Source organism: Coregonus clupeaformis, chromosome 29, assembly GCF_020615455.1.
Source record: "Coregonus clupeaformis isolate EN_2021a chromosome 29, ASM2061545v1, whole genome shotgun sequence".
Taxonomy (NCBI): Eukaryota; Metazoa; Chordata; class Actinopteri; order Salmoniformes; family Salmonidae; genus Coregonus; species Coregonus clupeaformis.
The window spans coordinates 13,886,986-14,008,881 of record NC_059220.1 but is presented as its reverse complement, the minus strand read 5'-3'; the positions used below and the strand labels follow the sequence as shown (position 1 = coordinate 14,008,881).

General features: G+C 42.9%; 8 protein-coding genes across 16 annotated transcripts; 5 read left to right on the top strand and 3 right to left on the bottom strand.

Annotated features, from left to right (window-relative positions):
* The first annotated feature begins 3,457 nt into the window (after positions 1 to 3,457).
* Positions 3,458 to 6,427, top strand: LOC121544745 (NF-kappa-B inhibitor alpha-like). Its single transcript, XM_041854861.2, has 6 exons — positions 3,458 to 3,744; positions 4,537 to 4,642; positions 4,810 to 5,023; positions 5,208 to 5,296; positions 5,449 to 5,706; positions 5,922 to 6,427. The coding sequence occupies exons 1-6, from the start codon at positions 3,497 to 3,499 to the stop codon at positions 5,967 to 5,969; spliced, it is 963 nt and encodes a 320-aa protein (XP_041710795.2). The 5' UTR covers positions 3,458 to 3,496; the 3' UTR covers positions 5,970 to 6,427.
* A 2,223-nt stretch (positions 6,428 to 8,650) lies between these two features.
* Positions 8,651 to 24,046, bottom strand: LOC121544746 (proteasome subunit alpha type-6). Its single transcript, XM_041854862.2, has 11 exons — positions 23,013 to 24,046; positions 22,851 to 22,890; positions 22,566 to 22,698; positions 14,936 to 15,043; positions 11,131 to 11,585; positions 10,402 to 10,496; positions 10,221 to 10,302; positions 9,951 to 10,106; positions 9,262 to 9,440; positions 9,068 to 9,162; positions 8,651 to 8,858 (listed from the first exon to the last, which is right to left on the bottom strand). Exons 5-11 carry the CDS (start codon positions 11,204 to 11,206, stop codon positions 8,801 to 8,803), a joined length of 741 nt encoding a protein of 246 aa, XP_041710796.1. The 5' UTR covers positions 11,207 to 11,585; positions 14,936 to 15,043; positions 22,566 to 22,698; positions 22,851 to 22,890; positions 23,013 to 24,046; the 3' UTR covers positions 8,651 to 8,800.
* A 254-nt stretch (positions 24,047 to 24,300) lies between these two features.
* LOC121544742 (serine/threonine-protein phosphatase 2A regulatory subunit B'' subunit gamma) lies at positions 24,301 to 35,289 on the top strand. Its single transcript, XM_041854858.2, has 12 exons — positions 24,301 to 24,473; positions 24,685 to 24,806; positions 25,146 to 25,250; positions 25,393 to 25,505; positions 26,156 to 26,253; positions 29,626 to 29,696; positions 32,278 to 32,410; positions 32,567 to 32,698; positions 32,853 to 32,989; positions 33,323 to 33,460; positions 34,144 to 34,203; positions 34,866 to 35,289. The coding sequence occupies exons 1-12, from the start codon at positions 24,407 to 24,409 to the stop codon at positions 35,055 to 35,057; spliced, it is 1,368 nt and encodes a 455-aa protein (XP_041710792.2). The 5' UTR covers positions 24,301 to 24,406; the 3' UTR covers positions 35,058 to 35,289.
* Positions 35,290 to 36,154: 865 nt separating this feature from the next.
* Positions 36,155 to 37,691, bottom strand: fam177a1 (family with sequence similarity 177 member A1). Of its 2 annotated transcripts, none has more exons than XM_041854859.2 (5): positions 37,584 to 37,691; positions 36,942 to 37,124; positions 36,752 to 36,818; positions 36,522 to 36,619; positions 36,155 to 36,381 (listed from the first exon to the last, which is right to left on the bottom strand). In XM_041854859.2, the coding sequence occupies exons 1-5, from the start codon at positions 37,650 to 37,652 to the stop codon at positions 36,175 to 36,177; spliced, it is 624 nt and encodes a 207-aa protein (XP_041710793.2). In that variant the 5' UTR covers positions 37,653 to 37,691; the 3' UTR covers positions 36,155 to 36,174. The 2 variants fall into 2 exon arrangements, with proteins under 2 accessions (XP_041710793.2, XP_041710794.2); XM_041854860.2 differs by having other exon boundaries at positions 36,963 to 37,124.
* A 1,392-nt stretch (positions 37,692 to 39,083) lies between these two features.
* Positions 39,084 to 46,758, top strand: LOC121544741 (F-box only protein 33). The gene is made up of 4 exons (XM_041854857.2): positions 39,084 to 39,622; positions 40,448 to 40,558; positions 40,848 to 41,515; positions 41,821 to 46,758. The coding sequence occupies exons 1-4, from the start codon at positions 39,195 to 39,197 to the stop codon at positions 42,084 to 42,086; spliced, it is 1,473 nt and encodes a 490-aa protein (XP_041710791.1). The 5' UTR covers positions 39,084 to 39,194; the 3' UTR covers positions 42,087 to 46,758.
* Positions 46,759 to 48,925: 2,167 nt separating this feature from the next.
* Positions 48,926 to 73,432, bottom strand: ctage5 (CTAGE family, member 5). 8 transcript variants are annotated; one of them, XM_041854848.2, is made up of 28 exons: positions 73,117 to 73,432; positions 72,853 to 72,986; positions 72,669 to 72,755; positions 67,794 to 72,516; positions 67,479 to 67,610; positions 67,220 to 67,335; positions 62,825 to 62,956; positions 62,599 to 62,709; positions 62,358 to 62,429; positions 62,094 to 62,204; positions 61,860 to 61,931; positions 61,648 to 61,752; positions 61,248 to 61,370; positions 59,797 to 59,908; positions 59,527 to 59,573; positions 59,320 to 59,410; positions 58,774 to 58,912; positions 58,374 to 58,475; positions 57,862 to 57,922; positions 57,734 to 57,769; positions 57,551 to 57,618; positions 57,341 to 57,423; positions 54,270 to 54,407; positions 53,363 to 53,491; positions 51,940 to 52,083; positions 51,457 to 51,506; positions 49,794 to 50,007; positions 48,926 to 49,529 (listed from the first exon to the last, which is right to left on the bottom strand). In XM_041854848.2, exons 1-28 carry the CDS (start codon positions 73,328 to 73,330, stop codon positions 49,354 to 49,356), a joined length of 7,722 nt encoding a protein of 2,573 aa, XP_041710782.2. In that variant the 5' UTR covers positions 73,331 to 73,432; the 3' UTR covers positions 48,926 to 49,353. The 8 variants fall into 8 exon arrangements, with proteins under 8 accessions (XP_041710782.2, XP_041710784.2, XP_041710785.1 ...); XM_041854850.2 differs by having other exon boundaries at positions 67,479 to 67,607; XM_041854851.2 differs by having other exon boundaries at positions 71,775 to 72,516; positions 73,117 to 73,416.
* A 322-nt stretch (positions 73,433 to 73,754) lies between these two features.
* On the top strand, positions 73,755 to 79,701 carry gemin2 (gem (nuclear organelle) associated protein 2). The gene is made up of 10 exons (XM_041854847.2): positions 73,755 to 74,068; positions 74,172 to 74,256; positions 74,353 to 74,442; positions 74,536 to 74,595; positions 75,135 to 75,248; positions 78,465 to 78,509; positions 78,660 to 78,728; positions 78,983 to 79,093; positions 79,262 to 79,320; positions 79,415 to 79,701. The coding sequence occupies exons 1-10, from the start codon at positions 73,947 to 73,949 to the stop codon at positions 79,452 to 79,454; spliced, it is 795 nt and encodes a 264-aa protein (XP_041710781.2). The 5' UTR covers positions 73,755 to 73,946; the 3' UTR covers positions 79,455 to 79,701.
* An 879-nt stretch (positions 79,702 to 80,580) lies between these two features.
* Positions 80,581 to 89,250, top strand: LOC121544738 (pinin). The gene is made up of 9 exons (XM_041854846.2): positions 80,581 to 80,721; positions 84,058 to 84,129; positions 84,210 to 84,287; positions 86,062 to 86,137; positions 86,225 to 86,319; positions 86,584 to 86,659; positions 86,854 to 87,009; positions 87,150 to 87,288; positions 87,406 to 89,250. Exons 1-9 carry the CDS (start codon positions 80,609 to 80,611, stop codon positions 88,686 to 88,688), a joined length of 2,088 nt encoding a protein of 695 aa, XP_041710780.2. The 5' UTR covers positions 80,581 to 80,608; the 3' UTR covers positions 88,689 to 89,250.
* Positions 89,251 to 121,896: the final 32,646 nt, after the last annotated feature.

Sequence of the window (121,896 nt, the reverse complement as noted above, 5' to 3'; positions counted from 1 at the left end):
ATTAAAAATAAAACACAGAAATACCTTATTTACATAAGTATTCAGACCCTTTACCATGAGACTAAAAATTGAGCTCAGGTGCATCCTGTTTCCATTGATCATCCTTGATGTTTCTCCAACTTGATTGGAGTCCACCTGTGGTAAATTCAATTGATTGGACATGATTTGGAAAGGCACACACCTGTCTATATTTGTACATTTACGTCATTTAGCAGACGCTCTTATCCAGAGCGACTTACAAATTGGTGCATTCACCTTATAGCCAGTGGGATAACCACTTTACAAAGAGTTTTTTTATTATTATTTTTATTTATTTTTTTTGGGGGGGGGGTGGGTTGGGGTAAGGGGGGGGTAGAAGGATTACTTTATCCTATCCCAGGTATTCCTTAAAGAGGTGGGGTTTCAAATGTCTCCGGAAGGTGGTGAGTGACTCCGCTGTCCTGGCGTCGTGAGGGAGCTTGTTCCACCATTGGTGTGCCAGAGCAGCGAACAGTTTTGACTGGGCTGAGCGGGAACTATGCTTCCGCAGAGGTAGGGGAGCCAGCAGGCCAGAGGTGGATGAACGCAATGCCCTCGTTTGGGTGTAGGGACTGATCAGAGCCTGAAGGTACGGAGGTGCCGTTCCCCTCACAGCTCCGTGGGCAAGCACCATGGTCTTGTAGCAGATGCGAGCTTCAACTGGAAGCCAGTGGAGTGTGCGGAGGAGCGGGGTGACATGAGAGAACTTGGGAAGGTTGAACACCAGACGGGCTGCGGCATTCTGGATGAGTTGTAGGGGTTTAATGGCACAGGCAGGGAGCCCAGCCAACAGCGAGTTGCAGTAATCCAGACGGGAGATGACAAGTGCCTGGATTAGGACCTGTGCCGCTTCCTGTGTAAGGCAGGGTCGTACTCTCCGAATGTTGTAGAGCATGAACCTACAGGATCGGGTCACCGCCTTGATGTTAGCGGAGAACGACAGGGTGTTGTCCAGGGTCACGCCAAGGCTCTTCGCACTCTGGGAGGAGGACACAACGGAGTTGTCAACCGTGATGGCGAGATCATGGAACAGGCAGTCCTTCCCCGGGAGGAAGAGCAGCTCCATCTTGCCAAGGTTCAGCTTGAGGTGGTGATCCGTCATCCATACTGATATGTCTGCCAGACATGCAGAGATGCGATTCGCCACCTGGTTATCAGAAGGGGGAAAGGAGAAGATTAGTTGTGTGTCGTCTGCGTAGCAATGATAGGAGAGGCCATGTGAGGATATGACAGAGCCAAGTGACTTGGTGTATAGCGAGAATAGGAGAGGGCCTAGAACTGAGCCCTGGGGGACACCAGTGGTGAGAGCACGTGGTGCGGAGACAGCTTCTCGCCACGCCACTTGGTAGGAGCGACTGGGTCAGGTAGGACGCAATCCAAGAGTGAGCCGCGCCGGAGATGCCCAGGGTGGAGAGGAGGATCTGATGGTTCACAGTATCAAAGGCAGCAGACAGGTCTAGAAGGACAAGAGCAGAGGAGAGAGAGTTAGCTTTAGCAGTGCGGAGAGCCTCCGTGACACAGAGAAGAGCAGTCTAAGGTCCCACAGTTGACAGTGCATGTCAGAGCAAAGCCATGAGGTCGAAGGAATTGTCCGTAGAGCTCAGAGACAGGATTGTGTTGAGGCACAGATCTAGGGAAGGGTACCAAAACATTTCTGCAGCATTTAAGGTCCCCAAGAACACAGTAGCCTCCATAATTCTTAAATGGAAGACATTTGGAACCACTAAGACTCTTCCTAGAGCTGGCCGCCCGGCCAAACTGAGCAATCGGGGGAGAAGGGCCTTGGTCAGGGAGGTGACCAAGAACCCGATGGTCACTCTGGCAGAGCTCCAGAGTTCCTCTGTGGAGATGGGAGAACCTTCCAGAAGGACAACTATCTCTGCAGCACTCCACCAATCAGGCCTTTATGGTAGAGTGGCCAGACGGATTCCACTCTTCAGTAAAAGGCACATGACAGCCCGCTTGGAGTTTGCCAAAAGGCACCTAAAGGACTCTCAGACCATGAGAAAGAAGATTCTCTGGTCTGATGATACCAAGATTGAATTCTTTGGCCTGAATGCCAAGTGTCACGTCTGGAAGAAACCAGGCACCATCCCTACGGTGAAGCATGGTGGTGGCAGTATCATGCTGTGGGGATGTTTTTCAGTGGCAAGGACTGGGAGACTAGTCAGGATCGAGGGAAAGATGAACAGAGCAAAGTACAGAAAGATCCTTGATGAAAACCTGCTCCAGATCACTCAGGACCTCAGACTGGGGTGAAGGTTCACCTTCCAACAGGACAACGACCCTAAGCACACAGCCAAGACAACGCAGGAGTGGCTTCGGGACAAGTCTCTGAATGTCCTTGAGTGGCCTAGCCTGAGCCCGTACTTGAACCCGATCTAACATCTCTGGAGAGACCTGAAAATAGCTGTGCAGCGACGCTCCCCATCCAACCTGACAAAGCTTGAGAGGATCTGCAGAGAAGAATGGGAGAAACTCCCCAAATACAGGTGTGCCAAGCTTGTAGCGTCATACCCAAGAAGACTCGAGGCTGTAAAAGGTGCTTCAAAAAAGTACTGAGTAAAGGGTCTGAATACTTATGTAAATGTGATATTTCAGTTCATTTTTTAAATACATTTGCAAACATTTCTAAAAACCTGTTTTTGCTTTGTCATTAGGGGTATTGTGTGTAGATTGATGAGGGGGAAAAAACGATTTAATCAATTTTAGAATAAGGCTGCATCATAACAAAATGTGGAAAAAGTCAAGGGGTCTGAATACTTTCCGAATGCACTGTAAGTAGACACAGGAGTTCCCTTTGAATATTTCCTAATTGTAACGCAGCTCTGTCTGTCATTAGTCCCGTGTAGCTCAGTTGGTAGCGCATGGCGCTTGCAACGCCAGGGTTGTGGGTTCGATTCCCATGGGGGGGCCAGTATGAAAATAAAATAAAAATGTATGCACTCACTAACTGTAAGTCGCTCTGCTAAATGACTAAAATGTATTATGTAATTAGGCCTATCATTGTACAGAGGGATGAAATATTTAAAAAAATAGAACGTATTGACAGGCCTACCCAGCCAATAGGCTATATGATCTATTCTGCAAGTAGCCAACTCCATGCATTATAATCAGGCTAAATTATATTTTGTTGACTTTTAATCAATTTCATGAGTGAATTGTTTTGGTTTTATTTAGGCTATTCTTTGCATTTTATGTAGGATTATGCACATTTCTAAATAAAACTTAAAATGCCCTCTGCAATGTTCTAACATAAACCTAATATGTTGGTTTTTTAAGGGGGTTCGTTTCATGTTGGCTAAACGGTATGTTTAGTATGGAAATGAAGAATTTAAATATAGTCTGCAATATGTGAGTCTGCAATCCGCCTGGAAATCCCCCACCCTGTGTTAACTCCTCCCCCTCGAGCACTATTATAATTTAATGCTGGTGCATGTAAAGTTCTGAATGACAACCAACACAGCAGCCAGTGTCAATGGACCTTCATCGAGCGAGTATCCTCAACCACATGGATTGTAATACTGATGGTCGACATTCTAAGGATGAAAAAGTGAAATCTATCAATGAAGAGCGGCTGGACAGTGGCCTCGACTCTCTCAAAGAAGAGGAATATAAAGTTGTCGCCGGTGAGCTCGAGCGTCTTCGTGTGGATTGTTCCCCACCGCAGAGAGACGAATGCAGCAATGAACCGTGGAAGGAACAAGTTTCAGAGGATGGAGACACGTACGTTGAGAAACTATAATCAAATCTGTGGACATTCAAGTATTTTTTCCATGTCCAAGTCTACTATAAATAATGCATTATTGTTGTTATTTCTACGCTATATAGGTAGCCTAAAGGTTAGAGCGTTGGGCAAGTCACCGAAAGGTCCTGGTTCGAATACCCGAGCCGACAATGTGAAAATCAATCGATGTGCCCTTGAGCAAGGCACTTAACTCTATTTTGCGGCAGGGGCGCCTTACTACTATGCAATACCCTGTAAAACAACACATTTCACTGCACCTATCCGGTGTATGTGACAATATAAAAACAATTGAACGCATATTTGTGTAGTTGAGTAATTTTTGCGCAATTGTGGTGTCTTCCTGTGTGCAAAAGTTATTGCATTTGCATGCAAAGCAGCTTCTAAACAATGCACAAGGAATGTATTGGGGGGAGTTACCGTCAGAGTGAATATTATGGTCATTGTGGACTTTACGTTAACAAAAGACTATCAGAACGGAATGTACTATGGCTGGGGGTCAAATAGGCAGCGCTCACACTTTGCTCCAGCCGGGAAAGTCCCAGGCCTCGTGCCAGAAACCACGCGCAGCAACGCACGCCAGTGCGTCAAGCCACCACTAGTAGAAATAGCTTGAGGGGAAGAAAGTGTGACGCCTATGAAGTGCTGCCGTTTTCTCATTCAAAAATGTAACCCCCTACATGTCATATTCATGTTCATTTTTTTGTTGAGTAATCTGAGCATTTAAAAAATAAATCCCCTTTTTATTTTATTTAATTTTTTTATCTATGCAGGCTTCTCCACCTTGCCATTATCCATGAAGCCAAGGACTGTGCAAGGAAGATGATAGAGCTGTCATGCAATGAGCCTTTCCTCAATCAACATAACTACCAGAGACAGGTAAATACTGCTAAAACCTGCACAAATAGATGCATAGGTAGAATACAAGGTGTATGTGTATGTACGAGAGAGAGCGAGTGAAGTAGATGCACACATACAATAAAAGGTTTGTGTGTGAGACCCATACTTCCAGTTCCTAACCATATCGCTCCTCCTCCCCCATACAGACTCCTCTCCACCTGGCTGTGATCACAGAGCAGGCTGAGATAGTGGAGCGTCTCCTGAAGGCTGGCTGTGACCCCACGCTAGTGGACAGCAGTGGCAACACGGCCCTTCACATCGCCTGCAGGAAGGGCTCTCTCACCTGCTTCAGTGTCCTCACCCAAATCCAGGGCTGCTCTACCCAGCTCCCAGCCATCATGGCCATGCCAAATTACAGTGGTAAGAAACGTGTAGTCTATTTTCTGTTACTTATTTCAGCTGGTGGGGAACCTGTGGCCATACTGAAACTAAGCAATTACTAAATTAATGTTTAACAACTGCAGTAATTACAGTTACTACACAACTTAATGTAAAGTGTTATCCTGTTCTCTGACCATTGGTCTTCCTCTGCTCTCTGTTTCAGGTCAGAACTGTTTGCATCTGGTCTCTATCCATGGCTACCTCTCGCTAGTGGAGAGCCTTGTGGCTCTCGGAGCTGACATCGATGCACAGGTACGCTATGCAACAACTTAAGTTTTTCTTCAACCCTACCCTCACAATAGTCCACTCATTTCATTATGTCATCCACATTTAATAAAAAGCATTCAAATGATGTGTATTTCCCGTTAACTTATTTGGCACTTGTTTGTCCCTTGGTGTTACAGGAGCAGTGCAATGGCCGCAGCCCTCTCCACCTGGCTGTTGACCTACAGAACCTGGACTTGGTGCTGCTCCTGGTCAGTAATGGGGCGAACGTCAACAGCCTGACCTATGGAGGTCACACGCCATACCACCTGACCTACGGACGCCAGAACGCCGCCATCCAAAGGGAACTGTATGAGCTGACGGCTCAGGAGCTGAGAGAACTGCCAGACAGTGAGTCTGAGGACAGTGAGGAAGAGGGACAGTCTGATGATGAAGAGGTGAGTGTGACTTAACTCTGTGAGTTTGTGAAGCATCGCTACTGTGTGTGATTAATATGTAGGGTAGGGTTTTGCCATATAGTTCTGTAGTGATACTGAGCTGTGAAAACAGTTTAGCATATCTAGCTGTATGTCATGAATGAACCGAGCAGATTAGATGTTTTAGATAGTCATCAATTAACTTTGGCTCTAATCCACCTTCTCCTTTCCTTTAGCAGGTGACATGTTGGTATGATGACATTCAATGGAATGGGCGCAAGTAAGAAGTAGACCACAGAACCTCCAAAGAACAGTAGTACCGACAGAGAGAGAAGCTCATCTGTGCACAGGCTCTAGCTTTGGTACAGTTGCATGCCCAGCAGTGGTGCCAACCTCAGAGGAAGAGGATGACAGAAGACTGGTACAGCAGGGGTACAACACCCCAGACTGACATAGTGATGATGGACAGTGTGAACCAATGAGAAGATGCCAAATAAACAAAATGGATGCCAATAAATAAGTATTTATGGCTCTGAAAGAGACTCATTATCACAAAGCATACATCCAACCAACGATGTAATAACACCTGCATGTATTATACTGTAAATGGATGTGAATACAAATATTTATATATTTTTTAATGCGTAAAGTTTGACAATATTGTAAATGCTTTCCATTGCTTGTGGAAAGGTAAAGCAAGCCACACACTCCACTAAATTAAAACAATACATATTTAACATTGCCTTGATTTCTAGTGCTTTTCCATCTGTGGGAGATTGATGAAAAAATACAGTACTTTTTCAGAACATCAATCATCCTCTCTACGAGACTGAATCATGCTAATATGTTAAATAAATTACACAGATGCTGAAAGGTCAGTGTTCAAAACTAACACACTATTATGCAGATAAAATGGCATATCACCAATGCCTGAACAGAATAAGGGACTCAAGTCCCAAGACACTGGTCTATCAGGCTTGTGAATGAGTCACAGCCATATGATGAGCTGTAACATCTATCCATAGACTTGTATAGGTAATTAGTATTGTTATAATAGCTGAGTATACTGGCATTTCCTGTAGCGGTGAAACACTTCCCTGGGGAGTCAGAGCATTCCAGACATGAGGAACTCTCAGCTGTATAATGTGATTAACAAAGGTCACGTGATGAGGGATATACATTTTAGTCATTTAGCAGACGCTCTTATCCAGAGTGACTTACAGTTAGTGAGTGCATAAATTGTTTTTCTCCATACTGGCCCCCGTGGGAATCGAACCCACAACCCCGGCGTTGCAAACGCCATGCTCTACCAACTGAGCTACACAGGACTATACAGTAACTTTGATTATCTGTGTGTGTGTACAAACAATCTTGTAAAAATCTGAGACTAGTGTCAGTGTGGTTATCGTCATGCGTATAAGTACAAGCTTAAAAGCTCATGGGAATCTACCACTGAGCTACTAGTGTTCATACTACAAAGATGAGTAATTTTGCCCTGTCGCTCTACTTTTCAGTGGTGCATTCTCAAAGAAACATCTGCAGGTGAAGGCAAATTATTTAGTCATAGCATGCTCCCTCAAAGCCCTAAGTGATCAGGAAACAGAGGGACAGCCAGGCCATTCAGAAACGAGTCCCGAGGGGGAATAAGAGAGGCTCATATGACTCGGCATGACAAGGTGAAATGACAAAGCCTTCGGATGGAAAATCCAGACTGTCTTCATGAAGGGGAAAGTATTCAGACCCCTTGACTTTTTCCACATTTTGTTACAGCTTTATTCTAAAATGGATTAAAACGTTTTTACCCCTTCATCAATGTACACACAATATCCCATAATGACAAAGCAAAGACAAGTTTTTAGAAATCTTTGCAAATGTATATTTACAATACCCAGGAAAAAAAAAAACATTTACATAAGTATTCAGACCCTTTACTCAGTACTTTGTTGAAGCACCTTTGGCAGCGTTTACAGCCTGGAGTCTTCTTGGGTATGACGCTACAAGCTTGGCACACCTGTATTTGGAGAGTTTCTCCCATTCTGCTCTGCAGATCTTCTCAAACTGTCAGGTTCGATGGGGAGCATCGCTGCACAGCTATTTTCAGGTCTGTTCGATCGGGTTCAAGTCTGGGCTCTGGCTGGGCCACTCAAGGACATTCAGAGACTTGTCCCGAAGCCACTCCTGCATTGTCTTGTATAGACAGGTGTGTGCCTTTCCAAATCATGTCCAATCAATTGAATTTACCACAGGTGGACTCCAATCAAGTTGTAGAAACATCTCAAGGATGATCAATGGAAACGGGATGCAACGGAGCTCAATTTCAAGTCTCATAGCAAAGCGTCTGAATACTTATGTAAATGTAATTTTTTTAAACTGTCATTATGGGGTATTGCGTGTAGATTGATGAGGAAAATGTTTTATTTAATCCATTTTAGAATAAGGCTGTAACTTGTCAAAATGTGGAAAAAGGGAAGGGGTTTGAATACTTTCCGAATGCACTGTAGAACCTGTCGTAAGGAAGGGAAAGAGCTACGATAGATGTGCTGCTTGAGGAAACGGGTTGTCGTCAAAGATTAGGTAATTTGAGGTGATTGCTAAAAATCTGATAAGATATTGAGGATGTGAGTATCAAGTTTATAATGCACATCTGCTTACAACCACTTCAAGAATGTTGCACAACCAGCAGTCTAGAACAGGTATTAAGGGGATCTTCAATCCCATTTCTCAACTTCCTTCAAATATTATTGTATTGCATCACTAATGTACTGAGCTGTTGAGTAATCTCACAAGCTACTAGTGTGGTCAATAATTTATTTAAAAAGATCTGAAACCACTTGCCTTTGTTATTAAGTAAAATAACATTCAGGGATTTCTATAGCACACACACACTCATGGTGTCAAATAACGGTCAGAATAAGGCTTTGGATCTATGCACCATATCTATATGGGGAAAGAAAACCTACCAGGATTTGAGTTTCTCAAAAACATTCTCTTTAATTGAACAGCGTAAATGTACAGCAAAAAAGAAGTCGGGACTTCCGTTCTGAAGATCAGTGGTAGTGCTCTCTGTTATCTTTCTAGGGTAGTCTCCCCTCTAGACTGGAACATAAGGAAAAACTCAATCTCGCTCTGACAGGGACACAAGGTGGACATCGATCTCGGTCTCTGTCAGGATCCTGTAAATGGAGAAGGAGACACAAATACTGATTCTGCTGATGCCTGGTTCTTTGTACGTAACCCATTTCTGTCCAGTGTATACTTGGTGATTACACAATAAACAAACAAAAAAAGATAAAATTTCAGATGACATTTCTATTTACTATGTTATTTTCTGCACCAAGCTTTGAAAAGTTCCATCACTATTAAACAATTCCCATGGACTCACCTGAATTTAGGGTCTTCAGTTGTAATGACACCAATCTCTAGCTCGGAGGGCTTGAAGTCAATGGACAGTACCGTAGACAAACAAGTTATCGCAGTCTGTAAACAGAAGAGGATGAAACTCAAACTACTTCAAAGGGGACTAGTTTGCTCATTTAGTTTGTATTATTCTACATGCCAAGGGGTATGGTATTTTACCTCAATTGTTTGCGCGAAGGTCCAGTCCAGTTTCTTCTTGACCTTTTTCTCCAGGAAGGTGGTGGCCTCTGTCTGTTTGACCCCAGCAGCAGTGGCCTTGAAGCCACAGTAGTATCCTGCAGGGTCACACTTATACACCTGGGGACCACACTCCTCGTCCACACCAATCACTATCATGCCTGCAACAATGGATTTAAAAAACAATGCATTAAGTGAGTCTGAAGGCCAAAACTAAAAGCATCTTAGCTAAGAATGCAACTTTCTTACTCTGCATTTTTCAAAACTTTTTAGTCATTTAGTAGATGCTCTTATACAGAGCGACTTGCAGTTAGTGCATTCGTCTTAAGATAGGTAGGTGAGAACCACATATCACAGCCGTAATAAGTACATTTTTCCTCAATAAAGAAGTTATCAGCAAAGTCAGTGCAAGTAGGAAAAGAGAAGTGCAGTTTTGTAGGGGGAGGGGGGATAAGACAGATGTCTTATTTAAGGTAGGGTTTTCAGAAGATGGGCAGGGACTCTGCTGTCCTGTCGTTTTTATTAGTGAGGAACAACAGTCGTACTGTTCATTTTAAACCAGCAGGTTTTGTTCACCTCCAATAATTTGAAACCGCTTATAGTTGAAGAATCTTCAAACTTCTGAGCTACACTGGTATAAAAAAAAATTGAGACAAAATTGTAACACTTACAGCAACCCAGAGGTCTCATCTCAGCGTTCTGTGTGTACACCTGAGAGATGTCAGCCATCCTCTTACACAGCATGTCCACTGGGATCTCATAACCGTACTTGTACTTCCAGTTGGCTGCTTCGTAGCGAGCTCTCTGGACTTGAGACTTGCTGTCAGCTGAACACAAATGAATCGGTGATTATTAGTCATTATTACAGAAATGTATTAATACACTCCATGAAGTTAATATTCAGTGTGTATTGGATATTTCAACATTAAAATGTTTCTCACCCGTCATTCCAGACATGACACAGCCAATGTTTTCTGTGATTCTGAATAGGTGTGTGACTGTGGAGGCATCAAGAAGCTTGTCCTGTGGGAGAGATTTAAGAGTCCATCTCATTACAGCCCATAACATGTCATTTGCATATAGATAACAGAGTAATGAATTAGTCATGAAGGGTGTTCTTACTGGAACTTTCTTCTGTGTGACTACAACTGCACAGTCTTGTCCTCGGATAGCTAATGAGGTAAGGCCACCTTGATTGATAGCCTTGAATGCATATTCTGGGGAAATAAACAGAACAGGAAAAAATTATGCATCACTCCAGACTGTTTTTTAGGTTAGGTGAGAGATAACAGATTCAAAGCTGTCACTGCATAGCCATGATGGAGGCTATTCACCACAAAAGAGGGGGCTCTGACCAAGGCTGTAACTGCAGCCAAGTCACTCCACGAATGACAATAACAAAATGTTCAACAACTCCTTACTAGACAGCTAACTTCCTATAGCCATAAGCTATAACGTTACTTGTTAAAGTGTCTACTTCTGTCAAATAACGTTACACGAGTAGTTCTTAAGTTAGCGAACTTCAAGCGCAGCATGAACTGTTGACATATTTTAAATTTGAACGTTAGCTAGGTTAGCTACTTAGCTGGCTAACTTGCTAATTGATTAGCTACTAGCTAGCAAGCCTACTCAATTACTTAAGCGTTAGGATCTGACAATGTTAACATCCTTTATCCATTCACTGACATAATAAAACAGCTAGCTAGAGATAATATGTTTAACTTAAGTAACCAGTTCCTTAAGCTAGCTAACATTACTAGCTAGCTAGCTACTAGCTTACGTTTGTTTGCTACCGGTGATGACTGGGCAAGTTAGTATTCTTTCATTTCTTCATAACGATCCCATACTAACCGACTTGGTAGAGTCTGCCCTCCGGAGAGAAGATGGTAATATGTCGGTCAAATCCTGCACTCGACCCTCTGGACATTGTGTTGGTAAACAAGTAAATTTGTATAAAAGTTGAAACTGAAACTAGAACTGCTCAGGGAAAAAAAAAAAGCACGACAATGACCACCGGAAGTAGTTCTCGGAAACAGTAGATTAATGTCTGGGTCAATCGAAGGGGCGTGGTTTACACACTTTTACTGAATACATGTTTAATTTTTTTTAATAATCTAGGACTAAAAGTGATTGAGTCTTTTTTAAATAATTTTTTCACGTTATAGAGTTTCATTAAGGAACACTGTATTTTACGGTTTGTGAAGATCAAACAGAAGCAGGGTCCTTTCCTCTGCCCCAGTCTCATCATAGTGGATGTGCCAGGAGCTTCCATTTGTCTGGACAATGGTGTCATAACTTGATATCCTCTGGAAAAAAGTAACAGAACACCACAAGAATTATAATAACCTCAAACATACACATGCCTTGTATTTCTTTCTTTATCAATGTTCCTTTTAGGTCCTCATGTAGACAACATTAATTTATGCATTGATTTGTAATAAATAACCAAGCTCCATCTCCCTTTTACTCTCACCTGGAATACATAAGTATTCAGACCCTTTACTCAGTACTTTGTTGAAGCACCTTTGGCAGCGTTTACAGCCTGGAGTCTTCTTGGGTATGACGCTACAAGCTTGGCACACCTGTATTTGGAGAGTTTCTCCCATTCTTCTCTGCAGATCTTCTCAAACTTTGTCAGGTTCGATGGGGAGCATCGCTGCACAGCTATTTTCAGGTCTGTTCGATCGGGTTCAAGTCTGGGCTCTGGCTGGGCCACTCAAGGACATTCAGAGACTTGTCCCGAAGCCACTCCTGCATTATCTTGTATAGACAGGTGTGTGCCTTTCCAAATCATGTCCAATCAATTGAATTTACCCCAGGTGGACTCCAATCAAGTTGTAGAAACATCCCAAGGATGATCAATGGAAACAGGATGCACCTGAGCTCAATTTCGAGTCTCATTGCAAAGAGTCTGAATAACGTATTTCTGATTTTTTTTATCCATTTGCTAACCTTTTCGCTTTGTCTTTATGGGGTATTGTGTGTGGATTGAGGAGGGGAAAAAATCATTTAATCCATTTTAGAATAAGGCTGTAACGTAACAAAATTTGGACAAAGTCAAGGGGTCTGAATATTTTCTGAATGCACTGTATATCGGCCTATGCATAAGGTATAATATGCATATGGGTGTTTGGAATGAATCATCACATTAGAAAGTGCTGTCCATTTCATTGTGTTAGGCTTTGAAACAATATCCACAATGACCATGTTTTCCACTCAGCTTCAACCTGTTATTGAACTTCTTTCTTCAAATTGATGAATGACAGTGAGCTGAGTTTTAAAAGCACATACTGTTTTGATTATAAGTGTTTGATGTGCTTTTCGATTGCATTTGCATTGATGTCAGTGGTAAGAGGGACAATAGAGCCCTGAGTACCAGGCCATTAGCTACCTGATGATCGTTAGCGAGTTGGGTACTACTAATGCATGTCCAGAGTGCATAAAATAAGATTTCCATGACTCAATGGTCACGTAGAATTTTACCGGGGTCATGACTCATGACTGCAGGTGTGGAGGAAAATCTGGTCACAGCAACAGCCCTAACCACACCTTCTCTTTCTGTCCACTCTAGATGAGGAAGTGTTGACCTGGGAACAGCCGGTGGGTGTGGCTATTTTCTGTTAACTCATCATGGGGGAAGTAAGCTTGGAGCAGCAGGTATAAGGTTTACCAAGTAAAGCATGAGAAAAGAGCCATGAACTTTAACCTGTAACCTGAAGTCATTTATACTTCTCATCTCATTGTTGTATCCATTTCACTTTCTCATTCTCTCTTCTAGCAAGAATAAATAAATCATGAATAATTATTTAATTACACAATCATTTCTATATTAAATGTCATTGCTTATTGCAAATAACTGTTAATAGTAGGTTAATTGTTTCACACACAAAAATGCCTACATGTCTGGTTGTTTGATGTGGTTGAGGCTACAGACGCGTGGGTTGGGGATATGTGGCTCAAAACTGGGATGGAAGTCACCACCACACATAAAGTTTACCACATACACACACTTGAAATACTGATATTAGTCATGTGAGAACCGGAGAGAAACCCCCCTCAATAAGGCATCAGGGTCTGTAGGTGTGCTGAAATAAAACTCCCTGTGCTGCACTTATACAAACACAGAAGTCCTGTATTTGAAACCGGGAACAGGTGATTCATATCTACTCTATGCAGTCAGTGACCTGAGGCCACAGTCCCTCCTGCTCACTTCACCTGTCAGAGAAACAACATGCTACACAGCTGTGGGGAGGTGGAGGGAGGAAAAGGAGTGTCATTATTAAATCACACTGTGTGGTCAGACTCTGTGGTGACTGAGGGTTCTGCTTACAGAGCACAGATAGAAACCCACAGAGTATGGTTAGGCTATGTTCGGCTATGAAAACAATATACCCATCTTTCCCACAGGATCCGTTCTAAACAACAGCCTCCCACATCACCCTGCAGCTGTGACAATGCCATCTCCACTTTGTCTCAAGTGGGGGAAGAACATGGGTACCTTATGTGGACTGGCATTACAACTAAGTCACTTCATTGAAATTCAAGATGTTCCCTTTCAGGCTATTTGTATTTGGCTCTATCCGAGGGGTCTATTCGAGGGGGAGGCAGGTAGCCTAACGGTTAGAGACCCTAGATGCCATTGCCTGCAGTTGTGCTCTTGAGCAACCCCCCACAACAACAGCTCCTTGGGCGCCCAGTGTGGCAGCCAACCGCACCTCTCCAAAACCTGTATATGTATCTTTCTGAGGGGTTAGGTTAAAAGCAGAAATCGCATTTTGGTTGGACCTTGTGTGCAACTGACCAATAAAGTGATCTTAATGTTAATCTATGAATCTATATTTGCTGTGCTCCATATCACCCACTAGTGGCAACAGGAGAGATGGAGATACCGTACATCCTGTTCAGAATTACTTATTGTACTGAGTCACAAATATACCATTCTGTAACTATGAATTAGGTAATATTCAGTGATTCAAGCCTTATTCTTTATATTGGAAAATCAACAAGTACTTTTCTCCCACAGATTCAACCCAACTAATGTTTGAGAGTATTTGCTTTAATGATGATGACTGATGCTCGACCACTCAAGTAATATAAAAAGTCCAGATTTAGGAAATCCACCCCCTGTATATGGCGATTGCTTTTTGAGTGTCACGGACTATGGTTTGCTTAGTTTGGAAGACAGAGGAAGACTAACATTGAGTCAGCATGAACCTAAACACACTAACATGAGCTGTTGCCTTGCCAACTGGAAGTGGTAACACCAGCGGTGGGTGTGCATTATGTTCTAATCAAATAGCTACTGCAGAGAGGGCAGGGCAAGGCAGGAGAGGGCTGGGAAGGAGAGGGCTGGGCAGTACAGGGCAGGGCAGGAGAGGGCAGGACTGGGACTTGGAGATTCCATCGGGTGCAGTCTAATAGCACTACAGAAACCACATCAATAGCACATCTCAACCTTATGTGTCGAATCTTATGGTCAGATCAACAATGCCAACCTAGGCTCTGAACATTCCGTACCATCTTGCATGGATTGTTGTTCCATTAAGTTTGGCAGGTCGCTGCCTTAAGAAAATAGTCAAGGCCTTGCCTTAACTCATGACAATTATATATTCTGGATTCACACCGCCAGATATGAGAGATCTGGCAGAGCACTCACCATCTGCGACTGGTTCCCTTTGATGCACATGTTGGCAACGTTGAGTCCATCTATGACCACGACAAAGGCCGGCTTCCACTTGACAAAGTTCTTGAAGCTCTCCAGCTCCTAGGAGAGGGAGAAACATTTGGTTTCACAAGCTACTGGTTTAAATATCTGGTGAAATGCTTTGTGCTTCCATTTTAAATGTTTGTGCATATCATATGTAATATTGTAATTTTTATGATGCTTTTAAAATGTCTCACAGCTATCAAATATCATATCTAAGGGGAAATATAAAGGGGGTGGGGGGGATTCACATGCTGGAACAATATTACTTCATGACAAAAACAGACTTTAAAGTCAGAAGCACCAGCTCACGTTGCATGCCTGACCATACACAACAAGGATGAACTTTAGTAACAGGGCAAGACTTGGTCAATATTTACTGAACTCCACAGCCAGGCCTTCCCTTTCGTCTTGTTTTTCTTTCCTTGTTTCCGTTTCAATGGGAATGTGGACCAGCTCCAGATATGAGTCTGGCAGTACACAGTACAGTGGGGGAATTTCTGGCAGGGCCACATGCCAACCCCAGGCCACACCTCTACCGGTCTGTCTATCATATACATAGGATAAAGTAATCCTTCTACCCCCCCCCCCCCCCAAAAAAAATAAATACATGTGTAAAGTGGTTTATCCCACTGGCTATAGGGTGAATGCACCAATCTGTAAGTCGCTCTGGATAAGAGCGTCTGCTAAATGACGTAAATGTGCCCTTGAGCAAGGCACTTAACCCTAATTGCTCCTGTAAGTCGCTCTGGATAAGAGCGTCTGCTAAATGACTAAAATGTAAAAAATGTAATGTTGCCGTCACTGCTGCATAGGAAATAGAGTTCCATTTACATGTTTCATTGGTAGGAGGTTGGTAAATACTGGTCATTCATGTCTAAATCTAAAGTATTTTGAATTAAAATGTTTCTTTAAAAAAAAGGATTTAATCACATTCACAAATACGTTCCCCATGTTTCCAGAGAATGCAACGAGACTGACCAACTGCAGCCTACAGACAGTAGATTACAGTAGGACACTGCAGAGTCCATTCATTGTTCAACGAATCATGTTTTATAAGTGTCTATTATACAATACTGTAGCCATGGGAACAGGCCAGTACTTTCAGTTCTTTGTCTCTGCGATGCAAATAGCCTGAGAAATCCCCCGCCACACCCCAACACAAACCTCAAAGTCCACCAGAACAACAGTACTGTATACCCTTGTGAAATCAAATGAAATTGTATTTGCCACATGCGCCGAATACAACAGGTGTAGACATTACAGTGAAATGCTTACTTACCTTAAAAAATAAATTAAAAAATGCATTGTTGGTTAAAGAACAAAAGCAAATAACTAAAGAGCAGCAGTAAAATAACAGTAGGGAGGCTATATACAGGGGGGTACCGGTGCAGAGTCAATGTGCGGGGGCACCGGCTAGTCGAGGTAATTGAGGTAATGTGTACATGTGGGTAGAGTTAAAGTGACTATGCATAAATAATAAACAGAGTAGCAGCAGCGTAAAAGAGGGGGATGGGGTGGGGGTGGGAGGGCAGTGCAAATAGTCTGGGTAGCCATGATTAGCTGTTCAGGAGTCTTATGGCTTGGGGGTAGAAGCTGTTGAGAAGCTTTTTGGACCTAGACTTGGCGCTCTGGTACCGCTTGCCGTGCGGTAGCAGAGAGAACAGTCTATGACTAGGGTGGCTGGAGTCTTTGACAATTTTTAGGTCCTTCCTCTGAAACCGCCTGTTATATAGATCCTGGATGGCAGGAAGCTTGGCCCCAGTGATGTACTGGGCCGTACGCACTACCCTCTGTAGTGCTTTGCGGTTGGAGGCCGAGCAGTTGCCATACCAGGCGGTGATGCAACCAGTCAGAATGCTCTCGATGGTGCAGCTGTATAACTTTTTGAGGATCTGAGGACCCATGCCAAATCTTTTCAGTCTCCTGAGGGGGAATAGGCTTTGTCGTGCCCTCTTCACGACTGTCTTGGTGTGTTTGGACCATGATAGTTTGTTGGTGATGTGGACACTAAGGAACTTGAAGCTCTCAACCTGTTCCACTACAGCCCGTCGATGAGAATGGGGGCGTGCTCAGTCCTCTTTTTTCCCCTGTAGTCCACAATCATCTCCTTTGTCTTGATCATGTTGAGGGAGAGGTTGTTATCCTGGCACCACATGGCCAGGACTCTGACCTCCTCCCTATAGGCTGTCTCATCGTTGTCTGTGATCAGGCCTACCACTGTTGTGTCGTCAGCAAACTTAATGATGGTGTTGGAGTTGTGCCTTGCCATGCAGTCATGGGTGAACAGGGAGTACAGGAGGGGACTGAGCACGCATCCCTGAGGGGCCCCCGTGTTGAGGATCATCATGGCAGATGTGTTGTTACCTACCCTTACCACCTGGGGGCGGTCCGTCAGGAAGTCCAGAATCTAGTTGCAGAGGGAGGTGTTTAGTCCCAGGGTCCTTAGCTTAGTGATGAGCTTTGAGGGCACTATGGTGTTGAATGCTGAGCTGTAGTCAATGAATAGTATTCTCACGTAGGTATTCCTCTTGTCCAGGTGGGAAAGGGCAGTGTGGAGTGCAATAGAGATTGCATCATCTGTGGATCTGTTGGGGCGGTATGCAAATTGGAGTGGGTCTAGGGTTTCTGGGATAATGGTGTTGATGTGAGCCATGACCAGCCTTTCAAAGCACTTCATGGCTACAGACGTGAGTGCTACGGGTCGGTAGTCATTTAGGCAGGTTATCTTAGTGTCCTTGGACATAGGGACTATGGTGGTCTGCTTGAAACATGTCAGGGACATGTTGAAAATGTCAGTGAAGACACTTGCCAGTTGGTCAGCACATGCTCGGAGTACACGTCCTGGTAATCCGCCTGGCCCTCCGGCCTTGTGAATGTTGACCTGCTTAAAAGTCTTACTCACATCGGCTACGGAGAGCGTGATCACATAGTCATCCGGAACAGCTGGTGGTCTCATGCATGCTTCAGTGTTGCTTGCCTCGAAGCGAGCATAGAAGTGATTTAGCTCGTCTGGTAGGCTTGTGTCACTGGGCAGCTCGTGGCTGTGCTTCCCTTTGTAGTCTGTAATAGTTTTCAAGCCCTGCCACATCCGACGAGCGTCAGAGCCGGAGTAGTACGATTCAATCTTAGTCCTGTATTGACTCTTTGCCTGTTTGATGGTTCGTCGGAGGGCATTGAGAGATTTCTTATAAGCGTCCGGGTTACAGTCCCGCTCCCTGAAAGCGGCAGCTCTACCCTTTAGCTCAGTGCGGATGTTGCCTGTAATCCATAGCTTTTGGTTGGGGTACGTACGTACGGTCACTGTGGGGACAACGTCATCGATGCACTTATTGATGAAGCCAGTGACTGATGTGGTGTACGCCTCAATGCTATCTGAAGATTCCCGGAACATATTCCAGTCTGCTTGCAAAACAGTCCTGTAGCTTAGCATCTGCATCAGGAAATACTAACCATTCCTCAAGTAGGCTCCAATTGCTTGATTGCACTGTACCTTTGAGAATAAAAAATGCAGATAATAATGCTATAAAGATCTGTAGCCTATTTGGCTAAAGCTAGTGACTTTGCAGGTAACAAACTTGTCCCTTGTAGCGTCAGCTACAATTATTACTACTATTATTAACAGCATTGCAGTGAGAAATCTGTATGGAACGGAAAGGGGAAGAATATTTGGGGAATCCCTATTTTGTGCAGAAGGGAGAAAGTTTTGAAATTAAACAACATTCAGTATTCAAGAAATGTTCAGGCCCGGTTTCAGGCCATAGACATTCATATTCATTAATGACATAATTAGTTCAGGCCTCTGGGATAAAAGCAGGACGTTAACATATAGTTGACCAATAGCCTGGGGACGAGGTTACTTTCACATTTCCTTCACCTCTACCTTATTAACACAGCTTGTTGTGTTGCAATCTACTCCCCACAGCAACAACAGTTGTCATGGAGAGTTGAGGTAGCACAATGGGACTAGAAGAACTGGGAATTCTCAGAGGTTGTAGGGTCACGGATGTCGTTTGTTTGATGGAGACGGAGACAATGAATCTCCACTCTAGTTCCATTGTGGAGGGAAAGGGTTTGGCAGAGCATGGGACCCAGTCACACTCAATGACAGTCTCCTCAAACTGCCTGATTGAGTATGGGGAGATGCCTGGGTGTACCCTTAGAGTTTCTCCCTAGTAGGAAGAGATTCTTTCACATTTGATGGCTCTTCTTCATTGTTCTTGCACAACTAAGTTTTCCATGTGGAAAAAATCGGAGAAACAATTTTATCAACTGCTTATCTGCAAGATAAAATGTCTAAAAGCACCGAAGAGCCTACATCTTAAATGCATTAGGCTACACAGCGACATTCCACATAACTATTCTACAAAAATCCCCCAACAAAAGTTGTAGATAAAACTTTGGCTGTTCCACCCATCTGTCTGTCTGTGACCTAGTAGTGTCTAGTCTAAAGCAAAAGGAACAGGTTGTGTTAGGTTCTACTGCTGGTTCTATATTCTACAACCCTGTCAAGTTGCTGCAAAATGTTACTATAAACTCTTCGGCCTACTTGTCAGTGTAAGATTATGCCATGCCTTTACCTCAAAGTATTGATTGGGACAGAAAGATAAATAAATATACAAAGCAGTGCTGCACTGCAGAGAGACCATAATGAGTGGGTTAAAATCTGTGAATCCTAGACAAAAACGGTACAGATACTTTTCCATTGGAATGCATTGTTCTTGCACTGTTACATGCGACACACTTTACAAAGAAGTTGAACCTTGAAAAGAAAACACAGACGCTGCATAGGAGCAACGCTCCAGCCCCAGGACTGAAGGCGTTCGTTTTCGGTGCCCCACACTGGTTTCACTTCATAAACTACTCACTCATGTAGGGGGGTTAGAGTCCACCCACAAACACATGCGCGCGCACACACACACAAACACAGAGCAGGCAGGGACTTTCCAGGGTCACTCATGTGAGAGCCTATTGAGGGCTGAAATGTGAAACTCTATTGTGCTGCTAATGACTGCAGCAGGCAAAAAAATATCCAAGCTATGCCCAGAAATAAACATGTCACAAAAAACGAGTGTATAAAATCGAGCACACAGCCATGCAATCTCCATAGACAAACATTGGCAGTAGAATGACCTTATTGAAGAGCTCAGTGGCTTTCAAAGTGGCACCGTCATAGAATGCCACCTTTCCAACAAGTCAGTTCATCAAATTTCTAGAGCTTCCCCGGTCAACTGTAAATGCTGTTATTGTGAAGTGGAAATGTCAAGGTGCAACAACGGCTCAGCCGCAAAGTTGTAGGCCACACAAGCTCACAGAATGGGACCGCCGAGTGCTGAAACGCGTCTGTCCTCGGTTGCAACACTCACTACCGAGTTCCAAACTGCCCCTGGAAGCAACGTCAGCACAATAACTGTTCGTCGGCAGCTTTATGAAATGGGTTTCCATGGCCGAACAGCCGCACACAAGCCTAAGATCACGCAATGCAAAGCGCGACTGTAAAGGTGTAAAGCTCGCCGCCATTGGACTATGGAGCAGTGGAAACACGTTCTCTGGAGTGATGAATCACACTTTACCATCTGGCAGTCCGACGGACGAATCTGGGTTTGGCGGATGGCAGGAGAACATTACCTGCCCGAATGCATAGTACCAACTGTAAAGATTGGTGGAGGAGGAATAATGGTCTGGGGATGTTTTTTTATGGTTCGGGCTAGGCCCCTTAGTTCCAGTGAAGGGAAATCTTAACGCTACAGCATACAATGACATTCTAGACAATTCTGTGCTTCCAACTTTGTGGCAACAGTTTGGGGAAGGCCCTTTCCTGTTTCAGCATGACAATGACCCTGTGCACAAAGTGAGGTCCATACAGAAATGGTTTGTCGAGATCGGTGTGGAAGAACTTGACTGGCCTGCATTGAGCCCTGACCTCAATGCCATCGAACACCTTTGGGATGAATTGGAACGCCGACTGCGAGCCAGGCCCAATTGCCCAAAATCAGTGCCCGCCCTTCACTAATGCTTGTTGCTGAATGGAAGTCCCCGCAGCAATGTTCCAACATCTAGTGGAAAGCCTTCTTAGAAGTGGAGGCTGTTACAGCAGAAAAGGGGGGACCAACTCCATATTAATGCCCCTGAATTTGGAATGAGATGTTCGACAAGCAGGTGTCCACATTGGTCATGTAGTGTATCTGTACAAAAAGGAGTTCCCATGCTCCCATTAAGCCAAAACAGAATTAACCCAAGGTGTTTTCCCCACAGTAGTTCTAAGTCTGTAGGTTTGATTGTGTATAAAGGCTTGCGCACATCGCTGCCAATCGTTCAGCGCACTGTGTTTTAGGGACCACCTGCGGTAGACATCTGACTGCAAACATTTTCACAAAAATTCTACATGTAAAATCGGTGCGCAATTTACGTTCAGAGGTGCTAAGTACTCTCAGACCGTACATGTTATTGGTGTGTCTGAGCCCTAAGGAGCATTAGGTACATAAGATACATTGTATGTTTCCTCCCATGTATCTGAAGATTTCTTATTGATGAAACATAAATGACCACATATAGGAACAGTGACAAATGGAGGTAAGATAGATACTGTACAATTATTTTGACCTGAGAGGAGCCTACAAGCAGCTATCATCAAACACTGCATTTAGACAGGCAGACCAATTCTGATATTTTTTCCACTAATTGGTCTTTTGACCAATCACATTAGATCTTTTCACATCAGCTCTTTTTCTGAGCTGATCTGATTGGTCAAAAGACTCGTTAGTGAAAGAAAATATCAAATTTGGGCTGCCTGTCTAAACGCAGCCAATGAGGTGCAACAGGCCTTTGCCAGTAAAGGCTGAAATATATTTTGTCACCTACATATTGACCAGCCTTTGCAATGTGTGGCTGTGCTGACTGACAATGAGCGGGCTCATTGAGGGATGCAGAGAGAGACAAGGGCAGCGACATGTCCTGCAACTGGAAATCCCCATCCTCTCATCTAATTGTGAAACAGGCCTGATTCTTTGGAGGACATCTTGCTATTTTAATCAGTAGAGAAAACTCTAAGACTAAAGCAAGATCAGCCCTGAACAACACCGTATCATGCAATAATGCATTTCCCGGCTGATTTGTTTGCCCAAACATCCAGCACCAAAAGGAACAGTTCAATGCAAAACCTAAATTTGCCAGAGTACATTTTTATTTTTTAAGTGCAAATCTCACTGCATGCATCTGGAGAAATGCAGGCGAAATCTGCAGTGCTTGACAATATTAACCCTTTGCCATTGAATTCACATCGTGCAGAATTAGTTTAACACGACACTAGCACTATCTAGTGGCCATTATATTCAGTGCAAATATTTTCTGCCGTCTACCTTTAATTTAATAATATTAATTAATATATATTAATTAATAATATTTAATATTAATATTTGTTATAATTAATACCTTTACATGTTGTGTTTGTTCAACCAACTGTACTCAAAAGGACTGGCTGACAAATAACATAAAGCTGACCTGCAGTGTAGACAATCTGCATAATGTGTGGTGATACAAGACACAAAGGAGACAAACAAGAAAGAAAAAGAGCTTCCCAAACCTCTGGAGTGGTCTCATTTAAGACGTCTCTGCCTGGGATCAAATCCCCCATCACCTTGTCCTTGAGCTGGGCGTACTCCTCCTGACTCAGCGGGATGAATTCCAGCTCTGCCTGGCAGCTCAGACACAATCCCCTGGTTACAGGGGGCAAAGGTCAGAGGTAAAAATATAATTTCAGCCATCTAGATTTCTTATAGAAGTAACCTATGAAGTGCTGATTAAAACTCTGAATTCATTAGGTCTAATGGTTTAATGAAGAGGATGAAGAGACTGTTTATGTCATTACCTGGGGTCTACGGTGGACCAGCTTCCACTCCACTTCTGGTCTGGAAGATTGGCAGGAGAGAGGAAGATATCATCATCAAACTAAAATAGGCACAACCCATGCTTTGTCCCAATAATATTGTGTAATTGTAGGCCTATTCAGTAACCTATATTCAGGACTTACCTCTCAAACCAAGCTTTGATATCTTTAGCCAGAGTCTCCATGGGATAGATCTGGTTGTCCCTTATATGGAGCAGGATGGACTGCAGCCTGTCCCCGTGGCCCTGACGAGAGAGGAGAGGCCACACTGGAACAGGGCCTGCCATGTCTCCTGGTTGGGAATGAGGCCCTTCTCCATCAGCTCGGCATACAGGGCCCAAGCAGTGGCATGATGGCCCTCTTGATGTTCTCTAGGATGGTCAGTGCCTCCTTCTGTTCTACTGAAGCCCTTTATGAACAGGCTGGAGGCCCCGGTGTCTAACGTCATGAACCGGCTCCTCATGATGTCATACAAGTGGTGGCCGCCGCCGACACACAGGGTGAGGTATTGTAGAAGCAGCTCATAAGACAGTGTCCTGGTATCCATGGAAACGTAGTCCAGCAGGGACTTGTCCCATCGGCCAGCATTGATGCCATCATCCGGACGTCAAAGCATTCGGTGAAGTCAATTTGAGGCTCTCCCATTCTGAGGCAGTGAGAGGGTGGTCTGGGGATTCCACTCTCTTGTTCTTTCTGGGGAAGTCTGGTTCCTCCTCCTGCAGGGCTGCCTCAGCCCTCTTCTTTTGGTATTCAGCAGTTATCTTAGCTGTTCCAGCAGCAAACACTGACTTGGGAAAAGGAGGCCTCTCTCTGATATTTAGGTCCCTCTGTCTGTCCTCTTTCCTGTTGGTACCTTCATGTCTACTCACTCCTTTAGTGCATAATAGTCTGGTACTACCTGATAGCTTACTAATCACATTATTTAGGGGAGTAAAGCCAGCATTGCTGGGATGAAAGTGTGGGCTAATGTAATTGACATTTTCTTGGTTTTGATATTAGGAAGGAGCCCATATTTTACAGAAAATATGTTGACGATACCAACTACTTTAACATTATTATGTTGTACACACTGTCAGTGTCAGCTGTGCGGTCTCATGCCTCTGTTGAACCAAAAACAGTTAAGTGAAGTTCAAACTAGCATATTATTAGCTAGCTAGCTGGAAGTGCCAAGACACTTCCGTTGACATTGCCTATAAGTAAACAACCAGTTAACAGCTGATAATACCGGGTTTATTCTTTTGACAAGGAGTCAGGTGACCCAAAATCTGCATGCAATTGTTTTGGCTGATCATTTTGCTAAATAATATAGCTAAATTAGAATTTACGGAGTATTCACCTGCAGGAGAAGGAATGCCTGTGATCAGAAAGTCGCATTTCATGTCGTCATAACTATGTGACATTTGTGTTCAGAGGAGTTCAGAGGTCACGTCGATTGCCAACCAATCCCAAGCGAGCTAGCGATTGTTTCGACATTTCAGAGAAGCTCTGAAACATTGATTAGCTTGTTTTCATGTTATTAGGAGTAAACAGAAGTTAAAATGTCAAACGATACGGTAGTACATTGGAATGAGCTTTTGAAAAGAAGATTGGCATCCTCCAAGAAAGGTTTTCTGCGTCGATAGCTAGATCTGTTGTGATTATTTAGATAGCTAGTTAGCTAGCTAATGTTAGTCATATTTATGAATATCTAGTTAGCTACGTATTTATTTGTGTGTAAGAAAAACTAGATAACTAGCCATCCACCCACTTGGCAGTATTTCAATTATTGAACATTCACAAAGCCTTATTGTGTCAACATGTATCCATTTATGTTCAGATGAGAGGACTGAGGAGGAGAAGAAAGCAGAAGAGACAGAACTCTTCACTAAATTCTACACAGAGTGGAGGGGAGGAGGCAACAGAGAGAACTACAGGAACATTCCACGCTTCTACTACAGGGCAATTGAACATTCTGACTGAATCTAACTAACATTCTAGCTAACTAATCAGATCAGTTTCTTTCTTTGTTTGTTTTAACATCTTTATACCAACTGTGATATTCACAACGTGTGTCAATTTAAAAAAACATTTTAGTCATTTAGCAGATGCTCTTATCAAGAGCGACTTCCAGTATGAGTGCATACATTTCCATACTTTTTTCCTGTGGGAATCAAACCCACAACATTGTCGTTGCAAGTGCCATGCTCTACCAACTGAGCCAAACGGGACTGAAGATCTTTTGTGAGGGGCTGAAATGATGATGATCTCTGAAGTCTTATATCTGTGTGATCCCTATAGCTGCCTGCAGAGGATGAAGTTCTCCTGCAAAAGCTGCGAGAGGAGTCCAGAGCCGTCTTTCTGCAGAGGAAGAGCCGGGAGCTTCTGGACAATGAGGAGTTACAGGTGAGACTGACATCTGGCTCAATCAAACAAATATTTAGTCAAATAGAAAGATTTACAAGCACTGGAATCTTGTAAAAGTCCATGGCACTATTAAAGTAATCAAACCTAATTATTTAACCTACACCTTCTTTCTGTTATCTAGAACCTGTGGTTTCTGCTGGACAAACATCAAGTGCCACCCATGACAGGAGAGGAGGCGATGATAAGCTATGACAGTTTTCTAAAGGTTGGAGAAAAAGCAGGAGTAAAGTGCAAGTGAGTACTCGGCATATTAGTCATTTTGGAGCCACAAAGTGTGCTAATCACATGAGTAGAATTACCACTGTTTACATTTACATTATTCCAAAAGCATTATTTTAGCTGGTGTGAAAATGCAACATGAATACCATGATGAGACATACTGTATGTGTAAACTAGGGGTGGATTTATTAGTCGCACATCGTAGCAGAACGTTTTGCACTGTAGCAGAACGTTTTTCATTCCCAACACTCTGCAATGGGATGTAAAAGCTGTTGAGTTCCATTTCGTTCTTTAAGGGAAGTTTTAGTTCATATGCGTTTCTCTCTGCCGCCCTGCTTCAAAATAATGAACTTCCATTTAAAACTAAACAGAATTCAACAGCTTTTACATCATGTTGCAGAGCATTTCATTTGGCCCGTAAGTGATTTTATTTGCCCCCCAGGACTAGTTGATGATCCCTGGTTTAGAGTAAATGTTTCCGTTGCAAAATGTTTTTCTGCAGTGTAAAACGTTTTGCAATGGTGTGCAACTAATGAATACACCCCAGGACTATGTGTGTCACAAGCAGATGGAACACTAAGCTCATTAACCATTTTTGACATTATATCTTGGAATGGAATGTGGAATTCTTCTAACAGTTTTTTTGTCCCGCCTCTCGCTCCCAGGCAGTTCTTCACAGCCAGAGTATATGCCAAACTTCTCCACAGTGATCCATATGGCAGGATATCAATTATGCAGTTCTTTAACTATGTCATGAGAAAAGGTCAGTTTCTTATCCATGTCTCCTATCGTGTTGCATCCATAACTTGCATCCATAACTTAGGTCCAACAAATTTGGCCAGCAACTTTTTCTGTCAGAGCGTCTGGATTATGGAACACCCTGCCAACCAGTGTAAGAGAGTGCAGTCAATCAATCAATCAAATGTATTTATAAAGCCCTTTTTACATCAGCAGCTGTCACAAAGTGCTATACAGAAACCCAGCCTAAAACCCCAAACAGCAAGCAATACAGATGTAGAAGCATGGTGGCTAGGAAAAACTCCCTAGAAAGGCAGAAACCTAGAGGAACCAGGCTCTGAGAGGTGGCCAGGCCCCTTCTGGCTGTGCCGGGTGGAGATTATAACAGTACATGGCCATTAAGGCCAGATTTTTCTCCAAGATGTTCAAACGTTCATAGATGACCAGCAGGGTCAAATAATAGTGGTTGTAGAGGTTGCAACAGGTCAGTACATCAGGAGTAAATGTCACTTGGCTTTTCATAGCCGGGCATTTAGAGGTTGAAATAGCAGGTGCGGTAGAGAGAGAGAGTTGAAAACGGCAGATCTGGGACAAGGTAGCACATCCAGTGAACAGGTCAGGGTTCCATAGCCGCAGGCAGAAGAGTTGAAACTGGAGCAGCAGCACGACCAGGTGGACTAGGGACAGCAAGGAGTCATCAGGCCAGGTAGTCCTGAGGCATGGTTCTAGGGCTCAGGTCCTCCGGGAGGGGAGGGAGAGAGAGAGAATTAGAGGGAGCATACTTAAATTCACACAGGACACCGGATAAGACAGGAGAATAACACCAGATATAACAGACTGACCCTAGCCCCCCGGCACATAGACTATTGCAGCATAGATACTGGAGACTGAGACAGGGGGGTTCGGGAGACAACTGTCCTTTTTCAGGTTTGCCTTGATGCTGTCCGGGTGTATCGACAGCATCAAGGCAAACCTGAAAAAGGACAGCATCAAGGCAAACCTGAAAAAGGACAGCATCAAGGCAAACCTGAAAAAGGACAGCATCAAGGCAAACCTGAAAAAGTGGCTAAAGGCAAACCAGTCATGTGAACATTAAGACATTCCGACTCTTAAGATGTCAGATACCTTAGGACAAGGGACATTTAAACAAAATATTATCATTATATTGTCTATTGTTGTATATTGTAAAATAAAATATTATATAGATATTTTAATAGGGTGTTATATTGTAGATATGTATTGATGTTGATTGTTTTCTGCCCAGGGACTACAGAAGAAAATTATCACATAACATTTGCTATCTAACTAAGTCTGGTGTAATGGCATGTTGTACATCAGGGATGGGCAACTTTGATGGGGTGGGGGCCACAAAAAATCGGAACTCATCATGAGGGGCCGCAGTGGCTTGCGGGTCTGCGTACCCACATCCATACATTTTGAGGGCCCTAAGTGAAAATGAGTTGGGTTTGGTGAGAAAGTAAAGGTGTTATTTTGTAACAGGGATAGTTTCATTGTACAGTTGAAGTCTGAAGTTTACATACACTTAGGTTGGAGTCATTAAAACTCGTTTTTCAACCACTCCACAAATGTCTTGTTAACAAACAAGTCGGTTAGGACATCTACTTTGTGCATGTCACAAGTAATTTTTCCAACAATTGTTTACAGACAGATTATTTCACTTATAATTCACTGTTTCACAATTCCAGTGGGTCAGAAGTTTACATACACTAAGTTGACTGTGACTTTAAACAGCTTGGAAAATTTCAGAAAATGATGTCATGGCTTTAGTAGCTTCTGATAGGCTAATTGACATCATTTGAGTCAATTGGAGGTGTACCTGTGGATGTATTTCAAGGCCTACCTTCAAACTCAGTGCCTCTTTGCTTGACATCATGGGAAAATCAAAAGAAATCAGCCAAGACCTCAGAAAAAAAATGGTAGACCTCCACAAGTCTGGTTCATCCTTGGGAGCAATTTCCAAACGCCTGAAGGTACCACGTTCATCTGTACAAACAATAGTACGCAAGTATAATAATAATAATAATATGCCATTTAGCAGACGCTTTTATCCAAAGCGACTTACAGTCATGCGTGCATACATTTTTGTGTATGGGTGGTCCCGGGGATCGAACCCACTACCTTGGCGTTACAAGCGCCGTGCTCTACCAGCTGAGCTACAGAGGACCACACCATGGGACCACGCAGCCGTCATACCGCTCAGGAAGGAGACGCGTTCTGTCTCCTAGAGATGAACGTACTTTGGTGCGAAAAGTGCAAATCAATCCCAGAACAACAGCAAAGGACCTTGTGAAGATGCTGGAGGAAACAGGTACAAATGTATCTATATCCACAGTAAAATGAGTCCTATATCGACATAACCTGAAAGGCCGCTCAGCAAGGAAGAAGCCACTGCTCCAAAACCGCCATAAAAAAGCCAGACTACGGTTTGCAACTGCACATGGGGACAAAGATCATACTTTTTGGAGAAATGTCCTCTGGTCTGATGAAACAAAAATAGAACTGTTTGGCCATAATGACCATCGTTAAGTTTGGAGGAAAAGGGGGGAGCTTGCAAGCCGAAGAACACCATCCCAACTGTGAAGCACAGGGGTGGCAGCATCATGCTGTGGGGGTGCTTTGCTGCAGGAGGGACTGGTGCACTTCACAAAATAGATGGCATCATGAGGAAGGAAAATGATGTGGATATATTGAAGCAACATCTCAAGACATCAGTCAGGAAGTTAAAGCTTGGTCGCAAATTGGTCTTCCAAATGGACAATGACCCCAGCATACTTCCATAGTTGTGGCAAAATGGCTTAAGGACAACAAAGTCAGGGTATTGGAGTGGTCATCACAAAGCCCTGACCTCAATCCTATAGAAAATGTGTGGGCAGAACTGAAAAAGCGTGTGCGAGCAAAGAGGCCTACAAACCTGACTCAGTTACACCAGCTCTGTCAGGAGGAATGGGCCAAAATTCACCCAACTTATTGTGGGAAGCTTGTGGAAGGCTATCTGAAATGTTTGACCCAAGTTAAACAATTTAAAGGCAACACTACCAAATACTAATTGAGTGTATGTAAACGTCTGACCCACTGGGAATGTGATGAAAGAAATAAAAGCTGAAATAAATCATTCTCTCTACTATTATTCTTACATTTCATATTCTTAAAATAAAGTGGTGATCCTAACTGACCTAAGACAGGGAATATTTACTAGGATTAAATGTCAGAAATTGTGAAAAACTGAGTTTAAATGTATTTGGCTAAGGTGTATGTAAACTTCCGACTTCAACTGTAAGTGTATGATGGTGTTGGGTTTGGTGGGAAAGTGAAGGTGGTATTTTGTAACAGTGTTTGATAAGTGTCTTGATATTGATATTCATGTCTCTTCTTCCAGTGTGGCTTCACCAGACAAGGATAGGGCTGAGTCTCTATGACGTGGCTGGACAGGGCTACCTCCGCGAGTCTGTAAGCGCTCTCACTACTTTACTTTTAGACTGAAAGCTTGTGTTGGTGGCTCCTTATTGAAATATCACCCTTCCCTCCCTACCTTCTCATGATTCCTATTGAGACCCATTTGTGCTTTTCAGAGATGTGAAAGATGATGTGTACTATGACCATGATACAGGAACCACCCTCCTGTGAAGCATCTCTGCTTACAGGGTGTTGTTCTTCTCTGTGACATGTTCTTCTCATTGACCCTTTTACCTTTGAATAATCATTCTGTATTGCTGTATTTTCCAGCAAAGCGACAAATGTTATGACTTTTGGGGTGTAAATTGTCCAAGTTTCCCCAGATTCACTATAGGTTGAACATCAGACTGTTTAGAATTAAGGTTGGACTTACTGTTGAGATGATGTGTGTTTTGTAATGTAAACAGAAAGGAAAACGCCGCACACTGCTGCTCATGCTCCCAGGTGATATTTATTTCTAACAACGTTTCGACCCTTAGGTCTTCATCAGGCATCCATATCCCAGGTGGGGGTGGAAGGTCCTATATATAGGGGCAGTACTCAGTGACATCACTTCCTGAAACAGGAGGTAAAAAATGAAAAAACATAGGTTCACAATATTAACATTCAATGTATCAAAATATATGATCATACACAAGGAATGTGATCAATATTTACAGTAATATACATACAATATTCAATTAGGAAAAAAACTAACACGATTTGGACATTTTGAAACTATAAAAATGGTTTCAAGTCAAACTCCACGTTAAGGCCAAGAGGAGACAGTGTGTTGAGCCTGTGGATCCAGAAAGATTCCCTTTGAAGAAGTTTCCTCTCAATGTCCCCTCCCCTGCCTGACATCTTGACCATTTCTATTCCAATGTATCTCAGAGAACTAATAGGATGTCCAGCTTGTAAAATGAACAGCAACCAGATTTCTTGTCTCACCTGTCCGTATATTGCTGCAGTGCTCACTGATCTGTGTCTTAAGGCTTCTACGGGTTTTCCCTATGTAAGACAGACCACAAGGACATTTCAACATGTAAATAACATTTGTGGACATGCAGGTAATCAGGCCTTTGATCTTAAATCTTTGTCCTGTGCGGGGGTGGTTAAATGAGTTGCATTTGTACGTGAAGCTGCGTTGAGCACATTGGCCACATTTGTAATTATCCTCCAGAACCTTGTCCAAGAAAGTTTCCCTTTTCTCTGGTGGGTAATCAGATTTAACTACAATGTCTCATGTTTAGGGGTCTTTTAAAGACCATACGTGGGGGATATTTAAAAATGGGTTTCATTTGTGGGTCAGTATCAATAATGTACCATCCTGATAATGTCCTTAAATGCCTTCCCCAATGGTGAGTATTGAGTGAAGCATGAGGGGACATGTTCTGCTTTTTCTTTAACTTTTGGTTGGTGGCTTTCCAACTGTGTTAGTCCTTCAAAACGATCATTGGCATGTTTTACCCAATTGTCTTTGTACCCCCTTTCCTTAAACCTTTGTGTGAGGTCCGTGGTCTGTTTCTGATAAGCATCAGAGCTGCATATTCTTCTGATGCGACTGAATTGACTTATAGGGAGACTTTTAATAAGTGGACGTGGATGAAAGCTGTCACCTCTAAGGAGGGTGTTCCTGTCTGTAGGTTTCCTATAGAGATCTGTAGAGAGGGAGGTTTTGTCCTTAATAACCATCACATCAAGAAAACTGATTTGTGATAGGTTAAAGTTATTGGTGAAATGAAGGTGTTCATTCATAGTTTAGATAAGCATGGAATTCCAAAAGTTATTCCTGGGTCCCTGTATAAATCACGAAAATGTCATCCAAATATCTCAGAATTCTGAGAATATTGGAGAGAAAAGGGTTAAGGTCTGGATTCAGCACCACCTGTTTTTCAAACATTCCTAGATATAGGTTAGCATAATTATAAATAATAATATAATAATAATATGCCATTTAGCAGACGCTTTTATCCAAAGCGACTTACAGTCATGCGTGCATACATTTTTGTGTATGGGTGGTCCCGGGGATCGAACCCACTACCTTTGCGTTACAAGCGCCGTGCTCTACCAGCTGAGCTACAGAGGACCACATAGTGCTCCCCATCGCTGTCCCTTTGGTCTGGAGGAAAAAGTCTCCTCTGAAGAGAAAATAGTTGGAGGTTACTACCAGTTCAGCCAAGTCCACAATACAATTGGTGCTGGGAAGAGCATTAGAGGGACGTTCACTGAGGTTGAACTTGAGGGCCTCTAGGCCGCCCTGATGGGGGATGTTAGTATATAGACTGGTAACATCAAAAGTGCACAGAATATAATTTTCAGGTATATGGTCCACAGATTTAAAAACATTTATAAAATCAATAGTCTCTAGTATATGTGGGGAGGGAGATCGCCCAGGGTTTCACAACATGGTTTACAAAGGTACAGATATTCTCTGTCAGAGATCCGTTACTACTCACAATGGGCCTGCCTGGTATATAGGTGGCGTCATGCTCTTGTGGATTTTTGGGAGAGCTTATATGACAGTTGTGGTTGGACAGTCAACTTTCATATACTCATATTCTGTCTTTGTAATTTCCCCTTCATAATGTGACAGGACTTGGAGAACTACATTTTAGAGCTGATCCCAACGCTCCCTCAGCTGGATGGCCTGGAGAAGTCTTTCTATTCCTTCTATGTCTGCACTGCTGTCCGCAAGTTTTTCTTCTTCCTGGATCCCCTACGGACTGGTTTGTTACATATATAATAACTAACCAAAAACATGATTGTCAAATGTGCAGACTTCTGTAAGATTCTGATTAGTGATCTTCATGCCTATAACTTGTTTGTCTGTGCCCACTCTGACAAAATAACATCTTGTTCCATTTATTCATGTTTATTTTCAGGGAAGATTAAGATTCAAGACATCTTGGCCTGCAGCTTTTTGGATGATCTGCTCGAGCTGAGAGATGAGGAGCTTTCCAAGGAGAGCCAGGAATCCAACTGGTTCTCTGCACCCTCTGCTCTTAGAGTTTATGGTACGCAGCAGCATTTGATAAAAAAAATTGCCTAATAGACATTAGGCTAATCTGAAGCCGGTAACACCTGAATGTTAAAATAAAAAAGAGATACTAGATGATCTTTGTCCTTGCTGTCTTGGTAAGATGGTCGATCCTGTGTTCCCTTTTGCAGGTCAGTACCTGAATCTTGATAAGGACCACAACGGCATGCTCAGTAAGGAGGAGCTGTCTCGCTACGGCACTGGCACTCTGACCAGCGTCTTTCTGGACCGCGTGTACCAGGAGTGCCTCACCTACGACGGAGAGATGGTAAAAACCTTGCCTGCTTTTCTGACCTATTTTACTATACATGTAAGCACTTAGAATATATGATTGATGTCGGTGTGTTGCAAAGACTCTCCTTGCAGGTTTATAGATCTTTGTTTGTCTACAGTTGAAATAGTTTAACCAAATAAGATTACTTTGAACTGTATGAAACAATCAAAAACCCACTCTTCCTCAGAATTGCACAGATACCACGTGGCGTAAGACTATTATCACATAATAGTCGTTCTAAGATTTCATCAAAGGACACAGTAAATGTGAAATGTGTTTTGACCTGATTTGATGCTAAATCTGGTCTTGACTCTGTGTCTCTCCCAGGACTATAAGACATACCTGGACTTTGTCCTGGCTCTGGAGAACAGGAAGGAGCCTGCAGCGCTGCAGTACATCTTCAAGCTGCTGGACATGGAGAACAAGGGCTACCTCAACGTCTTCGCTCTCAACTACTTCTTCAGGGTGAGACATCGGAGGAATAAATAGAGACAGCAGAGTAGACAGTGGGACCTCTCCATCTGCTATCCTGCTCACTGAATAAAAAGTGTTGTCATGGGCCTCCCGAGTGGCGCAGCAGTCTAAGGCACTGCATTGCATTGCTGAGGCGTCACTACAGACCTGGGTTCGATGCCAGACTGTGTCACAGCCGGCCGTGACCGGGAGACCCATGAGGAGGCGCACAATTGGCCCAGCATCGTCCAGGTTAGGGGAGGATTTGACCGGCCGGGATGTCCTTGTCTCATCATGCTCTAGCGACTCCTTGCGGCGGGCCGGGCGCCTGCAGGCTGACTTCGGTCGTCAGTTGGACGGTGTTTCCTCCGACACATTGGTGCGGCTGGCTTCTGGGTTAAGCGAGCTGTGTGTCAAGAAGCAGTGCGGCTTGGCAGGGTCGTGTTTCGAAGGACGCATGGCTCTTGACCTTCGCCTCTCCCGAGTCCATAGGGGAGTTGCAACGATGAGACAAGACTGTAACTACCAATTGGATACCACGAAATTGGGGAGAAAAAGGGATTACATTTACATCTACTTTTTTTGTGAACAATTGTTTTTTATTAAGTCACTTTATCAAAACAATCAATGAGAATAATAATAATTGATCTACATCTGAAAACTGTTGTAACATTGCATCATGTATTTTCCACCAGGCCATTCAGGAGCAGATGAAAATCCATGGCCAGGAGTCAGTATCCTTCCAGGATGTCAAGGTAAATAGACTTTGTCCCGTTACCGTATTCACCATGGAGGAAGTAACTCTGAAGTATACTACTGGTTACTGTAAAATCAGCTTGAAGTATCCATTTCATCCAGAAATATTGTGGGGTTAGAGTGTGGGTGTCAAGCATTTCTATGGAGTTAACCAGAAGGTATAGTGCTCAGTAGGTGTTCAGTGCTGCTGCCCTTGTTTCCCCAAGCTCTATTCTGAGTTTGTTGATACAAATGTTACATTGATTCAAATTTGTCATGCCATAAAATCTAAGTTCCCTGACCGCTTTGTACAGTCTCCAACTGCATTCTCATTTGTACTAGTAGGGATTTTGTTTTTAAAACTGGAATCTTTAATGGTGAAACTGCCACGTCCATTTGCGATATTACAACAAGAAGTTACTGCAAACAAAGAACAGTTTTTTCCCTCAGACATCATTGCATGCGTTATAGAACAGCAGCATATGTACTGACATTTCTTTTACCATGATGCGTGACACTCCCCAGCTCTGCTTCAACAAAACAAAAACACTAACAATGGCCATGGGGCGGACAGTGGCGCTGTTTACCCCACTGTGGATTCCATCTTTAATAATGATTTCAATAATTCACTCAATGATTTTAATAAGTCATTTTGAAAAAAGTTGCAATGTTGTGCCTTCAGGATGAGATCTTTGACATGGTGAAGCCAAAGGATCCCTACAAGATCACGTTGCAGGATCTAGTGAACAGCAGCCAAGGAGACACAGTAACCAGCATCCTCATTGATCTCAACGGATTCTGGACTTATGAAAACAGGGAAGTTCTGGTTGCTAACGACAACGACAGCAACACAGCTGACCTTGACGATACATGAATCTTCAGTCAAACTGGGAAGGACTACTAGACTCAGCAAGAAGAGGATAAATGTTACGGTGAAGATTCTACAACTGGAACTCAGTTGTTTAAAAAAATAACTTGCCAAGACTTCTAAATATAACAGTTGTATGACCTGTTTAAATGTTTATTAATGTAGTGTACATAGTATAGAAAATGAAAATACTATGTATTTTACTCAAAAAATTATTATAAAAAGCCTACAAATCAAACAGTTGTAGTTTTTCTTTCCTTGGGTAAAGGAGTGTGTAGTGTGAATACCGTAGGATGGGAAAATAAATGTTTTCCTTATACAACCAGCCCTAATAAAGTGGCATTTCATATTATTTGGGGACTGTGAAAAGTAGTTATCTTGACAATACTGCTGTTCAAAAGGAAAGCAGCAGATCTTTTTTTTTACCATGTTTCGCTTTACCTTGGGCTTCGTTCTGAAGCGTTATACACTCAGAAGGGACCATGGCAGATAAGGTCAGCTTTAGCAGGGCTATTTCTAAATATATGGTTCTGGACAATAGTAATGACTGAAGTGTGAGCACAGATGCCAACAAGCAACGAGTGAAGTTTTGTTAAAGGCCTGGAGGACAGTTCAAAACATCATTTTGATGAACTTTCTGAAAAGAACTGCAGAACTAATCATAGTAAAACAATAGGATATTTGTGGGTATTTTAAGGTGAAAATTGTCATGGTTGACAATGAATATAAAAAGCAATTTCCAACTGAAATAAATCAACTATTCAAATAACATTGTGCACCAATGGAATGGTTTTAGAAAGGTCACTTATCTCGCTGCTAACTTATTGTATAACAATGTTATTAAGTACCTGAAAAAATGTATCAGAGAAATCTCTTAAACCCGCAAATAGTTAAAATCAGCATCATATCTATAATTTGTGTGCTCATTCACTGACACACAGCACAGCAATGTTCATTGCACACAAAAGTTAAAGCATATCGACAACGCAGCAACTAAAAAATATGTATTTTGTCTCATGTCTGACTTGCAGTACTAATAGAACATGATCAATATGATACAAAAATAAGAACTACACTATAGCAAAAATGCTGAGGCTACATTGTGAAATGTGAAGATGTCAATTTAATTGAACTGTTCGGTGGGGATGGGGGCAGGGAATCTGTTGGAATCAGGTGTGGCATCTTGATCCAGCTCGAAGGTGACGTTGACGAAGGAGGCTTTGCCCTCCGGCTGCTCCATGGCTGGCTGCTGGATCTCCTGGTCGCGCTCCTCCTTAAAACGACGCTCTGCCTCCTCAGACAGCCGGTTCTCCTCCTCCTCCTCATCCTCCTGTCAGTCACAACATGAACATTAAACTGCACCTTGGAGTAGTAACAAGGAGTAGTGACAAAATAGTAGTAACACATTAGTAGTAATGAAGCATTCCAAGGTCTGTCAGTAGATGCTTCCCCATACACAAGACAACGTACCTCCTTTTTCATTCTGTAGTACTCGTCAATAGCATACTGGTACTTGGGTGAGGTAATACCAAACAATGAGGCCATTCTCTCCCCAAGATAGTCACAAACTGAAAGTGAAAAGCACAAGGCAGAGGCACAGTATTTCCAAGACACAGAGCATTACATTTATATAGGCTATATTTTGACACTCATCATATGTGTGTATATTTAGAGTCTAGTATACGTAATACCACATTTACCTGAAATAGTGGAGGTTGCCACTCTCCACATGTGAAACAAAAAATATGGACCCCAAGTCAACCTGGACTGTAACAAAAATATGACACAAGAAGAAAACAAAGTTAACGAAATGCAGGAATGTTTCATTCTATTCAAGCTCATGTAATGGAGTAAAGTCACATTTTAATTTATAAGGGCATAAAAACCAACAGGGTCAGCTGAGGTCTTAACAGCTATAGAAGCTTGCACTTCCTCCTCTTCTTCTTCATCTGTACTGTATTCCTCCATGGTCTCTCCACTGGCAAAGTAAATCGTTCTACGGGGCACCTTCTGCTTCTTCATCCCTATGTCTCCCAGCTCCACACTCTCAAACTCCTTCACCATATTGGAGCTCTGTCAATCATCATAATCAACAACAACAAAAACAGTCTATTCTCAAGACGTGTTTGGTTACAGCTGGTAGAAACAGGATTTTACTACCATGTTACCAATAGAAAACGTAGCAGCTACATTATAGGGCTTTTGACATTTGTCTCACATTATTATGAGGTTAGTAAATCACCATTTGAATGAAAAAAATCCAAAAGGTTTTTCAAGCAGTTTCTGTGAGTGATTGCTTCGTAGCTGTCTATGCAACTATGGTAGCTAACTATGTATGTGGTATAATTGTGAAAAAATTGCCTACAGCATGCACATATTTATTCACGTTCGAGATAGATAGCTAGATATATAGCTAGCTGCTGATGCTACAAGGAAGTAACGTTAGATCGCTAGCTAAAACAAACACAACACACAATCGTTTTTTTGTTTGTTAAACTCATGAGAACAGGTCTAAAATGGTAATAATCGCACCTTTTCAGCGTCCATAGCTTTCCCCAAAGAGATGTTGACATTAGTAAGATACAGTGACAGCTCTGCCATCTCACTTCTGTCTCCTCTCTCAAATTTCGGAAATGACGTAGATAGGGGTTTGGTCATAAAGATCCTATTAAATTACTAGAGGGGAAATGTTATAAACCCTCAAAGTTCGAGAATGGGACAAAATGGCAGCCATCTTGGTCAGGGAGAAATCCCAAAACTGTCTAATTGGAATGAATGGCAGTAGAGGCATAGCTGATGCATTTCCTGCTTTTACTTATGCAGGAAAATAAAAGTAAGGCATATGATGTATCAGAAATTGTGTAATGTAATTATAGTCAACCTAAAATAGTGTCATATAATTATAAATACTGTTTATACAGGTTTTATACCAATTTAATGTATAAATAGCCTCTAAAATATATGTAGACCATAAATGTCTCAGATTGTTTTTTCTTGGAAAGCTGTGAGTGCTATTATATGATACAATATCAGTAATTGTTGCATTTACAACTTGTCTATGTACTATCATCAACTGATTTGAGCCAGTGTATCGCTGTGGTTTGACTGCATCGTTTGAATGGAATGTTGGCATATTGGCAGTTAATTTGGAAAAATTTATGGAATCATTTCTCTAAAACTGTCTGGCTAGCTATCTAATACACATACAGTGCACATAAATTATTCACATTCCTTGTTTCACACAATATCTTATCACAGCACTGGTAAACCATGGTTGACCAACTCCCTGACCAACATGGCTGACCTTTGGACCATCATAAGAAGGTTCAAAAGCATTCTAATATTCTAAATCATAATTCTATGGCTTTGATTCTTCTTTCCCATCCCATCAGTTTGCGGCTTTAAAAAAAAAAAATATATATATATATATATCAGAATTGTGGATTTTGTGAAATAGTGGAATGCAACAAATGGCATTCAATCAAATACCCCTAAATGTGATGATCGGTATCTGATATTGGATAGATTATCTGTGAAAAAATAATTGCATTTAGAAGTCTAACGTTACAATATTGGAAAAGGCTATGCTAGAAGGTTAATAAAATGGTATCTACACTATTACATTTATAACGGTAAAGAGATAGTGTGCAAAGAGAGAACGAGGTTGTCTTGGCGTGGGCAGAGAATTCAATAAAATGACCCTTTTACTCTTTTATTCTTAGAGATCCAGTAGAATAGGGGGGGGCTCAACTGCAATGAAAGTACTCCACCTTGCGCACTTGAGAGGTATGGCAAAAAATAACAGCACTTGGGTCAAACCATTGCTGCAAATGGTTTGATTAAAATAATACTACATTTGTAGATGTCGTCAGTACAACTAAATGGACAACATATAGAGAAACTGAAAGTATATAAGAAAAACAAACTATTTCGGCCTGTTTCAAAAGTGGGATTTTGCAGAGTATTGTTGTCATCCCCACGTAGTCATAGAAGTGGTATGATCCAATAGTATTGAACGCAAAGCTGCTGAATGTTGTTTGTTTTCACAGAGAGCAAGTAGCGGAACAGAACGGTTGTCGCACAATCTTAAAACGGTTATATTTACACTTTCTGTCCGCGAATAATAGTTCAGTGGCCTGTGCCATGGCTCTGTGCGGGGGTGTTGGAGCCATGGCTTTACCTAGCGAGCTTATCGTCCACATATTTTCATTCTTGTCCGACCGTGACAAGCTTCGGGCCTCGTCCGTGTGCTCTCGCTGGAGGGAGTGTCTGTTTTACCCATCGCTTTGGACGGAGCTCAAGTTGCGTGTCGGAGGTGGCTCGAACGGGGGAGGCTATGGCTCCGAACAGACCCCAAGATTAGAATTTCTCATGAGGAAGTTTGGCTCCTTCGTGCGCGAGCTACAGCTCGAGTTTGCCCCTGTTGAAGGATATCTAAGGCCACTGAACGGAGTGGAGGGCAGGATGGAATCTGTCGAAAGCGACCCTCAGTTCCCTGGCCGCTGGAAAGACGCAATGATCACCTATTTGGACCAGGTGTTGTGTGTCCTCGGATGTATTCGAAACAACAGGTAGTTGGATACATCAATGATTCAACATAATGTTTAATGCAAAGTGCGTCAGCAACGCCATACTCGTCAATTTGAGTGTTTGTTGGGTCTGCGTAGTCAGCGAGCTAACCTTTAGCTAGCCTAACTATAAACAAGCCCATGTCATTACGTAATCGGGTTATGTCGTTCTCTACGGATTTCTGCGTATACTGCTTGATTGACGTGTAGTTTTTTTGCCTATTCAAGCTATAATCTAGCTACTTGGTATATAGGACATGTCAGTCTGTTTTTCTGCCTGTTATGCAAAGAATGTTGCTAGGGCATGTTTATAATTTGAACTACATTGCAGCAGCAGTGGTAGTCATGGTCAGGTAATCTATAAAGTGAACCCCTGAGGTCAGCAACGACATTGGCAGCATGCTTTCATATGCAAGTCTGGCTTCTCAAACCTGTACTAGCAATATGCCAATATCTTTTGGACGCATTCTGTCCTGAAAAGTTCCAGATGCACTGCCTCATAGGGAGACTAAAGCTGTCTTGAGGCATTTCGTTGTTGGTAGTTAATTCCAGTGCTTATTCAATAACAGCACACTTGTGAAAGAGAGCTCTAGAGATGTTGGTTGTACAGTCATATGAGGAATGCTGGGTTTGTGGTGCACACCAGTGATGTTGAAAGGTGCTGATTGTCACAGGCCTTCTGGCAAATTGGTGAGGACATGCATACCGTTTGAGCTTGTTTGCAGTCATGTTTGTTACAGAGTACAATTAGAACATACTGTCACTGACCTCCACTATGGCTGATTGTGTCCGGTTTTGTCTAAAGCTCAAACTTCTTTCTCGTTCTAGAAATCTCCAGAAGCTGAGTCTGTATGGGGATACCTGCATTCTTCAGGATGAGGGCATTCTGGACAGTGCCTATCTCAACCAGGTTGATCAAGGAGGAATGAAAATCAAAGAGTGAGTGGCTTTAAGGCTAGGCTATATCTTGCCCAAGGCGACAAAAGGGCATATAGGGGTCACAATCACAGTACAAACTGTCCTCAGTTGAAATTCTGCCTCATAGAATTACATATAGAACACATAACTAGGTAATATAATAGGATCTATGTTCTGCCTAGTTTTTGTTCTGTATTCATTTTCATTGTGAGTAGGCTTTTATTTGCAGATATGGAAGAGAGTCAGACGTTACAAAGATTGTAACTTTCTCTCCCTCTGTCTCTGTGTGTATTCCTCTGGCCTGGAGTAGGATCCAGCAGCTGTTAGTAGAAGTTTTGTCTAACAGCAGGCAGATGAAGTGGCTGTCCTCAGCCTTCATGCTGGGTGTGGTAACCCCCTGCTCCCTGGCCTCTTTGTCCAACCCCAGCGCTGCCTCCCTGGAGCACCTCAGCCTGCTGGACAACCAGCTGCCCTGCCTGGCCTCCCCTGTGGAGCTGGAACGGCTTGTCCACCTGCGTTCCCTGGCCCTCGACTTCTGTGACTTCACCTCTGAGATGTGCTGCTTACTGGCAGGAGGAGACCGTGCTCCACTACACCGCCTCTCCCTGATGGTGAATGGCGCCGCTCTGGAGGCCAAGCCCCTCGATGGCACCGCCAGTGAGGACGACTGGAAGGCCCTGGTCCGCCGCTGCGCTAACCTGCGGGTCTACATGATGGCCCTGGATGTGTCCAGCCAGGACCTGCTGAGGGTGCTCAAGCCCAGCCTGCCCCTGGAGAGGATCCACCTGGACAGCTACTCCACCCTGGTCACAGACGGCACCCTGGAGCTCATCGCCCAGCAGTACAACAAGACCCTGAGCCACTTCGTCCTGATGAGGGATGACACCGGCTTCCCTGACCTCAGCGTCAACCGCAACGAGGACCCGCTGGTCCTGCTGGCCTGGCGCTGCGTACACCTCTCTGTCCTGGTCATCCACGGTGAGTCAGCCTGGGTCAAAAGCTAGTATTACATAGCTGAACACTTTTAGTGTAGCCTAACATTTTAATGGGAGTGATTTTGATTTCCAATATCATGGGTTCTACAAGTTGCTCTGATAGAAAGAAAGATGTATAACTGGTTATTTTCTAGGAGTAATGTTATGTCTAGTGTGTGTGTAGAGGTCATATTGGCAGCATGTTGATTTGTATAGCACAGATCAATTGGAGTTTGTTTATATTCAGTATGCAGTATGTTCTTTCTACAGTGGTGTTCAATGTGATTCTCCTCTGTCTGAACACCACAGGCTATACTGTGTGGTCCCACAACCTGGTGGCCATCTCCCGTCTGCGTGGCTCCAGCCTTAAGGTCCTGGCCGTGTCCGAGGAGAGTATCGACTTCGACCCGGACCAGGGGGTCTTCATGGAGGGTGACCCCGTCCACAACCTGGTGAAGGAGGTTTCCCAGGGCCTGGGGCGCATCTGGCACCCCTCCATGGACTCCAACTTGGTCCTCAGTGAGCCCACCCAGCACTTCCACAGGGAGATGCAGAGCTTCAGCCTGGGCATGTAGGCTAGAGCTACAGCCGCCAGGCCGGGCCTCCGTCTGGGTCGTGTTCATTAGGCACCAAACGGAAGAAAACAAGACCTAAACAGGGAGGGACTACCTGGACTTGTCCAATAAAAAACGCTGATCTTCTGTTTTCTGTTGTAAAACGTTTTGAAACGTTTTCCGTTGCGTGCCCTAAAGAACACAACCCTGGTCTGGCCTGCTGCACATGCTCAGTGCTTGTCTTGATGATATAATCTAAACCTTATGGGTCCTATCTCATTTGCATACTTTATTTTTAGTTTATATTTTCTTTCTTTGTAGAAGGAACTAATCCTTTATATGTGCTGTGTTTAATCAGTATTAGCTCTATTTATATCTATCTATATATATCCTGCTTATGAATAGGAGAGTATAGTCGGGTATTTGATTAGTAGCTAATTGAGCGATTGTTGTAGGGAGGGGGCTTTTTTACACAGCTAGCTTAGTTAGTTGTATTGCAAGTTTTCTTTTTGGTTTTGTCTGTTTGTTGTTTTTCTCTTAGCGAGTGCTGAGTTACCGTAAACTAACTATCAGTTCATCCACCTTGGCTTTTTGCAATGACGGAATCCTGTGTACTTGTTTGTTCACCTTTTTAAGGGGAGATTAGTCCAGTGGTCTTCCAGCAGAGGGAGGGACAGTGCTGGTGGACTGTGGTTAGCCCCCCCCCCCCCCTTCTTCCCTGTCTGCTCTTTACTTTTGTGTTTTGGAGATAATATGATTGCTATGTTACGGGACTAAGATCCTGCTGGTTCTTCTCAACCCAGAGGTGGGATGTGATACAGTTCTGCTGGTGAAACCAATTGCTAAGGTTTCCACACTGACACACTCATGCTGAGACCCTGTGAGCTGCCTGCGTACAGCTGCAGTCCTTTAGTCAGGGGTCAGCATTGCCAGTCATACGCTGTAGTTTGCTCTCAGAAAAATCCTCTCTGTCTGTCTCAGGTAGGCAAAACATGACGATGAAGATGGTGGTGATGATGATGTATACTATGAAACAATCAGCTAGTCTGTCAGTTTAATCCAGTTTTTCTTGAGTCACAGTTGCCTTGGAAACCCCCTTGTTTTCTGGATTCAATCGTTTTTGCCATCAAATCTGCCCCTTGTACCACGGGGTAAACAAACTTAGTCGTACATTTGTTTTAAGATTAAGGTGTTGAAAGAGTTTAAAGAATGGCAAAAAAAACTACTCCTTGCCCGTATTTCTCTTGTTCACAGTTTTAGGGCAAAGTGCATGCTGTGTTGACTGACTCCAGGGCCACAGTGTTTCACCTGCTGAGCGTTGGATGGAGGGAGACATATGTTTGCTTGTTCCATATCTCAGGATTTTTGCACTTTCTGTACTTTTTTCCAATGAAGGCTTTATTTTAATGCAAAGCTGTCTGTTGTTCTGAGGGCCAGTGTGCGTGTTGGTGGGACTGAATACTGGATACTAATACTGGGGAAAGAGCTCTTCCAACACAACGCATACCAGAGGTTGTTGGTTTTATTTTTCTAGCCCCGCCTCCTTGTTCCCTCGATTTAACTTTTAAGAAGGTTAAGATCCGTGATGTGCGTCTGTGAAAAGACTTTTAATGACGTTTTCTATTGTTGTGTACTTGCTGTTTTAGAGCTCAGAGTAGTAGAGGGAATCTGAGGTTGATTACTCAGTGGTAGAATGTAAATGTGAAGCTAACAACCTTTTTTTAATGTGTAAAGTTGTCTGCTATCCAGAATTCCCCCTACGTACGAATATCTTCTTCTTTATCCTTGCTTGTAAAGCTTAGGGAACCAGTCTTGACTTATAAGACAGTAGAGTGTGTGTGTGGGCTGGAATAGTGTGGTAGGCCTCTGCTTGTTCTGTGCTGCTGAGATGTTGTAACATTCCGGAGAAGACGAGAGTAGGCTACGTCTCTTGACCTTGAGTGGTTATGAAGCCGTCGGTCGGCTATTGCTTCTTGTTGCGTTCCTCCGTGCCCATGACTTTCATTGGTACTACCAAAGCCAGCCATTTCAGCTAAAGAAGAGATGCAAAGTACTGGAAATTGAGGAAAAAATTATTGCATAGAAACATCTGGCATCAGATGGCAAGAAGTATGTGTGATCCATGTTTCAAACAATGTCACAATCAGTCTGTGGAATCCACTACTAATCTGTTTAGCTGTTGCAGTCAGATATGAGCCTGCATGCAAGGTTCCACTCGGGGTAAACTTAGTCTATCTACGGTTTAAGCATGAGAAGCATCAATATGGGGGAAAAGTAATATTGAAACTATATGCATGTTAACAGAGGGATTCTAAAAGTGTTTATTTAAAAGTCCAGTCTCTATTTTTAGTACCACACCAAAAAGGATATAGATAATATTATTCTATATTTGGAGTTAACTTGTTTTGTTTGTGCTGAACAGGGGTAGGGTAAGACCTTGTTAGTGGAAGAGGATGACAGTCAATTGTTACAATGTGTAAAACATCCTAATGTTGCATTCATGCTGTGCCTAAATCCAGAGGAGCTTTCATTTCAAACCTTGTTCTGTTTGTTCTGCATTAGTTTCCAGTTCACCGTTCATTGTCTAGTACCGCATTTGACTACCGTTACAGAAGCATAGCTCATTTACGCATCAGTGTTTTGTTTTTGTGTGGGTTTTTTGTGCGTTTGTGTAAAGTTTCAAAAGTGCATACATCAGAGAAGGGGGTGTATGGTGTGTTTTGAAGTTAAACGTGGTGTACCACTTTTTCACCAGTGAGCAGGAAACAGCCTTTCTCAGGGTTACTGTCAGTTGAGGTAGAGGAGAAAATGAGTTCCATCGCTCAGGCCTCAACATCATAATGAAAGTTAGGATTCATATTTTTTCCAACAAGTCACTGGATTTTAAAAACGTCCTGTCAGCGCGTCTGTGTCAGCTGCCAAAGATCACGGTGTGAAACAACTCTCAAAAAGTGCCCACATGCTGGCAGAGGGCAGGGCCCATGGCTGATCAGCAATGATGTACTACTACGACTACTCCTTTACAACTACTACTATACTTCTAGAAATATGATCTACTTACTGAATAGGGGGTGAAGTTGGACCACATGTGGTGCACAGCTGAGCTGTGGCTTGGTCAACAACCGTAGAGCTCTCTCTCTTTACAAATGCACCTGTTTCACTGTGAATAGTGAATGTAATTTAAGTATAGATAAAATCAAGGTTGGTTGATTCTATCAGACCAGTACGCTGCTATGAAACATGTAAGGAACATTCCACTGGGGAGTTAAAAACAAACAGAAAATGGCCAAATGTCTGCATGAGATGACTTATATTTTTTACTATTTTATTGTTTTGAGGGGTAACGGGATCCAGTAGATAGGTCACAACTGGTCTTTTTATGAAAATAATTGTTTGCAGTGTGGAGTCATATAGAGGTGGTTGTGTAGCCCAGTCTCACTCTGCATGTTAAACAGGCAGAGCAGACTGGGGATATTTTGTTACTCTGGACAAAAAGAAGACCAGTTGGGTTATTGTAGGTTACAACTGTAAGGTTGGATCCCCTTTTTTTTTTATTTGATATTGTTTTATTATTTCTGGACACTTTATATGCATTTGCAATCCAAATCTATCTTGTTGAATAGGAGGAAGCTGTGTAGCTACAGTGTGCTGCTTGTAGGGCAGGTCCATCTCAGTGTTTAACTAACTGTTGCCTGTAGAAGCTTATTGCGCCCAGAAAGCTACAGTAACTTACAGCTAAATTAACTCATGCCAGCCTTATTAAGAGTGTAAATGCTTGGAGTTAAGATACCTGAGTGAGGAGAATTGATACTGTCTTTGGTTTTATTCCATTATTAAAAACCCGAACCACTGTAATACCACAGGTCTACTGTTGTGGGGGTCAGGAGGGAGGCGAGCTTGAAACAAGCCACATCTCTTAATGGCTGGCTTGCATTACAGTAAAGTCAGAAACTATGCAAGTGGAATGCATATAATCCAGTGGCTCTTTTTCTTTTTTTTGTCACTTACAAATGGAAGTAACTTAACTTGCTACGATACTTGGCCTTATTATTATGATTTATTGTTTTAAGATCTTGATTCTTCGGAAGCCAAACTCCGTTTCAAAGGCGACCGTGGGTTACAGACATGGTCTCTATGAGACTGGCCAGCAGGCCCCAGTTAAGTGGTACGAATGTCGTGCATTTGTTTAAAATCAGGACAGTTTGCAATAAAATAAGTCATACATTACAAGTGGCAACCACGAGGGCACGAGCAGTGCGAACACCTGGGCTGCGTCCTTAGAAACTTTTGGGTAAGAAAATAACTCGCATTGCATATTTGTATATACCAATACATATACTCTTATGCAAGATGTCTGGGTTCTATTTATGAACATAAAGTTTGTAAGCGGTTTTACCAGCTTAATTGTTTAAATATTTGGACAAGTGTGTTCTGTCAAGTGAGCACATAGCATTGGATTTTATATGTACATCTGCAAACGGGAAATCCACTGGCGCATGTGTGAAAATGCCAGGTGTGGAGAGCATTTTATTGATTAGAAAAGTGATCCAAGGTTCCAAGATAGCTAAAGAAGGAAAATCCCACAAAAACCTAACTGACAGATATTGGGTAAACCAGCCGAATGTTGATTTGAATCAATGTTGAATGAATGCTTCTTCTTTTAATCAGTGAATAAAAGCATTATAAAGACAAACATGGTCTCTTTTGTATTATTCATGGTTTGAGTTTTGTATTTGGAAATCTTTTGCTGATCCTAGTTTTATTGCAGTGCTTAATCTTGTGCAACATCTCACCCTTAACAATATTAATCAGGTGTAATTGTACCTTACATGACCCAGTGGTACAGGAACATGTCAGTGCTAGACATTGTTTTGACATTTGACTTGGCACAGCTTATATGGTTCGGATCATGAGGTTACAGCTATACCTGAAGAGGACCAACATGCCATTTTTAATGAAACAGCTTCTGATTGTTCAAATCATTTGATACTGTATGAACATTTACGACAGCAACTATTTGTAAACACTTGAGCATAACATTTTACACTTTTACATTAAATCACTTTTTCATATTCCCTCAAGGCAAACCGTCATTCCATGTCCTTTAATGATCAAACTATGGACTGTCAAGACCTCACAGCTAAAAACGTTAACATCTTTCAGCTCAATTTAGACAGGAAATGTGACTGGACTAATGCTGGTATATACATTACCTTCACTATTGACACAACTTCTCTAATATATACACACGTCAAGAATGCAAAGGACATAAGATGTATTTAAAATGCCTTTGACGTTACAAGCAAACGCACCCTTCTCAAGTTAGTCCAAGTCGCCACTCAGAACAAGGCAGATTCACATAGCTATAGAGTACCACGGTATGAGTCATCATACCCATAAAACCTAGCAGTCAAACAGGGAAATGGTTCCAATCATTTTTCCACCATTCATTGTTCTCCATAGGGATTTTAGAAACATTTAAAATAAGGGCTGTGTTTCGTGTAGGCTTACCCCGGCGTGACGTTTTGATAACCATGTAAATCTCTCTTGGACAAGATGACTTTTATAAATATATTTGTCTCTATTTACTCTGATTCAAAAATGCTAATTAGCATCCAAGTAGACATAATGCAAAACTACAAATCCATGCAAGCTCCTGCACGTCATCTCTAGGTGACACCTTTGCTAATAGGTATTGTGTAAATGTAAAAGTTGCTCAAGACAGTTTACAGAATTGTCAATTTAAAGAAATGTAGCCAATTTATTCATTACTATACTGAACAAAAATATAAAAGCAACATGTAGTGTTGGTCCCATGTTTCATGAGCTGAAATAAGACCCCCAGAGATTCTCCATACGCACAAAAATCGTATTTCTCAATTTTTTTGCAGAAATTTGTTTACATCCCTGTTTGTGAGCATTTCTCCTTTGCCAAGATAATCCATCCACCTGACAGGTGTGGCATATCAAGAAGCTAATTAAACAGCATTATCATTACACGTGTCCCTTGTGCTGGGGACAATAAAAGGCCACTCTAGAATGTTTTGTCACACAAGCCACAGATGTCTCCAGTTGAGGGAGCATGCAATTGGCATGCTGACCTATGGAATGCCCACCAAAGCTGTTGCCAGACAATTAAATGTTCATTTCTCTCCCATAAGCCGCCTCCAACGTAGTTTTAGACAATTTGGCAGTACGTCCAATCGGTCTCACAACCGCAGACCACGTGTATGGTGTCGTGTGTGAGCGGTTTGCTGTTGTCAACATTGTGAACAGAGTGCCCCATGGTGGCGGTGAGGTTATGGTATTGGGAGGCATACGCTACAGACAACGAACACAATTGCATTTTATCTATGGAAATTTGAATGCACATAAATACCGTGACGAGACCATGAGGCGCATTGTGAGGCCCTTTTCTTTTAAGGTATCTGTGACCAACAGATGCATATCTGTATTCCCAGTCGTGAAATCCATAGATTACGGCCTAATGAATTTATTTCAATTGACTGATTTCCTCATATGAACTGTCAGTAAAATCTTTGAAATTCTTTCATGTTCCGTTTATATTTTTGTTCAGTATACATTTAGCTAAAATTAGATAGTTAATACAGAGATTCTTAACTTTGCCTCGATTCGGCAGTCCTTTCCAGATCATCATGGCATTTGTAGTTCTTTATGATAGCCACATTAGCAGCTATATTAGCGAATATATTGATAAAAGTCACCTTGTCCTAGAGAGATTTACATGGTTATCAAAACGTCACGCCAGGGTAAGCCTACACGAAACCCAGCCCTTATTTGACGTGTTTCTAAAATCCCTTATGGGAAAAATGGTGGAAAAACAATTGGAACCATTTCTCTGTTTGACTGCTAGGTTTTATGGGTATTATGACTCATACTGTGGTACTCTATGGAACCTCTTCAAAAAGACTGCATTCAACACCATAAAAACACACATAGCTACAGTACCAAACTGTGTTACATAGATGATCGCTCAGTACTTCCAGTTGTGTAAAACTCCTGGTGGTACTGTGCTGTTCTCAAATAAGTCCTAAGACACAGTGATCTATGTTTGTGTGTGCGACAGACTGTGGGGAAACAATTCCACTCCCAGCCTCTAAAAAAGGGAGATGGTCACATGAATGTCGAGGTTACACTTCAGGAAACAGTCCCTGAACACGCTCAGTCGCTCACTACTATCACAACAACAGGAAGTGAAGTTTCACACAGGAAGCGGGCCGAGAGAGAGTTTCTCCCGCACAGAGAGAGAGGGAAAGAGAGAGCTGGCTCAGATGACATCATGTGGAGAGGGGGACTGGTCGGGAGACTGTTCGCTGCCTGGTGGGGAGGGCCTTGGAGGGGGTCCAGGGGGGAAACTGTCTGGGTGGGGCCTCATGGGAGGGTAGCCCATATGCTGTGGCGGTGGAAATCGCCCAAACATTCCCGGGGGAGGTGGCCCTCGCACTACAAGGGAAACAAGGGGGAAAGGATTACGTTTAGTCAGTCTAACAGTATGAAGCTGAGTAATTTAACCTGCAAGATGTAGAAAATTATGTATGGAATGACAATCCTCACCCAAAGCTTATCTCCCACCCAAAGCTTATGTTAATAGAACCAAATGATTACATTAAAACATTTTGCAATACTACTTAAAACCTGCAGTTAAAATGCGTTATAACTTAAAAGCACATATGAGCCTTTATTATGTAGGGAAAAGAGAATACATACTGCCCATGGGGGGCCCCGCTGGACCTCGTGGGGGGAAGAAGTCTGGAGGTCCGTAAGGGCCTTGGGGGCCTCTGCGTGCAAAGTAAGGGTCCCTGTGGTCCATGGGTGGGAGGGGACCCGTACCAGGGGGTCCTAAGAGAGGAGGTCCCATCCTCATGTCTGCATCAGGGGGCATTGTCATGTCTCTCAGATCTCCAGGTGCTGACAGGTGGGACTGAGGGAACACATTCCAAATACACATTTAGACAGAGATTTAACTGATATATCATCCATGTGTACTCTGAAATCCATATACAGTGCCCGCCGTAATTATTGGGACAGTGAAGCATTTTTTCTTCTTTTGACTATACTCCAAAGGTTTGGATTTGAAATCAAACAATGACTATGAGGTTAAAGTGCAGACTGTCAGCTTTCATTTGAGGGCATTTTCATCCATAATCGGGTGAACCGTTGAATAATTACAGCACTTTTGGTACATATACTGAACAAAAAAAATATAAAACGCAACCATGTCAAAGATTTTACTGAGTTACAGTTCATATAAGGAAATCAGTCAATTGAAATAAATTCATTAGGCCCTAATCTATGGATTTCACATGACTGGGCAGCCAGGCCCAACCACTGGGGAGTTAGCCCAGCCAATCAGAATGAGTTTTTCCCCCACAAAAGGGCTTTATTACACATTCCTGCAGTCAGCATGCCAATTGCCTGGAGACATCTGTGGCATTGTGTTGTGTGACAAAACTGCACATTTTAAAGTGGCCTTTTCTTGTCCCCTGCACAAGGGGCACCTGTGTAATGATCATGCTGATTAATCAGCTTCTTGATATGCCACACCTGTCAGGTGGATGGATTATCTTGGCAAAGGAGAAATGCTCACAAACAGTTTTGTAAACAAACTTGTGCACAAACTTTGAGATAAATAAACTTTTTGTGCTTATGGAAAATTTCGGGGATTTTTTTTTTCAGCTCAGGAAACAAGGGACCAACACTTTACATGTTGCGTTTACATTTCTGTTCAGTTTAGTTCCCCAATTTTAGGGAACTAAAGTATTGGGACAAATTCACTTCTATGTGTATTAAAGTAGTAAAAAGTGAAGTATTTGGTATTCATAGCATGCAATGACTACAACAAACTTCTTGGATGCATTTTCTGTTTGTTTTGGTTGCATTTCAGATTATTTTGTGCCCAATAGAAATTAATGGTAAATAAAGTATTGTGTAATTTTGGAATAACTGATTGTAAATAAGAATTCCTTGACTCCAACCCCATTCGATGCATTGAATGGATGTGGGTGGAGCAATGTTTACATAAGGGTGCAAATTAAAAACACTCACGTAAACTCTGACGAAGGTTCACCCGATATGGATGAAAATACCCTAAAATTAAAGCTGACAGCCTGCACTTAAACCTCATAGTCATTGTTTGATTTCAAATCCAAACTTGTGGAATATAGAGCCAAAAGAAGAACAAAATGCATTACTGTCCCAATAACTATGGAGGGCATCGTGGTAGCTGTAGAACACCATTATCCCCAAGGGGAAATTAGTTTTGCAGCAAAATATACATGTTTGCACACACAGAGACAGAGACACAGAGAGACAGAGAGAGTGCATGAATGGAATGGACCACTATTGTTAGAAGAAGGGTGAGAATACTTACATCTCTTTCATTTTCACAGGGACCCATACTGTTTCCCATAAATGATGAGTCTGCAAGAACAGAAGAGGAAAACCACAGTAAGAACCTAGCTAGATCCACTTCTGTCTTTGGTGGGTTCATTTGATGAAAAGAGGGCTCATTCATACCTCGATAATGCTATTAGCTTAACTCTATTAAACCAAGGGAGTTTCCAGATTAGGCACAATATCCTGCCCATTTTCTAACATTGGACTGTTCTTCAGGGGTATACTAATCATCTACACTCCTACTATTCACTGCTGACGAAGGAGATCGGTCTGAATCAGGTCAGCATTAAAGATCCTGTCTTGAAATGTACTTCATCACTTCAGTTACATACTCCAAGCACTAAACACCCTTTTGAAATTAATTTGACAGAGTGGCTATAGTGCAAAAATAGAAATCAGACTTTTTTAAACTAAATCTATGGTGCTTTAATTACAGGTTTGAAAGGAGGGTTCTCACCAGGTTGATCTCCAGGGTGGTGCCCAAAGCTGTGGGGCTCAGCAGGACCAAGGCCCCTGGGTGGGAGGGGGCCCATAGGGCCGAGGGGAAGGGCTCCGGGCGGGGGTCTCCTGTAGGGAAGGCCTGGGTCTGGATACATACACCCTTTATGAGCAGAGAGAGAGAAGACAGTTTCATCAGCTGTATTCAGACCAGCTGAGCTGAAGGAGATCAGAAGTGTCCAAAGCACAGGAGGTTGGTGGCACCTTAATTGGGGAGAACGGACTCGTGGTAATGGCTGGAGCGGAATGGTATCAAATACATCAAACTCATGGTTTCCATGTGTTTGATGCCATTCCATTTGCTCCGTTCCAGAAAGTATTATGAGCCGTCCTCCCCTCAGCAGCCTCCACTGGTCCAAAGGGGACTGGAGCGAAAAGCAGAAGCATCTTCATCATATCACGAAACAAAAAACAAGCACACATTTAAATCATGATGCATTTAGTTAGTACACAACAAAACAGTGACAGTAGTAGGCAGGGTGGGGATGATGGAATTGTCGATGTATAATCAAAATACAGTGATGCCACATGCTAATTGCTCCCCCATGATAACAACTAAATAGTTCATAGTTCCTAGATCCAGTGAATTCGAGACCAGACTTGGGTTAGAGTAGCGCAGGGGCCCAGGTGACACAAAGGCCAAAGTGAGGGTGGGGAAAACTCTGGAACAAACCAGTGGAGGCTAAGGCTCTGACTCCTCAATGCGGTGGTCTGCAGTCAGTGGGCCCAACCTGCTGACTCTGCCCGTCTCTGTGGCCCTGCCGCGTGACTCAGACAGAGGTGAGGCTGGAACTACGACAACATCAGCACTGGACAAATAGTAGTCATACACTCACTGACCTGTACCTCACAGACTGACAACAATAGAGTGTTTTGAACCAAAAGAGAGAATCTCAAACCTCTCACAGGGCCGGCTGACCATAATAAAATACAATAAAATGTATTTGTCACATGCGCCAAATACAACAGATGTAGACTTTACCGTGAAACGAAAATAGTAACCCAACTGAGGGGAATTATTTTGCTGTGAACAAATCTCTGACAGTTGGTTAACAAATATAACTCACTCACCCTATTACTAATTATCTACAACCCAAAAGAAAGTCAGGGCCTCTTTACGTAGAAAGATGGTAAAACATACTGAAGTAAATAAAGTACACACATCCTTTAGGGCTGACACTATAAACAAATGAATGTGTGTCACACAGAGTACACTATAACAGCAGATTTGTTTGTTTATTTAACTAGGCAAGTCAGTTAAGAACAAATTCTTATTTACAATGACGGCCTACACAAAGGATAGAATAACTTCTGTCTGTAGTGATTGGAGCGGCTGCTGCCTGAGATCATAGGGGGGCGATAGCGGGTGGTTATCACCGTACCTGGAGGGGGTATAGCTGGGCCCCTGCGATCCCTCTCCCAGGTGGGAGATATGGAGCCGCTGTCAGAGTGAGGACCACCACTCCGATCAGAGTCCACCCCACCAAGGGGATCTAACAGGCCTCGAGATACTGGTTATGGGGGGGTGAGAGAGAGAGAGAGAGAGAGAGAGAGAGAGAGAGAGAGAGAGAGAGAGAGAGAGAGAGAGAGAGAGAGAGAGAGAGAGAGAGAGAGAGAGAGAGAGAGAGAGAGAGAGAGAGAGAGAGAGAGAGAGAGAGAGAGAGATGTGGGAGTGGTAGGTGAGTGAGAAAGAGAGAGACAGCATAATGTCAATGAGTTCATGAAGCATGGATGACAAGACCAAAACAATACATCATGTGCAAAGACGACGCTCCTCTCTCTGTAGGTGATATACTGCAGCAGCATAGCATTCCCTATCTTTCTGGTGCATGCTCGCCGCCAAGGCAATTTACACTATAAAAGATAAGCATCTCTGTAACAGATGTTGTGCCAACCTTCCAGCCAATCAAGATTTAGTATGCATTTGTATTAGGTGCTTAAGAACAGGTTTTCAGCATTGTTTTAGTGAATAAGAAGACTATAAATCAAAACTCTAATTTCATTTAATTAATTAACAGGAGTTTAAATAATAATCAATTTATCCTGCAGATAATTTTTCTTAATGGCATTTTCACAAGGTCATGGCACATAGGAAATTAGTACTAAATACAAACGTACAAATATTTAATGCTAAATATAAACTCATGACATGCCCTGCCAACGAGTATAACATGATTCTCTGTCATGCTAAAAGGGCACACGTCACAAGCCATGTAAATTCAGCTGTGGTGTTATGGTATAGCAGTGGCCTGCAGTGCACTGATGAGGGGTGTGGACTGGAGGGGTCACCTCTGCCTCCCGGTCCCATGGGGGGGAAGTTTGGAGAGAGGCGGGGCGGGCCGTCCATCAGGGTTGGCGGAGACAGGAAGGCTCTGTTCTCAGAGGTGGGGCGACCCAAGGGGGAGGGGCCATACGGTGACCTTTCACCTGCAGGACAGGGAGGGACAGATGGTTCAATGCTCGGTATAATGACAGAGAAATTCTAAATTACAAATCAACATCTAGAACCTAGTACACGATAGGCAAGCCATAAGACTTCAAAATAGTTAACCATTAACTACCCAGACTAACTATCTGCATTGACCCTTTTTGCACTAACTTTTGACTGCTACTGTCTATTATTTATCCTGTTGCCTAGTCACTTTACCCCTACCTACATGTACAGTCCAGTCGGGAAGTATTCAGACCCCTTGACTTTTTCCACATTTTGTTAAGTTGCAGCCTTATCCTAAAATAGATTTTTTTTAAATAAAATAAAAAAAATCTACACACAATACCCCATAATGATAAAGCGAAAACCGGTTTAGATATTTTTTCACATTTATAAAAAATGTAAAACTGAAATACCTTATTTACATAAGTATTCAGACCCTTTGCTATGAGACTCGAAATTGAGCTCCGGTGCATCCTGTTTCCATTGATTATCCTTGAGATGTTTCTACAACTTGATTGGAGTCCACCTGTGGTAAATTCAATTGATTGGACATGATTTGGAAAGGCATACAGCTGTCTATATAAGGTCCCACAGTTGACAGTGCATGTCAGAGCAAAACCCAAGCCAAGAGGTCGAAGGAATTGTCCGTAGAGCTCAGAGACAGGATTGTATCGAGGCAAACATCTGGGGAGGGGTACCAAAAAATTTCTGCAGCATTGAAGGTCCCCAAGAACACAGTGGCATCCATCATTTTTGGAACCATCAAGACTCTTCCTAGAGCTGGTCGCCCGGCCAACCTGAGCAATCGGGGGAGAAGGGCCTTGGTCAGGGAGGTGACCAAGAACCTGATGGTCACCCTGACAAAGCTCCAGAGTTCCTCTGTGGGGATGGGAGAACCTTCCAGAAGGACAACCATCTCTGCAGCACTCCACCAATCAGGCCTTTATGGGGTAGAGTGGCCAGACGGAAGCCACTCCTCAGTAAAAGGCACATGACAGACTGCTTGGAGTTGGCCAAAAGGCACCTAAAGACCCTCAGACCATGAGAAACAAGACTCTCTGGTCTGATGAAACCAAGCTTGAACTCTTTGGCCTGAATGCCAAGCGTCACGTCTGGAGGAAACCTGGCACCAACCCTACGGTGAAGCATGGTGTTGGCAGCATCATGCTGTAGGGATGTTTTTCAGCGGCAGGGACTGGGAGACTAGTCAGGATCGAGGGAAAGATGAACGGAGCAAAGTACAGAGAGATCCTTGATGAAAACCTGCTCCAGAGCGCTCAGGTCCTCAGACTGGGGCAAATGTTCACCTTCCAACAGGACAACAACCCTGAGCACACAGCCAAGACAACGCAGGAGTGGCTTCGGGACAAGTCTCTGAATGTCCTTGAGCGGCCAAGCCAGAGCCCGGACTTGAACCCAATCAAACATTTCTGGAGAGACCTGAAAATAGCTGTGCATCAACGCTCCCCATCCAACCTGACAAAGCTTGAGAGGATCTGCAGAGAAGAATGGGAGAAACACCCTACATACAGGTGTGCCAAACTTGTAGCATCATACCCAAAAAGACTTGGGGCTATAATCGCTGCCAAAGGTGCTTCAACAAAGTACTGAGTAAAGGGTCTGAATACTTATGTAAAAGGGCTCCCGAGTGGCGCAGCGGTCTAAGGCACTGCATCTCAGTGCTTGAGGCGTCACTACAGACCCCCTGGTTCGATTCCAGGCTGTATCACAACCGGCCATGATTGGGAGTCACATAGGGCGGCGCACAATTGGCCCAGCGTCGTCCAGGTTTGGCCGGTGTAGGCCGTCATTGTAAATAAGAATTTGTTCTTTACTGACTTGCCTAGTTAAATAAAAAGGTAAAATAAAATGTGATATCAGTTTATTTTTTATATTAAATTTGCAAAGATTTCTAAAAACCTGTTTTTGCTTTGTTATTATGGGGTATTGTGTGTAGATTGAAAAAAATATATATATTAGAATAAGGCTGTAACGTAACAAAATGTGGAAAATTTCAAGGGGTCTGAATACTTTCCAAATGTAGTGTACATATCTACCCCAATTACTGTACCTCATACCCCTGCACATTGACTCGGTACTGGTACCCGTGTATTTAGATTTTAAATTATAGCCAAGTTATCGTTACTCCTTGTGTATTTATTCCTCATGTTATTATTTTTCTGGTAACCCATGTACATAGCCAAATTATCGTTACTCGTGTATTTATTCCTTGTGTTATTATTTATCTCTCTGCATTGTTGGGAATGGCCCATAAGTAAGCATTTCACTGTTGGTCTACACCTGTTGTTTAAGAAGCATGTGATAAATAACATTTGATTTGATGCACTCCTGTAGATCTGAGAGGATGGATATAAAATAATAAATACTAATAATAATTAGGTGGGTGTTTACATCTGCCCCATTCACACATGTACAAGTGCAAGTGTGAATTGGAAATGTGTTTTTTGCATATCCCAATCCCCCTGAGACACCCCTCGGGGTCAGAGCCAGGGATCAGCCATTATTGACAGTGACCCTGGAGAAATTAGGATGAAGTGCCTTGCTCAACATTTTTCACCTAGTCAGCCCAACTGACCTACCCGCTAGGCTACATGTCGCCCATAAGCAGTTCTAAGCTATAAGCAGTTCTGTTAACATATTGCTTCCCCCTATCCAATCCTCTCAATGTATGGCGTAGTGGTTAGGGTGTAGTCCCCTGTAGCTCAGTTGGTAGAGTATGGCGCTTGCAACGCCAGGGTTGTGGGTTCGTTTTCCACGGGGGGCCAGTATGAAAATGTATGCACTCACTAACTAAGTCACTCTGGATAAGAGCGTCTGCTAAATTACTAAAATGTAAATGTAAATGTAGGGGGCGAGTTGGGATTTAGCAGAAGATATCATTACAGCTAGTTTATCAGAGACTCACCTCTGAACAGAGGTCTGTCCATGTTGTCCAGAGTATAGGGGTCTTTCTCCACCACATCCAGCTTGAACTGAGTATCAGTCAATCTGCATGGAGACATACCACAGCTGGAGAATACTTATCACACTACATGGAAATACTATTTTGTAGCAACACCTCCCATCATGTCTGGTGAAACTGACTTCAATAAAAAAAATATTCTTTAGTACTTACTTCTGCCTGAGGTGTGCATTCTCTCTTTTAACTTCAGCCAAGTCACGGTCAGCACCTCGTGCTGCTAGCTACAATGCAGACAAGAGATTACAGACAGGTTGCCAGGCTGAGGAAATCCCATTTAACATGACTATGAGCTGAGTTGTGCTCCATAGTGTATGTATGATGCAACTATGTACTTACCCAGTTCTTGTGTGCCTTCTTTTCCTGAGAAGTTATCTGAAAGATGGAGAGCGAATTAAATGTGGTATTGGCCATGTTTTTCTCCTCTCCCAGTCTCTTATGATACAACAGACTGTCAGATTGCCCACCTGGGTTTTGTAGGCCTGGTTAGTCTTCTCCAGCTCATCCTCCAGGTCTTGTGCTCTTTGCCTGTATGTGTGAAAACAAAACTGCACCCTGAGACAAGCACTCAACACAAACACCCCGTGAATATTTTGGACATGTGCAACTCCTTGCTCCTTTAGTGGTGTCTCATAAAACACATTGGATCTATTTGATTGACAGGAGGTGTACTGAAAGTATACATTTTAGGGTTAGGGTTATGGAAAAACCTAACCAAGAAATAGAAGTGTTGGTTGGTAGGTTTTTGGACATAATGATATCTGGAGTCAGGGATGTCCGGTAGCTCAGGGTTTCCCATACTCTGTCCTTGGGCCCCCCTGGGTGCACATTTACGTTTTTGCCCTAGCACTACACAGCTGATTCAAATAATCAAAGCTTGATGATGAGATGGTTATTGGAATCAGCAGTTTAGTGCTAAGGCAAAAACCAAAACGTGCACCCGGGGGGGTTGAGTTTGGGTAACCCTGCAGTAGCTGACCTGTAGCTGTTGCGCTCCTCTACGGCCAGGGTGATGCTCTTGTCAGCCTTGGTCAGCTTCTCGTCCTTCTGCAGACGCTCCCTCTCCTCCACAGTCAACATCCTGACACCAGGGGAGAAGAACCATTAACATAGACATATCACAGGGGAGAAGTCTATTAACATACATTACCAGGCATAGTACAGTTCAATAGCCCCACTCTAATTGGAGAAACTTTGGTTACACTTCATAATAACTTTAATGAATAAGCCATTATAAACGCTTTTATACATTTGCTTTTAAATCCTTACAAATCCTATATTAGCGTATGTATCTTTTAATGATTAGCCTGTATAGCTTTGAATGTTCATAGATGAAGCTGTGCATTTGGGTCAGCGTTGGTGTGGCTCCTGTACAGTACCTGTGTAGTTTGAGCTCATTCTCCTGGTACATCTCCGTCATGATCTGCAGTTTCTGCTGGAGTTTCTGCACCTGGCCCGTGTACTTCTCACTGTCTGTCTGCAGAGAGGCCTTCTCATTCTTCAGTTTCTTAATCCCCTCTGCAACACAACAGTCAAGCTTTTTAGTCCAGGTCTAGGCTTAAAGGGATACTTGGGGATTTTGGTAATGAGGCCCTTTATCGACTTCCCCAGAGTCAGATTAACTTGTGGATACCATTTTTATGCATCTGTGTCCAGTATGAAGGAAGTTAGAGGTAGTTTTGCGAGCCAATGCTAACTAGCTTTAGTGCAATGACTGGAAGTCTATGGGTATCTACTAGCAATGCTAAGTATCCCTTTAATTTGTGTCTGGGAAACCGACCATTTGTCTTTGCATCTTGATTATTCCCAAAACACCCTTGGATAACAGCATCTGCTAAATTGTATGTACATTATAAAACAAACGTTGTTTTGTTATCCACCGTGATCAGAGGAATTACTATTGAACAGCACACTACTCTGCTTACCTTGGAGATCCTCCTTGGCCTTGACTTCATCTGCTAGCTTAGCAAACACCCTGTCCTTGTCTTCATCCACCGACTTCAAGTCTGCATTCATCTAAAGAGAAGACAAAAAATATATATATATTTTTTTTAAATAGTCACATATCTTCTATTTATCACTGATAAGAGTTTTGTTTTTAAGCCATCATTTCAGTTGAAGAGAAGACATACCTTGGCTGCATGAATTAGTTTCTGTATTCTTTGTCGTTGATGGTTATCTGTGGACAAAAAATAACAAACAAATAAGTTAAATCTGGGAAGACACATACACAGATCGCCCACTCCCTCAGTCAATATCCTGACTCCTTTTAAAATATATATATATATATAATCTCTATCTAATGATGGCCGTGCATAACGATCCAAGAGATGGTGAGCAAAAGCCAGTTGACCATGCCTTACTAGCAGTCATAGCCTTGTATACACCAGACAGAACCTCACCTTGTCCTTCTCCATTCTCCGTCCCTTGTGTCCCGTTCCTCTCCTCTCCGTTGGCTTTGTCCTCCAGCACTGAGTCCCAGTCTTTCATCTTCAACAGGCAGTCTGTCAAGGACTGATGGAGAGAGAAGGCTTTAACATTAAAATGCAAATTTTATTTTACCCTAGTGAACTTCTTGTGTTGTATACATGCAGCAAAACACATACATACACTACATGTCCAAAAGTATGTGGACACCTGCTCGTCGAACATCTCATTCCAAAATCATGGAGTTGGTCCCCCCTTTGCTGCTATAACAGCATCCACTCTTCTGGGACGACTTTCCACTAGATGTTGGAACATTGCTTCAGGGACTTGCTTCCATTCAGCCACAAGAACATTAGTGAGGTCGGGCACTGATGTTTGGCGATTAGGCCTGGCTCGCAGTCGGTGTTCCAATTCCTCCCAAAGGTGTTCGATGGCATTGAGGTCAGGGCTCTGTGCAGGCCAGTCAAGTTCTTCCACACAGATCTCGACAAACCATTTCTGTATGGACCTCACTTTGTGCACAGGGGCATTACGCTGAAACAGGAAAGGACCTTCCTGAAACTGTTGCCACAAAGTTGGATGCACAGAATCATCTACAATGTCATTGTATGCTGTTGCGTTAAGATTTTCCTTCACTGGAAATAAGGGGCCTTCCCCGAACCATCAAAAACATCCCCAGACCATTATTCCTCCTCCACCAAACTTTACAGTTGGCACTATGCATTGGGGCAGGTAGTGTTCTCCTGGCATCCGCCAAACCCAGATTCGCTGACGTTGCTTCCAGAGGCAGTTTGGAACTCGGTAATGAGGGTTGCAACCAAGGACAGACAATTTTTACACGCTTCAGCACTCGGCGGTCCCGTTCTGTGAGCTTGTGTGGCCTACCACTTCGTGGCTGAGCCGTTGTTGCTCCTAGATGTTTCCACTTCACAATAACAGCACTTACAGTTGACCGGGGCAGCTCTAGCAGGGCTGAAACTTGACAAACTGACTTTTGGAAAGGTGGCTTCCTATGACAGTGCCACGTTGAAAGTCACTGAGCTCTTCAGTAAGGCCATTCTACTGCCAATGTTTGTCTATGGAGATTGCATGGCTGTGTGCTCGATTTTATACACCCGTCAGCAACGGGTGTTGCTGAAATAGCCGAATCCACTAATTTGAAGGGGTGTCCACATACTTTTGTATATATAGTGTACATACAACAAAACAAAGTACATACAATTTATAATTAAATAACAGGCAATAAAGGATTACCATTATGAAGATTACCATAGCCTCAAATAGGTTGAGCCATTTAGGGTGTCAACTAACTTATGGTCAGTTGAAACCCCAAGTAATCTTCATAGTGGGTGTTGACTGGTTTTTCCAGTGCAGGGCAAGGTACGCAAATATTTGTTTTAGACAGTGCAGTAATATGAATGCAAACCTTGATGCGCTCGTCTTTGTTGGTAGCATCCTGCAGCATTCCAGTGTAGGAGCTCTCACACATCCTCATCTCCTCCTCCAGCTCACTCATCCGCTCCCCCCAGCCCTCTGCCTCCTGGACCAGCTGTGGGAAGAGGCGGAAAGGGTGAGGACCCCACCAGACTATAGGACTCTTTCTGCTTTCTTGTCAGGACAACCCATGCAGGTTCTTTGTGTAATGTGTAACAAGAAACTTCAAATGCTTCGTTTAGCATTAAAGCAACAAAGGCTGATATGGAACTGGAGTATACACCACTATTAGTAACAGAGCCATACATATAGATACTGTATCTATGGCTCTGATTAGTTTGGTAGGCCTATATATAGATGAAAATTGACATATTAGATGTCAGGTTACATACTTGGGCATGTTTCTCCTGGAGCAAGGCCTTCTCCTCTTTTGCTGCCTCCAGATTATTCTGATTCCTCTCACTGTTCATGTCATATATTTTCAGGGTTGTCTGTGCCTGAAAAGAGAACAGAATGAGTTACATCTAACCTGGCTTTGACTGTGTCAACATGATTAACATGCATTACGGGAAGGAATTACAATTAACATGTTTTCAGACTTTACCTGTTCTGTCTGGGACTTGAGGTCCCTGGTTTCTTCTTCTAAGGTTTTCAAGGTTTCCTGCATATCTGCAATCTGGAGAATTGCACACAACACCACATCTCAAAAATAAATAAACAGTGAAATTTTAGAGCAAAGAGTGAAACTGAAAATAATAACAATAGTTGAAAGATGTCAACGCATAAACATCAACACACTGGAAAAGGTGATGAGAAAAATGTCCAAAGTCAAACTCACTGTATCCTCCTGCTGCAACCTCCTCGCTCTCTGGATATTCAGGTCCTTCTTTAACTTTTCTATATCATCTCCAAGCTGTTTATTTGACTGTTTCAGCCTCTGGGACGTCACCTGAGGAGGACACCATTATAGATTTCCTGGGACTTGAAAGTCACATGCATACCAAGTCCTTTTATACCACTTGGCAGTGTTATTTAGAGGTGTTATATGGGAATGTTTCTTCAGTATTGATAACAATCATACCGTTTAGTTTGTCTGTCTTACCTCCAGATTCTCTCTCTCTGCGGCGTGAGCCAAAATGCCACTATTCTGCAGGGCAGTTTCCAGTTTTTCATACTAAAAAGGTACATAAATAAACATAAACAAACAGTAGCAAAAGCATTCCTAACACACAGGTCCATACAAAACATGCAATTTCAAAGGGCATTGCATTGAATAATTTGCTAATCCAGTCAGTCACACACACACAGTACAATAACACAGGATTATTTGACATAGGCCTCACCTTTTGTTGAACCTCACTCAAAATCTCAAGGACTTTGCACTTCTCATCTAATAGTTCAGCCACCTTCAGGCCCATCCGCCTCTCTTTGCCTGAATACAGTCTGCTCTTTATCTGTGGAAACAATGGAACAATTTTGTGAGCTTGGTCACTCCCCAATCAAAATAAAGAATGCTGTTGTTCATCCCTATACGTGCATGCTGATAATAATATCAGAAAGACAACTTACACATTGGTAGAACCTGCAGCTGAACAATAGGAGGGTGCCCAACCCCAGTAAGGCAGTGATGATGACAGCTTCCCATGGCAGTCCATACAGATCAGGACCTGGCCTTATGTCATCAGGAAGGGATGACACGACCTGGGTAGAAAATCAGAGAAATTACTTACGATCATCATAGATCTGCTGTAGATTTTTGTTTCAGGACCTGGATTGTGGATACATGACAGTCAAAGTGCAAACGTCCAACTTCCTCTAAACACAGACACAAGTTGTTGTGAGTGACTGAGAAGTAAAGTGATTGTCATTGCTACAAGAAGCCACAACAAGCTAACTACCTAGCCAGCTACCTAACTACTTGTTATTTAATTTTTACCCCCTTTTCCCCCCAACTTCGTGATATATCTGACAACCCTACAAATTGAATTATGTAGTAGTTGGCTAGCTTGCTTGCTAACACCAGTTTATGTTTTTAGCAGTGATGAGTCCAAGCTAACGTTAGATGGCTAGAATTCTTCTTCAGTGGGGTTTATCGGCGGTTGCCATCCAACGTTGTGGTGCATTACCGCCACCTACTGTACTGGAGTGTGGGCCAGAGACAGGGATAAACTAAATCCTACCTGCCAACCCCGTTGCTCTTAAAAAAGATAACAAAAAATAGACTGTTTCTAATGACGTTCTACTCAATATGCTCTTTAAACTAATTTCCTGTATCCCCTTCTCCCTCATACTAGATCTCATCCTCTCTCTTTCCCTCTGATACTGCCCACACTGTAGCAATACATTCTCCAAGGTCTCCGTTTCCTGACAATAAATCACACTTTCCTGTTGGATGCTTTCCTATCACATTTAATGTCTTATTCAACTGGCTGTGTCCCACCCTTAATCTTGTAAAAATAGCCTCCTCTCTTCTGTCCCTTCCTGCCGTCCTCCCCTCCCAGACTTTCCTCTGTACTTGAAATAAATGCCTTCCTTTATTATCTCTATTCCATTGCTCCTGCCATCTCTGCACCATCACTGTATATATAAGTATTTTTGCCTCTGCCTTGCTCATTGAAACTTCAACATCAACATCCCCACTACTAAGTGCTTGTTTAGCCTGTTCATCTACTGCCTCATTCCCCTCCACCCCCACATGGGCTGGGACCCAAGTAAATCTTATCTGAATACCCATCTGTTTAATCCTGCCATAGGTTTGTAGCACCTCATAAAGCAGGTCTTGTCTGCTACGTGAGCTAAAGGACTGGAGACTCATTAACACTCCACATGAATCAGAGCAAATAACTATTCTGTCTTGTTTGACTTCCTCCACCCACTGCAAGGCCAACAGTATGGCCATCAGCTCTGCCGTATATACAGCCAGATGATCTGTAATACGTTTCCTGACTTCCACCCCACATTCCTGCACTACAAATGCTGACCCAGTACGTTCTGTCCTTGGATCTTTTGAACCATCAGTGTAAATGGACACAAAATCCTGATACACAGTATCCAGACGTCTCTTAAAGAAATCAGATGGATCAACACCCTCCCTATCTTTCTGTAGTCTCTCCAATACGTCTAGATCAACTACTGGAGGCGGGAGTAAATTGGCTAGAATGACACGTGACTCACATCTTTAACTTTCTCCACGGCAAGCGTGTAATAGGTCCTTGCTGTCATTTTGAAAGCGACTGTCTCATCTTCCATTCGTCGAATACTTCATTTAAATATTATTTTCAGGATTATGTTATCTAACATTGAAAAAACGAATTCCCAGCTGTTACTTGCACCTGACAGCGGTAGCGGCTATACTCATAACATGAAGATAACGAGTTGGTCACGTCATGACGCTGAAACGTACGGGGGAGGTTGTTGCTATTTTATGCACTTTCGTTTATATTTTTCTAAGACGAAATTTTATTGATTTACATCATTGTAATCCTACACAATAATATATGTTATCTGACTTTTCAGACAAAAGAGGTATTGGTAAATGTTACAACACTCCCACTTCCTGCCTAAAGTTGAGTTGGTATATTTTCAACGTAACCAATCGTAGTACGCCACACCCGCAGACTGAGGCGTATTTAAAGTGACACTGAAGCTGATGAAACATGCAAATTGTGCTACCCTACAATTTTTTTGAAAACGATACATATTATTCAACCTCGATCCCTATTCTCAAATAGTCTATAAACAAGGAAAAAGTGCCCTTTCCTCTAGCTGAGACAGATTGTCACCAAAGTCCCTCTGCTGTCAACTGCCTTGCCATAACAGAGTAGGCCCAGTTGTTGTTGTTGGTTTGGTGTTGACCTTTCATCTAGCCTTTCAGTGCTTTCCCCAGTGTCCAAAACACTACATTTAACTTACCTGGTCAACATCCTGAACCTGAACCTCCATCTGTATTCTCAATTTAAAGTCCTCATGTTATTGCACTACCACAGTGCAGGGAATAGCCTTGTTACCGAAGCCAGAGCCAACTACAACTCCTCAAAGTGTTAGATGACGCATAGGGGCAGTGCAGATGACATGTTGCATACCAGAGACACATACCAGAGGTTTTAAAGGACCAGCTTTTTCAGCTATCTAGTCAATGATTATTGTCATGTGTGTACTGTGCTGTTATGTACACTGCTCAAAAAAATAAAGGGAACACTAAAATAACACATCCTAGATCTGAATGAATGAAATAATCTTATTAAATACTTTTTTCTTTACATAGTTGAATGTGCTGACAACAAAATCACACAAAAATTATCAATGGAAATCAAATGTATCAACCCATGGAGGTCTGGATTTGGAGTCACCCTCAAAATTAAAGTGGAAAACCACACTACAGGCTGATCCAACTTTGATGTAATGTCCTTAAAACAAGTCAAAATGAGGCTCAGTAGTGTGTGTGGCCTCCACATGCCTGTATGACCTCCCTACAACGCCTGGGCATGCTCCTGATGAGGTGGCGGATGGTCTCCTGAGGGATCTCCTCCCAGACCTGGACTAAAGCATCTGCCAACTCCTGGACAGTCTGTGGTGCAACGTGGCGTTGGTGGATGGAGCGAGACATGATGTCCCAGATGTGCTCAATTGGATTCAGGTCTGGGGAACGGGCGGGCCAGTCCATAGCATCAATGCCTTCCTCTTGCAGGAACTGCTGACACCTCCAGCCACATGAGGTCTAGCATTGTCTTGCATTAGGAGGAAGCCAGGGCCAACCGCACCAGCATATGGTCTCACAAGGGGTCTGAGGATCTCATCTCGGTACCTAATGGCAGTCAGGCTACCTCTGGCGAGCACATGGAGGGCTGTGCGGTCCCCCAAAGAAATGCCACCCCCACACCATGACTGACCCACCGCCAAACCGGTCATGCTGGAGGATGTTGCAGGCAGCAGAACGTTCTCCACGGCGTCTCCAGACTCTGTCACGTCTGTCACATGTGCTCAGTGTGAACCTGCTTTCATCTGTGAAGAGCACAGGGCGCCAGTGGCGAATTTGCCAATCTTGGTGTTCTCTGGCAAATGCCAAACGTTCTGCACGGTGTTGAGCTGTAAGCACAACCCCCACCTGTGGACGTCGGGCCCTCATACCACCCTCATGGAGTCTGTTTCTGACCGTTTGAGCAGACACATGCACATTTGTGGCCTGCTGGAGGTCATTTTGCAGGGCTCTGGCAGTGCTCCTCCTGCTCCTCCTTGCACAAAGGCGGAGGTAGCAGTCCTGCTGCTGGGTTGTTGCCCTCCTACGGCCTCCTCCACGTCTCCTGATGTACTGGCCTGTCTCCTGGTAGCGCCTCCATGCTCTGGACACTACGCTGACAGACACAGCAAACCTTCTTGCCACAGCTCGCATTGATGTGCCATCCTGGATGAGCTGCACTACCTGAGCCGCTTGTGTGGGTTGTAGACTCCGTCTGATGCTACCACTAGAGTGAAAGCACCGCCAGCATTCAAAAGTGACCAAAACATCAGCCAGGAAGCATAGGAACTGAGAAGTGGTCTGTGGTCACCACCTGCAAAACCAGTCCTTTATTGGGGGTGTCTTGCTAATTGCCTATAATTTCCACCTGTTGTCTATTCCATTTGCACAACAGCATGTGAAATGTATTGTCAATCAGTGTTGCTTCCTAAGTGGACAGTTTGATTTCACAGAAGTGTGATTGACTTGGAGTTACATTGTGTTGTTTAAGTGTTCCCTTTATTTTTTTGAGCAGTGTATTTGTCTTAGTCCAATACCACAACCGAACTTCCGTCTCTTGGAAAAATATTATATTATATTCTATTCTATTGAGGATGAAGGAGGCATCCATAGTGCAGTCCATTGACACATCCATAGTGCAGTCCAATCCTTTTAAATGTATGGGCTGCTTAGCTAATTTAATCTCAATAGATTTCAAGGAGGATGTAGTAGTCATATAACTTTCTTACCTGTACAGTGAGCCATTTTAAAAGAGCCTTAACAGTCAGCATTTGAGCAACAGCATCACCAGTGACTTGACGTGCAGAAGAGAAAAGATATTCCATCACTGCAGGCTCAGGTTTATCTGTCAAATATATTTAAAAGGTATAAATAACACAATAGTGAATGTCATAATAATTGATCATACATTTTTGCCAGCCTCAGATGGAACCATTTTCATTTATATAATTAGTATGTTATTTTTAAGAATGGGCATAAATGCATTACATTTGTCTGTTAGTGTTGGGGTTTGGATGTCTCCCTCCCCAGAAATCTGTTCTCCTTTCAGGTTGGTTAGGTCTTCGTTTTCATTGCGAGTGAAACAATCATCATTGATGCAGTTTGTCCTGTCTGTTTCTGCTGGATAACATATAGACATTATGACACCAAATCATTTTAAAAACATGTATGACCTTGTCAATAAACAGTTGTCAGATTTAACACTTTGACAACTGCTAACCTTTTCAATATTGACATGCAAGAGACATGCAAGAGACATGCAACCAAAATCAATAAATATTTCTCATACTACATGAGTAGTACCTTGATTGTCTTTTATACTGACAGGTGCTTTCACTGGGGTGAATCTGTTTTTTATGTTTGACAAGAATATTTCTAGTTTTCGTAATGACACAAATTTTCTGGATTGGTCTTCATCCTCCAGAACTCCACCAGATGGAGTTTTTGTCTCATCAATGTGATACTGCAGGAGCCTTTCAAAGTCTGATAGAATAGCTAGGTCATTATCACCATCTTGGCCATCAGTCAAAGTCTCTGAGCTTCCTAGGCTGTAGTCAAGCCACAGGAATTTGTGCTTCCCAAACAAGTCCAACAAAGTAGTTATTTCATCTGCACTGATGTGCTTTTGGATATTCTTGTAGTCTTTCAAAAACGCTGTAGCTTTCAGCGAGTCTGCTACTGAGGTTGACTGAGACTGTGGTTCTGGTTCATGGAGGTCCAGGTCAGGAAGATCAGGTGGGGGTTCTTGTTCCTCCTCTTCTTTCCCCTTTGGTTCTGGGTCTTCTAAGTCTTTGGAGACAGTGCTTGGGATCAAAAAGTCCATAGCATTTTCAAAGAAACTCCTAGCACCCTTGTTGACTGATGTGTCTGTGATTTCCTCTTGAGGGGGCTCTACTGAATACTGGTCAGAGGGCATGTCTTGACTTTCAAGGGGTTCACTGTGAGAAGTTGAAGTCTCACCCTCTCTTTCAACATTGTGAATAGATTCATTATCCCGATTATAGATTTTCTCAAAATCATCCTTCTCAATCACGTCCACGTTTTCAAAATCCTGCTGCCTATCTTCATCTCTAATTGTGCTCTTTACATCTGTTGCTTCTTGATAATTAGACCGACTGTCTGAGAGGAAATTCTCACCTGAATACAATGTATCATGGTCTACTGTTCTCTCTGACTGAGTAATGACATTATAAGCTTCATCAGTGGGGGAAAGCTGACTAACTGCATGCAACTGATCAAAGCTATTTCGTCCATCATTGGTTTCACTATCCTGTAGGCCTAATTCCTGTGCTCTCTCGTTTTCTAGAGTGATCTCATTATACAATCCTTTGGTCCCTTTTGAATGTACTTCCTGGCTACTGACTGATGAGATGTGATTCCTGTCATCTAGCGGCAGATTATTGTCCTCAATTGCTTTCGTCTGGTCACGCGTCATCCCAGATCTATCATTCAGGATGTGTTTCTCATCACTGTCTTTTTGAGATTCATGGGACTCCCTGTGGACATGAATGACATCTTCCACTGACATGTTTTCTGTGTCTGCATCCTCAAGGATTTCTGTCTGTCGTTGTTCATTTCTTATTACTGTCTCAGGGGGAACTAGCTCTGAGCTGTCAGGATACATTTCGATTTTAGCATCAGGTCCGGAACTGCTCTGTGTATTTTCAAAAACATGTGTAGGGAGAGTAGCTTGATCCCCATGGTCTCTCTCAACTTCAACTATTTTCCCTGGTTCTATCCCCTCTGTCTCAGTAACTTCATTAGTTGAATCTGCTTCCTCTACCTCAGATGCTTTGTCCACGATATTACTTTCCCCATCATCATTACCTTTATCAGATAGAAGAGTGTTACTTGTAGTGTCAGCATTTAGTATAGTTGAGGCTAACACTGGGTCAAGGGTAATGTTTATCAAACCTATGTTCTCTATAGGATCGGCCTCAACGTGCCACTCCTTGGAATGATCAGAGGAGGGAAATTCCTCTTGATCAACAACTTCCATTACATTGGAATTACTTTCCTCATAGTTAGAAGATAACGAGTCTTTCAGCAAAACTGAATCTATGTCTTCAACATGAACATTCTTATCTGGTACCTCTAATGTATTCTCATTCTTGTCCTTACTTTCCCCATCCTCACTTGTGGTAATCAAATTATGTCCCTCCTCTCCTGATACATTTTCAATGACTGGATCAACTATGACAGGTTCAACTAGCGATAGGTTCAGGATAGGTTCAGCTATGTGAGGCTCCTGAGCATCATGCAGATGGGGGTCAGGTGTCTGTGTGACCTCCTCCAGCACTGAAGCATCCTCTGTACCTGGCATGCTTGTCTGACCATTTAGCATCCCTACTCTGTCCCCACTGTCCTTTTCTGCTGGGCTCTGAGGCACTTGAATACTGTCGTCTCCTTTCTGATTGGAGGATACCACTTCAATACCTGTAGTGACAATATCATTGTCCTCCACCTCAGTATGCATTACAGACGTATCCTCCGATACATCAGGTAGCTCCTCTGTCAGTGTTTCTGCTTTTGTCTGAATAGGAATCGAATCAGAGAGATTTGGAATCCCTGAGCCTTCTAAAACATCCCGACCAACTGAATGAACAGTCTCAACATCATCCAGGCTATTTTCAGCAAGGTCAGCAGCAGGACTCTCTTGATGGTGATTAAGGGCATCCTCATCATTAGCATGCAAAAGCCCATCGGGGAGCACAGTTGATATTTGTACGTCCTCCTCATTGTCTGGTTTGGGGTCCGACACTAATTGGTTTGGCTCTACATCTCCGTGGTAACTGACAGGTTCATTAGTAGTGATATCATCTAGCTTTAATCTACCTGCAGAATCGTGCTCATCATTTTCCCTGATCTCAGCTATAGTTTTTTCAGGATCAACTTCAAGATTCACTATTCTGGTTGTGTCCTGTAATTGAGGGTCGTGGGACAAAGACATATACTTGCTAGTTTGAAGTAGCTGTTTGAATGCCTCCAGTATTTCATTACTGTCATCTGTCTGATTTCTGTCATCTAGCGGCAGATTATTGTCCTCAATTGCTGTCTTCTGGTCATCCATCATCCCAGATCTATCATTCAGGATGTGTTTCTCATCACTGTCTTTTTGAGATTCATGGGACTCCTTGTGGACATGAATGAAATCTTCCACTGACATGTTTTCTGTGTCTGCCTCCTCAAGGATTTCTGTCTGTCTTTGTTCATTTCCTGTTACTATCTCAGGGGGAACTAGATCTGAGCTGTCAGGATACATTTCGATTTTAGCATCAGGTCCGGAACTGCTCTGTGTATTTTCAAAGACATGTGTAGAGAGAGTAGCTTGATCCCCATGGTCTCTCTCAACTTTAATTATTTTCCCTGGTTCTATCCACTCTGTCTCAGTAACTTCTTTAGTTGAATCTGCTTCCTCTACCACAGATGCTTTGTCCACGATATTACTTTCCCCATCATTACCTTTATCAGATAGAAGATTGTTACTTGTAGTGTCAGCATTTAGTATAGTTGAGTCTAACACCGGGTCAAGGATAATGTTTATCAAACCTATGTTATCAATAGGATCGGTCTCAACGTGCCACTCCTTGGAATGATCAGAGGAGGGAAATTCCTCTTGATCAACAACTTCCATCTCAGCTATAGTTTTTTCAGGACCAACTTCAAGATTCACTATTCCGGTTGTGTCCTGTAATTGAGGGTCGTGGGACAAAGACATATACTTGCTAGTTTGAAGTGGCTGTTTGAATGCCTCCAGTATTTCATTAGCACTCTGAACCGTATCCACATCTAATGGAGGGGGATGTGGAGCCTCATTGCTGTCATTACCATCATTATCATCCTTCCTACCTACAGAAACCTCAGTAGAATCATATGGGATAACCATCTGAGAAGTAAGGGAGATCTCTGTATCTGCATCTGCCGGTTTTATATCTGTTAGCTCATCAGTTTGGGCGTTTTTATAATCGTTAGGGTTATCGGCCTGAAACTGTGATGCTAGAGTGTCAAACATGGATGAGAATACAGACTGTGACTCTGTTTCTGACTGAAGGCTGATATCTTTATCCTCTCTATCCTCAGCTATAAGTATATCCTCGTCCTCCTCATCACCACCCTGTTCCCCATAAAGGCCTGCAATATTGTGATAGATGCTGCCATACCACCCTGCATCTTCCTCTTTTCTTAACTCACCATCTTCATCCTGACTATGACGGTCCTCTTGGCCGTGGTTATAATCATCAATAGGTTTTGAGGGGTGTGTATCTGTTCTCTCTGCCTCCTTACCAGTGTTATCATCTCTCTGGTGCTCTGTTTCTTTTATTTGCTCCAATGTGGCATCATGATGAGACTGACTTGAGTCAAGGTCCTGTGGGTCTGTTGTGCCTGTCGTTTCATCTCTGCCTGCTGCTTCTACTCTCTCTTCAACTTTATCCTGATTAGATTGACCAAAATGTAAGACATCTCTAATGCCAATATTCAACCAGGAGTTAGAGGGTGGGGGTTGCTCTTCCACTTCCTTTTCAATGGGCTTCTCCTCCTCTGGAGCTTTTTGACCAAAACCGAAGGCGCTAGTCAGTCCATCTCCAAACCAGCCAGAATTGTCAGTCTTTTTCGTCTCTTTTTCCAACTGGTTCCCATCAATGTCCAAAGCAAGTTTCCTGCTCCTGAAAGACTCTTGTTCTGGGTTGTCTTCTTTGGGATTATCATCAGGGTTTTCACCACCTAAACTAAGCCATCCAGTTACTGTAGAGCCAATCCACTGAGACCCACCTTGTTCGCTAGGGGCAGGTTTGGTATTGTCAGAGAAGTCTTCCATTCCGGCCTGATTGGCATCTTTGTTTCCGGTTTCATCACTGCTCTGTGCGAAACTTTGGGACAGAAAGGCATCTTTGGAAGTTTTAGAATCCTGAGCATCATTGGTGGCGATTTCTTGAAATTCTGAAACTAGATTTTCTTCATTGTCCCACTCACTGGAGTCATGATCAATTAATGAGCCATACTCATCTATGCAGAAGAAGTCATGTTTCTAAAAGGAACATAAGAGTAGCTTTAATGAACAGAATGTGTTTAGCAAAGATATTTAAAGCACTGCTTATTCACCATTCAATACACATGTATAACCATACATTCAGTAGGCCTAAAACTGAAATTCATAGAGTAATAAAGTGGAAAGGTTACCTGTGTGGCCACTTCTTTCTCTGTTTTTGCATGAATTTCATCAACTTTCACAGCATCTTTTGGGAAATAACCAAATCGTCTGTCAATCTGGAATACAGCATAGGGCACAAAACATTATTGCATAACAAACATACAACAAAATATGTTATTCAATGTAATTTCAGTTACCAAAAAAAACACTTACACTTCCTGCCCATAGATCATCTCTTTTGCCAGAGAGTTTGTGGTAAACAAATATCACATCCCCTTTTTTGAAGTTCAGGAATCTACAATCCTTTCCCTGGTGATCTCTTGTGGCCCTGACCCGACTCAGCAAGCCTATACACACAAAAGCCACATAAGGTCATCGTAGGAACTCAAACTTTAGAGGACAGGATAGTAATAATGAATGTGTAATATGTGCTGCACATAGCCTAACCATTTATTTATTTTCTTGTTGTCTACTTACTTTCACACTCAGAGTCTCCACAAATTTTGAAGTCAGACAGCAATCCCCAAGTTATAGTTGGAAAAATGAAAATAGTAAATGTCCAAATGTATATCTGTGAAGTAGCCATATTGATGTTGGAAAGTCCAGTCATGTAGAATGGTCCACAGTGAAACCGGGTAGTTAAAAAAATATTTGGTAAAACAGTGCTCCAAGCTGAACAGTCATGTTGCATTGAATTCCATTGTGCCAAATGGACATTGCCTTCAAGTTGTTGCTGTCACATGTCAACAAGTAAACATGTTTCAATGGCTAAATGAGGAGGGAATCAAGATACAAGGTAACTGAGGAGTAATGATTAACGTGGCAACAGTGCTTGCAACAAGAACGATTTAATTTACCAAGGCAAAGGCTGATCTATAAGCAATACAAAAAATCAATGTTTATTGGAGAAGTATCTCCCTTAAAGTGATTTGAATTATTTGTACAGTAATTATGCCATAGTATATTTTGTGTTAGAAAAAAATGTGTTATTGGTGATTATGTTGGAAAGCAACGCGTGGAAAATTATATTGTAGACTTTGACCTGTGGAATTTGGAATGCCAAAATACACATGTAGCGTTATCTTTAAATTGCCATGGCAACGGGAACATTCTAAATGCGTCATGATTCACACTTCAAACAAGATGGCGTCAACATTTATTTTGATGTGAGACTTGTGTCCTTATCCAACAAAACAACCTTTACAACGTGATAACAGAAGTACAGTAGTAAATGCAAGTGTCATTAGTTGCCTGTTAATCTAACATTATACTAGTCCGACACTGATCATATAGTTTGGAGCTTCAGCATGAAATCCGACGTGGAGGAACTGATGCCCAGGCTTCTGCCTGTGGAAACATGCGACACTGGCGAAGACTTCAAACTAAACGAGCCTCCAAGAAATCCCCAGGAGTATTTGAGACAGGTTCAGTAAGTCTCTCATAGCTCTATGTCTTTTCATAGTTTTCACGCATATGCACAGGAAACACGCATTCATGTAAGTAAAAAATACACTGCCTTTCTCTTTTTTCAGATTAGAGGCGTCTCTCTGTCCAGATGTTGTGGTGGCGAAGATTGATCCAAAGAAATTGAGAAAGAAACAGTCAGTGAACGTGTCGGTAAGTTTCACCATAGACGCCACTGCCACAAATAACATGTAGACAGAGACTGGCTCTATGTAAGTATAATTTCCTGTCAACTCTTCTATTTGGTAGCTCACAGGTTGCCAAGCTGCTCCACAAGGATTTTCACCGAGTTTAAAATGGCAGCGACAGCAAGTCAGCAACTTCTCAGAAATAAGACAGGTAACTATAGATTGTATTATCCCCTATACGTTTCAAGTTATTTGTCATGTTGGGTTGAAGTGAGTTATTCTGATCATGTTTTACTACTTGCAGAGTATCAGTAAACACAGACAACACTGGAGTGGTCATGCTTTGGATGACAATGTGTTAATGGTAAGTGTCAAGTTGAGTCAATTCAAATCTGGTATAGGAACAAAAAGGGGTCAATACACGTCTTCTAAGATGTACTAGTATTTTAATTAATGCAAACACTTGAATGGTAAATATGATGTTCGTATATACGGGCCCACTGAAACACCACGCAGGGCAGACAGAGAACTAACTTTTTCAACCCAAGGTTCTTCTTTAATACCCTGACAGAGATAGTTCCTGCTCCAGGCTTCTTCATTGTAGCAGTACACATGTCCTTGAGCAGTTTAACAAAGAGGCAATGTGTGTGTGTGTATCTCAGTCTATCTCAGCCTCCCCCCTAACGGTTCCTCACATTAATCACAGCTTGTTATGTTAAACAATCTATATCAGTACAGCACAAACCTATTATGTTTAATCATTCATGTATTATTTCTAAGCTAGGCATCACATCTAGTTGTAAGAGAATAGATCCCCACATAAGTATGAGATTTTTTGTTGTTGGTAAAAGTGAATTGTAAAATACAACATACCCTCTCTAACTGTGTTTTGTCTATCTCCAGCCAAAACAGGACTCGGAGGAACAATGGAAAAAGTTCTGCCTGGGTGAAAATGTTTATCTGAACTCCCCTCCAATTGACCCTGGTGCTGAAGATCGAGGCCTTGATTATGTGAAGGTAACCTTATAGACCAGGGTTTCTTAAACTATGGGTCCGGACCCTAAGCGGGCCCTGGGCATGTGAGCAGTGGGTCGCGAGTTATGAGAATACATCTATAGTTAATTTGGGTCATTGGAGGACAATCTGGGTGACGGGATGATGGTACATTTCTCATTTGGGTCACGAGCTGAAATAGTTTAAAGAGTAACTTTAATGAAAAAACATTTATTTAATCGAAAATCAGATGTTTCAGGGTTAGTTATAGTGAATTGTCATTTATTGTCTTCATTTTGACAGTTTGTTGCAAAAGTGATATATTTTGATATTTTAGTAGTAAATCTAGCTCTTTCCCCCTAGCGGTTCAACTCTACCATTGAAATCTTGATGTAGAGGCACCTTGACAAGGTGCCTCTACGTCATCTCAAGGGAGGGGTTCGGTATGAAATACAATCCCTTCTAGATGTGCTGGGTGGTACCACCTCAAGGCTTACTATAAAAGTAGGTGACAGCTCACCTTATTTGGCAATGGTCTTGCTAAGTGGACTGTGCCAATATATTTTGAATGATACTTCCTTGACTAAACCACTGACCTTACACAAAATTCAAAATGCAGTAAGGCACATTTCCGCACATGACCAAATTCAACGTTTTTGCTTATCGTTTCATACACATCTGTGCTTTTACTAAGAAAAAAAAAACATTTAGGCTATGAGGATTATACAGTTGAAGTCGGAAGTTTACATACACTTAGGTTGGAGTCATTAAAACTAGTTTTTCAACCACTCCACAAATTTCTTGTTAACAAACTATTGTTTTGGCAAGTCGGTTAGGACATCTACTTTGTGCATGATACAAATAATTTTTCCAACAATTGATTACAGACAGATTATTTCACTTATAATTCACTGTTTCACAATTCCAGTGGGTCAGAAGTTTACATGCACTAAGTTGACTGTGCCTTTAAACAGCTTGGAAAATTCCAGAAAATGATGTCATGGCTTTAGAAGCTTCTGATAGGCTAATTGACATCATTTGAGTCAATTGGAGGTGTACTTGTGGATGTATTTCAAGGCCTACCTTCAAACTCAATGCCTCTTTGCTTGACATCATGGGAAAATCTAAAGAAATCAGCCAAGACCTCAGAAAAGAAATTGTAGACCTCCACAAGTCTGGTTCATCCTTGGGAGCAATTTCCAAACGCCTGAAGGTACCACGTTCATCTGTACAAACAATAGTACGCAAGTATAAACACCATGGGACCACGCAGCCGTCATACCGCTCAGGAAGGAGACGCGTTCTGTCTCCTAGAGATGAACGTACTTTGGTGCGAAAAGTGCAAATCAATCCCAGAACAACAGAAAAGGACCTTGTGAAGATGCTGGAGGAAACAGGTACAAATGTATCTATATCCACACTAAAACGAGGCCTATATCGACATAACCTGAAAGGCCGCTCAGCAAGGAAGAAGCCACTGCTCCAAAACCGCCATAAAAAAGCCAGACTACAGTTTGCAACTGCACATGGGGACAAAGATCGTACTTTTTGGAGAAATGTCCTCTGGTCTGATGAAACAAAAATAGAACTGTTTGGCCATAATGAACATCGTTAAGTCTGGAGGAAAAGGGGGGAGCTTGCAAGCCGGAGAACACCATCCCAACCGTGAAGCACAGGGGTGGCAGCATCATGCTGTGTGGGTGCTTTGCTGCAGGAGGGACTGGTGCACCTCACAAAATAGATGGCATCATGAGGAAGGAAAATGATGTGGATATATTGAAGCAACATCTCAAGACATCAGTCAGGAAGTTAAAGCTTGGTCGCAAATGGGTCTTCCAAATGGACAATGACCCCAAGCATACTTCCAAAGTTGTGGCAAAATGGCTTAAGGACAACAAAGTCAAGGTATTGGAGTGGCCATCCATAAAGCCCTGACCTCAATTCTATAGAAAATGTGTGGGCAGAACTGAAAAAGCGTGTGCGAGCAAGGAGGCCTACAAACCTGACTCAGTTACACCAGCTCTGTCAGGAGGAATGGGCCAAAATTCACCCAACTTATTGTGGAAGGCTATCTGAAACATTTGACTCAAGTTAAACAATTTAAAGGCAATGTTACCAAATACTAATTGAGTGTATGTAAACTTCTGACCCACTGGGAATGTGATAAAAGAAATAAAAGCTGAAATAAATCATTCTCTCTACTATTATTCTGACATTTCACATTCTTAAAATAAAGTGGTGATCCTAACTGACCTAAGACAGGGAATTTTTACTAGGATTAAATGTCAGAAATTGTGAAAAACTGAGTTTAAATGTATTTGGCTAAGGTGTATGTAAACTTCCGACTTCAACTGTACATTTTATATTTGTGACTACATCCATGGTAACAAGAAATAGATGACCGTGGTGGTCATGTCAAAGTATGAGTTTTTTTCTACAATGGTGATGACTGATTGGTGGTGCAGTCTGCTATGACACAGTTGGCTCTTAGTTCAATAGTTGTGAGTTCTAATCCCACATGGGGCAGATACCTTTTTTTTGTTTTTTTCGTATGCTTTATTTACAATATTCATTCCTTTCCCACACACACACACACACTTCTAATTCAGAAACGTCAAAGCATACCTGTGAGAGGGGTCGCCCTGGTAGTAGTTGTAGGTTTTTATACAGTACCCAAGACCAATCTGGGAGTTCATTTTACTGTTGGAAAAATATCTACTGCAATGCTGGTTGGATTGAATCGAGACCCACATTTTCATTTTTCAGGTGATGATTGCACTTTTCTTCCCAACACAATACCGCAATAAATGTGAGTTCACATTTCAACAAAAAAAATTGCCACCCCTTGGGGGATTTTAACTTACACCACAAGTGGCAATAGATGTCTGGAATTTAGTGCCTTAACGCTGTAAACTAACTGTCCAGAGCCATTCATTATATTCTGCATGCACATAATGTAATTATTATGCTTTAGTGAGAAAGTGTTGCGCTCAGGTACAACTGTTTACCCACTCCAAAAATGAATTTATACAAGCAATTCCCCCCACCCACAACTTCTCACTTGAATGCATTTTTTTTTTGAAGGGGTTGGGCAAAGGCTGAAATTGGGGTTGAGAGTTAACCTTTAAGAACCCCTGTTATAGAGGAAATATCTGACCATAGAGAATATACATCATGTAAGATTTTTGTATAAAGATTTTGCCATTAACATGTCTGATGTTTACCCACTTGTTTCACCAGGTTGGTTTTCCACCTTTCCTTAGCATAGTGAGCAGATTAAATCAGGTGAGTGTTTGCAAAACATTGGCATGACACTCACTGCACTCATCTCTCATCAATTGATGCTTTTTTTCATGACCTCAACAACGGTACTCTTGTTTGACACACTTTTTTTCTATAATCATAGCCAAAACTCAATTATATCTTCCCTACTAGGCCACAGTCTCTGCAGTTTTGGAGTACTTGATAAACTGGTTTGAAGAGAGAGAGTTTGTCCCACAGTTGGTAAGTTCAGTTTCTTAAACATCATCAACACAGTTTGACATTTTTTATGCTTTCCAGGGTTGGGGTCAACTTCATTTATATTCCAGTCAATTCAGAAAGTAAACCCAATTCCACATTTTCCTAATTAAAAAGCATTGAAGAGAATTTGGAATTGAAATTTGAATTTCAGTTTAATTCCTAAATTGACTGGAATTTAAATGGAATTGACCCCAACCCTGATGCTTTCATGGCTAATATGTGTTCAACATCTCTAGGGAAGATGGCTGTATGCACTGCTGGCTTGCCTTGAGAAACCTCTTCTCCCTGAAGCACATTCCCTAATAAGACAGCTGGCCAGACGGAGTTCTGAAGTGCGGGCCAATCTGGTAGGGTGATATAGTGGCTGGTATTAATGGATGTTGAGATGAGGTTGCAAACCAACTTCCTTATGGGTAAAATAAAAATGTTAAAATATATTAGATTCTGAAACATTTGATAATGATGAACAGGGTATGATATTCATTCTTTGTTTTTTTCTTTCTTTCCCATTACAGGAAAGCCAGGAAGATGAAAGGTTGTCTCCTCTAAACTTGATGATCTGCCTTGTTGCTAGGTAAGCTTTGTTATTTGACTTCACAAACACTCACAGCCAGGAAACATTGTCGTTTGATTCTTAATAAAACATATATATATTTTTTTTTACATAGGTACTTTGATCAGAACGACTTGGCCGATAAGGAGGACTAAACGGGATAATGTGAAACTGAAACTGGTCACAGCATGAACTGTAGCTCTATGAACCCATCACCATGCTCAGATTTGGGATCCACGGAAAGTTGCTCTGTGGCAATTTGAAGCCTTTTCATACTAAGCAACCATTGAGTCTTGTGAAGAAAATGTGCCCAATAAATGGTGAAATTTTCTTTTTTTTCTATTATAGGTTGTTTTCAACTTCTGCTATTGCTGGAATTAAATAAAATGTTTGCTTTCACAATTGTTGTGTTTTCATCTTTACAAGCCCACCACTGCTATGTACCATAAAGAAAAACTGTATGCCATAAAGACATCAGACATACACATCAATCCTTTATTCTGAAAGTGTTTTAGTAACCAGATGTTTTAAGCACCACTTTTCTGTGGTGTAACTTTAGGATCAAAACAACCAAATTACTATTATTATTTGTCATCATTAGGGCCCTGTGTTTTGGTTAATCATGTGACATGACCTGAATTATAGCCTTTATTTTAAGTATTTTACAGAAATGAGAATTAGACCAAAAATAAAAGCAATTGTCTGAGGATGGTGCTGCTGACAAAAAGAAAACGGAACAGTTTGAAAAAGCTTCAAATCAAGGTCATGTGACATGATTAAACAAAACACAGGACCTAGTCATCATCAATGGGCGTGTTCCCTTTGCATGGCCCGGTGCCCGGGTTGAGATTTAACTTAAGGACCAATGGAATGGTCTAAAATGTACAAACTCCGCCTACCCGGGGCACCGGGCCATGCAAAACGATCCAGCCCAATGAAAATCATTATAATTCATTATATTGATTATCATCAAGAAAATACTGGACATGTGGTGATTGGAGAATGCTCACATTTATGGTCATTGCTTTCCGGAATCCTTGGGACGTCCCTACCCCCTTGAAGTTGAAATTTAAAATGGTTATGGTAGGGTTTAAGGAAGGTTTGGTTTTATGTAAAGAACGTCCCAAGGATTCCGGATAGCACTAACACAAAATTAATGGCCGTGTGCGTTTAGCTACGCTAATGAAGGTGCCGATTGGGCATTTGAGTTGTCAATCAAGGCAGTGAAACGCTTATCAACCCCCCATGATGCATTGCGGTGAGCGACCAATACTGGTTGCATGCGAGGAAAGCTGGTTAGTTAGCTAAGATGGCGGTGGCAGTGGGGTCTTTGCAAGCCCAGCTTGAGAAAGCTAAAGAGAGTTTGAAAAATGTTGACGATAATATTCGTAAATTAACTGGCCGGGATCCTAATGAATTGAGGTAAGACACTAATTGCATTTTAAAACGCAACACTGTATTCTATTTGTCAGCATTCAATCGTCTAACTAACGTTAGCTAGCTAGCAATTTACGCCTATCCCATGAAAAAAAATGGCCTCTCCCATTCTCGTGCACAACCAGTTAGCCGCTTGGGTGCGTGCGTGCTGTATAATCGAATCGACCTTGTCGTGCTAGGCTGGCTAGCTAAATGGAAGTACATATACTTTAAATAGCTTACTAGAGTTTTTACTTACTGGTAGGTGGCAGCTGGGTGGTTTTGCCATTGCCCATTCATTATTGTTGACCTGGCGAAGTAACGTTAGCGAGCTAGTAAGGTTATTCATACTTTTCTGTTAGCAAGCTAATTTACTCAGTTTGTCAGACTCGTTTATTCGCCAACTAACTTAGCTTGCTAATTAATAACGTTACTAGCCACGAGTTGGCTAGTTTCGGTTCACATTTACATTTAAGTCATTTAGCAGACGCTCTTATCCAGAGCGACTTACAAATTGGTGCATTCAATTTAGGATTGCCAGTGGGACAACCACATCTTGATCACAGTAAGTACACTTCTTCAAACAAGTAGCTGTGAGCAAAGTCAGTGCAATCAGGGACAACTACATCTCGATCACAATAAGTACATTTCTTTAAACAAGTCAGTACTAGCCGGTGAAATGTCAGGTGTTAGTTTAGACAAAAGACAATGGTAGTAAAGGGGGGTAGAAGGATTACAATTATACTATTCCAGGTATTCCTTAGAGGTAGGGTTTCAAGTGTCTCCAGAAGGTGGTCAGTGACGCCGCTGTCATGGGGGAGCTTGTTCCACCATTGTGGTGCCAGAACAGCAAATAGCTTTGACTGTGCTGAGCGGGAACTGTGCTTCCGTAGAGGTAGGGGGGCTAGCAGGCCAGAGGTGGATGAACGTAGTGCCCTCGTTTGGGTGTAGGGTCTGATCAGAGCCTGAAGGTATGGAGGTGCTGTTCCCCTCACAGCTCCGTAGGCAAGCGCCATGGTTGTGTAGTAGATGCAAGCTTCAACTGGAAGCCAGTGGCGTGTGTGGAGGAGCGGGGTGACGTGAGAGAATGGCGCAGGGAGCCCAGCCAACAGTGAGTTGCAGTAATCCAGACGGGAGATGACAAGTGCCTGGATTAGGACCTGTGCCGCTATCTGTGTAATGTAGGGTCGTACTCTGTGAATGTTGTAGAGCATGAACCTGCAGGATCGGGTCACGCCAAGGTTCTTTGCACTCTGGGAGGTAGACACAATGGAGTTGTCAACCGTGATGGTGAGATCATGGAGCGGGCAGTCCTTCCCCGGGAGGAAGCGCAGCTCCGTCTTGCCGAGGTTCAGCTTGAGGTGGTGATCCGACATCCACATTGATATGTCTGCCAGAGATGCGATTCGCCACCTGGTATTCAAAAGGGGGAAAGGAGAAAATTAATTGTGTCGTCTGCGTAGCAATCATAGGAGAGACCATGTGAGGATATGACAGAGCCAAGTGACTTGGTGTATAGCGAGAATAGGAGAGGGCCTAGAACTAAGCCCTGGGGGACACCAGTGGTGAGAGCACGTGGTGCGGAGACAGATTCTTGCCACGCCACCTGGTAGGAGCGACCTGTCAGGTAGGACACAATCCAAGAGTGAGCAGCGCCGGAGATGCCCAACTCGGAGAGGGTGGAGAGGAGGATCTGATGGTTCACAGCATCAAAGGCAGCAGATGGGTCTAGAAGGATAAGAGCAGAGAAGAGTTAGCTTTGGCAGTGCGGAGAGCCTCCGTGACACAGAGAAGAGCAGTCCCAGTTGAATGACCAGTCTTGAAACCTGACTGGTTAGGATCAAGAAGGTCAATCTGAGAGAGATAGCAGGAGAGTTGGCTAGCGACGGCTCGCTCAAGAGTTTTGGAGAGAAAAGAAAGAAGGGATACTGGTCTGTAGTTGTTGACATCGGAGGGATCGAGTGTAGGTTTTATGAGGGGTGAGATCACATGATCAGACGAGGAAAGAGCAGTAGGAGTAGCAGTGTTTTCTGTGGTAATCCATGTTTTCGTCAGCGCCAAGAAGTCTAGACTGGAGGGTAGCATAGGCTGAGATGAACTCTGCCTTGTTGGCCGCAGAACGGCAGTTCCAGAGGCTGCCTGAGACCTGGAACTCCACGTGGGTCGTTCGCGCAGGGACCACCAGATTAGTGGTAGCAGCCACACGGTGTGAAGCATTTGTATGGCCTGTGCAGAGAGTCAAGAACAGGGATAGACAGACAGATAGTTGACAGGCTACAGAAAAGGCTACAATAATGCAAAAGTGATCGGAATGAAATTAACTAAACATCTCGGGAAGCGAGAGAGCGGGGCCTCCCTCGACTAACTCCCGCAGAACAACTTGGCAGAACTGTCTTTGTTTCAGGGACAGTCTTCGTTTTTGAGACAGCTGACGCTGAACAAAGAGGTTGTGCTAATAACACTAAGCTAATTGCCTAGCACAAGTGTAGCCACTCCCCATCTGTTATGAGTTTCTCCGGTATCAAAGAATCAAGGATGCAAGGATATACTTAGACACTTTGTAGACAGTTAATGCAAATGTTTAATGATCGGTACCGGGTTCGTTACAACAATGACCAGAGCTTTGCCCTTGGTGTTACGAACTAACTTGAACAAAGAAGACACTCTACCTTTATATGCCTTCTGTTACACTCTTCTTGGCATACATCTGGTAAATCTCCATGGGCACTCCCTGTCTTTGATATTCATCACTCTTTACCCCAAGTCAGAATCCTGCCCATCACTCATGCTATCCTAAACATCAGTAATCTCCTTTGACATAATGGAATGTAGACTCTCTGTCTCCTAACCATTTATCTAGTAACTAACCTGTTCCCCACGATACTATGACATCATTATACCATAAAAACATCATATCACCCTCCTATTGAGTAATCTGCAGAGAACAAAAGAAGTGGCTGGACCTGCGTCCAGTGTGAATGGGTAGCAATCGCTTCGTAAGCAGACTGGGTAGCTTACTAACTATGACAGACAGACAGAACCAACACAGTTTACAAGTTAAAACAATTCTACTTACAGAATCAAGCAGGATCCTTCCAAGACTATTAGTTGACACGGTTCAGTTTCATGTCCAGACCTATCGGAGTAACGTTACAGTAGAAGTAACGTTAGTTAACTATGCCACACTGATTTAATATTGTGTCTATCCCCATTCCAAATGGATGAACACACCCCTATGTAACGTTAGCTAGCTACGTTTTCTAAAAGCAATCTCCAGCCATGACGTTAACAGCTAGCTCTGGTCCAACTATGACGTATCTATTATCTCTACTTTCCTTACAGACCTGGCCAAGCTAGAAGGCCAACCATCCCAGGCGTTGGAGGAGGTAGGGGGCGAGGAATCAACTTGTTAAGGTAAACACTTTGCCTTACTCTCCATCAGTTGGTGTGATACCTGTATGTGAGCTTTATGTAACAATTATATTTGTCTACAGACGTGGACTCTCCGACATCGGCGGTGGACCTGGAGGACCCCCAGCTAAACAGAGGGATATTGAAGGGGCCCTCCTGAGGTTAGAATAATCTACAGACCTGGCCCATTTACTGCTGTAGATGTTACAAAGATGAGTCGTACTCACTCCGTTCTCGTGATGGCTCTGCCTGCAACTTCAAAATCATTGTTGCCCTCTGCCCAATGAGGGAATTTACTCTTGGCCTAATGGTTAAAGACTTCCTCAAGAGATTTTTGAACTTTTCCTTTTGAAATGCGATATCCCTAGTATAAATACAGTAAAGTACACACTAAAGGGTAAAACAAATGTGTTTTGCACAAAAGTGAATTTTGTTAGACCACTGCAAACTTCAAGGAGTTGGGTGGGGATTTGGGATGTCATCAGCCTCCCCCTTGCTTGGGGAACAATAGAGAACAAAAGCGGAAAGGCCCACCCCCAACTTTTTATTTTTTTATTTAACCTTTATTTAACCAGGTAAGCCAGTTGAGAACAAGTTCTCATTTACAACTGCGACCTGGCCAAGATAAAGCAAAGCAGTGTGATAAAAACAACAACAGTTACATATGGAATAAACAAAACGTACAGTCAATAACACAATAGAAAATCTATATACAGTGTGTGCAAATGTAATAAGTTATGGAGGTAAGGCAATAAATAGGCCATAGTGCAAAATAATTACAATTTAGTATAAACACTGGAGTGATAGATGTGCAGAAGATGATGTGCAAATAGAGATACTGGGGTGCAAATGAGCAAAAGAAATAACAATGTAAATAACAATATGGGGATGAGGTAGTTGGGTGGGCTAATTACAGATGGGCTGTGTACAGGTGCAGTGATCGGTAAGCTGCTCTGACAACTGATGCTTAAAGATAGTGAGGGAGATAAGTGTCTCCAGCTTCAGAGGTTTTTGCAGTTCGTTCCAGTCATTTGCAGCAGAGAACTGGAAGGAATGACGGCCAAAGGAGGTGTTGGCTTTTGGGATGACCAGTGAGATATACCTGCTGGAACGCATACTACGGGCGGGTGTTGCTATGGTGACCAATGATTTAAGATAAGGCAGGGATTTGCCTAGAAGTGATTTTATAGATGACCTGGAGCCAGTGGGTTTGGCGACTAATATGTAGTGAGGGCCAGCCAACGGGAGCGTACAGGTCACAATGGTGGGTAGTATATGGGGCTTTGGTGACAAAACGGATGGCACTGTGATAGACTACATCCAATTTGCTGAGTAGAGTGTTGGAAGCTATTTTGTAAATGACTGGCCCAACGCTCTTAACCACTAGGCTACCTGCTGCCCAATTGGTTCTGGCTCGTGAACTTTCACGTGCCATTAACTCCATGACAGCATAAGCTGTATGCGCGCATGGGTGAAGTGTGTTGGTATTTTAGGATGTTTTGCTGGATTAATATCCCTAAAAGAGAATTTCCAGATGTCCTCTGAGGAGTATTTAGATGAAGTCATTTTCACTTCTCTCCCTTTAATGCCTGGTCGAGTAGTTGGCTTGAAAAATCTGTGCAAATCAGTTAGCTACTGTTCCAAAGATGGATGCACAGACAAGTGAAAAAATAAGTCGAGACAGAGCCCAAATAGACGGAGGGAGATGTGCATTGTGCAAGAAGCCAACGTTCACTTGGTAGGCTGCCATTCCTCCTTCCATATTTATTGCAGTCACTTCCATGTGGTGTCAATGAATCGGCAGTGGGCACTAAGGCATTACCCTACACCTGGTGGTATTCAAATGGGTTTCTATTTGATGTGGCCGGTAAATCACGTATTTGTCGTCCGTAAATCACGTATTTGTCGTCCTTTTGCGTGTCTTTTATTTTATAGGCTGGCCGGTGACCAGCGAGCGAGGAGAGATTCACGCCATGACAGTGACGCTGAGGATGATGACGATGTCAAAAAGGTAAACATCATTCTACACTGAATGTCTTAATTAATCTTTTCCCTCAATGTTTTGTCTAACGCCCCACTTGCTTTTGTCCATACACAGCCAGCGTTGCAGTCATCAGTAGTAGCTACCTCCAAGGAACGTACGCGTCGAGACCTGATTCAGGATCAGACCATGGATGAGAGGGGAAAACAAAGGTAATGCATCATTATACATGCGTAAGGAATAAGTGGGTGGCAGGTAAGCGAAAGGTCGCTTGTTCGAATCCCTGAGCCGACTAGGCGCAAAATCTCTGTGCCCTTGAGCAAGGCATTTTACCCTAATCCCTCTAAGTTGCTCTGGGTAAGAGCGTGTGCTAAATAACTAAAATGCGAAATTATTTTAACTATTATATTTCCAAGAAATCATGTAAATGTTATTCATACTATTTATTGCTTTTGCTTTGTTCTTTTTCCCTATAGGAATCGACGCATGTTTGGCCTGTTGATGGGAACATTACAGAAATTTAAGCAGGAATCTAATGTGGCAACAGATCGGGTAGGGATATCACTTTACTCCAATATGTGCATCAATAAAACTCTAAACACTGCTGTTCTAATACAGTAAATGCATGAAAATTGGCCTTAGCGTTACGCTTGGTGAAAATGATTCCAGCCATTTAGGATGTAGTTTGGAGTATTTCCCAATGGTAAATTAATTTCCCGTAGTAAATGTTTTATCTCTTGTCTCAGCAAAAGAAACGCATTGAGATTGAACAAAAATTGGAAGTTCAAGCAGAACAAGAACGCAAGAAAGTAGAGGGCGAAAGACGAGAGCTCTTTGATGAGAGGCGTGCCAAGCAGACAGAGCTGAGACTGTTGGAACAGAAAGTGGAGCTTGCTTACTTGGTAAGGACCTTACTTGAAACGTATTGGTTATGGTGTAGCCTTAAAAAACAAAGGAAATGTTAAACCTGTAGTAACATTGTACTAAGGTGAAATTAAACCTTTGTGTGTTTTCCATGCTCATTAAAATTTTTGTGTTCTAGCAAGAGGAGTGGAATGTGCACAATACAAAAATGGTCAAGTACATCCGCTCAAAGACCAAGCCACCCATCTTCTATCTGCCTGGGAGGATGTGCTCAGCCACTCAGAAGCTCTTGGACGAGTCGCAGAAAAAAATGAATAGTAAGCAATTGTGCAATTAGCCAAATTCTTCTGCACTCGACAAGTAGGAATAATACACATCCTTGGTGTGCATTGAGTCGGTGTCACTGAATCGTTTTGTTTTATTCCTGTTTCCAGTTATGTTTGAGGAGAGACGCGAGGCATTTGCCGAGTATCTGAATAAGATGGAGGCTCGCCCTCGACGCCAGTCTCAGAGGGACAACGCTCTGGTTAAGGACCTGAAGAAAGAAGATCAAGAGGAGGGTAAGCCCACGGGTCAGGTAGTCAAAGTGACAGGTAACCGGTTTGATGTGGAGATGGAGGATGAGGCAACACTAGAGAAGGAAGAGGGGGATGAGGGTGTAATGCGTAAGGAGGACAGAAAGAAAAAGCCAGGAGAGAAAGTCAGGGAGCAGGAGCCTAAGAAGGGGGAGAATAAGGCAGACAAGAGGGAGGAGAGTGAGGAAAATGGTCAAGACACTAGAATAGTAGAGTTCAGAGAGGTGGAAGAGCAGATGGAGGTTACTGCAGTGGTGAGGGAGGCTGAGTGGCAGGTCGGGGATCAGGGTAAGAAGATGGAGGATAGTCCAGTGATGGCTGGGGGAGAGGTAGGTAATGAGAAGAAAGTAGAAGAACCGCAGCAACAGGTTAAGGTAGAAAAGGAAAAGAAGCGCCTTCAGAATCAGGACCCCACAGCTGTGTCAGACGACCAGGAGAAAAGCGTCGAAATGCAACCAACTGAAGATGAGCCACATACAGAAGTGTCCATACCCCTGCACTCAGAGCCCAACCCTAGTGTGGAAGTCTCTGATGGAGGATCTATAGCCCCTGAGGTTCAGATCCCCCTGCTGGAGGCTGGAACAGATCCTGAGCCTCTCACAACAGAGCAGAGCCAAGAGGCTGATCAAGGCGCCATGAAGCAGACTACTGATCTCCAGGCTGCCCAGGATGATGCTGCCCCCAAGGTGCTGGAGCCTCTGTGCGAGGAAAGAAGCAGGGGATGTGAAAAGGCAAAGGACAATAAGGGAGATGGTGGTGGTGGCGGCAGGAACAGCAGTAGCTCCTCTAGCAGCTCCTCTGGCTCCTCGTCCAGCGGGAGCTCCGGCTCCTCTACTGGCTCCTCCAGCAGGAGCAGCTCCTCCAGCGGCAGCTCCTCTTCCAGCTCGTCTAGCAGGAGTCGCAGCCGGGGGAGGAAGGACAAGAAGCATAGGAGGAAGCCGTCCGAGAGGGAGAGGAAGAAGGGAGGAGGTGAGAAGAGCCATAAGTCATCCAAGTGCAGTGGTCGTGAATCCAAAGGTTCCAAAGACAAGGGCTCTAAGTCTGACAGGAAGAGGACCACCTCTGAGGGCTGCCGGTCAGGGAAGAGGTCCTCTCGCGGTGACAGGGATCGCAAGTCTGATAGGAAGGAAAAAAGACGTTAAAAAAGTTGGTTCTGCTGTCATGTCATGCTTAGTTCTGTTTCTCCTTTTGATAAATACATTTTCATAACTGAAATGTTGTGGATTTCCTTAAATGGAATTCCGCAGGATAGGGAAATTAAACTGCCTTAGTGTATTTCTTGGAACAATGTGGGTTTTTAATAATCAAAGGATTCTTTCTCTAGTCCCCAGTCATTTTTGACAGTCCTGCCGCGCCGGTTTCTGGACTTATTTTACCTCGATTTGTTGTATTAGATTTTTATATTGTCTGCGTTTTGGATTTTAATTGTTCCTAAAACATAGGAGCAATGCGAAGAGGGTGTGTTGCATACTGGTGTGTTCTCTGAATCTAGTGTTGAGGTATAAGGTAGTAGTGTAATGAAGAAGACTTGTAACATACAGCTTTTTTATTCATCCAAAGCCTGTCTAACTGTGCACAATGTCTAGCTCTGCATTACGCAGTATACAGTCCTTAGCTGGTTTTGGAAAGTAATGATTACTTTTTGATTTATTTTTTTGTTCAAATGAAATCTAAGCATCTTCAATAAAATAAATCAGGAGGTGATTTTCTTGTCATTAATGGCTCATATCTTAATGATGTTCCAAGTTATTTTTGAATTCATTTCTTACAGCCTGATGGTCATTAAATGCTACCTGCCAGTTAGGATGCAGAACTACTGAAACCACATGCATATTAAATGTATATTGCTTTAGGATATCTTTAGAGGAATAACTGATTAAAAGCATGTTTTTATATAATTGGTGGATAGACCTTCTGGCAGACCAGTACCCTTTTTAGAATGGATACGTGACGGATGATGCACCAGACATGTGTTCAACCTGTTATATGTCATTCAAATCAAATTTTATTGGCCACATGTGCCGAATACAACAGGTGCAGATATTACAGTGAAATGCTTATTTACAGCCCTTAACCAACAGTGCATTTCTTTTTAATAAAAAAAGTAAAATAAAACAGTGTTGGGGGGGGGAAAAAGAGCAGAAGTCAAATAAAATAACAGTAGGGAGGCTATATACAGTGAGGGAAAAAAGTATTTGATCCCCTGCTGATTTTGTACATTTGCCCAATGACAAAGACATGATCAGTCTATCATTTTAATGGTAGGTTTATTTGAACAGTGAGAGACAGAATAACAACAACAAAATCCAGAAAAACACATGTCAAAAATTTTATAAATTGATTTGCATTTTAATGAGGGAAATGAGTATTTGACCCCTCTGCAAAACATGACTTAGTACTTGGTAGCAAAACCCTTGTTGGCAATCAGAGGTCAGACGTTTCTTGTAGTTGGCCACCAGGTTTGCACACATCTCAGGAGGGATTTTGTTCCACTCCTCTTTGCAGATCTTCTCCAAGTCATTAAGGTTAATGTGCTTCTTCTTGAACCACTCCTTTGTTGCCTTGGTCGTGTGTTTTGGGTCATTGTTATGCTGGAATACCCATCCACGACCCATTTTCAATGCCCTGGCTGAGGGAAGGAGGTTCTCACCCAAGATTTGACGGTACATGGCCCTGTCCATCGTCCCTTTGATGCGGTGCAGTTGTCCTGTCCCCTTAGCAGAAAAACACCCCCAAAGCATAATGTTTCCACCTCCATGTTTGACGGTGGGGATGGTGTTCTTGGGGTCATAGGCAGCATTCCTCCTCCTCCAAACACGGTGAGTTGAGTTGATGCCAAAGAGCTCCATTTTGGTCTCATCTGACCACAACACTTTCACCCAATCATTCAGATGTTCATTGGCAAACTTCAGACGGGCTTGTATATGTGCTTTCTTGAGCAGGGGGACCTTGCGGGCGCTGCAGGATTTCAGTTCTTCACGGCGTAGTGTGTTACCAATTGTTTTCTTGGTGACTATGGTCCCAGCTGCCTTGAGATCATTGACAAGATCCTCCGGTGTAGTTCTGGGCTGATTCCTCACCGTTCTCATGATCATTGCAACTCCACGAGGTGAGATCTTGCATGGAGCCCCAGGCCGAGGGAGATTGACAGTTATTTTGTGTTTCTTCCATTTGCGAATAATCGCACCAACTGTTGTCACCTTCTCACCAAGCTGCTTGGCGATGGTCTTGTAGCCCATTCCAGCCTTGTGTAGGTCTACAATCTTGTCCCTGACATCCTTGGAGAGCTCTTTGGTCTTGGCCATGGTGGAGAGTTTGGAATCGGATTGATTGATTGCTTCTGTGGACAGGTGTCTTTTATACAAGTAACAAGCTGAGATTAGGAGCACTCCCTTTAAGAGTGTGCTCCTAATCTCAGCTCGTTACCTGTATAAAAGACACCTGGGAGCCAGAAATCTTTCTGATTGAGAGGGGGTGAAATACTTATTTCCCTCATTAAAATGCAAATCAATTTATAAAATGTTTGACATGCGTTTTTCTGGAATTTTTTGTTATTCTGTCTCACTGTTCAAGTAAACCTACTGTTAAAATTATAGACTGATCATTTCTTTGTCAGTGGGCAAACGTACAAAATCAGCAGGGGATCAAATACTTTTTTCCCTCACTGTATACAGGGGGGTACCGGTGCAGAGTCAATGTGCGGGGGCACCGGCTAGTTGAGGTAGTTGAAGTAATATGGACATGTGGGTAGAGTTAAAGTGACTATGCATAAATAATTAACAGAGTAGCAGCAGCGTAAAAATATGGGGGTGGGGGTAGGTGGCAGTGCAAATAGTCCGGGTAGCCATGATTAGCTGTTCAGGAGTCTTATGGCTTGGGGGTAGAAGCTGTTGAGAAGTCTTTTGGACCTAGACTTGGCACTCCGGTACCGCTTGCCGTGCGGTAGCAGAGAGAACAGTCTATGAGTAGGGTGGCTGGAGTCTTTGACAATTTTGAGGGCCTTCCTCTGACACCGCCTGGTATAGAGGTCCTGGATGGCAGGAAGCTTGGCCCCAGGGATGTACTGGGCCGTACGCACTACCCTCTGTAGTGCCTTGCGGTCGGAGGCCAAGCAGTTGCCATACCAGGCGGTGATGCAACCAGTCAGGATGCTCTCGATGGTGCAGCTGTAGAATTTTTTGAGGATCTGAGGACCCATTCACTGCCATACTTCCCAGCCCTCATATACTGTGTCCTGCAAAGTGACTTGATTGAAGGTAGTCAGGTTTTGAACATGCTGCAGGCTAAGAGCAATGTCTTTCTCAAATGGTAATGCTAATTATAATATTATTCAGCTCAAGTGACTTGGAATGAGTCCGGTACTAAATATACAGGTGATTCACAATGAAGCTCTTGATAAAGCATATAAACAGGACAGTTTGACAGTGACTGGATACAAAAGTAATTGACCTTTATCACTGATCACATTGGATGTGAAAGGGTTCACAGGGTGTCTCCTATGACAAATCCAAGAATGCAAAGACATTTTATGGACGTTCTATGCCAGGGATACTCAACTCTTAACCTATGAGGTCCGGAGCCTGTTGGTTTTCTGTTCTACTTGATAATTAATTGCAGACCTGGTGTCACAGGTCTAAATCAGCCCCTGACTAGAGGGGAACAATTAAAAAATGCAGTGGAACAGAGTTGAGTTTAAGGATTCTATGCAGTCCTTCATTCTAATTATACCAGAGGTGCATTAGCTGTAATGTCCACTTGGTGTCAGTAGTGCACCAGGGGTAAAAAAAACAAAGCCCCCTCTGTGTTTCTGTTGCTCCCGAAGCACACATGGACAAACAATGTGGATGCTAGAATCATTTACATTTTAGTCATTTAGCAGACACATTTAGCAGACACTCTTATCCAGAGCGACTTACAGTTAGTGAGTGCATACATTTTTCATAGGCTAGACTGTATAACCAACTGCAACATTGTTCATTATCTTTAATAGTATAGGAAATAAATATACTTTGGGGTCAGTGCAAGGATACAGGTGGTTTACTGGGCCTACTAGTGGATAGTGAGGTCTCGATGTGGCCTCAAGATCTCTCCCCTGAACCCATGTAGTCAGGCAGATATTGCCCTTTAACCAACCCTGTTCTCTGTTCTTGTTGAAACCATATATGCTGGGCTGTTGAGACTAAAATACAATGCATCTCAACAAGACTCTTACTATCACTGTCTTATAACTTTAATTTTACTGAGAGGCCTTCGTTCCTTTAAATGTGTTAAAACCTTTATAGTATTCCTAGGCTACTGCTATACATTGTGAAGTGGGGTAGTGAAAGGTTAAACAAAGGAACGTGGCTGCATGATGTCTTTTGTTCGTCCTCCATGGTCCGACCTGATGTGAGTCAATGAGCCATGCAGCAACTCCTTTGCATATCACCCTGCAATCTGCTTTCACTTTGTCCCAGTACAGTGTGTGTGTGTAAGTCCGAGTCCCCTGTGGTCAGACCGGGGTGTATATGGGACGGAAAGTGAGTAGTCAGCTGTTCTTTCTCCCGGCTCATTAGCGTCCTGCGTCTATGATGAGGCCGGATGAGGAAGACCTTTTATTGATCCTCATCCTCCCTCTCTCCCTCCACCTAACGGCCCACCAACTGACCCACAGGAGGAAAGCTGCTGTATAAACATTACCAGACCTGGGTTAGAATACTTTTTTAAATTGTTTCAAATACTTTATCTGAGCTTGATTGAGCTTGCCTGGCACAATAGAACCAATAGAATAGTCAGATAACTGCACCCGCCACTCCAGGCAGGCTAGAGCAAACGCTCAAAGTTTTTGAAAGATTTCAAGTAGTAGTTGAACCCAGGTCTGAATAGTACAGGAGTAGAGTAGCCTAAGGGATGGGTTTGTTCTGGGAGCGCTGCCCACTGGAGGAGATGGGTGTTGGGGAAGAGGGGCAGAGAAATGCTGGGTGAGGGAGGAGCAGTGAGTGACCATCCTGATAAACAGGAGTGGGTTACAGATAGTTCTTGGAGGGCTGCCCATCGAGGCGGAGAGGTGCTGGGGCAAGGGAGGGAGGGACAGTGATCGTTTTTTGTTCCAAGCACCTGCACGTTATTGGATGTGCGTACACTGCGTTTGAAACTAGGGGCAGTGAGTGACTGGAGCAGCCTGTTACCATCAACTTATGCCAACTATGTATACATTCTACCACATTAGATACAGTATATGTTTGACATACTCTTTTGATGACTAACTTTATGTATTTGGTTCCCGGCCTTCCTACAGAATCAAGTACTTGCCAAAACCTTCAGGTGACTGTGTGAAAGAGGTAAGCTAAGGACTACAGTCGTGGTCAAAGGTTTTGAGAATGACACAAATATTAATTTTCACAAAGTCTGCTGCCTCAGTTTTTATGATCGCAATTTGCATATACTCCAGAATGTTATGAAGAGTGATCAGATTAATTGCAATTAATTGCAAAGTCCCTCTTTGCCATGAAAATGAACTTAATCCCCCCAAAACATTTCCACTGCATTTCAGCCCTGCCACAAAAGGACCAGCTGACATCATGTCAGTGATTCTCTCGTTAACACAGGTGAGAGTGTTGACGAGGACAAGGCTGGAGATCACTCTGTCATGCTGATTGAGTTAGAATAACAGACTAGAAGCTTTAAAATGGCATATTATATATTATATTATTATTATAAAAGGAGGGTGGTGCTTGAAATCATTGTTCTTCCTCTGTTAACCATGCTTACCTGCAAAGAAACACATGCCGTCATCATTGCTTTGCACAAAAAGGGCTTCACAGGCAAGGATATTGCTGCTAGTAAGATTGCACCTAAATCAACCATTTATCGGATCATCAAGAACTTAAAGGAGAGAGGTTCAATTGTTGTGAAGAAGGCTTCAGGGCACCCAAGAAAGTCCAGCAAGCGCCAGGCCCGTCTCCTAAAGTTGATTCAGCTGCGGGATCGGGGCACCACCAGTGCAGAGCTTGCTCAGGAATGGCAGCAGGCAGGTGTGAGTGCATCTACACGTATAGTGGGGCGAATACTTTTGGAGGATGGCCTGGTGTCAAGAAGGGCAGCGAGGAAGCCACTTCTCTCCAGGAAAAGCATCAGGGACAGACTGACATTCTGGTACAGGGATTGGACTGCTGAGGACTGGGGTAAAGAAATTTTCTCTGATGAATCCCCTTTCCGATTGTTTGGGGCATCCGGAAAAAAGCTTGTCCGGAGAAGACAAGTTGAGCGCTACCATCAGTCCTGTGTCATGCCAACAGTAAAGCATCCTGAGACCATTCATGTGTGGGGTTACTTCTCAGCCAAGGGAGTGGGCTCACTCACAATTTTGCCTAAGAACACAACCATGAATAAAGAATGGTACCAACACATCCTCCGAGAGCAACTTCTCCCAACCATCCAAGAACAGTTTGGTGACGAACAATGCCTTTCCCAGCATGATGGAGCACCTTGCCATAAGGCAAAAGGAATAACTAAGTGGCTCGGGGAACAAAACATCAATATTTTGGGTCCATGGCCAGGAAACTCCCCAGACCTTAATCCCATTGAGAACTTGTGGTCAATCCTCAAGAGGCGGGTGGACAAACAAAAACCCACAAATTCTGACAAACTCCAAGCATTGATTATGCAAGAATGGGCTGCCATCAGTCAGGATGTGGCCCAGAAGTTAATTGACAGCATGCCAGGGCGGATTGCAGAGATGTTGAAAAAGAAGGGTCAACACTGCAAATATTGACTCTTTGCATAGACTTTATGTAATTGTCAATAAAAGCCTTTGACACTTATGGAATGCTTGTAATTATACTTCAGTATACCATAGTAACATCTGACAAAAATATCTAAAAACACTGAAGCAGCAAACTTTGTGAAGACCAATACTTGTGTCATTCTCAAAACTTTTGATCACGACTGTATACTGCGTATTGGAGAAATTACGTCAACAGTAATTTCAGGGGTTAATAATAATAAGTTATGATACTTTTCTTCTTGGCCCTTCGTCATATGCAGAGGAACGGAATGATGTAATCCTCCTGACTTGCACTCAGGTGTTATTTTTGCTGCAGTACTTTCTCAGTGGTCAGCGGTTTCGCTGTTCTAGGGAGAGTGGTCAGATTTTCAGATCAATAGCAAGATTCTTCCCTTCAAGCTTCAAAGCCAGGGGGGTTGAGCTGGGCTTAATGAGACCACAGGGCTCTTTAGAAGGTGTGTCCCTTAAAGCCACCCAAAGAAGCTGGAACACACTAGATATGCTGCTAGCTATACAGTGGCTTGCGAAAGTATTCACCCCCCTTGGCATTTTTCCTATTTTGTTGCCTTACAACCTGGAATTAAAATAGATTTTTTGGGGGGTTTGTATCATTTGATTTACACAACATGCCTACCACTTTGAAGATGCAAAATATTTTTTATTGTGAAACAAACAAGAAATAAGACAAAAAAACTGAAAACTTGAGCATGCATAACTATTCACCCCCCCAAAGTCAATACTTTGTAGAGCCACCTTTTGCAGCAATTACAGCTGCAAGTCTCTTGGGGTATGTCTCTATAAGCTTGGCACATCTAGCCACTGGGATTTTTGCCCATTCTTCAAGGGAAAACTGCTCCAGCTCCTTCAAGTTGGATGGGTTCCGCTGGTGTACAGCAATCTTTAAGTCATACCACAGATTCTCAATTGGATTGAGGTCTGGGCTTTGACTAGGCCATTCCAAGACATTTAAATGTTTCTTCTTAAACCACTCAAGTGTTGCTTTAGCAGTATGCTTAGGGTCATTGTCCTACTGGAAGGTGAACCTCCATCCCAGTCTCTGGAAGACTGAAACAGGTTTCCCTCAAGAATTTCCCTGTATTTAGCGCCATCCATCATTCCTTCAATTCTGACCAGTTTCCCAGTCCCTGCCGATGAAAAACATCCCCACAGCATGATGCTGCTACCACCATGCTTCACTGTGGGGATGGTGTGCTCGGGGTGATGAGAGGTGTTGGGTTTGCGCCAGACGTAGTGTTTTCCTTGATGGCCAAAAAGCTCAATTTTAGTCTCATCTGAGTACCTTCTTCCATATGTTTGGGGACTCTCCCACATGCCTTTTGGCGAACTCCAAACGTGTTTGCTTATTTTTTTCTTTAAGCAATGTTTTTTTTCTGGCCACTCCTCTGTAAAGCCCAGCTCTGTGGAGTGTACGGCTTAAAGTGGTCCTATGGACCGATACTCCAATTGCCGCTTTGCAGCTCCTTCAGGGTTATCTTTGGTCTCTCTGTTGCCTCTCTGATTAATGCCCTCCTTGCCTGGTCCGTGAGTTTTGGTGGGCGGCCCTCTCTTGGCAGGTTTGTTGTGGTGCCATATTCTTTCAATTTTTTTATAATGGATTTAATGGTGCTCCGTGGGATTTTCAACGTTTCAGATACTTTTTTATAACCCAACCCTGATCTGTGCTTCTCCACAACGTTGTCCCTGACCTGTTTGTAGAGCTCCTTGGTCTTCATGGTGCCGCTTGCTTGGTGGTACCCCTTGCTTAGTGGTGTTGCAGGTGTATATATATACTGAGATCATGTGACACTTAGATTGCACACAGGTGGACTTTATTTAACAAATTATGTGACTTCTGACGGTAATTGGTTGCACCAGATCTTATTTAGGGGCATATGCACGCACCACTTTTCCGTTATTTATTTTTTAGAATTGTTTTAAACAAGTTATTTTTTTCATGTCCATTACATGTCCAAAATCATTTTAAATTACAGGTTGTAACGCAACAAAATAAGAAAAACGCCAAGGGGGATGAATACTTTTGCGAGGTACTGTATACAGTGGGGGAAAAAAAGTATTTAGTCAGCCACCAATTGTGCAAGTTCTCCCACTTAAAAAGATGAGAGAGGCCTGTAATTTTCATCATAGGTACACGTCAACTATGACAGACAAATTGAGATTTTTTTTTCTCCAGAAAATCACATTGGAGGATTTTTTATGAATTTATTTGCAAATTATGGTGGAAAATAAGTATTTGGTCACCTACAAACAAGCAAGATTTCTGGCTCTCACAGACCTGTAACAACTTCTTTAAGAGGCTCCTCTGTCCTCCACTCGTTACCTGTATTAATGGCACCTGTTTGAACTTGTTATCAGTATAAAAGACACCTGTCCACAACCTCAAACAGTCACACTCCAAACTCCACTATGGCCAAGACCAAAGAGCTGTCAAAGGACACCAGAAACAAAATTGTAGATCTGCACCAGGCTGGGAAGACTGAATCTGCAATAGGTAAGCAGCTTGGTTTGAAGAAATCAACTGTGGGAGCAATTATTAGGAAATGGAAGACATACAAGACCACTGATAATCTCCCTCGATCTGGGGCTCCACACAAGATCTCACCCCGTGGGGTCAAAATGATCACAAGAACGGTGAGCAAAAATCCCAGAACCACACGGCGGGACCTAGTGAATGACCTGCAGAGAGCTGGGACCAAAGTAACAAAGCCTACCATCAATAACACACTACGCCGCCAGGGACTCAAATCCTGCAGTGCCAGACGTGTCCCCCTGCTTAAGCCAGTACATGTCCAGGCCCGTCTGAAGTTTGCTAGAGTGCATTTGGATGATCCAGAAGAGGATTGGGAGAATGTCATATGGTCAGATGAAACCAAAATATAACCTTTTTGGTAAAAACTCAACTCGTCGTGTTTGGAGGACAAAGAATGCTGAGTTGCATCCAAAGAACACCATACCTACTGTGAAGCATGGGGTTGGAAACATCATGCTTTGGGGCAGTTTTTCTGCAAAGGGACCAGGACGACTGATCCATGTAAAGGAAAGAATGAATGGGGCCATGTATCGTGAGATTTTGAGTGAAAACCTCCTTCCATCAGCAAGGGCATTGAAGATGAAACGTGTCTGGGTCTTTCAGCATGACAATGATCCCAAACACACCGCCCGGGCAACGAAGGAGTGGCTTCGTAAGAAGCATTTCAAGGTCCTGGAGTGGCCTAGCCAGTCTCCAGATCTCAAGCCCATAGAAAATCTTTGGAGGGAGTTGAAAGTCTGTGTTGCCCAGCGACAGCCCCAAAACATAATATAATAATAATATGCCATTTAGCAGACGCTTTTATCCAAAGCGACTTACAGTCATGCGTGCATACATTTTTGTGTATGGGTGGTCCCGGGGATCGAACCCACTACCTTGGCGTTACAAGCGCCGTGCTCTACCAGCTGAGCTACAGAGGACCATCACTGCTCTAGAGGAGATCTGCATGGAGGAATGGGCCAAAATACCAGCAACAGTGTGTGAAAAACTTGTGAAGACTTACAGAAAACGTTTGACCTGTGTCATTGCCAACAAAGGGTATATAACAAAGTATTGAGAAACTTTTGTTATTGACCAAATACTTATTTTCCACCATAATTTGCAAATAAATTCATTAAAAAATCCTACAATGTGATCTTCTGGATTTTTTTTCTCATTTTGTCTGTCATAGTTGACGTGTACCTATGATGAAAATTACAGGCCTCTCTCATCTTTTTAAGTGGGAGAACTTGCACAATTGGTGGCTGACTAAATACTTTTTTTCCCCACTGTATGCTGACCGGTGGGATATTGGTGGATCCATCACACATTCATTTTTGTTATGTCCCAAATTGCACCCTATTCCCTTTATAGCATGCTACTTTTGACCAGGGCCCATAGGGTTAGGTCACACTTCGAATTAGGGCTCACCATAAAAGGATATATCAATCTCAATGTGACTTCCCTGGTTAAACGAATAAAAACAGATTTGCACTACTTGCTCCTGGAGTCCTTACAGAACGATGCAGACATCACCTGCAGACAGTGCCATGGCAACAGCAGGATTGTGACTATGAAAGACTACCGGTATGTTGAATTTCCTCGACTTGTACCACCCATAATCTTCCATCCTTACTGTACCCAACCGCCTTCCCTTGCGTGCCACTCAGATCAGCTCCACCTATAGCTGTTAGCGGGAAAGTGCTACAGCACCAACATGTTAGTGGATGTAAGGTATGGAATGCTATTATGGTCTTATGTTGCCTGTGAGTATCAAAATGTTCCCCAGAAATAATGTTATTTACTGAGCAAACGTTCCAGTGAAGTGCACACATCATGTGGTGCTGCATTGAAGCACTGCAGCTATCTGTGTTTAGTCAAATGGATTCCTGGCCCACTTGTTTTGGCAGTGAATTTATATAACCCATTAACATTCCCAAGTGTGCATTTTCCCCATGCATAACTTATATCCAGAAACACGTGCGTGTATACAAACACACACACACACACACACACACTAACACACACACACACACACACCACTCTCAATTGTGTCTATTACTTATCTCTTAGCATTACGCATACACACAGGCCTTCAATTACCCGAGAGAGAAAGAGAGACATGAATATCCAATTCCATTTGTAGTGTTGGCCAGCTGAAGTAGTTTGGCAGTACTGTCCCTCTTCCACAAAGGGCAGCTCCAGCCAGGCAGAGTGTAGGAGTTACTCATGTTCCCATTGTCTTTCTGACAGTTCCCACTACAAAGCCTGGGCCTGGCCGGGCCCCCGCATGCAGCCAGCAGCTTGGAGACAAACACTGCTACAACCCAGAGGCTGAGCCTGTCGGGTGGGATAGGAATCAAAGCCAGTAGCTCAGCCATGGGATCCGGGGGTACTGTAGCCTATCCTCTGCTCTGACCACTTGGGCTGAGACACCAAGTCAGGAAGGGTGAGCAGTAGGATAGCAGAGCAAAGTGGGGGTAATCTGAGCTACCATTTGATATACAGTATCAGGGAGGGATGTCAGAATGAAAAACTTGTGCTTTTGTGCTGTTACACTGCTTTTTTCAGCTCTAGTTGACCATGTCATATTTGCTAGCTTTTTCATAGAACAATGTCAATTTTATTTTCTTGCAGTTAGACACAATTGTTAAGCATTGGTATTACCATGTGTAAACATAACAGTTGTATGAATAAGTAAATAATTGTGCTCAATGTGAAATGAGGAGGACTGGGAAAGCAACAAATGTTTAACACTATCTGCATGTTTGCATTGTGTTTTTTCAAATATTAACAAAATGATTCCATACATTAGGCTATGTACAATGTGTGATGGATCTATATAATCAGCCAAAGAGGAATATCCTGTAGTGAGTGATGGAGACAGCTGCGCTGTGCGCAATGCTGTAGCTGAAAATGTATGCACTCACTAACTGTAAGTCACTCTGGATAAGAGCGTCTGCTAAATGACTAAAATGTAAATGTAGCTGGAGAGACAGAACGTGTTAAAGGATGAGCTGCCAGAACAATTGCTCTTTTCACCTTGGAATAGAGTTTATCAAGTCTAGTTGGGTCTGTGGGTTTTGTCACAGAGAATATCTACCAGTTTTAAATGCCTGAGTTTCTTGATCCTTAACTAATTTTGGGTGAGGATTATGTGTCGTGGCAGTGGGGGTTGATCACTTGGGTAATCTACTGCAGGTCTACCGTGTACTGTGTCACATCCAGTTACACTATGAATATTAGGATGAGAACTGTCAATGTGTGCAGTTCTAATCTGAATCCTGTGACCATGTCCCTGTCTCATGTCAGGCATCCTCAGATGGCTGCATGAAGAGTCCAAATGGCACCCTATTCCCTATATAGTGAACTACTTTTGACCAGAGCCCATAGGGAATAGGGTGCCATTTGGGACGCAACCATACTCCCCAGGTTACATTACCTTAATTTGAGGGGTTTAAGGCTTTCAAGTGAAAAATATGGTGCTTCTCTTCAGTGAGGCAAGATGTTTTAAATGTAGAGAGAGGAAAGGGTTATTTTGTGAGGATTTAAATCTGTGGAGGTGAGGGCTGTTGTGGAATGTTGGCCAGAGATAAAGTTTTTGAGCTCTCCTCTGAGGAATGGGAGGGTTTTCTTAGCAGCTATTGGTCTATTGGCAGTCTATCAGACACTTCCTGCTCATATCAGAACAGTCAGTGGCAAACAAATCCCTGTTATCTTATTGCTACAAGGTGAGTGTTAGTTCTACATAACTTTTCTATTGTTTTTCTTACAGTATGGCACCTCTCATGAATATAGACTTTTTCTGTTTGTTTCAAAGTTTAAATTGTGTTTGATATAATACCTATACTTTGTTATTTCTGCCTTTCGCCTTTTGGTCTGAAAATTAGCACAGCTGCTCGAAGAAAGTGACCATAATTTTTTGAGTCATCACCATATTTCTCTAGCTGAGACTCTAGTGTATTGAGGTTAACATCTGATAAAGTGTTCTGACTGTGGCGCCGTCAGTTTTTCTTTCCTGAGCGCCTCCCGCCCGCGTGGCAGGTTCTGCATACGGCTTCTAATGGCGTTCTATTTTTATACAGCCGAGAGCCTCAGGTGAGTTTCATTCCTGTACGAAATAGACAGAAGCCAGCCAGCCAGCTCCTATCAAAGAGACAGATAATGCTGGTTGCCTTGGAAACCAATCCACCATTAAGTTATACATCACACTCCACTGTAGAGATTTTTTAAGTGTGGTTGAAAATTGATTTTGATTGGTTTTTCTTTCTCCTTGATTGTCCTGGGCAGGTCACTGATGATCTGTTTGTACAGTTTTTTGGATTGTGTAAATTGTTCAATCTAGCTCTATAGCTTTTTAATCTCCACAAGCAGCTGATGTGATTTGGATAGATCTCTGTTCTCGGTACTCTGTTCCCCTATTATAAACTGGGAGGCAGTGTGGAGAAGTAACTGTGAGGCTGGGAAAATGTTTGTAGGCCATTCTAGTAAAATGTTTATAGAAAGAGCAGATAGAAGAATAGATTACATTTACATTTTAGTCATTTAGCAGACGCTCTTATCCAGAGCGACTTACAGTTAGTGAGTGCATACATTTTCAGCTACAGCATTGCGCACAGCGCAGCTGTCTCCATCACTCACTATAGGATATTCCTCTTTGGCTGATTATATAGATCCATCACACATTGTACATAGCCTAATGTATGGAATCATTTTGTTAATATTTGAAAAAACACAATGCAAACATGCAGATAGTGTTAAACATTTGTTGCTTTCCCAGTCCTCCTCATTTCACATTGAGCACAATTCTTTACTTATTCATACAACTGTTATGTTTACACATGGTAATACCAATGCTTAACAATTGTGTCTAACTGCAAGAAAATAAAATTGACATTGTTCTATGAAAAAGCTAGCAAATATGACATGGTCAACTAGAGCTGAAAAAAGCAGTGTAACAGCACAAAAGCACAAGTTTTTCATTCTGACATCCCTCCCTGATACTGTATATCAAATGGTAGCTCAGATTACCCCCACTTTGCTCTGCTATCCTACTGCTCACCCTTCCTGACTTGGTGTCTCAGCCCAAGTGGTCAGAGCAGAGGATAGGCTACAGTACCCCCGGATCCCATGGCTGAGCTACTGGCTTTGATTCCTATCCCACCCGACATGCTCAGCCTCTGGGTTGTAGCAGTGTTTGTCTCCAAGCTGCTGGCTGCATGCGGGGGCCCGGCCAGGCCCAGGCTTTGTAGTGGGAACTGTCAGAAAGACAATGGGAACATGAGTAACTCCTACACTCTGCCTGGCTGGAGCTGCCCTTTGTGGAAGAGGGACAGTACTGCCAACCTACTTCAGCTGGCCAACACTACAAATGGAATTGGATATTCATGTCTCTCTTTCTCTCTCGGGTAATTGAAGGCCTACATCCAAAGGACTTTGTTCATGCATTTAGTTAACGTGTGAAAAATCACCACATGAAAACACCCAGGTCCTCCAACAACAGCAATTATTGAACGGAAGTGCCTTTGCTTTCTAACCCTCTAAACCTCACTTTGTTTACCTTGTCCTTTCAGGCCAATTGATCACTCTACCCCCATAGTCTATGGAGGGAGACTTTGTTGTGGTGGTAAGACTCTTGTTGTGTCCCTGAATCACATAACTCTTCCTCATCCTCTCTCTACCTTTGTTTGTTGCTCCCAGGCTCCCAGAGCCATTAGGGCCCCAGCCGGGGGTCGACCAGCCAGCCACCTCAAGCACTATCTGGCAGCCAGCCTTAATCGCTCCACTGTCACCTAGTGAAAAATGCACTTCCCTTCCTAATTACGGTCCTATGCTGATTCAGTGGGTTCTGTTCTGGTCTGTTAATTTACCTTAGCCGAAGTAGGGTGATTCTGACCCAGTTGGTGTTATGAGCTACTCGATGGATCTGTTGTGTTGTGTGTCCCTCTGGTCTAAGCTGACAAAATAACAAAATACGGTCATTTTGACTGTTTGAAAATGGTAGTCTAAAATCTCAGACAAAAGTATTATTTTATTTCCTGGGAATACTGTGCGTTGTTGTCTCTACGATATTCACACAGGATGCCAATTGGTTTGGTGTGTTTAATAGTGTTTTAATAAACCTGATGTAAAACACTACCGAGTTGAATTACTGTCTGGTGCGACTCATTTGTTTGAGTCCTGCTGTCTCTGTCTCTCTGTCCCTCTCTCTGTCCCTCTCTCTCTCTCTCTCTCTCTCTCTCTCTCTCTCTCTCCCTCTCTCTCTCTCTCTCTCTCTCTCTCCGTCCCTCTCTGTCCCTCTCTCTCTCTCTCTCTCTCTCTCTCTCTCTCTCTCTCTCGCTCTCGCTCTCTCTGTCCCTCTCTCTGTCCCTCTCTCTCTCTCTCTCTCTCTCTCTCTCTCTTGCTCTCTCGCTCTCGCTCTCTCTCTCTCTCTCTCTGTCTCTCTCTCTCTGTTTCTCTCTCTCGCTCTCTGTCTCTCTCTCTCTTCTCTCCGCTCTCGCTCTCTCTCTCTCTCTCTGTCTCTCTCTCGCTCTCTCTCTCTCTCTCTCTCTCTCTCTCTCTCTCTCTCTCTCTCTCTCTCTCTCTCTCTCTCTCTCTCTCTCTCTCTCTCTCTCTCTCTCTCTCTCTCTCTCTCTCTCTCTCTCTCTCTCCCTCCCTCCCTCCCTCCCTCTCTCTCTCTCCCTCCCTCTCTTTATTGGCATGGGAAACATATGTTTACATTGCCAAAGCAAGTTAAATAGATAATAAAGAAAAGTAGAATAAACAAAAAAAATGAACAGTAAACATTACACTCACAAAACTTCCAAAGGAATAGAGACATTTCAAACATCATATTATGTATATATACAGTGTTGTAACGATGTGCAAATAGTTAAAGTACAAAAGGGAAAATAAATAAACATAAATATGGGTTGTATTTACAAAGGTGTTTGTTCTTCACTGGTTGCCCTTTTCTTGTGGCAACAGGGCACAAATCTTGCTGCTGTGATTGCACGCTGTCGTATTTCACACAATAGATATGGGAGTTTATCAAAATTGGATTTGTTTTCAAATACTTTGTGGATCTGTGTAATGTGAGGGAAATATGTGTCTCTAATATGGTCATACATTTGGCAGGAGGTTAGGAAGTGCAGCTCAGTTTCCACCTAATTTTGTGGGCAGTGTGCACATAGCCTGTCTTCTCTTGAGCCAGGTCTGCCTACGGCGGCCTCTCTCAATAGCAAGGCTATGCTCACTGAGTCTGTACATAGTCAAAGGTGAACAGAGCCCCAGGACCAGCTTACTTAGGGGACTCTTCTCCAGGTTAATCTCTCTGTAGGTGATGGCTTTGTTATGGAAGGTTTGGGAATTGCTTCCTTTTAGGTAGTTGTAGAATTTAACGGCTCTTTTCTGGATTTTGATAATTAGCGGGTATCGGCCTAATTCTGCTCTGCATGCATTATTTGGTGTTTCACAGAATTCTGCATGCAGAGTCTCAATTTGGTGTTTGTCCCATTTTGTGAATTCTTGGTTGGTGAGCAGACCCCAGACCTCACAACCATAAAGGGCAATGGGTTCTATAACTGATTCAAGTATTTTAGACAGATCTGAACTGGTATGTCGAATTCTATGTTCCTTTTGATGGCATAGAATGCCCTTCTTGCCTGTCTCTGTCTCTCTGTCTCTCTCCCTCTCTCTCTCTCTCTCTCACTTTCCTCTGTCTACCTCTTTCTCTCTTGTTATTTGGCTGGTATCAAATGAACAGTTTCACATACAAAAAATACGTATAAATGAAGTAGTTCTTTGGGCTTTGTCAGTGTTATTGTAGTCTACCCATGTTCACTCACATCTTGTTCAAATTGTACATTACGTACTCAGTTCTATTTACAGCCCACATTGATTCAGCAATTAACCAGCTTTTAGAGCCTCTCTCTCTCTCTCTCTCTCTCTCTCTCTCTCTCTCTCTCTCTCTCTGTCTCTCTCTATGTCTCGCTCCTCCCTTTCTCTCTCTCCCCACATTCAAACAGCAGATGTTTGGATCCAGAGTGTGTTGTCTGGCCAGGGCTGTGAGTGTTTTGCTTTTAGTAGCACTGCATAAAGAAGTAGTGCCACTGCTACAGAACAAAGGGGGATGCAGAGTGTTCTGTGACTGTTTGGTGTAAGCCCTGTTTGTTTAATATATTCCTACTTTAATATACATTAACGGAATTTCAAACGAGGTGGAATTTCAACACCAAGAATCATACGTGGTCACGTCTGTTGGTGTTTGAAAAATCTATGAACTTTTTCTAATTTTCTTGCAAATGATTTTTCATTCATGCAAGGAAATGTGTGTTCTCATATACTGGCATTTTTCTCATCATCATATTCATAGACACCCTCAGAGTGGAATGCCCAAATACAAGTTAAAATAAAGTGGTGATCCTAACTGACCTAAGACAGGGAATTGTTACTAGGATTAAATGTCAGGAATTGTGAAAAACAGAGTTTAAATGTATTTGGCTAAGGTGTATGTAAACTTCCGACTTCAACTGTATATGACCCCTTTTTTTATCCTACGGTTCTGACTTGGTGTACAGGGAGAACACTGTAAGAACGGCCCATGTTCTGAATTCTGTCGCTGTACATTTCAAAAGTGCTAAACAAATAGTTATATTGACTACGTCCGTCTTAGCTCGCTCATTAATGTCTTAATCGAAATTACGGATTGCCTCTTATCCGCTCGTCGTTCCCTTATGCCATAGTTTGTACATCTCAATTGTCAGTAGAAACCACATTTGTTTAAGCAAGTCAGCCATATCAGCTATGTTTTTTAAAAAGGCAGTAAATGAGGCTTAATTAAATGTTTTGCTGCCAAACAAGGTTCCGCTGATAGCCAGGTGTAGCAATGGTAAAATGTTGGGACTGCTGTTGGGGCAGCTTTATGTAGGCCCTAACAGTTTGTGGGCACCGTTTGTCACCGTTCTAGTGCAATTAATGTATTGTTTAGTGTTGTGTTGTGTAGTGGCTTTGCTGGCATTCATCCCATTTTTTTTGTTTTGTTTCAACCACCAAGATTTACATGCTAAATCGCCACTGCTTGAGCCACTGTGATGTTTTAGAAATGTTGCTAAATGGTTCTAGCCACAGTACAGTACCTTAAGAAGAGGGACTGAAGTACTGTAAAGGTCACCATATGTGGTGGTCTGACTCTGACAGAGGGGGGGGGTTGTAATATAAAGTAGTGAGCTGCCTGCTGTAGCGTAGATAATGAAATGTAGCTCCTCTGTTAAAGACTGTAGGATAATTGTGAAAAATGTATGCACTCACTAACTGTAAGTCGCTCTGGATAAGAGCCTCTGCTAAATGACTAAAATGTAAATGTAAAATAATTAGAGTGAAAGATCCTCTTTCGAGTTTCTGCACGCACTGTGAAGTTCATGTTGCTTGTCATTTTCCCACAGCGGTCGTTCTATCACTTCACAGCCACCATGTTGTCTCACCCCTCCTGTACCGCCACTTGAGGCTTCCTTTACCATTATGACTTTTTTATCTAAATAACTCAATCACACGCTAAATAGGACTATGGGTGGTCCTCTGTAGCTCAGCTGGTAGAGCACAGCGCTTGTAACGCCAAGGTAGTGGGTTCGATACCCGGGACCACCCATACACAAAAAAATTAAAATAAATTATGCACGCATGACTGTAAGTCGCTTTGGATAAAAGTGTCTGCTAAATGGCATATTATTATTATTATAATCAGTGGGGCTGTACTGCTTAATATGGTTGAACATTTTTGTTTGAGAGACTGTCCTTGTTGACATGCCAAATATTAGTCAGGCTTACCCTAGCTGTGTGTGAAATTTGGTGGTTCAATCGCCAAAGCCACAATTCCACTAAAATCTGTCTCCTAGCTGCTCTACTATAAATTGTGCTTTACTATTCAATACGGTCTGTAGGTGATGCTGTAGTAATAAATATAATCACTATTGTAACTACTATTGTTCTCACAGGCAAGACAAAATGCATGTCCTCATTGGAGATGCAATGGAGCACAGCAACATGTGTGTTTTATCAAGAGGGAGTTGCTAGTTGATTAGATAATCTAGTTTAGCCCCATCTTCAATTGAGCCAATCCCAGTCGCTGATCCTCAGTCAAATGTTTCCTCTCCAATGGCTTTGTTCTGCAGTTGACGTTAAGATGGAGTTTGACCCACTCTAAGAACACCTCCGAAGGGCTGAAATGATCAACTGGAGCCCTGTGGACAACAGTCAGTATGTGTGGTGCTCTGAGCTGAGCACTCTGTTTGGTGGCTTGTGAAAATCTCTCCTTTAAAGCTACAGTCTGCGATTCGAAAAACAACGAAACGGGGTCCCTTACACTTTTTTTTGGTATACATCTGAGGGATGGGGCTAGGAAAATATAACCTCTCTCAAATCCATAGACAGTGCTGTAGGTGCAATGAGGGACAGTCCATGACATCCAAGGGTTTTGATCATATTTCGAAGCTATACATTGTATACATTGTTTGTTGACATTCTTGTTGTTTGTAAACAATGTAGTAATAATTTATCTTTTGGGTTGTGACACTTGTGCTAAGCTCATGAGACATTTCTAAGTTATATTCTTCAAGAATCAATGGGTAAATATAAAGAATTGAAAAGACAACTGAACAGCTCCACGAATCCCAGACTGTAGCTTTAACATCCTGGCTGTCCAGAAACAAGCTGCAGGATGAATTGTGCTCTTATAGATAAACTCCTGGGGGATTGTGGGAAGGAGAGAAGTGATTCTCATTAATGAGGAGGGTACAGAGAGAGGCCTGTAGCAAGTAGAGTGGCCAGTCCTCTCTACAGATCACAGATCACAGGGGAGATGGAGGGATGAAGATAGAGATTGAGGGAGGGGAGAGACAGAGAGAGAGAGAAGCCTGTAGCAAGCAGAGCGGCCAGTCCTCTTCTCAGTCTCTACAGTCCACAGATCACAGGGAGAGATGGAGGGAGGGATGGAGAGAGGTTGAGGGAGGGAGAGAGAGAGAGAGAGAGAGAGAGAGAGAGAGAGAGATGGAGAGAGAGAGATGGAGAGAGAAGACTGTAGCAAACGGAGCGGCCAGTCCTCCTCTGTCTCTACAGCCCACAGAACACAGGGAGAGATGGAGGGAGGGATGGGGAGAAAGAGAGGGGAGGGGGGGGGGGTAAGGAGTATCACTGCTGGAGAGCTGGGACCCTAGAGGTTTCTGTCTATTTGTGTGTTTGTAAATATATGTACATTATGTAAATGTGTGTGTTTTGGAAGGGAAGGGTAAGGAAAGCATTGAGTGAGAGAATGTGCTCTCCCCGCTTGCCTCCTGTTCACAGTCATCAAGTTGTGTGTGGAATTCATTTGTCTTTGAGTTTTGATTCCTTCCACCTCAAAAAATACACAATTAATTTCCACAGCTGCAGTGTCTGTTTATGAGTGTGTGTGTGTGTGTGTGTGTGTGTGTGTGTGTTTGTGAGTGTATGTGTGTCAAGGATGAAATACCGTATCACATCTTGTTCCAAATAAACCAGCTGAAACCGAGGGGAGGCTTGTTTGCGTTAGCGTGTCCCTGCTAGGCTGGTGTCGGGCATAAAAAAATGCAGATGAATGGATACATCAGGAGGGCAGGAGCTAACAAAGTTATCCCCAAGCAAGTGGGACACACTGGGTTTGTTTCGGTTAGGATGTAACTGGGTTTGGAGTGGAGAGGATACCTGAACCTCATTCATTAAGGCACTACTATGCCACAAACTAATTACAGATAGTCTACACACAGTTTGCACCACTGCAGCTTTAACTCTGCTAGTTTCATTCTGCGTCTGTTATGTGAAAACTCAGACCTGATCTTCATCTTGTGAAACTGCTGTGACAGATTTACTGTCACTGATCCAGTTATACCAAGCTGTTTCAATAGTTCAGGTGGAACTTAAATGTTTTCAATGTACTTTACCTTCTAATATCAATATTGTATAAAGGATTGAGGAAAAAAGCTCCTCTCTCCTCAGATCCTCTGACATAGTTTTACTGCTCAAAATCAACCATTCTCCCATGACACACTCTCTGTCTCTCTCTCTCTCTCTCTCTCTCTCTCTCTCTCTCTCTCTCTCTCTCTCTCTCTCTCTCTCTCTCTCTCTCTCTCTCTCTCTCTCTCTCTCTCTCTCTCTCTCTCTCTCTCTCTCTCTCTCTCTCTCTCTCTCTCTCTCTCTCTCTCTCTCTCTCTACTGAATTATTGAATGTTTCAAATTCAATGGACCAGATTAATGGAAGTGTCTGACATAATCGTATTACTGAAAACTTAATCGCTCTTCTTGGTTTAGATAGAAGGACATGCATGCACACATAGACACACTAACACATAGCCCAACACATAGACACACAAGCTTTTTGGCACAGTAGCTAAGTTTCCATCCAATTGGCGACAGATTTTCAGGCCAATATTCTAAAATCTGCATAAAGAAAATATGTGCGTTTCCCCACCAGTGATGTTTTTCTACAAATTGGACATGTTGCGGATAAAAATTAGTGCGTGATGACGTAGTGCACACAAAACGTACTTTTTCACGTACGTTTTCATGTACAGAATAAAAATCTAAAGTTCAATGTGTTTCCATCGCATTTTCAACTCTACTGATAGTTTTGTTGTTTGACAGAAAATGTTCCTAAACTCTGGTCTTGGCACATGCGCTGTAGCCAACACCTAGCAGATACTGTGTGGGTAGGCTGTACGGGTACTGGGTAGGCTAGTCTACAGGATGAGATTATTATGGATAAGAGCAAGAATATTTTTATTTGTCCAAACAGCAGTCAAGCATCAATCATCATGTCACCAGAATAAGACCCTCGATATTTATTGGAAAGGAGCATTAAGCTCATCACCGTGCACTTTCACCACCCTGTGAAGTTCATCATATCTTATTTAATCTGTAGCCTAATAAACTGCATGGTTTCCCGAGTCGTCGTGAGCGGGACATATATTGCGTGACTCCAAGTTTACTTTGATGGTTATTATATCAATATTTGCACCTAAAGGCATTTCCACCGCCATTTCTTGATTGATTAATTTTACAGAAACAAAACGATCCCACCAGTCGAACAAACAAATTATCTGTCGCCATTTATAGAATTGTACTGAAACTTCCTGTTTCCATCGCAGCTTTCATGATTGTTTTTTATACGGTATGACTTTACTCGCATAAAAACTGTGGATGGAAACGTGTTTAATTACAGTAATTTAGTTCCGGAGGGAACTGCACACGCTCAGTGAAGAGCAGAAACAGCAGTCTAATATAGTAATGCTGGATGTGCATAATACAGCTCTAAGAGATGGTAAAACTGCCTGAGGATGGAATTAATGGTGTGACACAGTGAAACCAACGGAGGTTTAGTTTGAGCACAAAGTAGCAAATTACTATTGAATAACAGTTAAGTTAGAGCACTAAATAACAGTTAGGTTAGAGCACTAAATAACAGTTAAGTTAGAGCACTCTTTGAGTCACTCACACAAAACCTTGAGAGCCTTGACTTTATTGCCCCATACTGAACATGGCTTTATGGACTCTTGATGGCTTAGTGAGCCATTATGTTTTCAACATGTCCTCTCTCTCTCTCTCTCTCTGTTGTGAGGCAGATTACTTACAGGAGTCACCACCGTGCAGGGCCCCCCCAAAAAATGTATCCGACCTTCATACCTTTCTACTGCTCATGTAGCCAAATTCAATATACATTTTTTGACATAAGCCTTTATTTTCTGTAAAAAATAAATAATCACTAAGCAAGCTAGAACTACAGATGAAAGGGAATTAGAAAGAACAACTACTTCTTTGCTAGAACCACTCCTGCGGTGGGCAGGCTATATCAGCTGATCATCGCTAATATAGGCTAGATGAATCAGCTAGTTAGCTAGGCTATGCTGTAGTCTTAACTTGATTTGAATTTGTTCTGCTACTGACAGAGACAAACTGCAGTTGCCCCATTCCCTGTCCCTGACCGTGAGACAACCCAATAAAACTTAAATATCACATTTACATAAGTATTCAGACCCTTTACTCAGTACTTTGTTGAAGCACCTTTGGCAGCGATTACAGCCTCGAGTCATCTTGGGTATGACACTACAAGCTTGGCACACCTGTATTTGTGGAGATTCTCCCATTCTTCTCTGCAGATCCTCTCAAACTCTATCAGGTTGGATGGGGAGCGTCGCTGCACAGCTATTTTCAGGTCTCTCCAGAGATGTTCGATCGGGTTCAAGTCCGAGCTCTGGCTGGGCCACTCAAGGCCATTCAGAGACTTGTCCCGAAGCCACTCCTGCCTTGTCTTGGCTGTGTGCTTAGGGTCGTTATCCTGTTGGAAGGTGAACCTTCACCCCAGTCTGAAGTCCTGAACGCTCTGGTGCAGGTTTTCATCAAGGATCTCTCTGTACATTGCTCCATTAAACTTTCCCTCGATTCTGACTAGTCTCCCATTCCCTGCAGCTGAAAAACATCCCCACAGCATGATGCTGCCACCACCATGCTTCACCGTAGGGATGGCCTGATTACCATAAAGGCCTGATTGGTGGAGTGATGGGTTGTCCTTCTGGAAGGTTCTCCCATCGTCACAAAGGAACTCTGGAGCTCTGTCAGAGTGACCATCGGGTTCTTGGTCACCTCCCAGACCAAGGCCCTTCTCCCCCGATTGCTCAGTTTGGCCGGGTGGCCAGCTCTAGGAAGAGTCTTGGTGGTTCCAAACTTCTTCCATTTAAGAATGATGGAGGCCACTGTGTTCCTGGGGACCTTCAATGCTGCAGAAATTTTTTGGTACCCTTCCCCATATCTGTGCCTCGACACAATCCTGTCTCGGCGCTCTACAGACAATTCCTTCGACCTCATGGCTTGGTTTTTGCTCTGACATGCACTGTCAACTGTGGGACCTTATATAGACAGTTGTGTGCCTTTCCAAATCATGTCCAATCAATTGAATTTACCACAGGTGGACTCCAATCAAGTTGGAGAAACATCTCCAGGATGATCAACGGAAACAGGATGCACCTGAGCTCAATTTCGAGTCTCATAGCAAAGGGTCTGAATACTTACGTAAATACAGTTTATTTTTTTTAACCTCTTTTCACTTTTTCATTATGAGGTATTGTGTGTAGATTGATAAGGAACATGTTTTATTTAATCAATTTTAGAATAAGGCTGTAACGTAACAAAATGTGGAAAAAGTTAAGGGGTCTGAATACTTTCCGAATGCACTGTACGTCGTCCAACCAAATGCTTACTTGCAGGTTCCTTCTCGACAATGCAACAACAATAACAAATAATAAAAGAGAAGAATACAAACATAAAGCAAATGTCTCAGTAGAATCAAATAAATATGTTAGCGTAAGTATAATACATGAAGGCACAATTTCTAGTCCACTATTTACACGTGTATTGGGCAGTGGAGGCTGGTGGGAGGAGCTATAGGAGGATGGGCTCATTGTAAAGACTGGTATGGAATTAATGGAACGGTATGAAACACATAAAATATATGGAAACCACACTCCATTACATCCATTCCATTCCAGCCTTACAATTAGCCAGTCCTCCTAAAGCTTATTTCTCTCACATTTTGTGTACACATTTCTTTACATCCCTGTTAGGGAGCATTTCTCCTTTGCCAAGATAATCCATCCACCTGACAGGTGTGGCATATCAAGAAACTGATTAAACAGCTGTTATGATGAGTTTCTGGTATTGAGAAGTTCAGGATGTAAGAGAGAGCAGTTGACACCCATCTGGAAGTTTGATTTACATTTATTTCAGTACTGGATCATATAACAAGACGATTACTGATTGTCACTCATCCACCACCATATCATCCACCTCCTTGGTGTCGTGTGGCACCCTAGCCAGGCCATTCCATCACGCACCCATCATAAGATTAGCACCAGTGGCCCCCAATCTATCTTGGCACACTGACCTTCTGTTACTCACTCGTGATACCCCTAACACATGGTGTGTCCTTGTTCTTTGTCCACATGCAGCTTAGGGGTTTACACACATTAATGAATATTGTATCACAAATCATCATAACAACAGCATGATCATTACACAGGTGCACCTTGTGCTGGGGACAATAAAAGGCCACTCTAAAATGTGCAGTTTTGTCACACAACACAATGCCACAGATGTCTCAAGTTTTGAGGGAGCGTGCAATTGGCATGCTGACTAGAGGAATGTCCACCAGAGCTGTTGCCAGCTAATTTAATGTTCATTTCAACCGGCCTCACAACCGCAGACCACGTGTAACCACGCCAACCCTCCACATCCGGCTTCTTCACCTGCGGGATCGTCTGAGACCAGCCACCCGGACAGCTGCTGAAACTGTGGGTTTGCACAACCAAAGAATTTCTGTACAACCTGTCAGAAAACGTCTCAGGGAAGCTCATCTGTGTGCTCGTCATCCTCACCAGGGTCTTGACCCGACTGCAGTGGGCAAATGCTTACCTTCGAGGGCCGCTAGCACCGATGAATCCCAGTTTCAACCGTACCGGGCAGATGGCAGACAGCCTGTATGGCGTTGTGTGGGCGAGCCAATTGCTGATGTCAACGTTTTGAACAGAGTGCCCCATGGTGGCGGTGGGGTAATGGTATGGGCAGGCATAAGCTACAGACAACGAACACAATTGCATTTTATCGATGGCAATTTGAATGCACAGAGATACCGTGACGAGATACTGAGGTCCGTTGTTGTGCAATTTATCCACCGCCATCACCTCATGTTTCAGCATGATAATGCACGGCCCCATGTTGCAAGGATCAGTGCACAATTCCTGGAAGCTGAAAATGTCCAAGTTCTTCCATGGCCTGCATACTCAACAGATACAGTACCATTCAAAAGTTTGGACACACCTGCTCATTCAAGGGTTTTTCTTTATTTTTTACTATTTTCTACATTGTAGAATAATAGTGAAGACATCAAAACTATGAAATAACACATGTGGAATCATGTAGTAACCAAAAAAGTGTTAAACAAATCCAAATATATTTTATATTTGAGATTCTTCAAAGTAGCCACCCTTTGCCTTGATGACAGCTTTGCACACTCTTGGCATTCTCTCAACCAGCTTCACCTGGAATGCGTTTCCAACAGTCTTGAAGGAGTTCCCACATATTCTGAGCACTTGTTAGTTGCTTTTCCTTCACTCTGCGGTCCATCACTCTCCTTCTTGGTCAAATAGCCAGTACACGGCCAGGAGGTGTGTTGGGTCAATTTCCTGTTGGAAAAACAAATGATAGTCCCATTAAGCGCAAACAGGATGGGATGGCGTATCGCTGCAGAAATGCTGTGGTAGCCATGCTGGTTAAGTGTGCCTTGAATTCTAAATAAATCACAGACAGTGTCACCAGCAAAGCACCCCCACACCATCACACCTCAACCTCCATGCTTCATGGTGGGAGATCATCCATTCACCTACTCTGCATCTCACAAAGACACGCGGTTGGAACAAAAAAATCTCAAATTTGGACTCATCACACCAAAGGACAGAATTCCACCGGTATAATGTCCATTTCTCATGTTTCTTGGCCCAAGCAATTCTCTTCTTATTGTCGTCCTTTAGTAGTGGTTTCTTTGCAGCAATTCGACCATGAAGGCCTGATTCACGCAGTCTCCTCTGAACAGTTGATGGTGAGATGTGTCTGTTACTTGAACTCTGTGTAGCATTTATTTGGGCTGCAATTTCTGAGGCTCTGACAGCAGAGGTAACTCTGGGTCTTTCTTTTCCTGTGGCGGTCCTCATGAGAGCCAGTTTCATCATAGCACTTGATGATTTTTGCGACTGCACTTTTGCGACTGCACACAACGTTCAAAGTTCTTGAAATGTTCCGTATTGACTGACCTTCATGTCTTAAAGTAATGATGGACTGTCGTTTGTCTTTGCTTATTTGAGCTGTTCTTGCCATAATATGGACTTGATCTTTTACCAAATAGGGCGATCTTCTGTATATCCCCCTACCTTGTAACAACATAACTGATTGGCTCAAACGCATTAAGAAGGAAATAAATTCCACAAATTAACTTTTAACAAGGCACACCTGTTAATTGAAATGCATTCCGGGTGTCTACCTAATGAAGCTGGTTGAGAGAATGCCAAGAGTGTACAAAGCTGTCATCAAGGCAAAGGGTGGCTACTTTGAAGAATCTCAAATATAAAATACATTTTGATTTGTTTAACACTTTTCTGGTTACTACATGATTCCATATGTGTTATTTCATAGTTTTGATGTCTTCACTATTATTCTACAATGTAGAAAATAGTAAAAAATTAAGAAAAACTCTGGAATGAGTAGGTGTGTCCAAACTTTTGACTGGTACTGTATGTCACCTATTGAGCATGTTTGAGATGCTCTGGATCGGCATGTACGACAGCGTGTTCCAGTTCCCGCCAATATCCAGCAACTTCGCACAGCCATTGAAGAGTGGGACAACATTCCACAGGCCACAATCAACAGCCTGATCAACTCTATGCAAAGGAGAAGTGTCGCGCTGCATGAGGCAAATGGTGGTAACACCAGATACTGACTGGTTTTCTAATCCACACCCCTAGTTTTTTTATTTTAAGGTATCTGTGACCAACAGATGCATATCTGTATTCCCAGTCATGCGAAATCCATGGATTAGGGCCTAATTTATTTATTTCAACTGACTGATTTTCTTATATGAACTGTATATGGAACAGTGGATTGAATCATCTTCAGACGTGATTGAATCGATGTAGACTAGAGCATCAAGTGGTGTATCATTTATCCTGAGTGTGTGAATAGCATATCTATGAGGTGAAACATATGGATATGGGGAAAGGCGAGAGATGGGGGGAGCGAGTGTACAATTAACTAGAGGAGTAGATGGAGGGAGGCATCGGGGGAGTGAAGTTGGTAGCATGTGGTAGAGGGGGAGGAAAAGAGGAGAGTTGAAAGTACAAAACTCTGCATCTGAGATGACAAATGCTTCAGTGACGATGGAGGGAAGATGAAAGAGGACGTGTGGAAGAGCGGGATGCTTCAGACGGATGGATGATGATAATTCCAACCTGTCTGTCTGCCTGTCCATCACTCTATCACTCTCTCTCGTTCTCTTGTTCTCTCACGTACATGACTTCTGATCATTCTGACACACATCAAACACACAGATCATGCTACATCACATCCTGTATTTATGACAGCCTTTCCTTCACATAACCTTATAACTCCCAGCCATAGACTCCGAAGAGATTTTGCAGCTCTCCAATCTCTTTGAGGGAAGAGACCCTTCACAGGCTCCAGGCAATTTGCGTGACTCTGGAAATACTCTTTGTAGTGCAGCTTGGCTCTAAAAACACTCTCTGCTCTGTGGTGGAATTTTTTTAGGAAGAAGAGACTGGAATCCCTGTAGAGAAGGCCCTCCAGAGCACTCTACCAGAGCATGGCTTTAAAAACATTATCTTAGTTGAAACGTCTCAAAAAACTCTATGTAAAGACTTTTACTTGTCTGCGAAAACACCCATTGGGTTGTGAAATATGTCTTGAGAATCACTCTGTTGGAAAACATTAATCTAGAATACAATGATTGTGTGTGGCAGAGTTCTGATAAGAGAAACGGTTTCTCTGGGCATCTGTGCCATTTTATATTTCCTTTCAATACTCAATCTGTACAGCTTGTGATTGAGTGTAGTTATTCCTTCTGTCTAAATGTTGGTATAGCCACACAGGCATACTGCACAAATGGACACACGTACGTATGTATGCACGCACACATGCAGGCAGGGTTGGTGAGTAAAGGGTTTATCATAGTTTAAAATGTGTATGCGTACACACAGCAGTGTTCTAGAATATTGGACGGTTGGATTTCATACTTTTCGAATTCTGAGCGCAGCACAAGCAATTTCTCCAACTGTCAATACATTCAAATGAACTGAGGACGATGTGTTGGGAATTTTGGGGAGGTGCGCTTTTGGCTGTTACTATTAAAATAATACTCATAGGAATGGGCAATTGTTACAAGTTGCTAGCTATCCCATAAAGCCATCACCAAAAACCACATATTTTCATCTTCGTCTGTGGTTTGGTAACTTCCTGTTCTTCAACGGACTCTGGCTGGACTAAAGGTGACGCAAAGTTTGGGGGCGTTGTGATTCCACTCCGTTGTGGACGTCCCCATTGAAATGCATGACATCCGGCACAACGTAACTGAGTGCTTATGGGTAATGTGAATGAGGCTTCAGAGCCGCGTTACTATGTCACAATTGTGTAATCTGTTAGGTACATTACTAGCAAAAATATTGTAATCAGATTACAGATACTTTTGAAAAGCTAGATGATTACTTCTAGGATTACTTTTTAATTCAGAAAGGATGATAGCGATTTTTTTGGGGGGACACCTTTCTGTTTTCTCAATGATATTCAAAGCGGTTATGATATGTGCACTGAAGTCCACAAGCGAAGGGAAAAGGTGAGAGGAGGAGAGCGTGTAGAATTTACATTTTACATTTTAGTAGACGCTCTTATCCAGAGCAACTTACAGTTAGTGAGTGCATAGCTTTTTAATACTGGCCCCCTGTGGGAATCGAACCCACAACCCTGGCGTTGCAAGCGCCATGCTCTACCAACTGAGCTACAGGAGGCCCTGTAGATGCGAGAAGGAATTATAGCTACAACGATCAAAGTGATCATGCTGTTTGTATGTGGCTGCTATGAAAGTGAACTGTGTTTGCGTGTGATCAGGGGTGTATTCATTTCGCTGATTCGGTTGAAAAACGTCCTTAAATGGAAGCAAACAGAATGAAACGGGGATAAACATACCTGAATTTGTCCAATAGAAACTCTTGTTTGCAACTGTTGTACTAATGATTACACCCTAGATCAGCTAGATGCAGGCAAGCGCGTGCAAGGCAGTATTGAATGTGTCACTGTCTGTCACCTTGATTACTCAAATGTGACTCGTTTCAGGAAACTAGGCGTATGTCGCGCGTCACTACTTCACAGGAGTGCCATTTGAACGTAAACTTTAAATAAAAATCAAAATGCATTTTTCGGCAGAAATGCCTTCTGGAATATGTGAACTTTCATGTGCCTTAATAACAAACTTGTATGCCATCTGTAAATATGAACAAAATTGTTAAATTACGACCCTAGTTGGTTTAGCCAACATCAAAACTGTGAAATAACACATATGGAATCATGTAGTAACCAAAAAAGTGTTAAACAAATAAAAAAGACAGCATGATTGGCTGAGATAATGAGTGTGCTGGACATGCCGAGAGATGAGTTCAGATTGGTCTGCCACGTAGCACGCTTCTGTCTATAATATGAGCTTGTCAGCATGTGTAGGTAATCCTTTCTAATGCATCTTTTTTTAAAGATATCACATAGTAGTTTATACAGTATCTCACAAAAGTGAGTACACCCCTCACATTTTTGTAAATATTTGAGTATATCTTTTCATGTGACAACACTGAAGAAATGACACTTTGCTACAATGTAAAGTAGTGAGTGTACAGCTTGTATAACAGTGTAAATTTGCTGTCCCCTCAAAATAACACAACACACAGCCATTAATGTCTAAACCGCTGGTAACAAACGTGAGTACACCCCTAAGTGAAAATGTCCAAATTGGGCCCAAAGTGTCAATATTTTGTGTGGCCACTATCATTTTCCAGCACTGCCTTAACCCTCTTGGGCATGGAGTTCACCAGAGCTTCACAGGTTGCCACTGGAGTCCTCTTCATCTCCTCCATGACGACATCACGGAGCTGGTGGATGTTAGAGACCTTGCACTCCTCCATCTTCCGTTTGAGGATGCCCCACAGATGCTCAATAGGGTTTAGGTCTGGAGACATGCTTGGCCAGTCCATCACCTTTACCCTCAGCTTCTTTAGCAAGGCAGTGGTCGTCTTGGAGGTGTGTTTGGGGTCGTTATCATGTTGGAATACTGCCCTGCGGCCCAGTCTCCGAAGGGAGGGGATCATGCTCTGCTTCAGTATGTCACAGTACATGTTGGCATTCATGGTTCCCTCAATGAACTGTAGCTCCCCAGTGCCGGCAGCACACATGCAGTCCCAGACCATGACACTCCCACCACCATGCTTGACTGTAGGCAAGACACACTTGTCTTTGTACTCCTCACCTGGTTGCCGCCACAAACGCTTGTCACCATCTGAACCAAATAAGTTTATCTTGGTCTCATCAGACCACAGGACATGGTTCCATTAATCCATGTCCTTAGTCTGCTTGTCTTCAGCAAACTGTTTGCGGGCTTTCTTGTGCATCATCTTTAGAAGAGGCTTCCTTCTGGGACGAAAGCCATGCAGACCAATTTGATGCATTGTGCGGCGTATGGTCTGAGCACTGACAGGCTGACTCCCCATCCATTCAACCTCTGCAGCAATGCTGGCAGCACTCATACATCTATTTCCCAAAGACAATCTCTGGATATGACGCTGAGCACGTGCACTCAACTTCTTTGGTCGACCATGGCGAGGCCTGTTCTGAGTGGAACCTGTCCTGTTAAACCGCTGTATGGTCTTGGCCACCGTGCTGCAGCTCAGTTTCAGGGTCTTGGCAATCTTCTTATAGCCCAGGCCATCTTTATGTAGAGCAACAATTATTTTTTTCAGATCCTCAGAGAGTTCTTTGCCATGAGGTGCCATGTTGAACTTCCAGTGACCAGTATGAGGGAGTGTGAGAGCGATGACACCACATTTAACACACCTTCTCCCCATTCACACCTGAGACCTTGTAACACTAACAAGTCGCATGACACCGGGGAGGGAAAATGGCTAATTGGGCCCAATTTGGACATTTTCACTTAGGGGTGTACTCACTTTTGTTGCCAGCGGTTTAGACATTAATGGCTGTGTGTTGAGTTATTTTGAGGGGAAAGCAAATTTACGGGGTGTACTCACTTTTGTGAGATACTGTATATACATTGAATGGCGCCGGAGAAGATGGCTGGCGTTTTACAGCCCTCCAACCAATTGTACTATTATGTGTGTTTTTTCGCGTTATTTGTAATTTATTCTGTACATAATGTTTCTGCCATCGTCACTTATAACCAAAAAGAGCTTCTGGATATCAGGACAGTGATTACACACCTCGTATTGGACGAAGATTTTTTCTTCAACGAGTCGGACGCGAAGGATATCCTACAGACACCCGACAAGGCCCAGATCCTCGTCATTAGCAGGAGAAAGAGACAGAGATAGCGTGGACGTAGGTCGGGGTGCCTTGTTAGGAACCGACGGCAAGCAAGTAAACTGCCTCTTCCATCAATCCTATTAGCCAATGTTCAATCATTTGAAAATAAATTGGACGACCTAAGATTAAGGTTATCCTACCAATGGGACATTAAAGAACTGTAATATGTTATGTTTCACCGAGTCGTGGCTGAACGACGACATGGATAACATACAGCTGGCAGGATATACGCTACATTGGCAGGATAGAACGGCTGACTCCTGTAAGACAAGGGGTGGCGGTCTGTGTATATTTGTAAACAACAGCTGGTGCATAAAATCTAATACTAAGGAAGTATCAAGGTTTTGCTCGCCTGAGGTAGAGTATCTCATGGTAAGCTGTAGGCCACACTATTTATCAAGAGAGATTTCATCTACATTTTTCGTAGCTGTCTATTTACCACCACAAGCCAATGCTGGCACTAAGATTGCACTCAATGAGCTGTATAAGGCCATAAGTAAACAGGAAAACGCTCATCCAGAGACAGCGCTCCTAGTGGCCGGGGACTTTAATGCAGGGAAACTTAAATCCGTTCTACCTAATTTCTACCAGCATGTTAAATGTGCAACCATAGGAAAAAAAAACTCTAGATCACCTTTACTCCACACACAGAGACGCGTACAAAGCTCTCCCTTGCCCTCTATTTGGCAAATCTGACCATAACTCTATCCTCCTGATTCCTGCTTATAAGCAAAAACTAAAGCAGGAAGCACCAGTGACTCTGTTAATAAGGAAATGGTCAGATGATGCAGATGCTAAGCTACAGGACTGTTTTGCTAGCACAGATTGGAATATGTTCCGGGATTCTTCCGATAGCATTGAGGAGTACACCACATCAGTCACT

What these genes read in the sequence shown, in the direction of transcription:
- LOC121544745 (XM_041854861.2), top strand. Translation starts at nt 3,497, where the DNA reads ATGGACCTTCATCGAGCGAGTATCCTCAACCACATGGATTGTAATACT. An exon ending in GTTTCAGAGGATGGAGACAC is followed by an intron (nt 3,745 to 4,536) that starts GTACGTTGAGAA and finishes TTATCTATGCAG; the next exon opens with GCTTCTCCACCTTGCCATTA. An exon ending in GACAGTCTGATGATGAAGAG is followed by an intron (nt 5,707 to 5,921) that starts GTGAGTGTGACT and finishes CCTTTCCTTTAG; the next exon opens with CAGGTGACATGTTGGTATGA.
- LOC121544741 (XM_041854857.2), top strand. Translation starts at nt 39,195, where the DNA reads ATGGCTCTGTGCGGGGGTGTTGGAGCCATGGCTTTACCTAGCGAGCTT. An exon ending in GGATGTATTCGAAACAACAG is followed by an intron (nt 39,623 to 40,447) that starts GTAGTTGGATAC and finishes TTCTCGTTCTAG; the next exon opens with AAATCTCCAGAAGCTGAGTC. An exon ending in CTCTGTCCTGGTCATCCACG is followed by an intron (nt 41,516 to 41,820) that starts GTGAGTCAGCCT and finishes TGAACACCACAG; the next exon opens with GCTATACTGTGTGGTCCCAC.
- LOC121544738 (XM_041854846.2), top strand. Translation starts at nt 80,609, where the DNA reads ATGGCGGTGGCAGTGGGGTCTTTGCAAGCCCAGCTTGAGAAAGCTAAA. An exon ending in CGAGGAATCAACTTGTTAAG is followed by an intron (nt 84,130 to 84,209) that starts GTAAACACTTTG and finishes ATTTGTCTACAG; the next exon opens with ACGTGGACTCTCCGACATCG. An exon ending in GATGAGAGGGGAAAACAAAG is followed by an intron (nt 86,320 to 86,583) that starts GTAATGCATCAT and finishes TTTTCCCTATAG; the next exon opens with GAATCGACGCATGTTTGGCC.
- ctage5 (XM_041854848.2), bottom strand. Translation starts at nt 73,330, where the DNA reads ATGCAACATGACTGTTCAGCTTGGAGCACTGTTTTACCAAATATTTTT. An exon ending in AATGCACACCTCAGGCAGAA is followed by an intron (nt 57,424 to 57,550) that starts GTAAGTACTAAA and finishes GTCTCCATGCAG; the next exon opens with ATTGACTGATACTCAGTTCA. An exon ending in GGACAGACCTCTGTTCAGAG is followed by an intron (nt 54,408 to 57,340) that starts GTGAGTCTCTGA and finishes CCTGTCCTGCAG; the next exon opens with GTGAAAGGTCACCGTATGGC.
- LOC121544746 (XM_041854862.2), bottom strand. Translation starts at nt 11,206, where the DNA reads ATGTCCAGAGGGTCGAGTGCAGGATTTGACCGACATATTACCATCTTC. An exon ending in GGGCAGACTCTACCAAGTCG is followed by an intron (nt 10,497 to 11,130) that starts GTTAGTATGGGA and finishes TTATTTCCCCAG; the next exon opens with AATATGCATTCAAGGCTATC. An exon ending in CCTTCGCGCAAACAATTGAG is followed by an intron (nt 9,163 to 9,261) that starts GTAAAATACCAT and finishes TTCTGTTTACAG; the next exon opens with ACTGCGATAACTTGTTTGTC.
- gemin2 (XM_041854847.2), top strand. Translation starts at nt 73,947, where the DNA reads ATGAAATCCGACGTGGAGGAACTGATGCCCAGGCTTCTGCCTGTGGAA. An exon ending in GAGAGTTTGTCCCACAGTTG is followed by an intron (nt 78,729 to 78,982) that starts GTAAGTTCAGTT and finishes CAACATCTCTAG; the next exon opens with GGAAGATGGCTGTATGCACT. An exon ending in CTGAAGTGCGGGCCAATCTG is followed by an intron (nt 79,094 to 79,261) that starts GTAGGGTGATAT and finishes TTCCCATTACAG; the next exon opens with GAAAGCCAGGAAGATGAAAG.
- fam177a1 (XM_041854859.2), bottom strand. Translation starts at nt 37,652, where the DNA reads ATGGCAGAGCTGTCACTGTATCTTACTAATGTCAACATCTCTTTGGGG. An exon ending in AAGCTATGGACGCTGAAAAG is followed by an intron (nt 37,125 to 37,583) that starts GTGCGATTATTA and finishes GATGATTGACAG; the next exon opens with AGCTCCAATATGGTGAAGGA. An exon ending in GGCAACCTCCACTATTTCAG is followed by an intron (nt 36,620 to 36,751) that starts GTAAATGTGGTA and finishes TTTCACTTTCAG; the next exon opens with TTTGTGACTATCTTGGGGAG.
- LOC121544742 (XM_041854858.2), top strand. Translation starts at nt 24,407, where the DNA reads ATGTCAAACGATACGGTAGTACATTGGAATGAGCTTTTGAAAAGAAGA. An exon ending in AAAGCAGGAGTAAAGTGCAA is followed by an intron (nt 25,506 to 26,155) that starts GTGAGTACTCGG and finishes TCTCGCTCCCAG; the next exon opens with GCAGTTCTTCACAGCCAGAG. An exon ending in TAACTATGTCATGAGAAAAG is followed by an intron (nt 26,254 to 29,625) that starts GTCAGTTTCTTA and finishes CTCTTCTTCCAG; the next exon opens with TGTGGCTTCACCAGACAAGG.